Raw genomic sequence first — 144179 nt, 5'->3', positions numbered from 1 at the left:
GAAAAAAACAGTGGGAGTGGGAGCAAACTACTGGAGTGACTTAAGCTCCTGTGAGCTTTTCCATTGATAGGGAAGGTTGCAAATGGCAGTCATATGATTGCAGGATTCTACAACTGTCATAATTGTGAGCTGATTGCCAAATGCCCAAATTGTGATCATGTGACTGCAGGGAGACTGCAACAGCTGCAACTTTGAGGACCACTCCTAAGTTGTCCTCTTGCACAGCACCATCATAACTTTGAACAGTTGCTGAAGGAGTAATTATAATCTGAGGACTATTTGTATTGGCACACAGCACCCCCTAGCATGCATGCCAATCCCAGCATATTCTACTCTCTGGCTATTATAAAGGAAGCTCCAAACATCACTAAGAGGAATTCTACAACAATTCTAAAGCTCCCTGAGAATGAGATATAAAAAATAAAGTCCTCTTTTGCAAAGGAAAAATGTTTGAGAAATTACAGGAAAGACTTCAGCACACCGTATTAATAAGAGCATGAAAGAGCCATGTTGGATCAGATCAAGAGTTTCACAGTTTTAGTATTTGGTACAGAGCAGCAACTGAAGAGGAGATGTGTGTGATTCAGACAAAATCTGCTTCAAATCATCCATTCTGTTTGGATGGTTCGGGGACAATTTAATTCCAAGAATCAAATTGTTGAATAAATAGTCAACTTGTGGGTCTAAAAGTGGATGCATGTATGTATTGGATTCATTCAGCAGTTTGGTTCAAAGATTCAGTCAAAAACAGTGATTTGGTTAACTTGATTCTGATTTGAATTTTTAATTTAAAGTTCTGCACAGACGGGCCAAACAGACTTCTAGTCCATAAGCAGAACGTAACCTGCAAATGCCCGTTACAATAATCTTTTCCCAATAGTGATAGTCATTATATATTCCTTCTAAACCTCATGGCAACACTTAGATGTTATAATTAAAAGACCTTGTAAATTCTTTAACTTGTAAAGCATATTTATTAAGCTTTGTGTAAAGGAAGTGAAGGCAGCAACTGCTGAAGGAAACATGATATAAAATCCTACATTTAAATTGTGTCAACAGGTAGATGGGGAGACAGACTTGAGTTTGACACATGGTTAACGCCCAGAGCACTCTCAGTTTAGAACTTGTCCACCTTTCCACTACTGCCCGCCTCTGTCTCCAAAAAGACCTGTCCCTGGACCAGTTTTGCATGTCAGCTTGTAAGTCTATAAAACAGTTTTCTACCAGCTGGAGATCTAACATGCTACATGAATACATAACAGTGCCTAACCAAGAAGGTTTGTAATTCAGCAATTAGCTGTAATTAATGAACACAAAGTGAAGACTCATTTACAGTTTAAATTATCACATTAGCTCCTGTCACCCTCTATGTACACAAAACAGCAGGAATTCAATTATTTTTATTCTTCGGAGCTAATTTAAAATTTAAGGAATGCCATTACATGAAATAATAGGTAGAAAATGTAATAGAAAGCATGGGAACAGTTGGCTGCCCATGGATTGGGAGGGGGAAGAAGACTTTTGGTGATGCGCCAGAATTATTTGCATGGTCTTTTGGGGGGTCGTGTTTTTGCTTTGCAAGGAGCAAATCCTGGATGACTAGAGCATGGTGCCTTTAAAATGAAAACTGAGCTTAGAGAAGAGCGGAGCTGTTAAGCGTAATTGTAAAAGCAGTTGAAAGAGATAATGCTGTTGATAGCAACATGTTGACAGCAGGGAAATGCTCCCAATATTATCCTTAATGGAACCGAGACTATGGTATCTGCACTGACTTTCCTTACACAATTCACCCTTCTGGACTAGCAAAACTAACAGCCCTTAAGTAACTGTCACTTTACAACCTGCCTCTACTTTAATGCTCTCACCTGAATGAGGGAAGAGAAAAACTTTTTTCCTTTCCTTTATTTTTTTTCCCCTCCCCATTTGCTTTTAAGAATGTCAAGTTCCATATCCCCCAGTGGCTGTGGGTGCTATCTCCTTCCAAAGAGATCAATTTAAAAATGTTCCAAACACGCTCTGGGTATCATTTCAAAAGCTTCCATATTTCTGCATTAGTACCATCGCTATGCCAATTTCCTTCCCTCTGTATTTCAGCTGTCTTGGTTTCTGGATTCTTTCTTTTGCTCATTTAAGCCAGAACGGGCCACCAGCTAGCCCAGTTATTCATTGGTGATCAGCTGCTGAAGTGAGCATTTCAGTTAGACAGAGGGAAAGTTGAGATAAGAGAATGAGGAAGGGGAATCTATTAGGGTAATGTTGCTGTAATTAATGAAACCTGCCAGTAATTGCAAAGGTGGAAGGCTGCATAATATTATAATGATAGCCATCCGTTCCATGCAGCCTTGTCTCTCTCCTCCCACCTGGAAATTTCCTTTCGCACAATCCCTTATCATCACTGTGATATCAGACACTTAGCCGTGCAAATCTTCCTGACAGCCTTCTATGTCTTTGTCTTCCTAATTGGACAGTATAGAATTGTTTATGGATATTGAAGACATTTAGACCTCAGTTGGAGGTTGTTCAAAAATCGTTAGCAAAGTTGCCTTCACAGCATTGTCACAAATTCTTATGCCCTCTTTCAATTGCTTCCCTAAGATGTTTTAAATAAAATTAGCAATAAAAAGTCAAGTCCTAGACAGAGTGTGTGATGCTCTTTTTATATTCAAATACATAATTAGGCCCTTTCTAGTTATCAATAAATCTTTGGAAATAAATTGGCTAAGCCTGATGATTATAGGCTGACAAGAATACAGAATATAGAATAACAGAGTTGGAAGGGACTTTGGAGGTCAACTAGTCCAGCCCCTGTTCAGGCAGGAAACCCTATACCATTTCAGACAAATGATTGTCCAGTCTCTTCTTAAAAACTTCCAAGTTTTCCAGAGAATTTAAATGGCAATCTGAAAATCAAATATTTAAATCTCTCTTAATATAATAATCACTTATTTGATGCCCCAGTCTTTTTTTCAGAAAAATATTGTGGACTGAACAACCTATACCTACAGGACAATATATGGTTCTTAAAGTTCCACTTTTTGCACAAAAATTATCAGTGCATGTTTCCTGCAATTTTGAAGTGAAAAGGACAGCAAAATGGTTCATTCAATCGTGATCCTATATGGATCCTACATGTACCAATAAGACAAATCACCTGGTGTCCTACTTTCCATCCTTATTCTGAAGCTCTTATGTACATAAATTGGTTCAAGACAGAATAGCCAAAGGTCACTTCCTTTGGGATCATCCACACTAACTATTCACAGCATTGTTTCCAGGAGCTCTGGAAAGTTTTGAGTCTTTTGATCTATAGCTCAAAAATATACATAATATGAATATAAAATATCAGCCGATCGTTGATATTTCTCTCTCTTCCTGCTTTCGCCTGTCTTTGTACCATTTTGCCAATTAACTGCTTTTGATCTTTCCTGATGTTTAATAAATAAACATCAAGGTATATTTTTTTGCTAGCTGAATTGAGTGGCGGGTATGCTTGCCATGACCTAGATGTAGGGATTGACTGGAAATGTTTGTGTTTGTGTGTGTGGAGGGGAGTGCAAATTAAATTGGAAATTAGCAGAGTAATTTCTCAAAGAAAGATTCCGGGTCCAGCAAGAAACGAGACCTACATTATGAATACCCCAAATCACTCCAGTCTCCTAAATATACCAATTTATTTCAGGTGCTTGGTTAAGCATAGAGCTGAATTCATAGAGCTCACAGCCCACGCACTTCATGGATAGGCTCGTAACATCCTAATTAAGGAGCTTTTCCCCATACCTACAGAACTAATATAAAGTTTTTGAAAATTCAGTAACATTGGGACCAGAAAAAGTCCATGCTACAGAATGATAAAGATCGTAGCATCTGGAACATAAAATTGTAGATTTTCCTTGAAAAGCCTCTCCAGAGGCCACATCTAGAAAAGGCTCAAATTAGGATAGCTTGGGTGAAAAAAAGAGTAGATTACTTAATGTTTTAAATAATTCTGAGGCTGAATTCTACAAACAGTAAGTTAATTCAAAATTCTGCTTTAGGAAAGGAGACTTGCAAACTCTCTTTAGAACTAAAAATTAGACTATTATTTATATCAAAGGCATAGAGCTACAATTGTAAGAGAGGTAGATTAAAAAATCTGTCTGTCTGTCCATCCATCTGCCCATCATCTATCTGTCTGTCTGTCTGTCTGTCTGTCTGTCTATCTATATATCACATCTCTTTCCTTATCCAATGTTGTTTAAATGTTATTCTACATTGATGGATGAAAAGCACCTAAAGGCAGGACAAGAGGCAATGGATGGAAACTAATCAAGGATAGAAGCAACCTAGAACTAAGGAGAAATTTCCTTACATTTAGAACAATTAATCAGTGAAATGACTTACCTCCTGAACTTGTGGGTGCTCCAACAGTGGAAGTTTTTAAGAAGAGATTGGACAAACATTTGTCTGAAATGGTATAGGATTTCTTGCCTGAGCAGGGGTCTGGACTAGAAGACCTCCAAGGTTCCTTCCAACTCTGTTATTCTGTAATTCTTATTAGTCATCTTGAATCTTAACTTGCTGGCAATGTAAAGAATTTGCAGTATCCAGGAAAATAGATTCCCTTTGATCAGAAAACAGTTTGTATGTGGAAAGTATCAGAAATACCTGGATATTTTATCAGACAAGGGGAGATAAAATCGATTCTAATATCTGTATAAAATAGCAGTACGATAAAATGTAGACAATAGATTCTATGGAGCCCTTATCTCATGGACATATTGAAGCAACATAAGGAATTTTTTGTTGTGTCTGCCTTCCAAACTACCTGAAGAGACCTAAAACTGAGCCACTGTTAAGTCCCTTCTCAGCTTGGATACTATATAAATAGAGAAGTACAGTGTTTTGTTATCATAACAGGAAAGGACATGTTAAAGGGAAATACATACATTCAAGTCTAAAACCCGTATAAGATAGTGATAACAAGATCTCATGTACTTAGAAAAAGTCAAGCGTGGACTGGAATTGCAAAACAAAACAAAACAAAACAACGATGTGCAGACAAAAACAAGACAAGTAGCATTGCCAGCTCTTTCAAGTAGATCAGACTGGGAAACCAAAGTTATGAATGATAATACCAATTTTATTATAATGTTACAGTAACAAAATCTTGCAAGTCTGACTGCACCTCCGCCTTGCCTTCTATCTTCAAGAGAACTAGCGAGGGTCAAACCTGAGATATTTTCTCAAATTGTCACAGTTGCTGCTCTTCCTCCTGTTCCTCAAGATATTCTTACTGCCCATTGCAAGCCTTTTAAGGTTGCAAATAAGTGCTTCCTTGAAATTGGACATGATTCAGAATTTGAAAAGAAAAACATATTGCTGGTGCATCAAGTCACTACATCTGCAACAAAGATGTGTTAATAAACCTTGCTGAACTTTACCACGGAAGAATTAAGTTAAGAGATGGAATGTCAGTAGATGTACGAGGGAAAGACAGCATTAAATCATAATGATTATAATGATTTTCATTAAGATAATGAAAGCAGAAATACAATATAGCAAGAATCATGTTATGCATATGAACGCAAGGCAAATTATATAAATCTGCAATAAGTTATGCAACATAGCTGTAAAATTGTTCTTAAAAATGGACTTTGCACTCTTACAAAGGACCATGAAGTGATGTTGATGGAAAAGCACAATGAAGCTTAATTTGGTGGAGTTTATATAACCTAAAACAGAGTAACAGGATGCATGCATAATAATAATCCTGCAATGTGGTATAGAAGATTTGGTTACAGAGATGAGTCTGTGGTTGATTGAATGTGTAATGGAATGTGCACCTGGAGAATCAGTGGATAGGAGCTTTGACACACAGTTTTTCCAGAGACAGACCCAGATTAAGAGACTGCAAAATCCAAAACTATCTGGGTGGAGGGGGGAAGAAGTACAGGGTAGCCATACCTTAGAATCTCTCAAGATATATCTAGTAGTTAGAAGTTCTGGCAGGGGTTTCCAACTGGGGGTGCGAGATGATATTCCAGGAGCTGCGAAAACTTGGGTTTTCAAAATTATGGTGTATATGCATCATTCATTGCCACTATTTTGAGCTTTTGTAAGGGGAGCGAGAATATATCAGAAGCGTTCTAGGGGTGCGGGATATAGAAAAGGTTGGGAGCTTCTGAGTTATGGCTTTAGTTTGTCAAGATTCTGTCCATTAGGTGCAAACAAATAAGGATTGAACTTGAATAGATTTCAGTATGTCATCTTTGGGTTTGTGCCTGAAATAAAGGATGAGGGCCTAGACTAAAAGTTTGTCCTTGCAAAAAAAAGAAAAAGAATGAAAATGTGATTGTTACTTAAAAACAAAACAGAACAAGGAATAGCTTTCTTGAATATGAATCCCAATAAGCTAGCCAGCTTTTAGAACTTATTTTTCAGATTTTTTGGTCTCATGGCAATCAAAACAAAGGATGCAAAAACTACGTCATAATATTCAGACCATCATTCAAGATACATTTGCACCTATCTCTTGATGTCAACCCAACAAGATAGACCAGACCAGATCAATGCCATAAAGGTCAAAAATACCTTTATTGGAAGGAAACAACAAAATCTTGCAAGTTGGGATGTGTTTCTCCCTTCCTGGGCCCTAGGAAGAAACATCTGAGATGTTTTCTCAAATTATTTTCTTGGCCTGGGCTCAATATCTGACTTGACAGTGACTCTGCAAGTGATATGAAAGAGGAGAATTACATATGCCAACGCCAGATTTTGAACAGTCAGAGAAAGAAACACTGATGTGCAATATATGCAAAAATCCATACATGAGCCAAAGCATGGTCTGATAAACTAAATCGAGTATTACAAAACAGGGAAATGCTCGTCCGTGGCTGCATACTGTACAACGGTTAAAAATGGAAGATGCATGTACTTTGGTGTGTTGATGATACTTTGGTAGAATACACAATTCAGTGCATGGAGATGATGGGAAGAGGACTGTGTTCAGATCATCCCCCAGTTAGCTCTCTTAGGGAGTAGAATAGAGGAGGGAATCACCTGATGTTCTACTTTCCGTATCTGTTCTGCTGTTCTTATGCATATAAATGGGTTTAAGCTGGAATAACCAAAGATTACTCCTTTTGGGACTGTCCATGCTAACTACCTTCAGCATTGTTTCCAGGGGCTCTGGAAAGTTCTGTGCCTTTTGATCTATCTCTTTTTTCTTCCATCCAATTGTGTTCAATTCTCAGAGACTGCCTGATAAAGTCCCTGTAGTTTCCTGGGCAAGGTTTTTCTCGCCCTCAGGGTAAGAAAAAGTGACTGGCCCATGATCACCCAGAAAGCCTTGTGCTTAAAGCAGGACTAGAACTCACAGTCTCCCAGTTTCTACTGATGCCTTCACCACTACACCAAACTGGCTCTTTTGATCTATAGCTCAAGAGATATACATAATATGAATATAAAATATCAGCCGGTAGTTGATATTTCTCTTTCTCCCCGCTTTTGCCTGTCTTTATCCCATTTTGCCAATTAACTGCTTTTGATCTTTCCTGATATTTAATAAATAAACATCAAGGTATATTTTTTACTAGCAGAGCTGAGTGGCAGATGTGCTTTCTATGACTTAGATGTAGGGGCTGACTGGGAATGATGGTTGCAAATAAAATTGGAATTTAGCAGAAGTAATTTCCCAAGAAAAGGATTCTGGGTCCAGCAAGGAGCAAGACCTACAATGTGAGTACCCTAAAGCACTCCAGACACCCAAACATGCCAATTTATTTTCAGGTGTTTTGTCAAGGAAGCCTGTCCTAGTCCTGTCCCAATGCCTGGATGAGGGGGAACCAAATGCAGATCTATATTAGCTATATGATGCCCATTAGCAAGAGATGGGACTTGGGATTACATCCCTCCCCTTGTCCCTATCTGTCTACTGCTATTGTGTCAGGATGATATTTGCCCAAGTATAATAGTAGATTACGTCAGCTAACTGTTCTTGCCTTGCATTGAATGTGCAAATAAATATGTATTATTATTGTTATGGTTGGTTGCATAGTTAGGCAGATGTTTAGGCTGGATTTGACATTTTTTTTCCAACCAATGATTCTTTTCCAAGGACCTGGGATAGGCAGATTTGGTTGTTATTATTTTAAAAAGCAATTCTGTAATTATTCAGGTTTTCTTGATACAAACAAAAAATACAAGGCCTTCAATTCAGAGCCAAAAGAAATACAGGGCAAATACGCCATTTTTATCATACCATGCTGTCTCAGGAATACTAGGATTTGAAGTCGACATGTCATAAAAGGGCCATAGCTGCCCATCCCATTATATATGTATGTTTAGACATTTATTTTTTGGGTATTTTTATTTCTGCCTCACTCTGAACAAGTACATAAATTGACCTTTTACAGTAATAAGAAAACTAAACAAACGGTATCATTAGACATCACACTCAGCCCATAGCACCATTCCTTGAAGCAGGGGTATCTTTCCCAGAATATTGTGGGTGGACAGTGCTAAACAGCACTCTGTGGGTCTTCTGCTGACTTTTTTTTCCCCAAAACATGTTGCCGTTCCAACTCAAAGGTGGATTGTGCATTGTTTTGCCACACTGAATAAATACACAAATCTTGCAAAGCCACTTTCCACCTTGTAAAAGACAGGGAAGAAGACCAGCTCTTCTTCCAGTGAAGATGAAAAGAAAAAACAGAAACAGGCAGGGGACAGGAAGCACTGCTCAGTGACAAAATGCAGGACAGGAAAGAAATTCTTCTGTGATCTTCAGATCAAAGCATGAGAGATTCCATTTAGTCTCTCTGTATAGATCAGTGTTTTTCAAACTCAGCAACTTTAAGATGCGTGAACTTCAATTCCCAGAATTCCCCAGTCGGCTTGGGAGTTCTGGGAGTTAAGTCCACACATCTTAAAGTTGCTGAGGTTGAGAAACACTAGTATAGATATATCTGAAGCAGTGGTTCTCAACCTGTGGGTCGGGACCCCATTTGGGGTCAAACAACCATTTCACGGGGGTCACCAAACAATGCAGTCCGCCATTTTTCCCCCTTTTCCTTAGCTGTGCTACTCCCTTTTATTCTATTGGCTTTTGAAAGCCAATAGAATAGACTCTCTTGAATAGAATCTAATTCTATTGGCTTTCAAAAGCCAATAGGAATTGTCCAGGCTGTCTCTACCCTGCTGAGCCCGCCAAAAGTCCCATTCTGCAAACGGTGCTGCACCAGTTGAGTAGTCCTCGACTTACGACCGGTTGAGTAGTCTTCAACTTACGACCGGTTGGGGGTCGCGGCATTAAAAAGGTTGAGAACCACTGATCTGAAGGCATATGAATGTTCCCCCACATAGAAAACAAAATGCTTCTGTATTAGCACACTTCCGAAAGTTTCTTGCATCCCTTTTTCTAGCAATTCTCGTGCAATCTACTGTAATGGAAGGCAAGTTGCTGGTCGATGAAGAGATGGGCAGAAAGCAAGCATCCTCTTTCATTACCTCATAATAATAAACATAAGTCTAAAAACAGTATAAAAGAACATTTCAAGCTTTCTGAAAAATAGGATGGTCTCTTGCAGGGGAAGAAAAATTTCAGGAAATTGAATACCGTTTTGGCATTTCATTCAAACTACCCATGTTTTCCCCAAAATAAAACCTATCCCAAAAATAAGCCCTAGCTTGATTTTTATTAATGAGCCTAATATAAGGTCTACTCCCAAAATAAGCCCTAATTTTGGGGCGAGGCGCATGCGTGAAAATCAAGTTAGGGTGGGGATGGGGGTGGATCTGCCCCACTTGCCCTGCACCCACTTACCTTAGGACTACCGTAGTCAGGCTTCCCATGCCCCAACACCTGTCATGCCACTGACTGAGTTTTTCTGCGGCTGCTTGCAGACACATGCCACATGGTGCATCGCACCGGCACCTCAACTTGCAGCAGCACACTGCATGGCTCATCACACCAATTGCGCTGGTGCCGCCAATCACAGCAGCAGACTGCATGGCTCAGTGTGTTGATCACAACAGTGCCGCTGCTTATGGCAGGATACCACATGGCTCCTCGTGCTGATGCCACCGCTCGCAGTAGAAGGCTGCCCGGCACTCACACACACCACAGCACAACACATCACATGGCCTTCTGCCCTGAACACGGCCTCCTGCCATGCCATGGGGCATGCAGCCGCAAGCAGCCGCAGAAGAACTCAGCAGCAGCGCAACAGGTGTTGGAGCCTAGGAGGCTTGGCTGCAGTGGTCCTAAGGTCAGCGGGTAGGACTTCCCCTGAAAATAAGACCTGGTGCTTCTTTTCGAGGCAAAAATATATATATATAAGACCAGATCTTATTTTCAGGGAAACACGGTATGATAGAAGCATTAATAAAATTCTGCCGTGAATTTACCATGATTTTTTTAAAAAGCAGAAAATGTCTGCAGTGGTTCCCATTCACCTTTTTTTCTCCAGCAGTTAATTTCTCCCAGAAAAACTTCTCTTTCTTTCCCTGGTGATTTTGTAGGCAAATAGAAACACATAACTGAGGAGAACTACTTAACATGCTTCAGTCTCAGGCTTGATTGCATGATCAAGGGGTTAATCAAAGGCCTGAAACAAATTAAACAGAAAGGGGGAGGAAAACCCTCCTGGATAATCATATATTCTTTCCAATTCTCTGTTGCCTTCCTTCAATCCATGGCAAATAACCAGGGAGGGGGTGTGGCAAGATGTGCTGTTCACATGAACTTACTTGACCACACCTGTCCCTTTCAATGAGAAATTTCATTGCTATCCCTAGATTGCTATCACTTCAGATCTAAAAATCTGTAATGTAGAAATACTTTCCATGTTCCTTTATTTCTGCCAGTGGGAGAAAAGCACAGACAAAGACAACTTATATCAAGAAACCTATGAAGATGTTCAATATTTTCTAGGTCCTACATGTAAAGGAAGCTCTGAAGATTTTTTTTTTTTTTTAAGAAAAAAATCTCATTTCCATAACTAGCCAGTCAGAAGAAACATATTCTTATTCCCATTAAATCTCCTTTATCCCACATAGATGCTGTGATTGCTAAGGCTCTGAGACTTGGAGAGTAGCAGATTGAAAAAGCTAAAGTAGGAAAATGGTGCTTTGTGAATAGATGAGGCAATATCTGGCAGTTCAGGACCAAATCAGGAGTTAAAGCAGAATGCTTTGGGTGGGAGAGGGGGGGGGGGAATGTTACACTTGAATGTTAATATTTATTGTTTGTGCTGCCAGCAAGATGGCAGCATATACATTTAATAAAATTTGAGAGAATTGTACTTTGAGACCTGCAAGATTCTGTTAATGTAGCTTTACAATAAAGTAGAATTAGCTCATATGGTCATATTTCCTGTCTTGGTCTACCAGGGACAGCTGACAATAGCTAAAATGTCTTTGAAAAGACAAGAGTTTAAATCAAACATCACATAGAAGATCTGTGACATTTTTATTTCCATCTTTAAAATATTACAAGCAACAATGATGGGCTTCAGCTTTTAAGTTCAACAACCTTACAGAAAGGGTCATTTAATCTGTTGAGTATCTGCTCCAAATTATTCCTCTTCCAAGTTGATGAGAAAGTGAACATGATACAGTTGTGTATGTTTTTCTCACCATTGCCTTACCAATATTTTTTAATTAATATTTTTATGCCATCTTCCTGTCCTACTGAGTCTCACCTGTTTCTGTGAATCCTAACAAATTCTAACAATATTTGAGATGTGGTTGTTTAAAATGCAGAAGGGTTGTTCCTCCACAGCACGGGAAATTGATTTAAGGCACAGGGGCTCATGAACTACCCACAGCTCATGAGCCACACATAGCATTTGCTACCCAATGGGCAGTATTCAATACACTAAGTTAACACCATTGAAATCCAATGGCAAAAAAGGAAAGAGCAACAGCACTTAGACTTATATAGTGCTTTACAGCCCTCTCTAAGCAGTTTACAGAGTCAGCATAATTGCCCTCAATATGGATCCTCATTTTTACTGACCTTGGAAAGATGGAAGGCTGAGTCAACCTTGAGCCAGTCAGGATCGAACTCCTGGCTGTGGGCAGAGTTAGTTGCAATACTGCATTCTAACCATTGTGCCACCATGGCCAAAATGCTGGGTTATAGTGATATTATCCTCCAAACTATGAGCCACTTGGGGAAAAGATACCTTTTGATAGATTTCCTTTCCCATCCCAACATTAAATTCCCCAGAAAGAACAAATTGATTGGAAAAAATGTTTGTTTCTCGATGATGTTATGACATTTCCTTCATATCTGTAGGTCAGATATGACCTACTGTGGCCTCTAATCTAAGGAAAATTTACCTAAGGTCACTCTGCGCATAGCAGTCATACTCGCCACACACTCTTACTATACCAAGTCAATCCTTTGTAGGCTGGTAACAATGGATTAGAGCTTTGCAATAAGACAGTTAGTAGCAACGTGAGCTGTAATCTGCTGAGAATTTGGTTGAGAAAATACTATGGATGTCAAGGGAAAATGCTTTATTCTGGTTAAAATGGAAGTTTCTGATCAAGGTAGCCTATTCACTGCCACTGCCACTGCCAACTCAACTCTTTCCAAGGGGGCCCAGTTTCCAGTTTTCTCCAACAGCATTCAGCATGTATCACTACTGAATGGTGTTAATAGACTTCCAGTATGCCATTGATTGGTTAGATTATGGTCCCCAATGTATCTGGCTCTGCGGATTGGAAGTGGCAGCACTGGGGGGGAGGGGATGGCTTTGTGTGTATGCCCACCGCTTGGCAAATGGAGCTTCATCTGCCACTTGAGTGGCCCAGTTCCTAAAGGGCTGCGGACCGGTACAAGACCACAGACCAGAGGTTGGGGACCCCTGGATTAGATAGTGTCATCAATGCAGCGGGTATGAGTTTAGGCAGACTTGGAGAGAGACTGGAGGACAGGGGTAGCAGGCATGCTAAGGTCCATGGGGCTGTGAAGAGTCGGACACAACTTAGTAACTGAACAACAACATCCCATTTATATGCTACAGCAGCAATCTCTCTCTCTCTCTCTCTTTCTCTCTCTCTCTCTCTCTCTCTCTCTCTCTCTCTCTCTCTCACTCACTCAGTCCACCCAGTTTTCTTCCCTTACGTCTCTCACTAACTTCCGTAGTATGTGATTGCCAAATGCTTACATCAAAGCATAAATAAACCAAATAAATTCATTTACATTATTCATATTTTCTCTGTTTTTCTCCTCTTTTATTTATGCTTTAAACAACAGTAAATATCACAATAAAAAAAAAGAATGCCTGCAGGAGTCCGGAAGATGATCAAAAAGCTCTGATATAGAACAATTCATGTTTCTTCTCTGCAATCGCTAACGAATCTTAACTTGAGCCATGTTATGTTCCCATGTGAGTGATAAGCAATGATTTATTATGAAGTGTCATGAAATCGGAATGCCGTACAGTGAGAAATGAGTGAATGGGAAATGCTTTCCCAGTTTCCCAGTCTCATTACTCAAAGATGCAGAATCCCTTTTCATAGCCTAATTCCACTGGAGGCTTTTACCAAGATTCTTGCTTTGCAATGGAAAACAAACTTTGACTTTAATCTCCCCACACCTCCCCCAGAGTAGCCTTGCAGTCTGTTGGTTGTACAAAATATCCAACTTGGACATTATATTTGAGATCTTAATGACAATAATCATGTGGCTCATGTGAACAAAGCAGTATATGAGCCAAGTAATTACAGGTTTCAGATTAAGTGACTTTGATATTTGTTTTTATTTAGTGCATTTTATATCCCACTGTTCTTCCATCATAGAACTCAAGGGTACTTACATGAGTTTCCCAAGTTGTTTCCATCCAGGGACAGACGGCATTCAGATTTATCTCTTTTCTGCATCATGTGGCTTTAGTCTATGAGTTAAAAACTTTTAAGAAAATGTATAACAACTCATAAGTTACTTTGTGTCAGACCATCTGTCTGTCCAGATTGGTGTACTCTAGTTAGCATCCTTTCCCATAATCACCAGTAGGCCTACCTTACTATTTTTAAAAAAAATACAGATGAGAAAGACTAGATTTACTCACTTGGTTATGCCTTCTGCATGCAAAACAGGCTCAATCTCTGAGCCATGATTTGGCCCCAATTCCAATTCAAACAATGCAGGACTATAAAAATGTATTTGTTTGACAGCTAAATGCAACCCCCCATATTTAGAGGAAATATACCAGAGAGCTCCAATTTTTACTCTCAAAGGATGCATACAGTATCTCCTTCTTCTTCAATTTCATACAAAAGAAATTAGCAGCTCTCAAAACAGAATACAATCTTAGATAAATTCTCCAAAATTGGTACAAAGTTCTTAGATTTCATTCATTTGAGAGGTAATTAATGGATATGTGTGGGCTTCTTATCTTTCACTGTGGCTTCCCGGGTTTCAGTTAAACCCCAAGGAAAAACATGATAGAGGACCAGTATCCACAGGAACTTTTGAGATCATGGAAGTCAAGAGAGAGTGTGTGAGAGAAAGGTCACTGGAGGAGGAAGCAATTACTTGTGTTATTCTCAATGTTAACCTCAGAAAAACATCAAAAACATATCACGAAGGAAAAAGGATGCCTCTTTAATGGGAGAATAAGACTTTTTGGGAATTGAAAAACCAATGTTGACTTGTTAAGTTTCATGCACATATACTTTTCTTAATTGAGACTTGCGTTGTCCAACTTGCAATCTAGAGCACTGTTTCTCAATCTGGACAAACAACTTTAAGATGTGTGGACTTCTTCTTCTTCTTCCTCATCCTCCTCCTCCTCTACTTCTTCTTCTTCTTCCTCCTCCTCCTGCTCCATCTTCTCCTCTTCCTCCTCCCATTGTTGTTGTTGTTGTTGTTGTTGTTGTTGTTCTTCTTCTTCTTCTTCTTCTTCTTCTTCTTCTTCTTCTTCTTCTTCTTCTTCTTCTTCTTCTTCTTCTTCTTCTTGACATGTGTGTGGAACTGTGGGCTTCCACTCTAGATTCCTCAGCTAGCTTGGGGAAACATTTGAAACTCTGATCTAGAGTTCCTGCACCTTGACTAGTTTATAGGATTTGGTAGAATCAGCTTGGTCCCATTACTGCAAATCATAGCAACTAGCCAAGTGCAGGTCTGTGCCAAGCATAATCCTGCTTCATGCAAAACCTGGTAAATCTGAAGTCTTCTGCTTCATTTCCATCCATAGGTAGAGATGCTGAGATTTCCACTGTAACTGTTGCTGTTCCTTCCCAAAGAAAGGTTGACATAATGTTTCATTCAGGAAATGCATCATTGATGAAGGAAGAAATATTCATGGCAGCATGAGGGAAAAGTGAAAGGAAATAATTTTTAAAAAGCTCATTAGTTTGATACTCTCTTGACCCATTTCTGACTTCTCATTTTACTGGGGAAGGAAAGGTTTTTGATAGAGAAATCTAAGCTTACATAAATTAATGTATTTCAATATTATGCTCCTCTAGTTTAGCATAAAGTATTTCTGGACATCAACAGTGGTGACAGTGAAGGCTTTGGCACAATTTCATAAGTGGGTTTGGGTGTCTTCAAATTGGGTGTTTTCATTTGGGAGCAAAAGGGCTAAGACAAACCAAATTTTCAAGAGAAAGAGAAGGCAAAAGTTTTTGGATTAACCATATACTGAGGAATCTGGTCCAGAGATGGAAGTCTTAAGCCCAAGGAGGAAAGAAGCAACGATGCAGGGTATCTAGGGATGTGGCCATAACAAGATGGGAATAAAAATAACAGAATAACAGAGTTGTAGGGGATCTTAGAGATCTTCTAGTCCAACCCCCCCCCTAGCTCGAGCAGGAGGCCTTATACCATTTCAGACATATGGCTGTCCAGTCTCTTCTTGAAAGTCATCAGTGATGGGGCACCCACAATTTCTGAAGGCAAACCATTCCACTGGTTGATTGTTCTCACCATTAAGAAATTTCTCCTTAGTTCTATGTTGTTTCTGTCCTTGATTAGTTTCCATCTATTGATTCTTGTCTTCTGGAGCTTTGGAGAATAGGTTGACCCCCTCATCTTTGTGGCAGCCCCTCAAATATTGGAACACTGCTATCATGTCTCTCTAGTCCTTCTTTTCACTAGATTAGACTCAACCAATTTCTGTAAGTGTTCTTTGTATGTTTTAGCCTCCAGTCTCCTAATCAACTTTGTTGCTCTTCTCTGTACTCTTTTCAAAATCTCATTTTTTATAGATTGTTGTGATGTTTCAAAAGTTAAAAAAATGTGAATTTGAGGTAAAGAAAGGTTAGAGTTAAGGAAAGAGTTAAGGAAAGAGGAAATGAATGAGAAGAGGCAGCTATGAGAAAAGATTCTCAACAGAAGATTGTGCATCATTGGGAGGAAAATGGAAGAGAAAATGCTTGGCAGAAAGGAAGTCATGCAAGCAAAAGCTAATTAGAGGTGATGTGTTTAGAGACATGGCAAATCAAGCTTGTAGCTTAACTAGAAAACCTTGGCTTATACCTTCTGGTCCTCACACTGACACTTTACTGTATAAGAGTAGCTTATTGTGGTGTCTGAAATGTGTGATGGCTTCTTTCCAGAACAGGCTGAAAAATAAATTAAAACAAGCCAGAGTTTCTTTCTCTGGTCTCTTCTAGCTGGAAGAATCCATTGTGGGCCTGTGGGCAACAGAATAAGATAGGTTTACAATGCAAATAGGGGCACAATGACTCAGTAGTTAAAGACACTGAGCTTGAGACCCAAGTGCTGTGCAACAAAGTGAGCTCCCATTATTTGCCTCAGCTCCTGCCCACCTAGTAATTCAAAAGCATGCTAATGTGACTAGATAAATAGGTACCACTTCAGGGAGGAGGTAACAGCATTCCATGCGCCTCAGCATATAGTCATGCTGGTTGCATGATGAAGAAAATGTCTTCAGACAATGCTGAGTCCCTCAGCTAGGAAATGGAGATGAGCAGCACCCCCTAGAGTCAACATGACTGGACAGGGGAAAACTTTACCCTCACAAATCAAAGGGTAGTTAATTCACGCGTAATTTATATTACTATTTGTCTTTTTTGTCTGTTTTCTTTTACGTTTTTGATCTCTCCTCACAAATATTTCATAGGAAAGCATTATCCAGAAGTGGATAATCAGGCAAAGGGCCCCACATGGTTTTACCCAGCTTCCTATGGACAAAATTCCAAAGAATAGGAAGAACCAGAATAAACAAATAACTGGATCTGAGACAAAAAAGGATATATTTTAATTAAATTATTTAAATGTAGTTATCATTAATACATTTAATTACAATTCCATTATCCAATAATTACTCCAATAGTTATTACATCCTATCAGTGGTGGGATTCAAATATGTGAACAACCAGTTCTCTATGTGAATGCCACTTCCGGAAGTCCATTCTGGGCCTGGGCAGCAAAAAATTAGCTACGATTCTGCCGAACTGGTGCGAACTGGCTGAATCCCACCAATGCATCCTATGCATCTTTTAATTTTGTTCTTCTGCTACATTAAAAGAATGGCACCTTCCTTGCTATAGTGGAAGTTCCATGATGACCACATTCCAGATTTGGATGAGAAACAAAATGTTTTCAAAGAAAAAAACAACAAAACACACACCCCTTTGGGATGCTCATAAGTAAAGAGGAAAAAGTACCCCTAAGAAGCTCCAAAAGAAAGAAAATGAGAAAAAGAATTAAAGCGGAAAGGTGGGGGGGAAAACCAGCACCCCCTCACCGTTGGGGCCCCATCCACCAGTAACTTCTGCTCTCTTAGCATCAGCAGTGTAGGCTCCAAGAGGTTCAAAGTACTGCCCTTCAAGTCAAGCTCAAGTGTCTGTGAATTCACAAGTATGAATTTCATTGACAGGTCCAGCACTAAATACATTCCCCCCAACTTCACTATCAAAAAAGAGAATATTGTATAAATGGACATAATCACAAAACAGGCCTCTAGTCCCAAAGAAGGACCTCACCAGCACAGGCAGATTAAACGTGGTAGGAAGCATCCTAGAGGACATATTTGATGAGCCATGGTGGCACAGTGGTTAGAATGCAGTACTTCAGGCTAACTCTGCCCACTACCAGGAGTTTGATCGTCTCAAGGTTGACTCAGCCTTCCATACTTCTGAGGTCAGTAAAATGAGGACACAGATTGTTGGGGGCCATGTGCTGATTCTGTAAATCACTTAGAGAGGGCTGAAAAAGCCCTATGAAGTATGTAAGTCTAAGTGCTGTTGCTACTGCTATTGCTAAGCTCCTTAGCATTCAAGAGAGGACCTATTGCTTTTGTTACCCACTTGCATTCCCCCTCCAAGACCCTCACCTCTCTGATGGTGCCTGGCTCAAAATATGGCTTAAAGGGGGGGGGGAGGTTGCACTGTTATTTGCATTGTTGTTTTTATCATTTCTAATTGCAGGACAGATGCCTTAATTCCCAAGCCTGCTCTGAACTCACCTCTGCATGATGCACCACTTCTGACATTGAACTTCCAACAACCTGGACAGAGAAGATTGCCAAAAGAATAATAATAATAATAAAAATCTCCAGCTATTCTTCTTCATCCTCACTAACAATTTGGTAATGAAGTATTGATTTCCACTCCCCTGCTTATGGACGATATTAGATTTTCATTGATAAACTGCACCAAGGCTGTCTGAGCTCCACTTTCCCTTTTTGCTGTCAGTAAAACAAAGTACCGCTGAAGTAGGATAATGACTGAAAACATTGATGTACTTATTTTGTCAATTTGTAACACTCAACGAGAAAAAAAAGAAGTACAATTCTTCATAGTTTAATATCGAGGCATGTTCCACAAGATGCAGTCACACTAGAAGCTTTGCTTTTCATGGTAATGTCCATTTCCTATTTATAACCCCTTTGGGATAGTTTGTTTAAAGGAAATGTTTCAACTCAGTGCAGCTATTACCCACACCTGGGCTGCCCAATCCAGTCATTGCACCAGGGATCAATACATCACCGTAAGTAGAAGAATTATTAAGTTAAAACAGATTCTGAGCCAAAAAAAACTCGGAACAGCGTTAATCTTCCCAGCAAGTTGTTCAGATTAACCATGTTGCTGCCAAAGATTTGTTGAAAATGGATTTCTGGTGTGTTCCCCCCCCCTTTTTTTTTTTTTTTGCATCTATAATTCATGTTGTCTTCTCTCTCTTGTTAACCATTATTATTTAAAATCTCCACTGTTCTGTTTTTCAAGATGTATGCAATGGAGTAGATTTTTTTTAAACAAGCCAACAAAGATTGTGTGTATTAAGTGCTAAAACAGTGAACTATGATACAGTCATCTCTTGCCTGTATTATTGAGATTTTTCTTTGTAGACTATCTTTTCTGGCCCGGTGGCTTTCAGTTGGGTTTGGAATAGAAATTCCAGATACAATATATCAAAAGAAGAGCCAAATTGGAGATTTTTTTTCCCCAGATTTTCGGTAATATGGTAACAATTCCCATCAAATACATGGGTGTCCATTTACCTGTGGGGGTGGGGGTGGAGAACAATGTTGTGCACATCCTGACATCATTGTGCCACTGACATTATAATGTGCATGGCATTACTGTTGCTTCTTTGGATACCTATGAAAAGAAGCATTGCATTTTGGTATCTTTTCCAAAATCCTGCTTAAGTTCAAAAGACTGTTTATTGCCTAGAAAAGGGGAGAGATGTTTTATTGTTAAAATGGTCCCTCTCAACTTTTCTTATCCATTAAAACTTTGGAAGTCCTGATTTTAATTTGTGGAATATTCACGTTAATAATGAGATCTAATTAAGACATCCATTAAAAGCCCGTTAAAGTTAATTTAACGTAAAAAATCCAATAGAACCATATTAGATTTTCTCCATTAAATTAACGTTATGGATTTTTAACGGATGTCTTAATTATGTGTTATTATTAACAGGAATACTGTATTACACAGATTAAAATCAGGTTCTAAGTCAACTCAGAAAGCCTTCTAAGACATTTGCATGGAGCAAATTCTCCAGCACCAATACATTTTTGGATAGGGGTTAAATAGAGGCATAGCCTTCTTTTTCTCGGATCGTCATTTCCTGTAATAATAATGCCAGCCCCTATGAGAAAACATACTTCTGCATAAGGACAAAGCAAAAATAAGACCAAATAAGGGCACTTTTTGCTTTTCAAAAGACCAGTGAATTGTGTCCTATAACTAAAGTCTACAACTGAGAAACTACATGGGGGAAAGGCAGAATCATTAGAAAAATAACTACTGTAAAAGACAACATCTGAAATAAAAGGTAAAGCTGGTCCCACGTAAACAAAATAGGTCACACCACATTTTGTGTCACCTTCCGTTCTCAAGAACAGGTTTTAAAAAACGCTTCTCCATCAGAACTGAGAAATTCTGACAAGATCCCTAAATTCAACATTCTGGGGGAAGAGGGATAGGAAAATTCCCTCCTTATTTACCTCCTAGGGAAAGAGCTGCCCTTATGCTGCATATAATAGCAAATTGCTTTTTTTTTATGGCATACATAACCGAGATGGGGGGGGGGGAAATATGGCGCTTGAGGGAAGGAGGGAAAAAAGTAAATGAAGTTCCAGGAATGTCATTCTGAAGTAATGAGGCATGGACAGAAAATATACCCCTCACATCATCGGATTGAGATGGCAGTCGAAATAGCTTCATTGAAGTGTCAGCACTCATCCATCAATCAATCATCCACAAGGAAAAATAGCGACAATACAACCGAGTAGCTTTTATGGGATTTACTCATGAGCATAGGGAATAGCAGCTCAAATGTAATCCTGACATGAAAGCAAGGTGCTGATATTATTTTTTTTATGATAGGAGGATCATAAAGTGAATTGAGAACAGTAAGGTCTGTCTTTGCTTAACCTATTCAACTGGAAACGAACAGAGCCTTCGGATGGGTTAAGATGGAAGCAATGTACGTGCTGCGGCAGGCTACTGTCTGTGGATGGCGAGATGCTATTACAGACAAATTGATGCATTAGCGCGGATTTCCTCTGAAGCTGTTCAATTGCACCAGGCCAAGTTGGGGATGATTCAATGAAGTTCTGCAGAAACATGCTTTGTTGTGTGTAAATTAGGATGAGGTGGGAAGCAGGTGGGGTAGATAAAATGGTCCATTCCCCCAAAAGATCTCCAACCATAGCTCGACGCAATGCAGAATGAAGGTTCTGTTTAATGGGAAGTACTTATATGCAGATGGACATTGACACAGAGCTATAAGGGGAGGATCTTCTGAGTAAAATATTGCCTCTGCCTTAAAATCACAAGGTGATCCCAGGTAAATCTGCTTTTTTTTGAGGGGGGGCTCAGTCTCCACAAGTAAAAAATGGGAGGAATAATAGCAATCATTATCATTCACCTTGCAGTTTGGTTTTCAAGTTACAGCCAAATAATGAGCATTAAGACTTTCAAAACCTTGAAATACAGGTAATCCTCGACTTACAGCCCAAAATTTATGTTGCTAAGTGAGACCGTTGTTAAGTGAATTTTGACCCATTTTACATCTTTTCTTGCCACAGTTGTTAAGTGAATCATTGCAGTTGTTAAGCTAGTTACACGGTTGTTAAATGAATCTGGCTTCCCCATTTATTTTGCTTGTAAGAAGGTTGCACAAAGTGATCACATGACCCAAGGACACTACAATCGTCATAAATATGAGTCAGTTACCAACCACCTGAATTTTGATCAATGACCACAAGGTTGTAAATGTGAAAAATGGTCATAGATCACTTTTTTCAGTGCCGTTGTAACTTTGAATAGTCACTAAATGAACTGTTGTAAGTCGAGGATTACCTGTGCCATCTCACTGTTAAGTATGGCTTATTATTAACATGCAGTTTTGCAGGCCCAATCATGGGTAAAGTTACCCTCAATCTCAAGTTCAGATATAAAGTCCCAGGCAGGCTTTTGAAGATTAAAGATTGAATAAAATAGAGCTGGAAGGGACTTGGAGGTCTTCTAGTCCAGCCCCCTGCTCAAGCTTACCAGCTTAGCTTCAGAGCAAGACAAGGCTGGCCAATTACTGCCCCAGTTGAGCCTCATGTAAATGGGCTGCGTGCCAAGATAACTTTTTGCAATTATTCCCTAAGATAGGGAAAGGACTGTGATAAGGTTGCAGTCTCTCCCCTTTCTTATTCAGTTTTATGCCAAAATTATCATGAGGATGCTAGATCTTGAAGAATCAAAAACTGAGGTAACGATTGGAGAAAGAAACATCAACAATCAGCAGAATTATGGGTGCATTTTATAATTGGACTTGAGAATATTTGCACAGGTAGGATACTTCCTTTTAAACAGTTTGTTCAGGAAGAAAGCAACAAGTGAGCCTGTTTTTCTGCCCTTTCCTGTCTGACTAATGTAGAATGCTACTGATCTTCAAGAGGCCTCCTTTGTTGCTGTCATTGGGTCTGCATCTGTCTTGGCTAAAAGGTGGAAATAAATCAATGCAATCCAATGCAAAATTATGCAAAACCAGTTGGGGGATCTTTAAAAATTCTACAGATTTGGGGAGATATGGTAGCTATATATTGCAAAATCTTTCAGGAAGTTAGACAGGAAAGTCTCAGAAGTTGCTTTAGAGCAGGGGTAGTCAACCTTGGCTCTTTTATGACTCATGGACTTCAGCTCCCAGAATTCCACGAGTCATAAAAGAGCCAAGGTTGACTACCCCTGTTTTAGAGCCTTCGTGTGAAATTCAGGATCTCCATCCATCTAGGGCTGGTGAGCAATGTTCTTGTTCCTTCAACACAGTGCATTCATCCTTGGTATTGTACACTAAGGTTTTAATTAGACATGGCTTCTGTCTAGTGCAGTCCAACATTTGGAGAGCTGAGAACATCAGTGTTTGTTCTAAATAAACATTAAGCTTCTAGATCTGCTGGTTGCAGAAGGTATTAGAGCAGTGCCTACTAATAGTTTAGGCTTAATTAAAACCCATTGTATTTCTCTGAATAGGATAATGTACCACTGACTTCAAAACCTTTTCCTACCCTTTGGAAATAAGGAGTAGTAATAATGGAGTGGATTATATTTGGAGTGAACCTTTTTTGAGGAGCAAACAGGTCCAGATACAATTCACGGCAAGGCCACATCTTTCCCCTCAATCTGAAAAGAGGCCACAGATAATTTCTCCATGTATTTTGGGTAGAACAGAACAAACTGAACACACCAAAATAATGCAGCAGACTTTTCACCCCAAAAGGACATCATGCCAATCACAAGGCCAATTCTTGATAGGTTTGTCTAATGATACGGTATTAATTTTCAGGAAGATGACCAACGAGAGCCGCCCCCGCCCCCGGCCTCTCAAAATGAATTTTTTAAAAGGCTCCTTACAGATCACAAATCTTTCCACAAGACTATACAGAGTTTTTCATTTTCCTTACATTGTTCTCATTGGGGAAGGTTTTGGATTATACAATATGCTTAAATTCAAATATTTACACTCTCTCTCAGATTTCTACTCTTTCTTGTTACAAACCTGGTTGAACTGATAGTTTATCTGTCATATAAATCAGGTAATACGAGGGGAAAATCACTGCCGCCTCTGCTCAATATTATCATCCTGACTTTTATTCTTATCAGAGATCCTCAAAACATTAATTAAAAAAAACCAGTGATCAAACAGCTGAATATTTATGATTTGCATCCCTACTTATTAGCAAGTGGCATATTGATACACTATATATCCAAGCTGTTTACTCTTTCATGCAGCAATAAAATAGAAAGCCTTGTCACCAGCATCTACAGTTTGGAAAGATTTACTCAGAAACCTGAGATCTTTTTTTTTTTTATCCTTATTCTGATCAGTGTGTAAAATAAAAAAGGTGGGAAAGTGAAGATTTAGATTACGCCTTTTCCTTTCATCACACATCTTCTGCATGCCCACACTGATGGGGGGAAAATGTGCTGCAAATAACTTGCATCTCAGAGAATTTCCTAATTACTTGTAGTTCATAATACCATGACCAGCTGCTCTACATAACCAGCATTGGCTCATCTCTATGACTTTATAGCTTCATTTCCACCACTTGGGGGAAAAAAAAGTGTTAAATAAATTGGATCCTAGACAGGATCATCTTTAAAGCAGTCTAGTCAATTTGTAAATATTCTCAGTACAGTTTTGTTCTGAAAAGCAAAGAAATAAAAAAAAAAGAAAGAAGAAATGCCAGGTCTTCAAATATGCAAGAAATGTTGGCTTTGGATGATGTGGGGTTTTTTTGTTTGTTTGTTTGTTTGACAAGGACTAGTTACGTGAAAACAAATCCATTACCCCTCCTGGAAATTGCCTGTTTGGTTTTTGGGAGAAGTAAAGTGGAAGCCCTGAATCTATACTATCAGTGATCATACAGAGGGCACTGTTTATAAAACTTCAGATAAACAGCCTGCCAAAAAAAGAGATTGTCTCATTTAGTAAAGAAAGTGAATTGATATCGTTTCATTCTTGCTGAACTTCTGGAGAACGTTTTTAATGGGCTGAAGTAGAGTTCATCAAACACATGGATGGAGCTCAGTGTATTGTCTCTTTGGTCATTATTATAGTTGGTTGCACAATCAGTCAGATATTTGGACTGGGTGTGGCCTTTTTATCCACCAACTGAGTTCTTCCCAATGACCTGGGGATAGACAGCTGTGGTTTGACGGTATCATCACAGGATGTAAATTGGTCCAAGTAAAGTTATCTTTTGCAATTGACTGATAGTGATTTTGTCAATGATGATGGTGTTCAAGTGATACTCCAAATATTTTGGAATTGCACCAAGGTACAAATCCCTGTTGGTATTATCTTTGCTTTGATATAGACATTCTATTCCTATTTGCAGGAATTTGTATTCTGTGATCTTCAATTCTTTCTCTCTTTTTTTGCTGTTTCCAGATACTGCCATGTCCACTCTCCAGGCTTTTCATTCTTATTATTCTTATTTTTCCTTTCCTGCCAGTAAAGTTATAAACAGTCCAGAGCAATTCACAAACAATTAATAGCACCATCAGCAATTAAATCACCTTTCCTAAAGCAAAGTAGACTGAAGAATTCAAATTTTAAATTATCATCTGAAAGGCAGTTTGGCTCCGCAGTTGCCTGGGTATATAACCTCAGAATGTTTAATTTCCTATATTGTATAGTGTTAAATGTACATATTATTATTGCAAAATATACAAAATCCTGGTTATATGATGGTACCTTCATTATTTGAAAAGTATATTCAACGTTAACTCATTTTCTTTTCTATGAAATGTAAAGAGATTAAAAATCATTTTGAAAATCAATGTTACATATTAATCTCTCCCTATAACCATTTACAGGAGAACAGTTACTCAAAGATGTTTCCAGCAATATAAATGAAAGAAGGTTATCTTTTTTTATTACATAGCAATAAATAAAGCACCATATGTACTAGGATATAAATACACTAAGCAGAATTAGATTTTTACAGCAAATGTAAATTTCACCTTCCCACACAAATGGGTAAACAAATTCAGTCAACAAGAAAAATGTACACATGAGTAATAATAGTAATAATAGTAATAGGCATATTGAGTGAAATCCCCAAACATCTGGAGGATCACTTGAACATCACTGGTATTGACAAAATCACCACCAGTCAATTGTAAAAGGCAGCTTTACTTGGAACAACTTACATCCTGTGACAATATCTTTAACACTATCAAACAACATCTGCCTATCCCAGGTCTTCAGAAGCATAAAAATGTCAAATTGAGTCTAAATATCTGGCTGACTGTGATGAACCATAATAAATATAAATACTTATTTAACACTTATGTTTTTAGAACAGAAGAATAAAAATACATGTGATTCATTACCATAAGGATATTGTAATATTCTGATACAAACTATAGAAAATTTACACTTCAGCATATAAATACTGAAAATATTTCACCTTTTCCAAATTCCAACTTCTCCTACCATTATTTTTTTTTCTTTGACTTCTTACTATTTTAGATATTAAAAAGCTTCAATACCTGAAATAGTAAATAAGTAAATAACAGACAGGAGAAGAACAGTATTATTTTTCTCTGACATCAGAACTAACTGTAATGAAAACCATGGAGAATTATTTAAATGTTTCTCAATTCTATTTTTTAGATTTAAAGAAATCTTCCAGGGCTATGATAAAAATATGCATATTTGAAAATCTCAATATGGAATTGCAGATTTTGGCTCCAAACCAGAAATTGGCAACTTCTGTTGGATTACTCAAGAGAAACCTCATTAGATGGCTGGTAAACATGCCAAAACTTTATTACGAGGCCATATAAGAATTCTAACATCATGCAACATCTCATTAAAATCTTAAGAAATTTTGTGAGCATCTCCCAAATGATTTGGCTATCTTGCATGAGATCTCACAGAATCCAACTGAAATCTTTTGAAATTGTGTTTTTACTGCTGCTTTGGCTTCGTCCATTGCAGGCTATCAACTCCTTGATCTCTAGGTACAATTTTCTTAGGAGAAAGCACCTTTGGGTGTTGATACAAAGCCAGTAATGAAAGATTCTAGTTCTAGTTCTAGTTCTAGACCAGACAACAATAGTAAGATTGAAATATAGCGTCTCTTGACTCTTAAGATTTATTCTAGTTGCTGTATCATAGCTGTGATGCTATATTGTATCTATAGGAAACCTTGAAGAGATGAATAGGTTCCTGTTTTCTGTAATATAGAGGAAGACCCACAATCTATATTTCTACTCACAGTCTTGCACAAAAACCCAGCCAGCTGCTTTGGAATTATAGTTAAATATTAGTTTCTTAAATTGGAGAGAAAGATGGGATGGAAATCTGAAAAGTATATGTACTTGATGGCTTGATGTAAAAACCATCTCCATCTCTCTTTATACTCAAGAATGTCAAGATTTATAGGTCATTTTATCATATTATCTCTCTTTTTCTTTCTCCATGAAGCTCATCCTTGCTTTTTGTTTCCCACAAAAAAAAAGTGATTTGTAAATGATGCAATCCCTAAATGAAACAGGAATGGCAGAATATAATGATAGCTCATTCCAGTCAGGTTACTGGGTTATAATCTATAACTGTAGAGATGACACTTTATTCAGTAAATTCCTTTCTTTCATGCATTTTTTGCCTTTTCATTGCTGGAATTGGGGTAACTGAATGGAGCTGAGTGTTTATTGGTTGAATGCCCTTTCTGATCCCTACTGGTCATTGATATTCTGGAAAGTTTTGACTTGTGACAAAGGTCTGACACCTTCTCATTTAGTAAAACAATTATGAACAGATCAAAAAATCTAAGGCAGAGGCCAGTGTTTCTGAGTCTCAGCAACTTTGGAATGTGAGGTCTTCAGCTTCCAAAATTCGCCAACCAGCATAGGGAAGTTGAAGGCCACACATTTTAAGGTTTCTAAGATTGAAAAATGCTGCCATAGGATCACCATGAGAGAGACAATCCACATTTCTAGTTGGGGGGAAAAGATGCATGCCAGTCTTAGGTTTGTTCCAACTTGAATTGTTAATTGTACAAAAGAGAGATGACAGACCAAAACAAAGATTTTTAGAATGTTGAAATAGAAATCTTTGCCTAAATCAGGGGTCCTCAACCTTGGCAACTTTAAGACTTGTGGACTTCAACTCCCAGAATTCCTCAGCCAGCAAAACAAGGGAAATTGAAGTCCACAAGTCTTAAAGTTGCTAAGGTTGGAGACCCCTAACCTAAATAAAAGACAATTGTTAACATCCATCATTGGAGGCTTTTAAAAAGTGACTAGACAGCCATTTGTCTAAAAATGGAATAGGGTCTACTGATTGAGGAGAGGATTAGACTAGAAGACCTCCAAGGTTCCTTCCAACTCTGCTCTTCTGTTCTCTTTGTTAAACCTACAAAACCCTTCTTCCCAAGTTCCTCAGTCTTCACATATTGGTAATTGTCTTGCTAGGACAAAGATATATGGATATCTTTCCCTTGCTAAGTCATCTATATTACAAGGTGGGAGTGAATTATAAATTGATAGATTCCTTATATTGTTTTAAATGCATTTATACATACCCGTAATGTAACCTATACTTGAGCCAAATCCAAATTTTGAAGATCTTTTCAATGTTCTAGCAGGATCCTTACAAATTTTGGATTTTTTTCCTTTGGAACAAAAACTTCCTGGTAAGAATGGATTCCTCTTTTTTTTTTCTGAAAAAGAAACAAGAGACAAACTCTGAAAGAGTTTTTGTATTTTTCTTTGTTCTTGCATCCACTATTGTAGGCCAGCCTATCTCAAGCAAATGCCCACTTCAAATTAGAACTGCCTAGAAATTCTAGAAATTCACAAGCACCAAATTTGCAAGACACTAAAATGAGAAACGCTGTCACAGATGCTAAAACGCTGAGATCTAAAAATCTCTTTATTACCTAAATCATTTATAACTGACTCCAAAAGTCCTGGGTATGGAACCCAGAGTTCTTAAAGAGTTGTTTCTAAACTATAATTTTAATTGTGATAGAAGAAAGTAATTGTTAAATTGGAGTGGAGAGGAGAAAATTGTATTAATAGGTCTCATTCGAAAATTCAGTTCAAAGAGACTCAGTTCAATTTCCCATTCAAATTGGGTTTAACAGATCAAAGCAACAAATGAACTATTGAATCAAATGAAATCCTTCCAGATCAATGCTATTCTAACTGGACCATTCTGAACTTTTGCAGATATTAGCATTTGGATTGATTTGAATTGAAGGAGATCAAATTGATGCAATTCAGACATCCAAATGGGACTGGTTTTCCTAATAAAACTGGATCTGAGTTGGATTGCATAACCATAACATTCAAATTTAATTAAATATGGATACATGAAATGAATCTGATTTAATCTTTGTTGTGGCCTCATCCAATATTCTTCAGGAGCTACATAGTAAAGAGGGTTGTTTGAAAAAAAAAAGTTATGCATTCCTGTTTTAGAGTGTAGGATTTTATTCTATATGACACATTTTATATGTCAATCTATGCGGAGTTCTTAATTTCTGGGAAGTATAGGCAGGACAATAGTATCATTTATGAAATTCTCTTTTTATTTCACCCCCTTTCTGTTTGTCTGGAACAATTTGCAGCACTAAGCCATAAAGAGGACTCCTTGTTTAAAACAAACCAAGATTTGCTGGCAAGGCTAGCAAAAATCAACTAGCTCTTTTCAGCTCAGCAAGGTACATCCTAGGGTTTTTGTTTTTTTATGTTTTTCAATAGATCTTTACAGTAGTACATTTTCTATGACATCTCAGTGGTGCTTAAAGCTAGACTTCAATGAACAAGTTCTCTCAAAGGTCCACTCCTCTTTGATCAGGTTTAGGAGCCCTGGACACTTTTCATTCTCTCTCTCTCTTGCATATATACACACACAGACACACAGAGACACATCAAATGTCCATTCAGATCCAATCTCTCTAAAAAAAAAAAAGTGGTACAAATGAAACCTCCAAGAATCATTTCTCTTCCCCCATCCCCCAACTCAAAATCATTGCCAATCAATCTGTAAGAATGCTTTGGTGTGATCGCACTATTTTTGTTATGAGTCGCATGCTGTATATAGATTATATTGCCTGTATATTTGGGGGACGGGGGGGGCAAAGAGTTGGAGGGGGGCTGGGAAAGGGGAAGGTTGTAGGAATAAGGAAAAGCAAGCTGTTTCTGTGTGCCCAGCAGCTTGAACTGCCTGGAAATGGAAGCCTTTGGTGAATTTTTGTACTGTACATATTTGTAAATGATGGACTCTATTGCCATGTTAATGAACACAGATCTTTTGTTCTGGTGGCTTGTTTCTGTTTCCTACGCAAAGAAACCCTTGATAACAAGAGAAAGGAATCTAACCCTTCCCCAGCGCCTCTAGTCTGCTATGCCTGCTGAGTCACATGGGTGTCTTTCCTTGCCTCACCAGTTCTTAATTCCACAATGAGAAATTAAAATGGGTTTTAAGAGGAAAAGATGGCTTTGTGGGAAACTGCCCAGTTCTGATGATGGTGATGAAAATTGGGGAGAAAGAAAATAAGCCCTAATTTTTGGTTTGAAGGCATGCTTAACTCTCCTGAACAATTGGAACATGTGCAATTACCCAGTCTGTGTTTTATCTAATACTGTAGTGCCTGGGTTTTATTTTATTCTATTTTTCTCTTTAAAGAAAACTAGGGGCAGGGGAGGGAGGAAGTCTCCTCTGAAGAACCATTTGTAATTGTCAAAATTTGAAACATTAGCTTAATTTTGTTTTCATGACCTCACATTTCTCCCTCTTATTTATTTTGTTGCTATTCTAATGGGCCCTGAGGCCACAGCTGACATTGTAGTACTGTTCTTCCACATTAAGGATGTTTTTAAAATTACTAAGATTATTGAGCCAACAGGCTGTTTTAATCAAAACCATGTTTCACTTGGTTTGATGATTATGAATGGTCCTTATAGTTAAAATAAAAGGGAAGAAAATTAAACCATGAGACTGTGATATTTAGGAATATAGCACCACCTACCGATTTTTAAAAGAAAAAAAATCACCACAGATATTTAGCTTTTCCAAAAAAAAATAAATTATTTCTTCTTTTCAATACAAAAGGAATCTAAAATGATGCAATCTATACACTAGCCTTATGGAAGTTATAGCTCTAGATTTTTTGGACTACAGTTCCTATCATGAACAGGTAACATGGATGACAGTGATGGGATTTGCAGTCCAAAAGTGCTATTATAATTGGAACATTTCTGTACATCTGCCTCCAGAATAAAGCTTAAATTGATTCCCGAATATCAGCACATAATAAAATTTCAGGAACCATCATTCTGCGTATTGGCATAAGTGGGCCTAAGTATTAGTAAATAAGATAAATAAATGGGATTTTTTTAAAAAAAACAAGGTTAGTTATTGAATGCATTCCTTTTTTTAAAAAAAACAAAGGTATCATTTTATTCAATTGCTTTGTCTTTCCATAAAACCATTTGTTAATAAAGGGATTATTATGGCCCCCTATTCTGGAAGGTAACTTTTTCCTGATAAAAAGAAAACAATGGCTCTTGTTAAACAAGTTCATCATATGTAACAGTTTTACAATTTCAGTAAAGTTGGAAGGAAAGATAGCTAGCTATCTTGTATAATTTGCAAGGACCTGTGCCAAAAATATCAAGATGGTGGCCATAACTGGGGTGAAGCCCTACCTCTTTTATACAGCATATATAAAACTGGGTGGAGCTTCTTGAGGTGTTGAGCATCATACTGATTTTTGTGCCTCCCATAGCTCCAGCTGCTATTGATACTTCAATCCTTGTTCCACCTCCCACATGCATATGAAAATAAAATTGCCCCAAGTGTCATAGATGTAATTAAAAATGGAATTGCTGAACAAATCAGATATCTTTAATTGTGGTGTCCTAAAGGCAGAGATAATTCTCATATAGTCCTGAATGTTCTTTTCCAATAGTAAAAAAAAATATGTACATACATATATTATATATTTATTTTTAAATAGAAACATGTCCATTCTTCACTCCGTGGCAGAGGAAGGAAAAAAAAAGAAAGAATAGACCTGTCTGTTTTTCATGGCAGTTATTGGAAAGCAACTGTTCCCATCTAAAATGTTATCATAATTTGCATCAGGCAACCCAACTGCAGACATTAAGGGCTTGGGTATGTGTTCAATTATCATTTTGCTGGAGGCTGTCCCTCATTTTAATGCATTCCTCATTGAACTACCTTTCTGAAATCTCACTGATACGGCTTGCCGTAGACATGCTGCACAACATCATTAGCTTTGCAAATAGCTTTATTTCAGTCGAGACAGACTTCAGTTTGGGCCAATTGTATAATGGAAATTTGAAGAAGGACTAATAATTAAAAAAAAACAGATGCACTTACAAACATGAAAAGAATTATTTATATGATAAAAATATATTTAGATTTTCAAAGCACAAGTCTGAACAGAAGTGCTCTTTTTATGCTTTCTGAAGATGTTAAAAGTCTTTCTACATCAGGCTTAATAAATCTGTAATGACATTTGATGGATTTGATTTCTTCCTGTGCCTAGCTCTCTCTCTCTCTCTCTCTCTCTCTCTCTCTCTCTCTCTCTCTCTCTCTCTCTCTCTCTCTGTGTGTGTGTGTGTGTGTGTGTGTGTGTGTGTGTGTGTTTCTGCACCCACATTTGTTTCCATTAGAGACGGGGAGGGGGGAGAGAAAAGAAAATCATCTGACCTGAGAAAGAAAGTCTGGAGTCTGCAACTGCTTCTGGAAGAGACCTAAAATTATTGTCTGGCTTGTTTTATTTTTTTTCCCCTTCCATTTCCTAAATGCATGAAGTGACATCAAGCATCAGACAGGTCACGCACAGAGTCTGACCTGCACCCTGTCAGAAACACCCAGGTGCCATTTTCCTTGGTGTAAAGATGGCAGTTTAAGTGCCTTTGTAATAAGCATCCCCATTTAATGTCCCATCTTATGGACAGATGACTGTGGATGAATACACAGTGATTGCTCCTCAGCTAGAGATCCTTTCCCCAACCTAGTGCTCTCCTAGATTGGAAGCTAGAGTTGTTCCAGCTCACTAGCCTTGATGAAAATGTGACCAGCTTGGCTGGTGTATGAGGCTTAATCCAACATATTCAGATGAAGTCAAGTTGGAGAAGATGCATTAGAACCTTCACAATTCTAAGGTTTATGGACTTCATCTCCCAGAAACCCCCAGTCAGTCATGCTTCTGAGAGTTGATGTCTACACATCTTAAGTTTTGCAAGTTTGAAAAGCACCTGCATTAGAAGAACTATTATAATAGAAGGACTTCTTCAAAACAACATGAACACAGGATGTGGCTCTTTGCCAAAATGCATGACATAAACCTTTCCCATGTATGAATTTCAATTGATTGATCTCTTAAGCCAGTACAGTGCTGAGAATTCTAATCCAAGTATCAGGAGGATGTTGGTGAAGATTAACATAAAGATTGATGCATCAAGGTTGGGAATAAAATCTCTAACTTAGATAAGGGTTCCTTGGAGAAAACAACCAAGCTGCACTGTCCTACAGTAAACGTTCCCTTCAACATTTTACAAATGGAAACGGGACTTTTCCATTCCTCTATCCCATGTTTCTTGGACTGAACCTACTCCAATTAGTACATGACCTTGATGGTTCCACTCGCTTTCCTATATGATGTGCTTCTATGACTCATATTATCTTACATAATAGCTCTTGTCCACTGATTAAAAAATATATCTTTGGATATTTTGTATGAAGAAAGGCTCCATAAAAGAATGATTTGTAAAAATGACTGTGGAGCACACACAGCTCCAGAATGTGATGGCAAACAGTGTGTGATTCATGGGCAAGTAGTCTCACCTAAATGCCCACAACTCTACAGATTGTCATATAGAAGTGTTTTCCAGCCCTGGAAGGAGATGTTGGATGCACTTGGAATCTCCCAACAGAGCATTGAGAAAAGAAAATTCTTGCAATGTTGACAACACTTTTAGCAAGATATTCAGACACCCCAATGTTAAAAAGATGTTGCTCACCCAAATTTGGTGTCACTGCAGACTGTTTTCCAGACCAAGGGTCATATTCAATGGTGGGATTCAGCCAGTTCACACCAGTTCAGTAGAACTGGTAGCTAATTTTTTGTTGCCCAGGCCCAGAATGAACTTCTGAAAGTGGCATCTACACAGAACCGGTTGTTCACATATTTGAATCCCACCACTGGTCATATTCTGTCCTTGAGTACCATGATGGGGTTGCACTCCAAGAAGGGTGAGGGGCAAAGGCAAGATTTTAGATAATTTATTGATTGATTAGTCTTATGACCAAGTGGCCAATTCAAGAAAAAGGCAGGAACAGATGAAGGAATTGATTAGGACCAAAAACTTACTGAATTAATTTAAACAAAGTATTATACAATTACTTTTGGGGAAATTATTGTTTCTCTCTTCTGCCACATTAAGAATGATGAGGTAGCAACTGGAAGAGTATTTGATGGAGCAAATCCAAGGCTTAGGAGGCCCAAATGGCACACAGGTCTCTAGCTATCAACCATTTATTTGGGATCCCTGGATTACATTACTCATTCAGGACATAGCTGTGGGACAGAGCAACTCATTCCTGATTTCACAAACTCCTTCACATATTTCATAATAATTCTGAAAGTATCCAGTGGCTATGTAACCAGTTATGCCCTAATAAAAGTAGGATCTGACAGTGATAAATAAGCCAGTTAAAGTAGTGGGTATCATCCTTTTTAACCCCCTTCCATTCAAGCAAGTTCTCAATCTTATAATAGAAGTTGTGGTTTATTTGGGGCAAACTCTAGAAAGCTATTTTTTATTCTTTGTTGTATTACCCAATGGGCAACAATTCTCAACAATGTAAATCACACATTACCTATAATTAGAGCCTGTTAAGACATTATGAGTAATGATTTCCAAAACTGAGCTGTGTTTGAGTTTTTTTTTTTTTCGTAGGTTTTAACAAGTTTTATTCAGTCTGGGTTGCTGATATGTAATGAAGAATTTGCTTTGCCAGTCTTTTCCTATTTTATTTTGTGGCATTCAAATTTCAAAGCATCAATCCTGCCTTACTTCTTTGTTTCCTCATTTCTTTCCTCTCTTTCATTTAAATTCTCTCTGACCACTGTGAACTCAGGTTATTTATGATGCAATCTGTGTCAGGCCCTGGACTGCTGTCACACAAATTCAAGGCTTGCTGGCCATAAACCAGGTGTGATTGAGATACCAAGTCTTTTCTACCCTCTTATTCTATTTCAGATGAATGGCTCTGTTTAATACTTCATTTCCCTAATCATTTCCTGGTTCCTCTTAATGCTCTCAGTGAATTGGGCAATGCTTCACATTACAGAATTCAGAAGCAAAAACCAATAGTCAGAAACAGATAATGCAGGACTTTTTTCTTTCTTTCCTTCCCTTTTTGCTCACTGCAGATAAATTGGAGAAATGGAAAAGATACAGCTTTCCTAAGATCCATCCTTGTCTTTTTCTTTAGGATAACTGCCTCTGTTTACAGGTGGTCCTCAACTTATAACTATAATTGGGATTGAAATTTCTATCATAAGTCACTGCGGTTATAAGTGAAGTTAGATCCAATTTTATAACAATTTTTACAGCAAAATCTATCATCTGTCTGTCTTTCTGTCTGTCTGTCTGTCTATCTATCTTATACAAACAAACTCTTACATATCCTGCTGTTTGACATCTTTAAAAGATGTCCTGATAGGTAACCCAACTATCCCAGTCTTCAGTACACAGTGAAATACATCAAATCTTTCTCCAGATCATATTTCATCTCCCACCATCTCCAGCACAGAATTTAGAGCCTGGTGTACTAGGAAGGCACCAGGAAAGGCTGTTGTAAAGTATAAGGAATTATGACAAAAAAGATCAGCCTGTGCTGCACCATTAGGGATCAAATAGTCTAGTGATTATCTTCTTTTGTCATTAGGTTGCTAATCAACTGAGCTGGTTTTGTCAAAAAGCATCACTGATGAATCCTTTACTTCAAGGCTAACTGCAATGGACAAACAAGTGAAAAATGTATTTTTAAGAGTGTTGCTTTTTCACATCTGAAAATCTTCCTTGGGACCTCTCTGTGGAATGACCATACTGAATAAAGTACAACAAAATGTGAAGTCCTGAGAAGCTGCCTTCCTCATCAAAACTTGGATTATGTCACATGTTCTGACTAATGAAGCACTTCAAAGAACTTTCAGGCATATTTCCTAAAATCTTTATTGCAGAGCTACAGTTTTGCCGGTCGCCATGATGGACTGGTTGTTGCCAGAATCTGAACTTCCTTTCACTGGCATCAAGCTTTCCTTGCTAAACCCCTCCCTTCTCATGCAGTCACAGGTCACATTATCCAATTAGTGAGAAGGTCAAAAGTTTACTTCCTCTTTCTTTCCCGGGCTTCCCCCCCCCCCGCCCAGTCTAAGCTAAGTATTAACCCAATAAATGCCAGACAGTTTTGCATATTGTCAAAGCAAGAATATACAGTATTTGCAGCATTGACAGATTAACTTACACACTACAGGCAGGTGATGGCATGCTACTGTGGCAGTGATGCCTGTTGCTGAATATTCAGGATATTTGACTTTTGCTCTAAATAACATGCATCTGTCCTATTTATTGCTTTACTATAATCAAATACCTCACCGTTTAAGCAGTCTAAGTAACTAGTACTACATTACACTATAAAATCAGTTATAAAATCAAAATAAAGTAATCCAATGAGTTACCTCAATGCTATCATCACGTTCCTCCATAAACACCTGACGTTCTTACTATTGTAGCATGGGATAAGCTTTATCCTATGAAAAAGAAGCATTTTCATGACCTTCTGGAATATTGGTGAGAAGTGGGGCATTCTGATTTTATGAAGCAAGCTGTGCTTTATGGGGCTCTACTCACCCACATCATTTCCCTCAGGATGAGAATCTGCAGCCATGCTTATCTCCTTGGGCTCGTTAGGGTATCTTTCCAAGTCTGTCAGGTTGGGAGAGAATGGTTCTACTTACAGATCAAGATCAGTTGGGTGGTGATAAAACCCTGAGAATAAGCCCAGAAATAAAGAATGGGGAGGCAGGGCTCCAGCATCCATTCTTTATGGCTGTGCAAACCTAGGGCATCTATTCTTTCTTTCAATCCTTTGCACTAGAAGATTGATATGTTTCTTCAGCATCTTGTCTTCTCTTTGTTTAATCTCCACACAGTTCTGTCTGCCTGATTTGTAATTACAGCTAGACACTGGAGTATGGCATGTATTATATTAATTACACACAAGTGACAAATGGTTTTCATACATCACTTCCAGGCCCTGGGATCTAAACCCAGTTCTTCTATGCAGATGAGAGACCAGAGGCTTAATTCATTTACTCATACCTTTCTGGGGCCTGGCTGTCTGCTAATGGGAGGCCTGAAAAGTCCATTTTATTTCTTACTAGGAAAGTTGAGATCCAGCAAATGAAGCCAGGGGCAAAAAGCAAACAGTGAAGTTAAAGAATTCTAAGAATTCTGAATTTGTTTTAGCTGTGAAAATGGTGTGGTTCCAATTTTTCTTCACAAAATCTATACTCAAAGATGGACAAGCATTATTCTGTTCACAGCAGTATTGCAGATGGGAAAGCATAATATCTGTATGGTTGTATTTGAAGAAAGTATTGAAAACTTACCAGTAGATCGAGATTTGCTTTTGACCTCAACTGCTGCAAAAACTTATATATACATAGCTATGAATTCCACTACTGTATCCCTCCAATCATGATACTTTTTCCTATTGCGATGAGGCTCTTGGCCTGTCCTTTGTTGTCAAAGCCTTTCAACTCTTACCCTTCCACACAGACAATATCACCAGCAAGTGAGTCTGGGATTTGTAACCCTTTAAGAGAGCCGACCTTACAGTGTAGGATACAACTCTAGCCTTCTTCAGAAGGACTGATCATGCACTGAATTAACATGAGGAGGGGATGCGGTGATGATCTGTCATGGTGCATACAAGCTTGCTCCATCCATCTCATCCATCTCCCACACTGAAGCCGTTGTCATGTACACAGGCTTCCCTGTTGGAGACGTTTCGGCCGTAAACATGGATGATTGAGGTGGGAGAGTTGGTGTGCACTTCGACCACTCATGTATCGATTCCTGCTTTGTCAGAGGTGCCCCCCCCCAGACCCCTGCAATAATTATTCCTCTGGAATTCAGTGCTCTCATGGGAAATCAAGGGTTTGGCTTGAGTAGATAGGATACTTTATTGCTCATACCTTTGTTATGATGAAGGGCAGCTTCTACTGAGGCTAAGCATCTGCCTGAATGCACAGTGACACAAGTTTATATCCTGATCTTTTCTTCTGCCCATTTCTATAGGCCACCTGCAGTCCAGTCCTCATGTGAGCCAGTTGGTTGTATCAGGCCTGGGTTTATCTGGTCCCAGGCTCCTCATTTCTCACCTTGACTGGAGGAGGATTTGTTTTAAATATTCTGAAGCATGATTTACACTAATTAAGCCTCAATGTGTCCCTCAAGGCTTGCAGCTCAGGACAGTATATTTCAGCCCTTGGACCTCCACATCTGGGAAAGTGGTCTATTTTTCCTCCCCTGCAAATCCTTGGTCTTGGAAGAGGTGGAGCCTTTATAAATCCCCTTCTACTGAAAAAGGAAGCTATATACTGTATATGCTTGAAGGCGGTCAAGAAAAAAGAGTAAAATTCAGATATTAAACAATCCCCAGCATATATTTTATTAGAGGACTTTACCACCTGATCAATGCATCTCCAAGATACATTCTTTAAAAAAAGCCATCTTTTCTCTACTTTACTACACATCATGCTTCTCCCTCCCTCCCTCTCTCCCTCTCTCTCTCTCTCTCTCTCTCTCTCTCTCTCTCTCTCTCTGTGTGTGTGTGTGTGTGTGTGTCTGCTATTGCAATCAACAATGACTCACAAAAGCTTACATTTGTCACAAAATTCACATTATCAAAACTAACAAAATAAGGACACTCTTGATAATCCAGTCAGTTGGTGATACTTCTACTTAAATCTATTCACAGCTCACTCAACTACAAAGGCTCTTTGGAAAAGCTGATCTTAATTGATTTCAAAACTGCAACATGGAATCAGCCAACTTTATCTACAGGGTTATTATATGCTCTGCCAGCAAAACGATCTACCACAGAGAATGTTCACACTCAGGGCCCTTGATGGTGAAATTCCCTGGGATCAAGCCTTCTACATGGATCTCGACTGAGACTACTTCAAGAAGGGGGCAGTCTCACAGATACCCAGGTGCTGAGCCCTAAAGTGGTTTAAAGCTGATAACCAACAGCTTGAAATTGCATGACGTCATCTGGAAACTGACTACTAAAATCATAGCCCCAGAAGTAGTGGGGTTACATGCATATATCGATAGTCCTCAACTTACCAGCACAATTGGTATTGAAGCTTCTGTCACCAAGTGAGGAGGTTACTACACGAATCACACCTGACTTTACCATCTTTTTTACCATGGTCATTAAGTGAATTTTCACAGTCTTTAAATAGCTTAAAGGCTAATGCATCAGACTTCCCCCATAGACTTTGTTGCAAGCTGGCTGAAATGCTTGCAAATGGCAGTCACATGACCCCTGGGTATCACAACTGTCGAAAATACATGCCAGTTGCCAAATGCCCAAATTTTGATCATATGACTGCAAGACTATTGCAGCAGTCATAAGTGTGAGAACTAGTTGTCACTTTTTTCAGCACCATTTTAATTTCAAATGGCTACTAAACAAATGGTTGTAAGTTAAGGACTACCTGTACACCCATCTTTCAAAAATAAACTTGTTCTTACTCAGTATTTCACTTGCAATGCATGTCTTCCAAGTTTCAGTTACTTATTCAGATTCCATGAAAGTTCTTGTAAATGACTTTTTCACATACAGGATTTTTTTTTTTTTATGCAGGGCTAGGTTGAGCATAGAATGTAGTACACTTTTAAGTCATCAGTACTGTTCCCCCATCTGCTACAATCCAATCATTTTTATACCCATAAAAACATTAATGAAACATTTGGTATCATCTCAGTACTAGATGATGTTAAAAGATGCCTTAAGTAATGAGAATTAAAATCCAGTGCTTTTGCAGATCATCAAGTTGATGAGGGCTAATTTATGTTCATAATTTATATTATAGAAAGAGTGCAGAGAAGAACAACAAGAATTATTAGGGGAATGGAGACTAAAACATGTGAAGAACGGCTACAGGAATTGAGTATGCATAGTCTAGTGAAATAGCACTGTTACAAAATTTGAGGAGCTGTTACAAAGAAAAAGAGAATCAACTGATTTTCCAAAGCACCAGAACACAAGACAAAGAAACAATGGATGGAAACCAATCAGGGACAGAAGCAACCTAGAACTAAGGAGAAATTTCCTAACAGTGAGAACAATCAACCAGTGGAACAGCTTGCCTTCAGAAGTTGTAGGTGCTCCATCACTGGAGGCTTTTAAGAAGAGACTGGGCAGCCACTTGTCTAGAATGATATAGGGTTTCCTGTTTGAGCAGGGGGTTGGACTAGAAGACCTCCAAGATCCCTTGTTGTTGTTGTTGTTGTTGTTGTTAATTGCGAAGTCATGTCCGACCCATCGCGACCCTATGGACAACGTTCCTCCAGGCCTTCCTGTCCTCTACCATCTTCTGGAGTCCATTTAAGTTCATACCTACTGCTTCAGTGACTCCATCCAGCCATCTCATTCTCTGTCGTCCCCTTCTTCTATTGCCCTCAATCTTTCCCAGCATTAGGCCCTTCTCCAGTGAGTCCTTCCTTCTCATTAGGTGGCCAAAGTATTTGAATTTCAACTTCAGGATCTGGCCTTCTAAAGAGCAGTCGGAGTTGATCTCTTCTAGGACTGACCGGTTTGAACGCCTTGCAGTCCAAGGGACTCGCAGGAGTCTTCTCCAGCACCATAGTTCAAAGGCCTCAATTCTTCCAAGATCCCTTACAACTCTGTTATTCTATGTTCCACATACGAAGCATATGTTCCATCACTGGAAAACCAACTTACAACCAAAACCAATAACCCCCCCTTTTTTTAATCAAGATGCTGTTTTCAACATTAACATGAATAAAACAAATTTGGCTAGAAAGATATCTACAATATTCTAATAGGCATTGGTAAATTAGTCAGTATCCTGTGAGTTGAAAGGTCCTTGTATTTATATGACACCTGAGTTTTGAAGTGATCATTTTTAGAGGACTTTGACATTGTGTATTTCACAAGGTCCCTCCTGGGCAAAATAAAACATTTGGATATGGAGAGATGGCTAAGAACAGCCAATGAATCATAGAAAGCTTGAGAGAAAAGAAATTGATCATGTAGTTCAAGTCTGGAGCAGGATGGGTCCTTAAAAAATGTGTCCCAAAGCATTGGTAAGTTCACTTGAATTAACTTTAAAAATCAGAATCTGTTGATTGTCCAGAGGAAATAATCAAGGCTGGAGAACATATGAATAAATGCAAAACCAACATAGCAAACCAACAGGATTTCTCTGGAAAGCTAGAGAGATTGAAAAGTTTAGGTACAATTAATTTTTCTTCATGCATTATTCACAAATAGGGCATTTCAGCACTAAAGAAAAAGCAGGGTTGCACTTAAGGAGCTCTATTGGACATCTCACCATCATTCTGAATTTAGTTATAATACACCAGAGAACGCTCTGGGCTGTTTTGGAGTAAATTCAAATTGATTTGGACATCACAACCCTCCAGACAAGGGCATGTTCACCTGTTCTGAGTTTGCAGAGAACACCACATTGAAATATGTGATGTTTTTTTTCTGGCCAACAGCTAAACACAAAGAACTGTCAGTAATTGGGACTCACTTCCCAGCCAGAAATGGAGAAATTTGTTCTTAAGCATCGAAACAGAATAACAGAAATGGAAGAGACCTGGGAGGTCTTCTACTCCAACCCCCTGCTCAAGCAGGAGACACTGTATCATGTCAAACAAATGGGGGTGTAATCTCTTCTTAACATCTTCCATTGATGGAACAGTTCCCCCTCCATTCCTTCTTCATAAAAACAAGTGAATATGTCTGTGTAGAAAATCACAAGTGCTTTAACAATTCTAAAGCTTCTGGCTTAGCAATTCTGCATTTTGGCTCCTACACTTGACTATACTTAAAATCAGGCTTGTCAGATGCCATATTTTTTCTATCCTGCTCTATGGAGTAGAGAGTTGGTCTCTGACAGAAGACCACCTGAAGAGACTAGAAGCATCTGAAATGTGGATTTACAGGCGGCTGTTACGTATAAGCTGGGTTGACAAGATCAGAAATGAGGAGGTGATAAGCCGCCTGGGAAAGCCAAGGGAAATCATCAAAACAATTAAAAAACGAAAATTAGAATATTTCGGACATGTGATGCAACACCCAGAAAAATACGGCATCCTCCATTTAATCCTCCAGGGAAAGATTGAAGGCAAACGAGGTCCAGGCAGAAGAAGAATATCGTGGCTTCAAAATCTAAGGGACTGGTTTGGACAAAACTCAGCAGCACTTTTTCGTGCGGCTGCTGATAAAAACAGGATCACAACCTGACTGCCAACGTCCGATAACAGATATGGCACAACAAGAAGAAGAAGATACTTAACCATGCAAGTTAGAAGGTGGGAGCTAAGAGGAGACAAGTATATCTTTCCACAGTACACAGGTCACTTTTTGAAGCAAAAGACAGAAATATATTGCTTCTTTGAATAGGACCTTTTTTTTTTCAAGAGGCAACTGGACTTTCTTTGTTTTTCCTTTTGCCATTTGAAAAAAAAGCACCTTTGGGACAACCATGATCTGGATGAGTGACAATCTCCATAGTGTCTTTTGAGTATGCCATTCTATAATTAAACACATTTGAAAGCAGTTGCGTGTAAGCATCTCATCATCAGAAGACACCATTACTGCTGAGATCACTCTCATCCTCCTTTTTTAAAACACAAATGAGCAACTTTTACCTCCTAGCACCATTATGTTATCGGGCAGATGAAATGCTTTTCGGAAGAGCTGGATGATTAAGAGGAACAAAAGAAGAAATACGCTATAAAGTCACTTTAGAGCACTGGAACTCACTTCACTTACACTAAAATATTCAATTTATGGGCCATGTTGATTCCATTGGTAATTTATTGCCCTAAGTGCAGAGGAGATTTTAATACAAACCTTTTTTTTCCCCTGCTTTTACCAGCTTTCTCTCTTCTACCCCCCTTTCCTGTTGTTCTTCATTTTGCAAAGAAGGTGAGCAAATATTTCACATATGAATCCAAGCCTACGTTTTTAAATGTTGAAGTCATTGGACAGCTGCAATAAAATAGGAGCTCCCTATTCCTCTCCAGCAGAAACCCCTTTTAAGTGTGGTTCAATCAAGTTTACAATATTTAAAATTAGGGCTTGTGAACGTGGGAACTTGCCATTTAGGAATACTTGAACCAGGAAAAAGATGATTCTAATAAAGAAACCACAATAATATCTCAGCAGTGACCAGCACTCATGTTCCTGGGTGTTGGTCCAGCAACATCTGGGAGGCCACAAAGATTGCCAAACTCTGCTCTGATCCTTGTCCAAGTGATTTCCTCAAGTGATGAGCAACAATTTCCATGGTGAAAAATTTAGACCAACACATTTGGAAGAATCTGGCTTGCATCCATTGCTCTAAAGAGGAGTTCTGCACAAATTGTAATGGGACACATGATACTCTGCATATTAAAGATGAAAATACATGTGAATTCATGTGAGTACCCCTTATGTCATCCAAATATTAAACATTAGAAATTTGTATCTGTAAGAGTATGCTTTCTGGATAACTTAAAACAAAAAATTGCCAGACATTCTATATTTTTGTTCCCCCAGATTCCACTAAGATAGGCACAAACAAAAAGCCTGGAAAACTGTTTTCTAAGTATCTTTTAAAATTAGCAGGGCTTAAATTACAATTGGTAAAACGGCAATTTTATAAGACTCATGAAGAATAATTTTCAATTTTCAATTAGTCATAACTGTTAGAACTGGAGGAGTATCACAGCATTCAAATGCCATAGAGAAAGCCCCAAAGCTTTGGAAAAGGATTGTAAAAATTCTACTTTAGAATTTCTGTGTGAGTTCTGTCTTGAAATTTTACAAAAGGTGCATTAGATAACTTTTCTCACCTATGTTGAAAGTAGATTTGCAAAGGAGGCTAAGAATTTGATGTTAATGTTGTAGCTAATGATATAAATGTTCATACTCACCTTATATTTAAGTATGCCCATGCATGTGCACACACACACACACACACACGTATACATATATGGGAGGAGAGAGAGAAAAAAAAACCCTACATCATTGCAGGATCCATGTCTATATAAATGGAATCCTACATATATGATGAAATGCCTGGATTGTCACAATCTTCTGCAGAGTGGGATTGCAGGAGTTGAAATTCAGTAGACCTGCTCTAGGTTAGGAAAGGCTGATTTATAAGTTTTGTTCACAAAGGTGTTCTTATTGCCTACCACATTGTTTCCACAATAAGTACACATAAGTTCTACATATTTAGAAACAGTAGACATCAATCAATACTGGTTGCAAAATCCATTGATATAACTAATAGTGATTAACACGCAAGCATCCCTCTTAGATCCTTTACTGATGAACCTACTGTACATGAATATGAAATTCCTTTAGACTGAACCAAGCTACATCAACTAGTCCATCTCTGATCTCTCTTTTGGTGCTAGCAAATAAATATGATTGTTGAGAGTACCAGCCAATTGAGTTCATCTTCACCATTTTTCAGCGTAAAGATTTATGGTCTCTAATGGATAGCCTACCTATAACTAAAGGATCAAAGCAAAAATTAGGTGGTGGAATAACAAAATGGCATTCTTATGTGCCATTCATAATTATCTGTAAATAATAATAGTAATAGTAATAATAAAGTTGGAAGAGAACTTAGAGATCATCTAGTCCAACCCCCTGCTCAGACAGGAAACCCTACACCATTTCAGACAAATGGCTGTCCAGTCTCTTCTTAAAAACTTCCAGTGTTGGAGCATTCACAGCTTCAGGAGGCAGGTTGTTCCACTGGTAAATTGTTCTGTCAGGAAATTTCTCCTTAGTTCTAGGTTGCTTCTCTCTTTGGTTAGTTTCCATCCGTTGCTTCTCGTCCTGCCTTCTGGTGCTTTGGAGAATAGCTTGACTCCCTCTTCTTTGTGGCAGCCCCTGAGATATTGGGATGCTATCATGTCCCCCCCTTGTCCTTCTCTTCATTAAACTAGACATACCCAATTCCAGCAACCGTTCCTTATATGTTTTAGCCTCCAGTCCCCTAATCATTGTTGTTCTTCTCTGTACTTTCTAGAGTTTCAACATCTTTTTTACATCATGGTGACCAAAAGTGGATGCAGTATTCCAAGTGTGGCCTTAACAAGCCATTGTAAAGTGGTATTAACACTTCATGTAATCTTGATTCTATCCCTCTATTAATGCAGCCTAGCACTGTGTTGGCTTTTTTGGCAGCTGCAACACACTGCTGTCTCATATTTAAGTGATTGTCCACTAGGATGCTGAGATCCCTTTCACAGTTACTACTATTGATCCAGGTACCTATACCTATACTATACCTGTGTATTTGGTTTTTCTTGCCTAAATGTAGAACCTTACTTTTTTCACCACTGCATTTCATTTTATTGCATAGTACTCAGTGTTCAAGTCTGTCAAGATTCTTCTATATTTTAAGCCTATCTTCTTCTGGAGTGTTGGCTATTCCTGCCAGCTTGGTGCAAATTTGATGAGTTCCCCATCTATCCCCTCATCCAAATCATTGATGAAGATGTTGAAGAGCACTGGGCCCAGAACAGAGCCCTGGGGCACCCCACTATGCACTTCCTTCCATGTAGATGCAGTTCCATAGTCTTTTCTCACCCTAACCCACCTTACCTCCCATCAATCAATAATTTAGGCATATATTAATATCCATCTCAGCATTCAAGAATGCACAACAGGATTGTTGTATTATTTAAAGCCATTGATTCCATCATCTTTGTTTTTACTTGGTATACATTACTTGAATTTTAGTGCTGCATGTTTTTTAAAAATAAAATCTATTGCCCAATAATGCTTGTATTAAATTATATAATACAGATTTATTAATTTAAATAAATAAATTTATTCATTTAAATAACCCGTATCAATGTTATAGCAATACCAATAGCACTTAGACTTATATACTGTTTCATAGTGCTTTACAGCCCTCTCTAAGCGTTTTACAGAGTAAGCATGTTGCCCCTGACAATCTGGTTCCTTCTTTTACCAACCTCAGAAGGATGGAAGGCTGAGTTAATCTGGAGCTGGTGAGAATCGAACTGCCAAACTGCTGGCAGTCAGCAGAGTCAGCCTGCAATACTGCATTCTAACCACTGCGCCACCAGGGTTCATGAAATAAACTTGAGAGGTAGAAGCTACTATTTGTGCCTACAGAGACCAATCACAAAGCATCTTCTGTGTAAACACTTTTAACTTTCCAAATGTATGGGTCATGTAGGAATACGGGTAGTCCTCGACTTATGACCACAATTGAGCACCAAATTTATGTTGCTGACAAATTTCTTAAACGAGCTTTGCCCCATTTTACAACCTTTCTTGCTACATTTGTTAAGTGAATCACACGGTGGTTAAGTGAATCTGGCTTCCTCACTGACTTTGCTTGTCAGGTCGCAAAAGGGAATCACATGATCCCGGGACATTGTGACCGTCATAAATATGAACCAGTTGCCAAGCATCTGAATTTTGATCATGTGACCCTGGGGATGCTGAAACGGTCGTAAGGGTGAAAAATGGTTATAAGTCATTTTTTTCAGTGCCATTGTAACTTCGAATGGTCACTAAATGAGCTGTTGTAAGTCGAGGACTACCTGTATTCTAGGTCCCATCTATGAGCTTATACTGTCCCCTTGTGGTCACAAGACTTACAAATTGTTCTAAAATAGGATTTCCTAATGCTGTTGATTTTAGGAATACATAATCAGCCTAACATGGCAATTGGCTAAACCAGATGGGTTGGGAATTGCAATTCCATCACATCTAGAAAGCCTGGGATACAGGAAAACTGACCTAATGCAATTAAAGGCTACTTTATTCCATTTAGCTATTCTGAAGAAGCTGAAGTCTGATAAGGCAATTTAGGCCACATAAGTCCATTCTCTCTTCAGCCAGGATCAAATAGTGCATTCTGCAAACAAGTCCCCTATTGTTTGCATTAGAAAAGACCCTGATGTTGGGAAAAGATTGAAGACAAAGGAGAAGGGGACTGCAAAGGATGAGATGGGTAGATAGTGTCATTGATGTAATTATGTTTGGGCAGAGGACACAGTGGGGGATCTTTGTGTGCTGTGGTCCATGGCGTTGAAAAGTGTCAGACACCGCAATTGAACAATTCTGTTGCAAGATATCCCATGAAGGGGCATCCAAAACCTCCCAAAACTGGTCTTACCTTTAAGTAGTTTTGCTTTAACATTTAATCAACACTATTTCCCTGCAAGTTAAAACCATTATTTTTGTGACCTCAACCCAGGAACAATAGAGAATATCTTCTCTGACATAATTTCAGGTTCCATACATAATGAGAACAATCACCTCCAACCTTAGTTTCCCTTTATAAGGCTTATCACACAATTCCCATTTCTCTGACCATCTTAATTTTCCTTCTCAGTATCCATTTCATTTGGTCTTAATCTTTTAAACTGCACAGTTTAACACTGGGCCATGTACTTATGTGGCGATTGACCAATATAAAAAGGAAGGGAACTCTTACTTCCTATAATTTAGAAAGTAATTCAGAAAGTATTCCTATTGATGCAGCCTCAATTTATCTCTGTGCTTTTTTACCGCCATGTCACACTGCTGACCTATATTCAGACTGGGCTCAAATGCAAATGCAAAGTCTTTTTACATATTATTTAAACAAAGAGAATTGAGTATTTGTTGAATACAATTTTCATGCTGTCCTCCAGCTGGCAGAAGTAGCAAAGCCTTTTTTCTGCAAATATATTTATTTCAAACACACACACACACATACACACACATACACTTTTATTATATAGAATCAACACTGATGTAACAGCTCTATTCAGCTGATGAGTTGATACAGCAGCATGAATTGCTTTTGATAGAAAATAAAGATTGTGGAGTAGGGCGTGTTGCCCAGCCTTCACTGGGACATGGGGTGGATAAATTTCAAATGTCCAGATATTGTTGGACTACAAATTCCAGCAGCTTATACATATCTAAAGGGAAGAATGATTTAAAATGGATTTTCAGAGTTCACTAGTAAGCATCTGTACAAAAAAGGATTTAAAGCTATTTGGGAATTAGTGTCAACTAGCCTTGGAGTGCCCCCTTGTGGGCTTCTTGAGACAGGCAGAAATGTCTTCTCTGAAAAGAAGACAAGTGTCCACCAAATCTTTACCCCAAAAGAAATCTGACTTTCTCCAAAGCAGATCTTTCTGCTAAGCACTGCATGGGAAAATAATTTTATAAAACCCGGGCCTTGGTGGGATCACTAGCTATTATGCAAAACCCCTCTCTCTTAAGAATCTCAGGTTTAGGCTATCTGGATTATAAAGTAATTTTATGAACATGCCCCTATAAAATTTAGATAGTGTGTTTCTAGCAGCTTTTTCTTTTATTTAGAAATTTTATTTGCTGCCCCATCTTGTATCCAACAACTCTGGGCCGATTTTTAATGATGGAGCTCTTATAGTTTAATTATCCAGATAATTTGATATAAATCACAGGACTGAAAGTTTCTGCCATGAAATTGCCAGAAGGAATACAACCCCTTCAATTACTTTTTATTAATTTATCTTTATTCCGGCTTTATTATTTTTATAAATAACTCAAGGTGGTGGACATAACCAATACTCCTTTCCCCACAACCACCCTGTGAGATGGATTGGCTGAAACAGTGACTGGCTCAAGGTCACCCAGCTGGCTTTCATGCCTAAGACAGAACTAGAACTCGCCATCTCCTGGTTTCTAGGCCAACTATACCAAAATGGCTCTACTGTTATTAAATATTATTTCAAGGTAACAATCTACTGCTTTTATTTAAACCCAAATCTGTATGCAAGTAGCAAAACTGGATCACTGCAAAGTGCAACAGAAGCTTATGATCTTCAGATCACTTAAAAGGTCTTTAGCGAAGAGGTACAAAAGGTTTTCCTGTAATCACTCCATGTTCTGCTCCTGTGGTACAAACGCTACTCCCTCCGAGCCAGCGTCAAATCTAATTTACAGAAGTACATATTATTTGCCCATGAGAGTTTATTTAATGACCCGTTTTTCAAACTTGGGTAAGTTTTCCAACATGGATAGCACGGCTAGGAATTTGGGGAACTGAAGTCCACCCAACTTAAAAGTTTACAAGTTTGAAAAGCACTATTAAACCAAATAGCTGAAGCACACCATATGGGAGAACATGCAAGCCAAAACACAGCATGTTTTGTTTCTTTTGAGTGATCTGGCTGAACTAAGGCAAAATCTACAATCTACAAGTTCTTCTTAAATGATCGCTTCTTGGCAAAGACACATCTTTCCTACTAGACCCGAGGAAAAACTTCCATTTATAATGGTGTCCACAGGATCTTGTTGCTTTTGTTAAATGAATGCAACATCACAGCATAAACCAGACCCTGCGGCCACATCCAACGGTCTGGCTCACTTGAGGTCTATAAAATAAAATAAAATAAAATAAAATAAAGTGCACCACAGGAGGCGGGAGAAGAGTGCACTCCTTTAGAGCCATGGTGATGCAATGGTTAGAATGCAGTATTGCAGGCTAACCTGCCAACAGTTCGATTCTCACCGGCTCAAGATTGACTCAGCCTTCCATCCTTCCGAGGTTGGTAAAATGAGGTCCCAGATTGCTGACATTTGTAAACCGCTTAGAGATGGCTGTGAAGCACTGTGCAGCGGTACATAAATCTAAGTGCTATTCCTATTTAGTCAGCAAGAGAACTTTTCAGCATCGGACAGAAAAGTGGCAGTTGGGCTGAGGTGAGACTCTGCATTCCTTTCTTCCCTCAACACATGGAAATTAGTGCAGTCTATTGGTTCAGCCCTCCACAACAGTTTCTCCTGTGGTCCCTTAGAAAAATTAATTGCTTAAGCCCGGTGTAAAGTCTGCCTCTTCTGGACCTAACTGGCATCTTACAATGCATTTAGAGCAGCAGTTCTCAACCTATGGGTCGCGACCCCATTTGGGGTCGATCAACCATTTCACGGGGGTTGCCAAGCAAGGCTGTCCGCCATTTTTTTTCCCCTTTTCCGGCGGGTGCCTTACCTCCTTTGGGCTGGGCCAGCTGGTGGCCCAGCCGGTGGTCGGCCTGCTCCGTCTCTGCCGCTTGCCAGCTACGTCTCGGCCAGCACAGGGGGCACCACGCATGTGCGGTGCTCCCGGGCAGGGAAAGTCCTCAACTTACAATCGGTTGGGTAGTCCTCGATTTACGACCGGTTTAGTCCTTGACTTACGACCGGTTGGGGTCACGGCATTAAAAAGGTTGAGAACTACTGATTTAGAGCCTAAATACTCTAAAGCTATCTTCATCAATGTGACTCCCTTTGCCCTCCACATGGGCCACAATTGTTTTTTTCAAACTCCACTCCCAATACATACACACAAACACGAAATAAATGTTCTTTGTAACCATGTGAAATAATAAATACATCTAGGGCACTACCTTTCTCAACTCATAACTATGAATGAACATGCTCCATTTCATTCTTTTCATATATAGTCAGAAGACACAAAAAAGGACAAGAGTATTTGCAAAACAAAAACAAAAACCCAACCTCTCACCACATTTGTATTTACATCACATATAACAAATTACACTAAATTGAAAACGCAGCATAAATTAAATGACTTTTATGGTGTCTACAGTTCAACAATGTAAGAATTTAACAATTATAAATCATGGTAGAAAGAAATAAATATAACAATTGTACCAGCATTCTCATCACTATTACCAAAAAGAAAGAAACAACAGTAGTATCCCATAGTTAATACTGATGGGCAAAACCTATTTTGGAGATCAATGTTGTAATTTACAAATAACTACAAATAAGCAGCATCTTTTCCTTTTGACCTGGTTGGTATCCCATCTCTGCCCAGAAGGGTTTAGTGGACTATGCTTAAGGACTCTTTTGCAATATCCCATCAGCAGCTTTCCTCCATGTGGACATCCCCCAGATGTATAGACGAGCTCAAAGAATGACCAAGCCACCGTGGGACCCTGTTGCGTATGTGAAGAGTTGAAGTCCACACAATATGCAGAAGTTGCTGCAAATATAACATCAGAAGTGTGAAGGGAAGTAGTATTACTCCCTCCTGCAACCCAATCCAACTCCGATATAGACTAGAACAAGAGTCAGCCAGGTCTTTTCATAGGGACTTACAGTAGGACAGGAAAAAGCTTGTGCTGCAGTAATTCCTGTGCTTAAAAGGGAAATGGGACTGGGAACCCTGACTGGGAACTTAAGGCCTCTGTTCTTAATTTTGTCTTCAATTGAGAAGGGTGCTTATAAGCTTCTAGAAGACTGCACCAACAAAAAGCAAGAGATGCTTTTAAAAACTGTAATTAAATATAGTCCTAGTCCTTTTTTAAAATTATTATTTTATTAAGCTCCATTACTTAAAAACAGAGAATGGGGAAAAAAAGAGACAAGACTCATTTAAGCTTCAGGCAAAAATAGATCAGCCATCTTTCAAATGTATTCATCTTCAAAAATAGGCTATAAAAGTGCAAAACTAGGAAAACAAATCTAGATTTTATGTACATATGGCTCAGCTTATGAACAGGAAAAGGATAAATTTTGTACAATTTCCTGATACACAGCACTTCATTCCATTGCCAGTTTTACGGAGATAAATTTTTTCACATACAGGAAGTCAGAAAATTAAAACGCTTCCAAAGTTGCTTGCTGGGTGTGAAGAAAACTTCCAAGAATGTCTACCTAGCTTCTGCAAATTTACATCTGATAGGAAACACATTCAAACAGTGCAAAAAAGTATTTTTGAAACCGTTTTTGTTCTGGAAACATGGTTAGGTCAAACTGAAAATAACATTTAAGCTGCTGTTAAGGCTTTTACAAAATACTTGGAACATCCAGCTTTAACATGTACAATTCAATTTTTCAGCCAGCAAACAATTCTCCTATTCAATTTTCAGTCCTGTGCAGTTTGAAATAAACAAACAAAACCCTCTAGGATTTAAAAACAAAAGAACAAACAATCTTTCCTTGTTAAATTTGTCACTCAACTTTGGGCTAAACAACTTACAAAGTGTATATAGATAAACATTACCTCACAAGAACCCTTATACACACAATTTTGGTTTTGACAAAGAATGCTGGACATATGCCCTGATTTTTCAAATGGGACCCAAGTAGTACTTGTAGCTGTATGGAGAAGTGTGACTGCAGAATCTCTATAAGGGAACACAAGCATCCAATTCAAGGCAATTCCTGTGTGCATCACAATGTAACTAAAATTTTATCCTGATCCAAAGCAAACAGTCTTTGAGAGGGGGACAAGTTGCATGGGCAATCTGTGGGAATCTTCCATCTATGAAGTCATGTGAGGAAGGCAGATTGAACCTTCAGTTTGTCAAGTAAATATGCAAGAGTTGGTATAGTTGGCATTGGTGTTTGAGAGGAACCTTATGTTCCCTCTTAGGCATATGTACACAATTTATTTACATCTATACATTTTTGCACAACGATGCATGTGTAGAGGTGAAAATGGCATTTAAGAAAAGAAAAGGGGTAAACTGAAATAACCAATTCTGGGAGTTGAAGTCTACAAATCTTAAAGTTGTCAAGGTTGGAGACCTCTGCCCTACACTATCCAAGAGTGCAATCAATTAATTTCATTCCCTTATGGAAGAGATGCTAAAAGAAAAATAAAACAAGATTCAATTGGAGAAAGTATGATGTCTCCAAAAATAGTATGGTCTTGTTTGGTGCTAAATGTTCCTGATATAATCTGAGAGGCAATAATGGTGCTTAAAATGAACATAAGTAATACATAAAGGGGTTTTGTTTCAAAAATTATTTTTTAAAGAAAACAAAACTTGAAAATTTTAAGCAAAAATCCTCTCTGCATTTCAATGAGGGAAACAGAATGTACAGCTTTACCTGAGATGCAAGGACTGCACACAACATAAGCAGCACTCACATATGCAAAAATATATTTAAGTTGAATATTTGGTCTACAGTAATTCTAAGAAAAAAATATTATTCAAAATTGGGAAAAGATACACACACTTGGACAACACTGTCTTGGACAATAACGTTTACATTGCTTCATCCAAACAGGATCAAATCTTCCATTACACAACTGTAGTGTTTTTCCTCTGTGCACAATAAAATCACAGCTTAGTTTGGTAGCTTTTGTCATTCTATCATTCTCAAGAGATGAACTGTAAGGTAATTCAAAATCTGTGTCTTCACACCTGGAATAGAGGAAAAATGGTTCTTTTCAAACAACTCACAACAGATGCAAAAACAGTATTTTTAGCATCGTTTCTATATTTTGTAAAGGCACTGATCTTTCTAAAGATTTACTACAAAATGCAGGAAATACGGTATTGAGGTTTAGGTAAAAGCATGATTCTTTGGGGTCAGATTTCATTTTATGTAATTTAAGGTTGCAATGGAAACTAGCTTGTGGAAACTATGATGTGTCTGGTGTAAAGTAACAGTATTTTCCAGCAGTACCTGCTGGGACGCTGAAATTAAGTCTAAATTCTAATTACAAACCTTAACTTCAGAGCCATCTTAGGAAGAAATACCATTACTTTATGGTGAAACAAAAGACACGAACCACAAATACTCAGGAAGCTTAAATGCGTAATATTTTTGGAAAGCAAAAAAAATAACCCAATTTTCTGCTCATATTATCACATCACCATTATGTGGTACAGGGTGTATATGTAGAGGTGTTGTTTTACTGGGAGATGAACAATCCTCTCAAGAACTATAGCAAGCATTAGACAGTGATGTATACTGGGAATTGTAGTTCGGCAATATTTAGTGGGTTAGATTTCCCAGTCCTCCATTAAAATTCCTATATGATAGAAAGTGAAATACATAACATTTTTTGGGACAGGTTCTTTTTATTTGTAAGTAAAGCTTATTTTAATAGTTTGAGAACTGCTTAACATATGTTAACCTCTAACATTTTCCAAACAGGAGATGAAGAAATTGTGTCCCCGTAATTCAATCTTGAAAACCTTAAGATATTTCAAAGATTACTACCAAACTCTAATTTTTAAAATACCAGTATGGGAAATGTGTTAAATGTATGAGATCATTAACTACGTTTAATTAATATTTCCTTAAGTTTAAGTAAAATAACTTTAATTTTGTCTTGGCTCACCCGTATTTTGGAATACAGTTTTAGAACACTACTTTGAATCCAGGGGTAAATTATACACACTTTAAACTAAACCTTTAATTTTCCAGATGTTTAGGGACATGATAGATAAGAGAATTGGAACCTGTAGTTTGGACACATCCACAGAGCACTGAGTTAAAGAAAATTCCTCTACATTAAAGAGGGGGAACCTGACACCCTCCAAGTGCTACTGGACCATAACTCCCAGAGAACCTAGTCAACATGGCTATGGTAAAAGATGAGGGGTGCTGAAATTCAGCAAGACATAGGACCCCACAGGTCTTTCAAATTAGCACTGGAAATGTAAAATATGTGTATTTATGCATCAAATGTACCTTACCATCTGTTGCAGCCAAATCATGTTTTTTTATCATTCAGGCGGTTATGGGTATTGCCAATAAAGTTCTCATAACTTCGCTTTTGCAGCAAGGAATTAGATAGGTGTTGATATGACACTGGTCTTTTTCCTAGTAACAAACATTACAATATATTAACAAAGGAATACAAATTAAGACAGGACTATTAAGTGCATGATCCCTATAAATGTGTCTTAGGTATTTCTCTCAGTCATCAAAATAAACTATGCCTCCTCATAGAACTTGAAAGTATAAAATTGTAACATATTCATGAGTCCCCTCTCCCATTTTCAAGAATGATAGTGAAACCTAGGTATCTTTGCATTACAGCTGATTAAGCATTATCATTTAATTGAAATATCAATAAAACCTTCCAGTAGCTGTTGTTTCTATTATCTTTCATAATCATAATAACTTTTCATCCCAATACAGCATTTACGATATTACATTAAAACTAGGAGGCATTCAGAGAGAATTAACATAGTAGCTATTGTAAATATTTAGGCTGCCTAAACATTAAGCTAAGGGAATCACATTCGGACTGTCTTTCATCCCTATTATTGGTTAATGATTCTCCCAAGCCAAAACTGAAGGGGCAACAATGGGTGCATCTTCCTAGAATCTTCTCATAGACATTGGCATGTTCACCATAAACAAGGGGTCCCCAACCCTCGGTCCATGGACGGCACCAGACCACAGCATGCCAGAAACCAGGCCACATAAACAAGCAAAGCCTCATCCGCAAGATGCAGGCAGCACATAAAACCACGCCCCCTCCGCGGAAAAACCTCTCTCCATGAAACCAGTCCCTGGTGCTCAAAAGGTTGGAGGCCTCTGCCATAAACCACCAAACAAGAACAGCAAGAATTTACTCTTTAACTCAGATCCTATCAGATTCTTAAAAACAGATGAACCATACACTCAGTATCAGAGGATACGATCTGAATTCTTTTAATCAAAAATCTTCACACAAATTCTTTGACATTACAGAGTGTGTCATGTCAATGAACACTGGTTTCCTCAAATCCCCTTTTGCACTTACAGATTCACTAAGTTTGAAGTCCAATCTGTAATCAGTTACAAAATCAGTTAACATTAACTTACATGGAATCACACTGTACTTTATGTACATGTTTTAGAACTCCATTAATACAAGCTAAATTTAAGAGCAATAATTTTTTAAAACTGTTGTTGTATTTTTGTGGGTAATGTTTTTGGAGGGGGAAAGGAGTACTTGTGCCCGCTATCCTCCTACAAACCCAATAAATAAATAAATAAATTTTCTACCCTCTCGTCTCACTTTAGCTTGAATGAGAAGATGTATCAAAACTCAGCAATTCTGCATTATTTTATTTATATTCTTTCTCTATGGACAGCACCTAATAAACATAGCACCTATCTGGATTTAGGACTAAGCTGCCAATCTCAAGAATATTTATATGAAAGATCATTGGGAATTGTTACAGAATAGATTAGGAAGTTGGGAAAAAAAACTTTTCAAGGAAAATGACGATCAAATTTTGCCTCACAGCCCATATAGAATATGAAAAGTCATAATCACATGTGGTAGGGTGTACAGCCAGAGTCACCCAGAGACCTCAGGTATTTCATCAGACCTCGCACTCAGGTCCTTGAACCCCACCAACATTTGCAACCGAACTGCAAGTTTTAATGGGACAGAAGAGCTGATTTTGAAGTAAACAAGAAGCAATCATATTAAATATATCTAAAATCTGAATAAAAAAGAAATCAAATGTAATTTAACCTACACTCAAGTGCCCAGGGCAGCCCTCAAACAAAATGTTGAGCAACCCTATTCCTGGGATTACTGCATTGTAAATAAAAATAACAGATTGAGAGAAGTTCATACCTCCATTAAAGAGTCCCACAGTGGGACAAGATAAAGGGCTGCATCTTTGTAAGGACTACATCAGATGTTTAATGCCTTGACTGTTCAAGGTCTCTGCCTGAATCCCTGGACAGACAACTATCACCCAATGTGGCGGAAATTAAAAATCTCAGTGGTCTAACTTGGTATCAGGCAGCTATCTAGATATGAAAACCAAGGATGAAGCAAATACTAGTTTGGAGGCTATCCTAAAAATGCAGGTAGTCCTTGACTTACGACACAATTAAGCCCAACATTTCCGTTGCTAAGTGAGATACGTGTTAAGTGAGCTTTGCCTTATTTTACAACTTTTTTTGCCACAGTTGTTAAGTGAATCACTGTAGTTGTTAAATTAATTACACAGCTGGCTGGCTCAGGAATTCTGGGAGTTGAAGTCCACAAGTCATAAAAAACCCAAGGTTCCCCACCTGACCTAGCTTATCAGAAGGTTGCAAAAGGTGATCACATGACCCTGGGACACTGCAGCCGTCATAAATATGAGTCAGTTGCCAAACATCTGAATTTTAACTGTGTGGCCATGGTGAAGTTGTAATGATTGTGAGAAAAATGGTCGTAAGTCACTTTTTTAGTGATGTGTAACTTCCATCGGTTACTAAACTGTTTTAAGTCAAGGACTACCTGTACATCAAGAGTTGGATGAAATTCTGGTTTGATCTCCCAACTTCACTCGCAAGTATTCTTTTGTTTTAAAGAATGTTTTATTTTGCCATCTTTCATTGCTGAAAGCTAAGAAACTATATACCTTCTTTTGAAGAGCTGGGGACGTGATTGCTACCCGATCCACAGGAACTGGCAAATGAACCCGGGTTATACGTTTCGTATGGTTTTAGAACAGTCATTGGATTTACAGCATCTCTTTCGGAGCTCATGAGCCCTTGTTTGAAAGGCAGGAGAGAGGCAAGCTTGGTGTGTGAACATTCCTGAGGGAGCAGACCTGAATATTTGCCTGAAAGAGGTAATCTAGCAGTTTCACTCTCTGTCCGATGTCGAGCAGAGTCGATCTGTTCCAGAGCAAAGAGATTAGGCCTAAATCTTTTAGAAGGCAGTCCATCAAATCCCACATATCTATTCCCAGCAGATCTGTTACTGAAAAACTCTACTTCTCGACTAGTGCACCCAGCAGCTTTGGTCAAAGGGTTCTCCAAAGAGCTGTTGATGCTGCTATTCCCTGTTCCTAATTGAGAAGCCAACAGCCTTGATTTCCCTTTATCTTGCACTGTAGTGCGACTAGGGCTCTGGTGCATTTCCTGCTGTTGTCTACGGTTATTAATCTGAATGCCAATCATTTGGGATTTGCCCGATTTCAAGTTGCTTGGTGCCATGCTGCTGGAGTTTTGTCCTGAGAGAATAGGCCCTTTGCTCTGTGCGGCGGGACACTGCCTCGCCTTCTCCACAGGCTGAGATTTTGATTGTGTGAGGAAGGAAGATTTGATTTTCCCAAAATTAAGAGGCAGCGGTAGTACATCCTTGCCCAAAAGACAGGGTGGGCAGCCTGTACGTCTGGCTTTATGAGCGGCCTTATTTCTAATACTACTTTTAGTAACTGCATTGAGATTATTAGCAGACTTATGCATCAACCGTTGATGCATGATGAGAACTTCTGGGTATAACGTCCGGAAAGTACAAAAGGGACAGGTGCTGGTTGCTAAGGAACACCGTGAATGAAGAATTACTGGAGCATCCTGAGAAGAGGCGGTAGATAAATTTAAGGGCTTTTCTTGAACTGTTAATCTGCATTTTGAGTTTTCAGTAATGTCACTTAAATCCGCCTTCGTTCTGCCAGCATAAAACACATTTTTTGTTAACTCAGAGTTCTTCTTTTCAGTTCTGTTCACAAGACTGTTTGCCTGATGCTCCACTGTGTTTTTTTCATGTTTTAAAACTGAAACAGATGCGCCCTCTTTCAAGCCATCACAGACAGAGTTTTTGCTTGTGTCCTGAGTTATATCTTTTGGCGCATTGTAAAAAAGGTAAAACTCTTCTTTCTGTTGTTTTACAGGTGGGAAGACTCCTTTGGCATCTTTGGCGTCTTCAAGGAGCCTTTTCAGATTTTTGGTTTCTGGAGCATGACCGCTTACTGACAAGAAGCCTGCCTCCTGGGAAGGCAATAACCCTTTACTGTCATTTTTCAAATCTGTTGAAGCTTCTGTATGTTTGTCCTTGTGATGCCTCTCTAAATGATAGCGCAAAGAGGTTTTCTGCGCTGCTGCATATTCACAAAATTCACATTTGTATGGTTTTTCTCCTGCAAAAATAATGAGTCAAAAGTCAGAAAACTGCCACTTCCTTCTTTTAATTTACCAGAAAACAGAAATAAATGCTATGCTTTTTCTTTACTGCTACTAAACATCTTAGAACAACAAATATTTTGCCAGAATAATGGTTTCATTAATTGCACTTAGGAATTGGGCTTTGATTTCATTTTTAGATATTAAAAGAGATGGTTTGCTTAGCCCAGAGAGAGAAAAAGTAAGGACATGTAATATTGCATGTGGTGCCTAAAACCTTTAATTCTTCTTCTGTCTTTATACGCATGTAGGACTCATTTGTTAGTCTGCCTGAGGCTTTTTCCAACACTGTACTGCAAATCCTTAATATTTACCTTGCTCGGTCTCCTGGAGATACAAGGCATGTTTGAAGAACTTCAGGCCTCCCAATTGCTAATCACAGCAATTTGTAGAGTAATTCGAATTCAGACTTATTTTAACTCCAGAAGCTAAAGTTGGCATGAACAGTACTCACTCTTTCCTCCACTTCCCCCCATATTATCCAACCAGTAAGACAGGTTTGACTGAAACAAACAAAAAGATTGGCGGGCGGGCGGGGGGGGGGGAATTGAGAAATATGCCAATATTCTTGGTATCAGAAGTAATGGAAGTCTTTCCTCCCACCACCGATTACAATCCTAACAACTGCAGATCAACTGTGGGCTATAAAGCGAGATTAGCAAATAGCAGGAACCTTAATGTTGCTCTTTTAAAATCTTTGCTAAAAAGCTAACTCTTGTATTTATTTATTTTTTTAAAAAAATCCCTTGATAGCCAAGAGCTTTTCCAGATTGTTAAAGAGCTGACTCACAATTTTGGGGTTTATAGCAGGATAGGAAGGAGACAACAGCCAACCATTTTCGTAACATTATCCAGAAATCTACATGGAAAGTAGTCTGATCTCCTCAATAACTCTAAGAAAGTTTTATTTATTTATTTAGCTCTTTTTACCCAGTCCATTGGTTTGGTGGTCTCTACTGTCAAGGGAAATTTACCCTATTTTATCAGCATGCAACAAACTATTTTTCCAATGAATATCAAAATTGAATCATGTTTGCCTTTTACTTATTGAAAATGCTCTCCTTTTGATTCTTCACCAAAAGCATAATCCAGTTTTCTTTACCTGTATGAGTTCTGAGATGAATATTGAGGTAATAGTTTGAACGAAAAAACTTTCCACAGTAGCTGCATTCTCTAGTAGCTCCAAGGTTTTTTACTTTTGATCTTTCCAACCCGTCTTCATTTTTATCTTTAGATTGGGAAAAAATAAAAATAAAGAAAAGTAAGAAGCACAATTCTGGACACTGTAAAAAAAACAGATATATTGAGTAGTAATTGGGCAACCTCTGTAATAATTTGTTCATTCGTAGATACCTTTTCTCAAAATTTACTTTTGTTTTAAATAAAGGATTATAATAATAAGAAAAAAATAGTAAGTAAACAAGCAGAGTACTGTTAATGTACTTCCTAAAAGAGGGAAATGAACATGTATCTCTATTTATATCTGTATATCCGTATGCTGCAAAATTGTTAAATCAAAAAAATAAAGGGAAGAAATATAAGACATAACAGGATTTGGCTTATTTTGCAAAGATATCTGCCAAGAATACAATACTCCTGATCTTACAGAGAGATTTTACTCTAATCTTTTTGGGGCCTACAGAGTTTGGAATTGACATCTGAGGGAGGGAGGGAGGGAGGAACATATTGATTTTATCAATATCTCATTCACATTACTCACACTTGCTCAGTGTATTTTGTACATCTAATCTACCATCTTCCTGCAAGCCTTTGAGAGCTGAATGTAATGAAATTTCATTTTAATGTATGCTGATTAGTGTACATTTAAAGTAACAAAGTTATTCTATTCTGATTCCATCAAGGAACAAATTTTAACTATGGCAGTGAGATATAATTGTGTGCAAAAGTTTTAGTTATCCATGATCAAACTGTTTTAATGGATTGTAGGAAGAGCGTAAAACGGCATAGCCTCTACAACAGTGGTTCTCAACCTTTTTAATGCCGTGACCCCCAACCGGTCGTAAGTCGAGGACTACTCAACTGGTGCAGCACCGTTTGCAGAATGGGACTTTTGGCGGGCTCAGCAGGGCAGGGAGAGGCTGGACAATTCCTATTGGCTTTTGAAAGCCAATAGAATTAGACTCTATTCAAGAGAGTCTATTCTATTGGCTTTCAAAAGCCAATAGAATAAAAGGGAGTAGCACAGCTAAGGAAAAGGGGAAAACCATGGCGGACTGCATTGTTTGGTGACCCCCGTGAAATGGTCGTTCGACCCCAAATGGGGTCCCGACCCACAGGTTGAGAACCACTGCTCTACAAGATGTTACTCAACATAATATCTTTCTTGAAACATATATGCTAATAATACACAGTTGTTTACAGAATTTTTTTTTAAAAAATATGAATATGCTGTGCAAAAGTTTGAAAACTCTCTGTCATTACTTTGTGACACTATTTTTGCTAGAAATAGCAGCTTCCAAATTTTTCCTCTGGCCAACTAATAACCTTTCTATTCCTCTTTTTTGGATGTTTTCCCCACTCTTCCTTTTAAAGTTGTTCTAGGTCAAAAATATTATTAGGTCTCTTTTGCATACACTGCATCTTAAAGACAATCATACAAGTCCGCAGTACTGGTAATCCTCGACTTATAGTAGTTCATTTAGTGACTGTTCAAAGTTATAATGGCACTGAAAAAAGTGAGCTATAACCGTTTTTCACACTTATGACCATTGCTACATCCCCATGGTCATGTGACCAAAATTCAGACGCTTGGCAACTGACTCCTATTTATGACGGCTGCAGTGTTCCAGGGTCATGTGATCCCCTTTTGTGACCTTCTGACAAGTCAATGGGGGAGCCAGATTCACTTAACAACCGTGTCATTAACATCTGCAGTGATTCACTTAACTGTAGCAAGAAAAGTCGTAAAATAAGTCAAAATTCACTTAACAAATGTTTTGCTGAGCAACAGAAATTTTGGGCTCAATTGTGGTCATAAGTCAAGGAATACCTATAATATCTGGTTCTTGTGAAGTAGTTTTGAGTTAACAGACTGCCACAAAAAGTAGTCTGTTTTTTTCTTTGTTAAAACCACAAAATTAAAATTCCAAAGTAAAATTTAATTTTACTATGGAATGATTTTTATTCTTTTTAAAAATTTATTTCCACCTGAAATATTTTAAACCGTCTATCTGTTATTTTAAACTATCTGTTTAGATCAGGGGTAGTCAACCTTGGCTCTTTTATGACTTGTGGACTTCAACTCCCAGAATTCCTGACCATTTTAGATGGTAAATGCCCTCTAGGCAGCAAAAAAGACATTGGTGGACTGAGAGATTTTCACCTTTACATACAGCACTATTACATTTAAAACAATTGGGGCATTAAAAAAAATGACATCTGGGCACAAGAGACAGAAATATTTTTTTGCAAGTTCTTTTTCTCACATGGACGCACAAGTACACTACATCTTAGAAAGTATGCAGAGACATTTGGCACGCAGACTGCAAAAACAACTCACAAAAGTACAGCCTTTCAATGCAACTATTAAGTAGTGAGTAGATCACTTTTTCAGGTTACATAGAGGCCCTTCCCAGGGAACACAATTTGGGAGTTTACACTCTGCAGGATTTAATCTGAAAAGCAGATAACAGGATAACAAGATAACATTATGTACTAGGAAGAATTTTAAGTGGGATGGGAAACATGGATAGTAGGCTTGTGTAGCTTAGCTATAATTCCAAGTCGGAAATTTAAGCTTCCAAGAGCCATTCTTCAAGCTGAAGCAAGCAGTCATTTTTAAAACCATGCTGCAGCCACATTTTCATTCATTAGAAAACTTCATTGTAAAATATATGTTTAGTTTTTATAATTGGCCACCTCACATCTTACTGCCTTATTTATAATTGGCAACCTCACATCTTACTGCCTTATGTAAACCTGTATTATTTAAAAGAGAATTAATGCTACTTAATTTTAGGGAAGAATCCTTCTAAATTAGAATCCTATCAGATTCTACTGGATTCTATTGGAGACAAGTATTTATTTCTTCAGTTACCCTTACTACATTTTTATTTATCTTATAGTATTTGTGCAGTATTTTATACTGAGAGCTGCCCAAATCTCAATACAAAATCACCAAATCATCAAATTTATGAAAGGTGAAATACTTTGCCCAATCTAATTTGCGTGCAAGCACTAGAGGGCAGCAGACACCGTATTATGTTCATTTAAGGTTGTTTCCAGTTGTAACTGCATTGAAGTTTGATAAACAGAAGTGACTATAGAGTAGTGGTGAGTGCAAACGTGTGATACTGGTTGTTTTATATAAAAAGGACCTATGTAGCTATCTCAAAATTTCTGCCAATCTCTCCAAAGCACAAAGCATGAGTACAGGTAGTCCTCAATTTACAACCATTCATTTAGTGATCATTTGAAGTTATAATGGTGCTGAAAAAAATAACTTATGATCATTTTTCACATTTATAACCACTGCAGCATCCTGTGGTCATGTGAACAAAATTCAGAAAACTGGCAACTAGTATGGATTTAAAATGGTTGCAGTGTCCTGGGGTCATGTTATCACCTTTTGCAACCTTCTGACAGCAAAGTCAATGGGGAAGCCAGATTCACTTAACAACTATGTTACCAACTTAACATATGTGGCAAGAAAGATTGTAAAATGGGGCAAAATTTACTTAACAAATGTCTCAATTAGCAACAGAAATTTTTGGCTCAATTGTGGTCGTAAATTGAGAATTACCTGTATTGTGTAACAAAAAGATTTACCAGTATCTTTAGTTGAGTAAACTCTCAGCTGTGGTGAAAAAAAATTTTTTTTTAAATGTCTAGCATTAAAGGAATGAAAATATCCATCTGTCTAATCCTCCATTACACTATATTTTTATACAATTCTGCACACCAATGTCATAATATGTATATGAAAAACGCTATGCATTTTAAGATTATGCAAGCATCTTTTCCTTTGGTGTAGATGCAAATTATGCCATGACTTAAAAATAGCCTATGATGATGCTGTGATAATATTCCTTGGAAAGCATCCAAACCGTCTCTCCCCTCCACATTATCTTTAATACGGACACCGTATTAAGAACTAAATGAACAAACTACATTTTTATTTATTGTGAACGGTTCCTAAGCGGTCTTACCTGAAGTCTCTATTATCCCATCCTCAGAGCCATCTTCAGACACCCCCTCCAGTCGTTCGACTCCGTTCTCATCCAGGGTCCCAGGGTGAGGAAGGCATGTTCTCAGCTGCTTCCCTTCCTCACTGCCACTTTCCATATCATTCTTCCGTTCTTTCTTATGGACTCTGGAGTGAAGGACGAGTTGGTGGTAAGTTCGAAAGGCTTTGTTACACTCTGAACAATGGGTAGGCTTGCCTTTGTTCTGGGACATATGCAATGAAGGCACTTTGCGGCAAGGATATTTGAATTTGTCTTGTGGCACGTTACCAATCCCTGTGTAACAACTTCCACCTCTGCTTCCCTTGGTCTTTCCTGTGCTTTCAGTTTGGTTTGCTTTGCTTGAGTTCCAAATCTCCCCAAGTTCTTCTTTATCCGAAGATGAGTCATCATTGTCTGTGCTTCCCTCTTGGCCAGCATCTTTTGTTTGCCCGTGGCCAATAGCAATTTTACCTTTAGTTGCCAGCTGCCATGCCTGATAGGTACTGAACGGATCCAACTCAGCAATCCATTTCACGGGCTTTTTCTGTTTGATGTTATTAGAAGGTGAAAGTGGCTTTAGGTTTAAAAATTGCAGAAATTCTTCTCTGGGTGTCCTACTTTCTTTACCATCCCCTTCTGACGGAGAGCCATTACTGTTGGCTAGAGAATCTTTGGTATGTACTTTGCTGTGCTCAATTAAGCCTTCCTTATTCTGAAATAGAAAGCCACACACCATGCAGATTTTATAAGGGGATGTTATACTTTCTGTCACTTGGTCCTGAACAACCTCATTTATCATTACCGGACTCTCAGATCCTTGCAGTGCCTTGCTGCGAGAGCCAGGTTTCCCAGTGTGAGTCCTCATGTGATTTTTGAGGAACCAGGGCTCCTTAAATCTCCTTCCACATACGTTGCACCAATAAGTGAAAGAATCCTTATGCTTCCTCATGTGGGCCTCAACATCAAAAGCCTCATCAAATGTTTGCCCACAAACCACACAGCTGAAGTCTTGGCTATCCTTTTCATTTACGTCCAGTGATGGCAAATCAATTCTCCCTTGTCCTTTATCAAGATGGCTAACATACTCCGCTTCCACACGCAAAACTGCTGGTTCACAAAGTGTCGGCCGATGCTGCGTTAAGACATGCTTACCGAGATCTTCTGAATGCTTGAAAGTCTGTTCACAAAACATGCAGTCTAAAGATACACATCCTTCACTTTGCATTAAGAACTTGTCTTGCAAGTTCTTATAGGAGATTGTGTTGGCTCCTTTTACTGGCATAGTGGCATCATTACTGTCCATTCGTGAACCAACAGTACTGGCTATACCTTCTGGACCATCCATGTACACCAAAAGAGGCTGAGTTGGCATATTTCCTTTGGCAGTTTTAACAAGAAGTGTCAAGCTGTTTTTATGCAAGAAATAGGGCCCCTTCAGAAATTTCCCAGTTGTTTAGTAGCAGATGTTTGAGCCCTGATGACTCCTTCAAGGGAGGGTTATTGGATATTCTGCTCATCTGTAGATGTAGCTAACCCTCTGCCAGAAAGAAATAATTTCATAAAAAATGTTACTAGCTGTTATATGAAAGAGGTGGAATTGCTTATGTTGTTCTGCAGTTTATGTAGCTTGGCTTTCAGCAAAACCGGTCTGTTCACATCTCTGAATTTAATGCTTTGAGCTTCTTCGTCTTCTTAAGCTTGAAGAAAATTGCTGTAGCTCAGAATCACCAAGAATGTCACCACCTATGCGAAGAGAATTTGAAAACAAATTAATGTTAATTTAGGAATAAAAATAAATCAGTACAATAGTTTGAAACCAAAGACTATATACTTTTATGATATCAAGTGTTCTTTCTTCCACACAATGTTTTAAATAGTGCAATGAAGTCAGAAGGCAATTTCTGTATTCTTTTGACACAAATATACAATGTGATCAACAGTTTCCCAACACTTTTAACAAATGCTCCAATGTAATCTAAGTTTAAAGATGTGCAATCCAGCTATGCATTCAGATTTTACTAAATATTTATCTTAAAAATGATGCAATTATCAAAGGAAGTTACTAATCTCTGCAAGGAAACTGCCTTAGGGAGTTACTGTGGAACATTATCTTCAGCACTCTGTCATAAAGAAGAAACTGCCTCAGTGAAAGAAACAGGACAATTATTCAGCTATTCCACTTGCAGAATCCTAGAAGTCCACATTATTATCCTAAAAAGTATGGGAAATACAATTTTTTTTAGGAATGGTATTCTCTTATTACAAAACCATTTAAGAAGTTGTTTTATGCAAGCCCTTATGTCCCAGAGCATACTGAACCATTTGTAAAGGCTTATTTAAATATTTCTTTATAAAATAAAATGTGCTAGTTTTTAACAAGTTTAAAAGAAATCTAATAGCATTATCTTAAAAAAAAGAAAAGAAAAAAGTATTTCCTCATGACAGTAAGCAGTATCTGCTGTCATTTAACACCCAATGGGCAGCCATTTTGAAATCATGGGGCCACTTCAAATGCCAGCCATTAGGAAAGCTTGTTTATGCCCCTCTGAATACTTAAAAACTAAGTCTTAGTTTTAAAACAATTGGTTTTATATAGCAACTAAATATAAATAAGATTTTTGTCCATTAAAAATAATAACTTGAATATGAAGTTTATGTGGGAGATAAACAAGCATGGCTAAAATATTTTATATTTATTGTCTCTGAACAAGTGTATCAATTACCAAAACACAAATTTACTGGTAGAGGGATGGATGAGATCTAAGCAATATGAATGTACAAATATTCTGAATTAGTGTAACATTTACCAAAATGCTAAATAATATTTTAGTGTAATAAAAATCACCAACATAGGACTTCAAATTTTCAAAGATTATTTTTTCTTCTTTTTTTGGTGCCTATGGTCCAGACACCTTAAGTAAAAAGAAATTTATTTTGGGGGAAATGTTTTCCTAAAGGCGAATAAATCTGATCCGATTACAAGTATTATATACATCTTTCCTTTTATTTTAATCTACATGTCATTTGGCATAGTCAAGATAGTAACCAAGTGAAAAGTATTATTGAATCTGAATCACATTAAATACTCTACTTTGATTTGATTTTACCTGTTATTAGGCACAATCAATACAGAGAGATGTACATAATAGAGATATTGATCTGTAGACATCCATTCAGATACACATGTATTTCTTAAACTAACGTCTCTTTAATCTGTTGGATTCATTCATAGAATAGTTATTGAATCCTGTAAAAATAACATTAAATCCATTATTTTCATGAAAAAACATGTATTTTTATGAGATTTTTTTTTTAAAAAGAGAAGAATGACACTCTTTTAATTTTTTACAAATATCTTCAATATCTGGCAAATAATTTTGATTTCAAGGATCCCTGAGAGGATCTTGGGGTACTCCCAGGGGTACTAGAATCACACAATTGTCCCAAACAATTTAAAGTGGCTTTTGTAGAAAAATTGGGGACTAGAATGCCACGTGGAAGAATAGAATAGGAAGAGCTGGAAGGGATTGTGGAGGTCTTCTAGTCCAGCCCCCTGCTCAAGTAGAACCTATACTGTCTTAGACAGGTGATTGTTTAGTCTCTTCTTAATAATCTCCAGTGATGGAATGCCCACGATTTCTGGAGGCAAGCTGTTCTACTGGTTGATTGTCCTTACTGTCAGGAAGTTTCTCCTTAATTCCAGGTTGCTTCTCTCTTTGATCAGTTTCCGACCATTGTTTCTTGTCCTTCCCTCTGGTGCTCTGGTGAACAACGTGACCCCCTCTTCCTTGTGGCAGCCCCTCAGATACTGGAATACTGCTATCATGTCTCCCCTATTTCATCTTTTCTTTAGACTAGCCCAGGGGTAGGCAACCCAAAACACTTAAAGAGCCACTTGGACCCGTTTCCCACCAAAAACAAAACACCGGGAGCCGCAAAACCCTTTTGATATCTAAAATGAAGATAACACTGCATATATCCTTTTTTACCTTTATTATAGGTGTGTGTTTGTGTGTGTGTGTGTGTATGTGTGTGTGTGTGTGTATGTATATGTATGTATGTATGTGTATACACACACACACACACACAGGTAAAAAAAGGATATATGCAGTGTTATCTTCATTTTAGATGTCAAAAGGGTCTCTCTCTCTCTCTCTGTCTCTCTCTCCCTCCCTCTCTATCTGCCCTTGGTCTGCCACTCCTCTTCCCTCCCCCCCTCGCTCTCTTTCTTTCTTTCTTTCTCTCTCTCTCTCCCTCTCTTTCTCTCTCTCTCTTTCTCCCCCCCTCCTTCAAGCTTCAAGCTGTTGTCCAACAAGCAACCTCGTCTCTTTTATGACTCATGGACTTCAACTCCCAGAATTCCTGAGTCAGCCTAGCTGGGCTAGCTAGCTCTCTCCTGCCCTTCCTGCTTCCTGCTTCCTGCAGAGACGCAGCAAAGGGAGGAGCTCCGCCCAGTAAGCTTTTCAGCTCCTCAGAGAACACTGTGAGTGCACTCTTTTACACATACACACAGACACAGACACACACACAGACAAACACAAACACACAAACAGAGAGAGAAAGAGAGAGAGAGAGAGAGAGAGAGAGAGAGAGAGAGAAGCAGGGAAGCACAATTGCCTCTCTCTGTCTCTGTCTCTCTCTGCAAAGGCAGAGGAGGCTGGGAGCCACAGGGGAAGGCCCAAAGAGCCGCATGCGGCTCCGGAGCCGCAGGTTGCCGACCTGTGGACTAGCCAAACCCAAGTCCCACAGAAAGACTGATTATGTATTACCTGCTTCTGATCATAATCCTCCTTTGCAACATTACAAATTACAAGATACTACTATAAAACAAGATGGTTTAACAAGTAAGTTGCAATATTTGGGCTATTTTCCAAATGGGAAAATACTAGTTATTTTCAAATGTCCTTCTTGAGAAGATAGGTTGATTTACTACAGTAAATTACCAATACCAGCTAATGTAGCAGAAGAACCAAAATATCTGCTATCAATATCCTGACCCAGGCTAGTCTACTATAGCCTTCTCAGATCTTGGCATCTTCCCAATTGGTGAACTTCAACTCCAAACAGTCTCAGTTACCCTATTATTGGCTGGTAATTCTGGGAGCTGAAATCCAAGATCTGGAAGATTCCCAAATACATTTATTCCCCTCCTTTTTGCAGCACAAATTTTTTCTATAGGTATTTCTTTCTCATCAGTGATAACCAAGATTTTATCCTTTATTATTTTTAAAACCATGTGATTCTGACCCTTTTCTTCCAAAGGCCTCAAAGTAGGATATATTTAATATTCCCACTCTATGCCATCATTTTGCCTTTAAAGTAACACATTAAAAAAGTGTATGCTAACAGACCGGTACGAAGCTAGTTAGTAAACCTTAAAGCTGATTTAAGATAATTTGGTTTCTCTACACCTGATCCTTGGAAATACAATATATAGTGCAGTAAACCATAAGATTTGATTCATTTACATTTATATTCAATTAGTGCAGTGTATGAACCCAGTCTTTTATCATTTGCAAAGCACAGTTTATTGTGTACTGCAGTACAATCTCTTAACCAACTATGGTTTGTTCAGTAACATCATGGTAAAAGCAATTATTGTAAATACAGTACATAAACAGGCTTTGATCACTAGACTAATTCTTGAACAATCAATCTGTATTAGCAACAGCATTGTCTGTTAAACATTAGAAATGTTATCTTTTGAGGCCTAACATTTTCTTAGCTTTTAGTCCCATATGTGCGCTCTCTCTCGCTCTCTTTCTTTTTCTCTCTCTCTCTCTGTGTGTTACACAATTAGAATTTTTTGTGACAGACAGATCAATGGGTATTGTAAGGGTTTAAAGTTACTCCTCTGCAATCCAAGATAATCCTACCAAATGTATAAGCACACCACAAATTCTGAGTGGTCTGAAATCCAAAGCTTTTAATTACTACAAAATTAGCAGCCAAAGTACTCAATGTGCATTTCATTCTAATATACAATTTCACTACAGACCTTTAACAAATAATTTTTTTCAAATGGAGTTGTAGTAAGCTTCAGGAAGTTTAAGAAGTATGTGTTATGTGGTTTTTAAAAAATCAATAAAAAATTAAGCCCCTTAAAATCAAATCACTGCTTTCAAATTTAGCATATATAAACATAAATCCATTAATATCTCAACCTTAAAACTGAAACATTTTAACAAGGACAAATGACAATTATATTAAAAGGGTGTATTTCTAAAGTCCAAGATATAAGTAGCCTTACTGCCTCCACACACTTCTCACAAATCCTTTAGGAGCAGGAGCTAAGCTTTTTATGTAGAGGTAAAACTTCAGTCTATCAGATCAGAATAGTTGGAAGGGAGCTTGGAGGTCCTCTAGTCCAACCCTCTACTCAGGCAGGAGACCCTATACCAGGGGTCAGCAACCCGCGGCTCCGAAGCCGCATGCAGCTCTTTCATCCCTATACTGCGGCTGCCAGTCCTCTGCCACCACGTGCAGTCTAACAAAAGAAGTGGGACTAAAAAAGTTCAATCAATCAATTGCAACTAATCACAGAAAAAAAAATCTTGTAAAGTTGGAATTGATTGATTGAACTTTTTTAGTCCCACTTCTTTTGTTTGTAGGACTGCCCACAAACTTCTTTTGTTTGTGGGAGTGCCCACAAACTTCTCTTGTTTGTGGGACTGCACGTGGTGGCAGAGGAAGTGACGGAGGACCGCGGTGGAGCTGGAAATAAGGTGTCATGTGGATCCGATTGGGGGCGTGGGATTTTTGCCAAGCAACTTGTACGGAGCCAGGGAAATGGGCCAGGTGGGGGGGCTGCCAATGCTGCTGCCATGAGGCTTGGCAGAAGCCCCCGGAGCGGCCATGATTCCCTCCTTCCCCAACCAGACAGCCACCATTGCCTGGCCTACTACTCACCTGGCCAGCTGCCCTCACGCTCTTCTCCTCGTTGTCCTCCCCTCTCAAACGGCTGCCAGCGGCTTGGATGGGTGTGCTCCGTCCAAGATGAAGAAAGCAAAGGTGCAAGCAGCAGGATTGCTCTCAAACAATAAGAGCCGGGTGCGCTGCTCACTCTTTGTGCGCCCGATTTGAGAGCAATCCCGCTGCTGCGCCTTCACCTTCAACTTGGATGGACCAGAGGCACTCAAGCCACTGGTGGCTGCTTGAGTGTCGAGGAAGAGCTTTGCTGCTGCTGCTGCTGCTGCTGCTGGGCCACACCTGGGCTACGCCCTGCTGCTGTCTCCCAAACTCCACTTTTGCCACTGGGGGAAGCAACAGCAAAGCGCTCCGTCCTGGGGGGAAGCAGCAACAGCAGTGGAGCACTCGTCGGGGGGGGGGGTGACAGAAGCAGTGGCGGTGGGACACTTTGTGCGGGGGGAGGAAGCAGTAGCAGCAGTGGAGCACTCCATCAGGGGGTGGAAGCAGTGGCGCCGGGGCACTCTGTGCAGGAGGGGGGGGGGGTAAGCAGCAGGGTTTTGTGGCTCCCGTTTTTTTATTTTCTCTGAGAAATGGGTCCAAATGGCTCTTTGAGTCTTTAAGGTTGCCGACCCCTGCCCTATACCATTTCAGACAAACGGCTCTCCAGTCTCTTAAAAACCTTAAGTGATGAAGCACCCACAACTTCTAAAGACAAGCTTTATCAGATTCTATTGACAACTGAGACTATGCTGCAATTCAACATATTTTTGCATTTTCAGAAATCAACTTTGTGTTTAGAACGTTTATATTCTATGATCTGCATGAATTCAGCAGATTTTTAAAATATACATAATATATTTTAGTGCTCAGAGAAATAAAGATACCAAAATCTGTCTCAGCCACTGCAGCAATCAATCTCTCTTCAGAAAGGGCAAGCCAATTACACGTCTTTTTAAAAATACAGTCATAATGGCAAAAAAGCGTAGACTATTTTTTAGAAAAAGAAAAGCAAAGATTTTTAAGAAGCTGAATTATATGTCCAATGCTTTTCAGACTATGGCAGATATCCATGTGTATCACCCTAAAATGACAAACTTGCTTGGGCAATTTAACTCCAATATCAAATTTGTGATGGACAATGGCAACAGGGTAGAAAGTAGCAGGCAAAAGGGGAAAAATCTGCTTTTTTTCCGAGTTAGATTTTAGACAATATGAAATTGTGCAGCTATTTTTTTTTTAATGGCGTGACTTTAAAACTATCATCTTATGTGCTCTTATTTCTTTTTTTAAAAAAACTCTATAACTGTTCTGATAACAAAAAATACATTCATTCTATGTTAAATAACATTTCAAATAGCTATGACTTGAGAGTTTCTTTTTGTTTTTCAAAATAGTGCTTATGTCAGTAATTCTTCTGTATCCAGTTCCAGCTGTGTTCATGCATTTTGATAAGCATCAGCCTTAATCACAGAGATAGGCAATCTGATTCTCTGCAGAAGTTTTGGACTTCAACCCCTATCAGCCTCCACCAACAGATATAATGACAGACAATTGTGGAAGTGATACCGAAAAATATATATGCAGGGGAATGCATTGCTTAATCCTGATTAGTAGTTATTTTCCTTCCTCATCTTATTGACCATTTGCCAATGAAGACTGTTAGAACTTCGTACAAACTACCCTGCCTTCCCCAAATCACACAATTCAGTTATATTCTAATTTCTACCCCCATTTTGAGGGTAAGGTTTAGGACTTCATCTTGAATGCCACTAAATGCAGTTGTCCAGGGCTCCCTCCTGGGCTCAACAGCAGTTATTATATATCTAGAATTAGGGATAAACTACCCAAAGTTAAATTTGTGTTTAGCCGTCCACCTCCTTCTCTTTTTAATATTTTAAAGTTGATTCACTGCTGCTGAGTTTTGTAAAGCTAGGAATCACAATCCTAAATGCTTAAATCTTCAAAAAAAAGTCATATGCTATATAAACCTATCAGTTTAGATTTTAGATATATATTCTATTTACTAAGCATTGGAGATCACAGAGCAATTTATCCAAATAAAAAGCCAGGCCAAAAAAGCCAGTGTTTCTGGGGCTCAAAATTATACTAATCCTTTTAAATTGTGGGGCTGTGGGTTTCTATTTCTTAATGGATAAGTAGGACATCAGATAAATATGGAGCTGGGATGAGAACCTAAGTTTAATTCTTTTTTTTCTAATTAGTGAACAGCCCAATTAAATTTGTGACTAATCATTTTTTTACATTCTTTATAATTTTATATATGCTAAAGATTCTCTTTTATATAGTTTCCTTAAATACCTGCTCACTCTGCTTCATATATTACCAATTTGGCTTGTCTTTGGACATTTATGTTTATCCTGCTTAACTTCAAATAAAACCTGCTTAACTTCAAATAAAACCATGATAAAAGGCATTTTATATACAATACTACTGAAAAATATCAGTATAATAAGAAAGGCAATAGTAATTTCTGTTTTTGTGTTTCAATGTTCAGGTAAAAGGCAGACCAAAGTACACCATTCTTTTCAGTTTCCTAATCTAGCCTAAAATCAAGTTCCTTTCAAGTTAATTCAGTTCCTGATATTTGCAAATAAAACATTGACTCTTTTGCAGTAGAGATTTATTATTCTCAATTCTCTACATAGGATTTTTATGCTATAATATAATTGTATATACAGACTCCATCTTAGAAACTATTCACATCAGGCCCTTAAAACTGTTTTTCTTGTATTTCTATGACATATTTTAATCTGCTATCTGTTTGGTAACATTTTGGAAAAAAGAAAGGAAATGGGGGGGTGCAGACAGAATGCCTTATAAAAAATTCAGTTTTGTCAAACTACATCCCGTTGGATATTGAAGATTGAAAATAATTAGATTTATTCTTCACAGTTCTATAAATAGGAATTGTTTTGATACAAAAAGCTACTTTACAAAACATTTTGAAAATACCAAGAGCCTGGCAATTTCAACTACAAAAACATTGGAAAGCTACCTAGTTCACAATTTCATTTAATGTAATCTCATTTCAGAGCTGCTAGGTGTGCAATATTCTAAAAGGAACAGAACTCATTTCTGAACGTAACAGCCTTCTGTATAGAATAAGTTGCATTTTCATTGCTTAATTTTGACCTCACATCCCTTTCTAAGTTTTGACCTGGCACTGCAATAACTCAAACTTCCCAATTGAAACTTGAGACACAGAAATACTTGCTTTCGGCTGCAAACAATATGAAATGGGGGATGGCGAACCTGTGGCACTCTAGTTATTGCTGGACTACAATTCCCAGCATTCCTCAGCCATGACCATGCTAGTTGGGACTAATGTGCATATTCAGCAATATCTATGGGGCGACAGGCAACTAACATTATGCAAGGCCTGCTTTGCTATTCATGGTATCTTTTTAAACAATGCTGAAGAATCTCCAGAACTCATTCTGGATGCTAATTTGGAGAGTCATTTTAAGGGGCTTTGACTAGATATCAAATCTTCCTCTAAAGATGAAGAGACAATGACATTCTCATAGAAACTCACTTCTTTGTTCAAAGACAAACAGGACATTTCTTCTTTCTTCCTTTTGCCCTAGCATTTATTAGCAGCTTTTCATAACAACAACCAATAACAGTAATCATGTTATAGAGAATAATTCCTCAAAAATAACTTTTTTTTCTAGGAAGAAAAGAAGGCTTAGAAGTAGAGTGGGGGTTTACACAGGAGCCCCACACACACTAGTTCTGTACTCATGTGGCTTTTTGAAGAACCAAAGTGTGAACAGCGTCTACACCTTGTTAATGGCTAATCTTCAACCCACAGTCCATGAAGTATCTTTTACACTTATGTTTTGATGCCAGAATGTACTATGGAACATTTGCAAATGCACCAATTCTCAGTAGCATGATTTGTTCATCTTATAAAAACACCTATTTTACATTTAACTCCTTCTTCCCCCAGAGAAACAGCCAGTGATATCAAAGGGATATGAATCTTTTAAGCTTCCATTTAAAAAAAAAAGAAAACAGAAATAAATATTGATATTGATGTCAATAGATTTAATTTCTACTGCATAGATAACATAGATTAGCACACTGTACTGCAGAGCTTACCGTATAATCCGGCATATAGGGTAACCCGGCATATAAGACGACCCCCGAGTTCGACGCCGAGTCGCAAGACGATCGACGCCGAGTCGCATGCCTAGAAAGTTGTCTTATACGCCGGAAACTACCGGTATTTCCGGCGTATAAGACAATCAACGCTGAGTCGCATGCCTAGAAAGTCGTCTTATACGCCGGAAACTACCGGTATTTCCGGCATATAAGACGATCGACGCCGAGTCGCATGCCTAGAAAGTCGTCTTATATGCCAGAAACTACCTTATTTCCGGCATATAAGACGACTTGGCGTATAAGATGACCCCTGAGTTCGGCGCCTGTTTCAACGCTCTCAAAAGTCGTCTTATACGCCGGAATATATGGTAGTTACTAAAACACAATTCTAACAGCAACAATATATTATTTATAAAAATCTAACCTAAATGTATTATTATAATGTGGTTCCTTGTTTCTATCTTAGTGTGGTTTGCAAACCCATCCATTATGGTTTATGGTATGTGACTAAGCCACTATGGCCTGTTTAGCAAACCATGTTTAAAACATCCAGCTTATCATTTACACATAAAACAGGCCATTCTTTTCCTTCAGTTCATTACAAAAGCTGGTAGCATGCCCCTAAGAAACCATATGAGATTTTCTGTGCATAGCATTCGATTCAAATTTGAAATTTTATCAAATTAGGCACCTCCTAAAAAAAAATACTTGGAATTTTAGTCCCATTAGATTTCTGTACAAAGTAACACTACCTAAAAATATTTGCAAAAAAAATTAACTACTGAAATACTAACTTTCAAGCTGTCTGTTTTAGTTGCATTATTTTTTCAAATAATCTTGATAACATATTTAGAACAAATTGATCGATGTAGCCATTATTAAAGAAACACTGATTTCTTTTTATAAGATAAATATGTAGTATACTGTTTTTATAATCTATCAGCATGTATCTCCATGTCTATATAGTAAAATATTAAGTATATATTACTACAAAATAGTTAAAATGCTTATAATAGCCTCCCATTTTATTTGATTTTTGTCCCATCTTTATTACTTTATAAGTAACTGAAGGCAGTGTAAATAATGTCCTTCCTCCTATTTTTCCTACAACAACCCTGAGAGGTGGGTTAGGCTGAGAAAAATGGTCTAAAACCACCAAAAAACTCCAGTTGGTTTCTAGGCCTATACCAGGGGTAGGCAACCTTGGCTCTTTTATGACTCGTGGACTTCAACTCCCAGAATTCCTGAGCAAGGCTGGCGAGTCATAGAAGAGCCAAGGTTGCCTAACGCCTGGCCTATACCAAAGTGTACTCTAGTAGGGTGAATTGCTGTTTGTTTTTTAGTTGTAATCTACTGTTTCTATAGTGCTTATTTTGAATCTATTCAATTTCCATAAATTCATAATGGTACTTCCAGTATGCCATATATCTTTTAAAAGGTTACCAGTTAATCAATCAAAAATATTGAACAAGTAGAATTCCAATGAACTAATTTTTAAGTCTTAACAACTGTTACTTTCTCAAAAGTTGCATAGCTTATTCTAGCTTCAAAACAATTTGCAGAAAAACTAGTTTTACCACTAACCTACAATATAAATTTACCACTATAAGCACAATACTTAAAATCAACATGGGCCACACACTACTGAGACAACTTAACATGTAGTCTGTACCTACACATACCAGCTGTCTCTAAGAAAAGGATAAAAGCCATGCACCATAAAATAGAAAAATCTAGACCTAAACCTAAGGAATCAGGTCAGTTTTTCCTTTTGCTTTTGCACATAATTATTTTATGCACTCCAAGTTTGCATGGACATTCCCACTCACAAGTTTCAGATTAGTAGTCATATTATTAAACAGATGTATATTAGCCTAAATTTCAATCAGTTAATCAATATTCACTCAATTTACTTCTCTACTGGCAATTTTTAAATACCAAGAGAAGGAAATATCTAAACGCTCAAGTATTCAGCTGGAAACAATCAAACCTTTACTTTCTTTCACTTTATTCTAGAAGTCATACCTAGGAGCCAATGTCATAAATGAGTATAGAACTCTATAATATTTACACCAAGTGATGTGAAAAACAGAACCACACATTCATAAGAACTGTCATTCTTGATTAACTTTTTCCTACTTTTACTAATTTGATTCTTCTACTAAGGTTTCAATCAAGTTCAAATTATAGTTGATAAACTTTTTCAAAAACTATTTTTAAACAGAAGCTTTCTTTGAATATTCAGAAAATTTCCATTCAGACTTAACTATGAATTAATTGATCAACCTTTTGCTCTCAAATTAGATATGTTTAAGTGTTGTAGCTGTATTGTTGTTCTTGGAATGTATTTTTGTTTTTGGTCCCATGGTTTACAATTTCCTCCCTTCCCTACCCTCAAAGGATATATCTTGTCTCTGCCAACGGACGCATCAGACAATGTGTGCTCAAGTTCATGTAAGTTTACAACACAAATATACTGATTTTGTAGAAGTGTCACATGACTACATATCATATAACTTATGCCCCAAGAAATGAGTCACATACTGAATACATGACTTATACATATGAATACAATCACATGCATAATGTCTTCTACCAATATCAAATATAGCATAAGCACTATTTGCCTAAATGCTAGGACCACAAATAAATTAATTTCTTCCACCACAAATGTTACCTCCATTTCAATTAATTCAATCCAAACAGTACTATGGACTGTCTTGCCTGATCTTGTTTTTTTTTAATACTCTACCATAATCCTAAGTAAGTATTTGCCATATTCAGAGTTTGGGAACAGAAGAGGAAATATTTCTTATAGAACAGCCTTCTCACTGCATGGTGAAGTATTTTTATAATGGATGACTGTTGCAAAACTAGCCTGAAATAACTGTTTAGGGCAGCGGTTCTCAACATTTGTGTGACGGCGACTCCCGTCACACAAACGTTCTGCGCATGCGCGGCGCCCCCCATGCGCAGCGTGCATGCGCGGCACTGTCCCCGTGTCCGGCATGCATGCGCAGCGGTGCCCCCATGCACGGCCTGCATGCGCGGCGGCGCCCCCTGAGGGGAGAAAATGGCGGATCGCCTTCTTTGGCGACCCCCCAAAAATGGTCGATCGACCCCAAATGGGGTCGCGACCCATAGGTTGAGAACCGCTGGTTTAGGGATCTGCAACTGAGAAGAGAATGCCCAAATCCCACTAAATCTGGGCTACTGATATTCCTGGATATTATTGCTTTTCCTTTCTACACCTTTCATATCCATCAGTCAATTCCAAAATAGCTGTTACTGAATAGTTGGAATATACTTATGGGCCCAACAGACATTCAAAAGAAAAGAAATCTAAAATTACAATAAAATGTATCCCAAAGTTGGGACAACATAAACAGTGGAAGTTCTTTATGGTGGAAGGTTTACTAGTTCTGATCAAAATACTAAAATGCACTTTAAGTAGCAGTGCAAGTGATCCTGTCCTGAGGCAGAAGCAACCTTCTTTTTTACCATTTTTTGTATTTGCCTTTTTAGGATATATAGATTAGTTTTCCAATGTTTGCCACAGAATAAAGGATTATGACAGTTCTGCATTTACATAAAATGCACTGTCTGTGAAGATACATTGTTAATCTATTTCAATAGCAATTTTAGTAGCCTGATTAGAATACACATTTAAATTTGTCTCAAGTTTATCACTTGGCAATATTGATATACAAAATGGAAGGAGGAAAAGAAGCAACAGAATGAAGGCAGATCTCAATTTTGACTGCTTATAAGACACTATTTTAATATAATCATGCAATGATGAAACAATATTCTATATAATATGATATTCCTATAATACTCTGAAGAGTACTCTTTCATATAAGCAGCATATTGACTTTTTTATAAGTGTACAAGATTTCTGAGTCATATGTCCAACTGCATTGTTACCTTATGGGAGGAGGCTTCGTGGTATCTGAAGAAGAACATCCAGATTCAGTCAGTTTTGTTCCATACAGTATTAACCTTGTGAACTCTAAAGCTTCCTCCTTACGTTATGTATTCAAGGTGGACAGCAATTAATATTTATGTTACTTATATGTAAGGATATAGGTCTATATAAATGTTGTATATAGTATGTTTAAATGTGTGTTATGTATGTGTACCCTTTGAGAACTAAATTTCATTTTTAATGTGTGCCATTGTGCCTACAGTAAAAAAATGACAATAAAGGTTATCTATCTATTCCCACTTTAAAGAAAAACTACATAATTTTGAATTCATGTTCTTCTGAAACTTGAATGGTAAAGCAACTTAATGTATAATCTAATTTAAAGATCATCCATTTGGACTGCAACTAAAATAAAGTTTACGTACTTAAAAAGGATTTGTTTTAATATACTCAAAAGTCTATTTTCTTTTTGTAAATTATACTATACAGATCTTAGTATCCTGAAGATAGTATCCAGAAGGTAGCAATTTCAATCGCTTTCTAGAGTTCGCGTGAGATACAGAGACAGACACACACACACACGCATGCACGAAGTTGCGTATATAAATTAAAAATAAATGCAGCTGGGCCAAACTATAAATGATAAGCAATATGACAGTATTGAATATAACAGCCAATATACATGTTCAGATGGATGAAAGTCCTGGGATTATATTATTCTAAACTTGAAATAGCATATCCTAAGTGTGAATGTTAATCAGGTTCAAAGCCTGTGAAAAACAAAGCTCATCAGGTAAAAGGTTTTAGATTTTTCCTAGACCCTTTAGATTAGAATTTCTCTAAGGAATATATTTATTTGCATGATACATCCCCCAAATTCAATTATCAATTAATTCATTCAAATATATCATGCAGTTCTCTTTCTGATTTTAATTAGGCCTGGAAGACAATAGAATAGTTTTATTAAAAGCCAAAAGGACAATTTGTTGCTGGAATATATAGAATATCAAATTCAGGAAATGTGTCACTTGCTTTATGTGTTTTCAAAGTTGCCTGAATATATTAGCTGCAGTTTTTAAACTTAGTAAATCTTTTATTTTAAAAAAATCTAAGTTTGAGTTAAGAGTTCCAAGAAATTTTCACCCATTATTTAAATACTAAAACTATGGCAGTCTAGATGAAGCAACCTTCAGTTCACCCAAGCATAGAATAGAGCAATAGTACACATTTTTGAGCAAATAATCTATTTTAATTAAATTTTCTTTTTTTTTCTCTACCTGCAGAATATTTATATGCCCCATCTGAATACCAAATATTTTCTTTTAAATCATGTAATTACAGTCATTTGGGTTTAAGTAGTATATAAAGTATACTTCATTAAACAATCAAAAACACAGTATTTTCAATTATCCTTTAAAACAAGGTTAAAAGGTAATTTCCTATGTTTTCCTTCACTTTTACAGCTGTTGTATGTCCAAATATATTTAACTACTTCTCCCCAAATAGTGTTCTCCAGAGGTATGGACTTCATCTCCCTTAATCTGTAAGTAAGATTGAGGCTGCATTTGGGGATCACATGAAAATATATTGGAACCACTTTGGCTCTGTTCCAAACCTTTTCTAGCTTCCTTCATGACACCTAAATAACATATTCAACAAAAAAAACAAAGTCATAAAAGGACTTATTTGCATTTGAAAGTCAATAGCTGCAGCATAACATAACAATTGATGAGTCCTACATATCTAGGGTTAGGGAGAAGCAATAAAATAGTTGTTGGCTGTTATGCAACTCCTCTCCCAGATTAGGTGTATAAATGATAATCTCTGGAACAAAATTCCATTTTTTAAAATGATGCCAATCCTATGCTGATTTTTTTTTAGTGTTGCTTTTTATGCCTACTCATTATTCACAAACAACTAGAACAATGTATTTAAAATCAAACTAGAAAATGCATTATTTAATTACACTATATGATGTGGTAGATAAAGTTTCACTGTGGCACAAGAGACCCAAGTTATATTCCAACCTCAACTATGTGAGATCATTGCTTGATTTTGGGCTAGGCACCCTTTTCAGTTGAGTCCACTTCACAGCATTGTTGTTATGAGGAATGTTATGTACACCATTTTGTGCTCCTGAACAAAAAATGGACTATTCACCTCTTGAATAAATAAAATAATTATTCCAAACTCTCAACGTATTTGTGATGTTAATTGCTATAGAAGTGTACTGCATTAATAGGTTTTGATTACAAATTGTATTATTTTTAGTACATTATTTCTTACTTTGAATGTTAACAATTAAAAAATGTTGTGACTAGTCCAATGGCTAAAGAATTATTTGAGTTAAAGAGAAGGAGGAGGAGGAGGAGATGATTTACCTAATACATTGAAACAGCTTCTTAAGGAGTGGAACAACACTACAAGCATATGTATTTAAGTCCATAGTGGAAAATAATTCCACTTACACTCTACCTCAACCCAAACAAGAATATTCTTTCTGGCTTCATTTTATGATGCTAACTTAAAACTATTAATATGGTTGATGTGAATCCTTCACCAGCTGAACAACTAAATGTTTCTTTTCTTGGAACTCTTAATTTTTGGACAAAATGAGATCCTTTAGCTTTACTGAAAACAAAGGATAAAGCATGAATTCTGCCAACTGTTATCAACTGTAATACTAACTTGGAGGACAACCACATGTGGCTTTATATTAGAAAGAAGATAAAAACAGAAGTGTTGCTAGCTCACTAACTTTGAATAAGTAAACCTCAATTTACAATAAACCACTTTTACACACAGCAGCTGTACAGACTTGCATATCCCATTTTTAAAATCCAAAATTTCTATAAGCATATAGCAATAAAAATAATGCAACAACATGCTTTACTTTCCCAAATTGAAATCAGCATTCACAAACCTCAAACATTGCCCACCCTCCCCCTCCCCCACAAAAAATATTATTTTATTCCTGATTTTCAATTGCTGCAGGCTTGCACAAGATTCAAGTGTCATTAAAAATGCTAAAAAGTATTCATTATGAATAATTATCTTTGATGCCAAAGGCGTAGCAAATGTAATTATGTGAAGCAGAAGACAGGAAGGGACCAACTGTATTGGACTCCTGATGTTCTAATCAGGCAAAAAGAGAATAAAGGAAGGTCTGAAGCCCATAATGACAGCCCTGCTGTGGGAAAAACTGTGCTATTTTCTACATTTAAATAAAAGCTCGAACTGCAAAGGATGACATGAGATAAATAACTGGTCATCCAACAGCTTCAGTTATTTAATCTTCCTGTATCTCTGTGGAAGCAAGTAAATTCAAAGGTCAAGCTTCTTTTTCAAACTTGCCTAAAGATAGTAAAGCTAGTCATTTTCAACTATAGGTTGAAAAGGAAGTGAAGGAGAGAGAAGCCATTCCCTCCTACAAGAATTAGCAATATGGGTTTTGATTTTGTGGCATGCATTATATTCTTCTATGTTATAAGTATACAAAAGCAGATTCTTTTCTTTTTACAGATTTTTTTAAAATTAAATTATGTTATTGCATCTTCAACAATAAAGCTTACTGACACTGACTGTTTTACATAGTTATCATAATATTGAAAACCAAATAAGGTCTTTCTATTCTTCCCCCCCTCCCCTTGGGCGGGAAATTAATAACTTGAATTTTCACTGTTCTCAAACATACTATTTGAGAGTATACCATACTAAAAGCCAAAGCATTTATTTTCAAGTAACATTATTAGGATAAAGAAGTATGCTTCTCACTTTGATCTTATACTTGTAAGAAAGAAATGCATGAATCCTGAAACAATGCCATTCTACAGATGGACGCAGGATCTAACAACAACCTTAAGAAATGCACAAAATTGTTTGAAAAAGTTTGATAAAAAACCTAAGATGAAATAAACCAGTGTAAGAGAAGTAATGAAGTATACCTCCTTTTTCAAGCTCATATATCCCCACCCCCATGCCTTTCCATTTGTCACCAAAACAAAGGAGATATTTCAACCCATCCATAGCTCTCCATCTGGAATCTAATGCAATTTCCATTAAAGAAGCTGGTAGCCATCTCCTTAAAATCCCCATGAATACTAGTCTTTCTTTGAAATTTCACCTTTTAGATCACAACTTTGTAAATAATATTTAATTATCCCCCAGAGATAACACTTCATCCACTATAACATGGATTAGCACAAAGAATTAACTGTTTAAAAGAGGTGCATATATATATCCACAAAACATTATAATCTCCAGCATTTATGGATTATTAGAAAATTATTTGCACCAAACTTTTGAAGGAAGAAACTCTTATAGTATGTATACTATAGGCTGAATTTAGGGGATGTGGTGGGCATATTCAATGTCTTTAATTCCTTTAAAATGACATATATGATTTTTTAAAAAAGGAATTCAACTTAAGAACCTTTTTTCAAAGGGACTATTCTATATCACAATTGAGCTCGAAGAGAATTTTCAAAGAAAATATACCCAAAATAAGATTTGTTTCTAAGCAAGAATAATCAGCTGCCATTAAAGCCACACCTTAAAAAGTTCCTACCATACAGCAGCCAAGCAAGTATAAACTAGTGGTGGCTCTTTTCAGCTAAAATAGCAGTAAACTTTAGTTAGAAAGATTTGATATCTGAACATGATTTTTTAAAAAATAAAAGGATGAAATGCCTGCCATCAAATTTTTAAAAGGCCTTAAATACAAGAGTGTTTTGTTTTGCTTTTTTAAAAACATAAGTGGAGTCTAACAACCTTTCACAGGAATATAAATATTTAACATTTAAACCTGACAACACAACACTAAAAGATAAAATGCCTTCCTGCTAAGCGCAATAGTGCCTCAGAACTGGAAGGCAGCTGTTGTTCCCTCGGCCTTCTCTTTTGTTGCACCTAATCTCATGTCAAGTCATTCAACCAGTTCCAAAGCGATGAAGACATAATTGAATCAACCTCATACAAAAAAAAACTGTTCTTAAATAGCAATATGGAGACATTAATTATTCTATACAAGCCAACAACAGTATTTTCCTTCTTCCATCTCCCACCAAAACACACACAGACAAAACCCCTTGTATAAATACATGCATGTACAGACAATGAAACTGAAAACAACTCTCAGATTTGGCAAAGACACTAAATAGTCAGCTCAATCAAAAGGCTATAGGAATAGCTCCTTAACAGCAGCTTTTATAATGCATTAACATAACTCGAAATAAAACTTCAGGAGCACAATCCAATTTCAAGAAAACCAGGATAATTCTCACTTCCCATTCACAAGCAGATAAGTATTATTAGTAATTAATAGGAGTCATATTGAATTATCTGAATGAAGTTCACATTTAAGAAGTTACTGATGACCCATTACAAGCTGGCATACCAACTGCAGATCTTAAATACTGACTCATCAATTCACATAAAAATAGAAGAGGGAAATCAAACTCCACCCACTTTCTCTCCCCCACCTTTAAAGAAAGCAGTTTAACCTACTTATCTGAGCCATTTCTTTTTGCCCAAGAGAACATCTAATTATGAACAATCCTCGCTTATTTGAAATGGGTTTTGAAACATCCAAAGACCCCTGAAGTCTGTGTAACAGAATTCAGGCAAAAATATTTTCAAGCTCTTGTAAGCGGGATGCTCAAGGTACCTTTGTAGATACACAAATCAAGCTCTCACCTGCCAACAGAACATAAACAGTGGTCAGTAAGTTAATGCTTGATATGTAGTTGACTGGAAGGGCTTTTATTTCGTAGCCTCCCTGATTGTATCAAGTCAGCTTTTCAAGGCCTAATACTGTGAAGAATGATATGAGTCCTCCTACCCCCCCCTTCACATTTTCGAAAGTGAGTTATTTCCTTCTGCTCCTTTACATTATAGAAACTTCCCTTTTCACATTCTTCTGTAAAAAGAATCACTTTGTCTACAGGCTTAAGTTCCTATTTTTTGCTTTTCACTCTGTACTATATTCCTCCTACTCAAATAACACCTTCCCTATTAGAAATGTAGATTTTTAAAGATTTACAGGTCAATTCAGAAAGGGCATTTTAAAAAGAGATAGAAAACTAATTTCCTTCTCCCCCCCCCCACTCCTTTTGGCAACAGAGCTTCTACAGAAGAAAAATCCAAATTATCTGCAAATTTAGATGCAAACAAGCTAAACTGGCAATTTTCCTAGCTCTTACTTCAAAAACTCTTAAACTTCAATACAGATACTATACTCACAAGGGAATTCACATGGGGGGGGGGTGTTGGAGAGCAGGGGCTTATGGGATTGCATATCGAAAGGCTGCTTTTGGCGACCAATTTCTGCAAGTCAGATAAACAAAAAGAGCACCCCAAGTGAAGACGCAATCAGTTAAGAAATTAATGCAACCCTCCCTGTAAGGAAAGGTATCAACATATGGAAGTGAAATCACTCCGTCAGGCTTTGTGAATTGTTATTTTCCTCCTCTCTCAGCAGAGCTATTGTTATAGGAGCCAACTAGTTTATTTTATTTTTGAAAGTGTAAAGAGGGGAGGAAGACTTTTTAACAATGATCTCTATAATCTTCAATAATAAAATTCACCTCGGAAGCAGATTCAATTCCGCCCCTGAAGCCCTGAAAACGAAACTGACAAAATGGATCAATAAACTTCTCATTAGCAAATCTGCCCCCCTTCGAACCCCCCCCCCCATCTGTGCCAAACACATTACAAATCTTGCTTCCAGGAACATCCCTGAGTCACAAAGAGGTCCTCCCTTTCCCTTCTTCCCTCCCCTCCCCCATTCGAGGTTAAACATATTGAATATTGAAAACAAAATACCTATATAGAAATGTAATGGAAGTTTCACCAACGTCGATTGGGAGAGAGTACAGAAGGGGGAGAATTGAAAGGCAGAAGTAAGCGAGGCAAAATAGTAATATTTTTAAAAAAAAAATATCACGAATCGCTAAGAAGTTTAGAGGAAGCAGAGGAGCTAAATGTTTGTCTTCCCCATCTATCTTTCTACCTCCCTCCCTCGCCTTGCAGGAAGGTGGAAAGAAAAAAAAAGAAATGCGGGGTCATAAGGAAAGCTTTATAAAGGGTAATATTTTAGAATATTAAGTGCCTTTACCTTTATGATTCCCCGCTGCCAAGTGGTTGTGGTAGTGGTGGAAGAAAAAACTGACACAACAGGAGTTGCTGCGTTTGAATGAGAAAGAAGAGAGGAAGGAGGGATTCGGAAGGAGGGAGGGAAAGAGGGAGGCGGCTATTGGGAGTTTTTGAGGCTGGTTCGTGAGACACGCAAACACACAAACACAAACGGGATACACACCTGATCCTTTTGGTTTCATTCTCCAGATGCCACGGGAAGGATGAGGAAGAACAGCTTAAAAGGAAAAAAGGAAGGCATTGGCCAAGACAATGTAGAGAATCTGAGCTGCTCTACCATACCATAATCATAACCCAACTGGGCAGCATCTTCAGTAAAATTTGGCCGTTTGTATATATATCCCTTCCCCCCCCCCTTTATTGAGGGTGGGGGTGGAGACTGTTTTCTTGCATTTGTTTTACATAAATGGACGGATCCTATAGGTGTAAATGGTCTTTGAAGCAGTTGCTCAAGGTGGTTGATAAAAGTAATCTGAATACACCGGAACATAAAACGCTAACTCAGTAAACGCCTTGGGGCAGGGATCTGTTTTTTTTTTACACAAACACATATTATACATATACTATTTATAATTATATTACTTAAGTATAATTTATATATAAATTATATACATATCATGTTTATCTTGACAGGGCATTCACTTTTAAGCCGCCTTGGGAAGAGCGTGGGCAGATAATCCAATTCCCCTCCCCAGGGGCTCTTCAGGAGGAAGCCCCTCTGCAATGCACAGGACTTATTCCCCACCCGGGTTTGCATCCTTCGTGGAGCCGTTCCTCTTCGGCAGCTTCACCCACTTCTGCGTAGGGGGATTATCACTCGCCGCGCGCCCCGTCCTGGAAGGACACCCCCTCCTCCGAATCGCTCAGGCTGCTGCGTCCCCGTCCTTTGTTTTATAGGGGGAAGGGTTGAACCTCCAGAGTCATCCTGCAACGGGGGAGAGGAAAAAGGGTTCCCCCACCCCATGATCTCTCCGCATATTCCTCCTTTCAGGCTGGAAAAGGGTCTTCCACTTGCCCCCCCCCTTTTTTTTTGTTTGCTTTAGCGCTTCAGACACCCAGGAAGCCCTGCGCCATTGGAGAGGGTAACCTGTCGTTAAAGCGGGGGGTGGGGGCTCTCAAGGCGTCTCCTGGGCGCGGGCTCCCCACTAGGGAGAAGCTGATCTGTCCTCCTTTACTCTCGCGCCCTCCCTGCCCCGCCGGGCTCCTCCCCGGCCGCCTCCCTGCGCCCCCAGCGGGGGTCAGAAGGCGGGAAACGTAACGAGCCCCGCGGCGCTGAAGAATTGGCCAGTCCTTCTTGAGCGCGCGTGATGGCTCATTCATCCCCGCGCACCTCGAAGGGCCCGTGGGATGGGGAGGAGGGCTGGCGCCAAGAGTGCCCGAGTTTGGAATGGGGATTGCGGGAGAGGAGGAAGTTTAGAAGGGGGAACCGTTCCTGGGTCAAGGCGCTGCCAGGGCTGCTTCGCCCTCTTGTTTGCTGCACCACGTGGAGAAAGGAATGAAGAGGTGGAAAGGGATAAAGAGGGACAAGGAGGGTGAAGGGAACGTTTTAGCTAAAAAGTCCGGGCTTTCAGTTTGAGGAAGGACTCTGGCTGGGGAGGTATGGGGTGGGTGTCTAGTCATGGATAGGGATGGGGCTTTTCCGCACGTGCAAATCTGGCTTGTCGCCAACATTGCTGCCCGAGGTGACCGTAGGATTGTCTTCCTAAGAGGCTGGGAGAGCTAATGTTAAACTTTCCTAAGGGCATCGTTTCAATGGGTAGGAATCTGCTAGAGCCGCTTTTTTTCTGGTTTTTTTTTTTTTTTTTTTTTTTTTTTTTTTTGGCATTCTCAGATGTAAGAAGATTGAACTCAGGGCTAAACTGGTTCAAATAGGTTACATTATGGAGATCGGCCTTGCAACAATCCTATGAAACTGCAGATTGAATAAAGTTCTACAACACTTGAGATTTATCTGAAAAGACTGAAGTAAAATTTATATTCACAAATGGCACGTAGGACCTTTAATACTGTATAGAGACTGTAAATAATTAGAATAATGCAAAACTTTCTGTAGATTTAATATAGACCTAAAGAGGGGTAAGATTGATTTGACTTTCCCTATCTCAAAGTTACATGAATTGTTCTGTAGTCTATTTCATATGCTGAACCACTGAGATAGGTTATACAAAAAAAAAAAAAAAAATTACTTTTACAGATCTCTCAGGTATTAATATTGTACACATTTACTGAGGATAAAGTTAGGCCTTGCTTTTGAATGTAAGTATAGGTTTGTTTAATGAATATACTTCTATTTGATTATGGTACCATCAAGCTGTTTGACCCCTAACAATCAGGTAGACTTTCTTCTCTTTTACTTTACTATTTTACTTTACTTTGCCTTTATTTAATTAAAAATTAAAATAGAACAAAAGGGATAAGTAAAACAATTTCAATAAAGGATGACCATGTAACATTGAAATCTTTCATATTTAATCTACAAATAGGAGCAATTTGTTCATAAATGCAAATAGCATCAGGTCTTCAACCCAGAGTAATGGGTTTTTTAGATTTTAGATTCTTTTATCCTGCCTTTATTATTTATACATCCTTAATATTCTTTCTCCTGTTTTCTTCACAACAGCCCTGTGAGGTAGGTTGAGCTGAGAGAATTACTGGCCCAAAGTCACCCATCTGGCTTTCATTCCTATAGTGCAGTGATGGCAAACCTTTTAGAGACCGAGTGCCCAAACTGCAACCCAAAACCCACTTATGCATTGTTGGGTGCCGGGTGGGTGTGGCCCATTGAGTGGGCTTGGCTGCAGTAGTAACGGCAGACGGCAGACTGGGTTGGACAAAAAGTTCAATCAATTCAAATTTTGCAAGATCTTTTTTTTTCCGCGAGAAGTTGAAATTGACTGAATGATTGAACCTTTTTTTTTTTTTGTACATGGCAGCAGAGGCCTAAAGTGAAAAGGTTTTATAATAGTGGTTCTCAACCTTTTTAATGCTGCGACCCCCAACCAGTCGTAAGTCGAGGACTAAACTGGTCATAAGTCGAGGACTAAACCGGTCGTAAGTCGAGGACTTTCCCTGCCTGGGAGCGCCGCACATGCGTGGTGCCGCCCCCTGCGCTGGCCGAGGAGTAGCTGGCAAGCGGCAGAGACGGAGCAGGCCGACCACCAGCTGGGCCACCAGCTGGCCCAGCCCAAGGCAGGTAAGGCACCTGCCGGAAAAGGAGAAAAAAATGGCGGACAGCCTTGCTTGAAATGGTCGATCTACCCCAAATGGGGTCGCGACCCATAGGTTGAGAACCGCTGTTTTATAAAACCCAGCTGAAGGCCTAGGACTGGGGCGATGGCGCACATGCCCATAGAGAGGGCTCTGAGTGCCACCTCTGGCACCCGTGGGAAAGGATGAATGGCTGAGTGGGACTGGAACTTAGTTTCCTGGCGCCATAACCACTAGTTTAAACTGGCTTTTTCATTTTTTTACTTATTTATTTCTATCCCATTTTTATTATTTTACAAATAACTCAAGGTGGTGAAGATATCCAATGCGCCTTCTTCACAATAATCCTGTGAAGTGGGTTGGGCTGAGCGAAACTATGACTGGCCCAATCATGAATATATTTTATTGAATTAGTAGCATTTTAAATCAGGGTTCTCAGTTGTAATCTAACAGCCTAATTTCAGCATGCTTACAGTTAGTCCTTGACTTACAACCACAAATGGGACCAGAATTTCCATTGCTAAGTGATAACAGTTTTTAAGTGAGACATTAGTTGTTAGGTGACTCATGTAAATTTGTCTTTTCTGACCTTAATTGTCAGAAAATCCCAGAGAAGGTTGGAAAAGGCAATAACATGACCCTAGGATACTGCAATTGTTAATTCATGCTGGTTGCCAAGTGTGAGTACCAATTGTAAGTCACTTTCTTCAGCACTACCAAATGGTTGTTAAGGGAATGGTCATAAATTGAGGACTACCTGCATTGATACTAAAATGGGGAGTGCTTTACATTTTGAGGACAATGAGCAATACTACTTCTGCACATAGAATGTCTATGTTTACACAATTTGATTGAGTCAACTTTGCATCAGACATTGAACTGTAAATGGCCTAGATCTGCATCATACCCTAGACTAAAATGTGATTTCTACTTTCATATTCAATGTATTGCACAAACTCAGCCATTCATCCTTTCCCCTTAATAATAAAAGTGCACTGTTGTTTTGGGTACATTGCAGACTTAGGTTATAAAAGGAAGGAATAGCAGACAGAAAGTGAAAAGTGGATTGCCAATCAGATAGACTTGAGCAAAGTGAGATGCTTCACTTAGAAGTATCTCTTGTTGAATTATAACAATGAATACAAAAGCCTGTGCTGAATACAAAGTATTACAGTATTGAGAGGAAGGAATGGAGTAATAGAGAATCTAGTCAGTAAAACCTGTCATTTTGTACCCCATAATAGCAATGAATGACAAAAGAGAAAAAAGAAACAATAGGTAAGGGGAGATTTCCAGTGTATTATGCATCTAGATCAGTGGTTCTCAACCTTTTTAATGCCCCAACCTACAACCGGTCGTAAGTCGAGGACTACTCAACCGGTCGTAAGTCGAGGACTACTCAACTGGTGCAGCACCGTATGCAGAATGGGACTTTTGGCGGGTTCAACAGGGCAGAGACAGCCTGGACAATTCCTATTGGCTTTTGAAAGCCAGTAGAATTAGACTCTATTCAAGAGAGTCTATTCTATTGGCTTTCAAAAGCCAATAGAATAAAAGGGAGTAGCACAGCTAAGGAAAAGGGGAAAAAATGGCGGACTGCGTTGTTTGGCGACCCCCGTGAAATGGTCGTTCGACCCCAAATGGGGTCCCGACCCACAGGTTGAGAACCACTGATCTAGATAATGATGATAAACCAAGATTCAGATAGCAACAAAGAGATATTCTTCAACCATCAAGTGGCCATTCAAATTTTTGGAACCCAGATCTGCTAGCCTTAGCCACTATACTTTGTAGATGAAAAGGGAGCCAAATTATTCTCCAAATATTGCTTGAAACAAGGCCAATAAGCAACACTTGAACCACAAATATGTTCGTGGAGAACTCGTTTAGTTTGTTCCTATGCATATATATTTAAATCTTTTCTTTCAACCCAACAATGGCAATAATGAACTTGTTTCTTGGATTTGATTTTGGCGTATTTCAAGCAAATGTTTCCATAAAATAACACCATGTGGTTCTTTAAATCTGAAAGAAAGAAATTGGTTTGTTTTGAATGATCTTTTTAGCCTAGTAAAAATTAGGCAAAAGATATCTGAGAAAAAAATGATACGATGGAAGACCTAGTATATAACTATCATTTCTGACTTTTTTGTCATGCTTGTAAGAGTATAATATTCAGCATTTATTTAGAACAGATGAACATTTTCTCATATGTCATGGGGGGAGGGTGTTAAACCAGAATTTTCTTGATGTTTGGGTAGCATGGGCATTAAAACTATATGAGAAGGGGATGTTTTAGGTAGGTAGTTGGATAATACAATAAAAAGATAGTATAATTAGAAAGATAACCGATGGGCATTTGCTCTAAACCAGGGGTATCAAACTCGCAACGTCACGTGACGTGTCACAATGTATGGTGACTTTTTTGCCATTGCCAGAAATGGGGTGGGCGTAGTTTTGCTATGATGCATCCAGCCCAAGGGCCGGCAGTTTGACACCCCTGCTCTAAACTGTCCCCTTTTCTTTCAGTAATGCCTTCTTGTGTACATTTTTAAAAATCATTTTTTAATTGAAAGCCAGCTAAGAAAAAAATAATTATAAATCATGCACAGGTAAGAGCTAACCTTTTGTACATATAAGTATTTCTATGATATCATCAGCTATAATTTGAGACTTAGATTTGTAATAAGAAAAACTACCGGTTCATGGCTTATAATCTCCATAGAAACTGAGGAATTTTAAGAGTTTGTCTTAAATAGGTCTTAAACATTGATCAACAACCCTTGGAGCTCAACTTGAACTCTGCAGATTAATGTATCTAAATTAGGTCTCCAAAAACATTACATCTAAATGTCTAAAATGCAGTGCAAGTGAAACCTTTTAATGACTGATACAGTTTCTAGGAATTTCCAGAGAGACAAAATGGAGGGCTTAAATTGTCATCTAATCTCTGTGGAAAAACTGATTCACCAAGGACAGGCTAAACGAATTATCTGTAAGTTGGATTCCCATTCAGTTTTCACCTATTCAGTAGCTGTAGAAAACCTATTTTAATATTGCATATATTCTGTTCTGAAAAATGAAGGTAATGCTACTGATCTTGCAAGAAATAAAAAAAAATCCACAAAGACTTAAGTTGTCAGGTATCTTCCACTCAAAATAACTGACATTGGTTCTTGGTTCAGGCGTTTTTCAGCTCCTTTGCTTGAATAGTCAAGAGTTGTGCTCTAGCACTGAGTGATTTCCCCATAAAAAAATAATTCCAGCCATTAATTTTTGTAGGTCAAAGAAAAGGTTCTCTTTAGGGAAGGTAAAGTTTTACTCATTTATTATGGCCCACAGGATTCCACAAGAAGCACTGAGATCTGAACAAGTCCTAAATTGTAGCCTCTCTCTTTCATTTTCCTAGTTTTGTTCTGCATTTTGCTTCTCAGCAGGGTTTCTAGGTACATGTCCTTTTTTGTTCATATTGAAATCTCCTGGTTAAGGTAGAAAAAACATCATATTTTCATAGGCAAATGAAGAATGTATTCTTTTCAGTAGTACATTGGCAAAGCAACTCCTAGTAAAGCTAGAACAGTGTGCTCAGAAAAACAGTTGTGATCAGTGCAACAATTTGTTGTGTTTAGACTATTTTCAGCTGATAACAAAAAAATTCAAAATGATGGATAAATAATCTTCTAAATGTGAACAGTCTTCCAAAACTACTACCTTAAAAAATAATTTGCTTTAAATCAAATCACAAGCTTAATACTATAATCTTTTCGGTATTTTCCAAAGATCTTTGGCAGGTATTTTTTTTAAAAAAATTCTAAAGATATCATTCAAAAACAGAATCAGATATTTGTCATTTCTAGAAAGGTGTGCTTGATGTAATTGTGAGGTTACTATTGAACACACACATATTCCAGAATGACTGGGCAATACTGCTGAATGAATGGAATAGAGAAAGCTGAATTTTTTTTCTTTGCGAACTATGTAAAAAACAGCACAATTGTTGTAAAGAGGAAGTTCCTACATACATTTATGTAAATGTAAATGTAAAAATGTAAAATCAAGTTTTATGTCAAAAGCATCTTACTATTGTGCACATAAAAGAGAGAAGTTGCAATAAGAAACTAAGGTTGAACAGCATCTACCCTATATTATGTTCTAAATTGGGATTTAGATGTGTGTACTTCAACTCACAGAAATCCATGGCAATACTGGCTAGGGAATTCTGAGTGTTGAAGTCCACACATCTCAAAGTTGCTGAGGCAGAGAAGTACTGTCCTAAATGAAAGAAAAAGAATATAAAGATTTTGGTATGAAGAATTAAACTGAATATAATTTCCATTCTGTAGTTCATTCAAACTGGTTAGAAGGATAACTATGGGTAATCCTTGACATGATCACAATTGAGCCAATGTTGCCAAGTGAGAAATTTGTTAAGTGAGTTTGGGCCCATTTTACCACTTTTCTCGCCATTGTTAAGTGAATCACTTGTTAAATTAGTAACACAGTTGTTTAGTGAACCTGGCTTCTCCATTGACTTTGCTTGTCAGAAGGTCACAAAAGAGTATCACATGACCCTGGAACACTGCAGCCATCATAAATATGAACCACTTGTTAAGCATCTGAATGTAAATCATGTGGCCATGGGGATGCTTCAATGGTCATAACTCACTTTTTTTCAGTGTTGTAATTTCAAACAGTCACTAAACAAACTGTTATAAGTTGAGGGCTATCTGTACTGTGTGCCTTCTTTCCTGTCAGTTTTGGAATGCTGGGATTATGAAGCATGCTCTGCTCTCTTTCCTGTTGATCATTAAAAAAAAAAAAACCTGGGCCCAATCCAATTCTTGTTCCTGGACCAAATTGTTGGTCCAGGAACAAGAAAGCAAAACATCCCCATTCCTCCATCCCAAAGATAAAGGTCTGAAAAAAAAAAATCTACTGCCACGCCATATTCATGTTTTAAGAACACGCAGTGCTTTTTTTCTTAAAAAAAAAAAAAAGGTGCCAGAACTCATACACGTCATACAACCCGCCTTGCCTACCCTACAAGGTTCCATCCAAAAAAGGTGCCGGAACTCCGTTCTGGGCGTTCAATGAGAATAAAAGCCCTGAGAACATGTCTGGGTGATTTGCACACTCAAATCCTGACCATTAACCATTAGTAGAATTGCCTGGTAATATTGTCCCATCATTCTTCCTGCAATCTCCATGTCAAGCCGTGAGGGCAGCATGACATCAGAGCCTCAATTTTGCAACCAAGTGCTTTTTCTCAACCCATCCAACCCTGGTTTATAAGCTCAAACTGTATAGCACTTATACTGCAGCCTGCTCCCTCTGAAGTAGAAGAAAGGGGGAATTATTCTAAGCAAAAAAATTTTAACATCACTTCCACATCGCTGCTGTTTCTATTTCACTGGAGTCATTAAAATCCTCCTGCTCTGAACAAAACAGCCACTACCACCACATCCTTGTACTTTACATGTTTATTCCTCCTGTTCCAAAGAAAAGGGAGAAATAGAACTATGCAGACTTTTCCCCTAAGTCAAGTCAGCATTCTTCTTAAAAGACCTACAAGGTCAACTGTGTTCAGGAAAAGAAATAAGACAATAGTTCCTCCAATAGAGAACCAGAGTGTCCACAAACTGCAGGGTTTTGTCATTGCAGAAAAAAAGTTCAGAGGATTATTTTAGTGGAACCACAAATGCTTAGCTTTGTTAATTGTTCAGATGCTAAACTCAGCCAATGTTGAACGCTGCTTTTCACCTGGTATAAAACCTTTATATAGAATTGCAATTTCTGTAATATTGAAACAGAATTTTATATGGTAGTCTTTGACTTAAAACCAAAATTGGGACCGGAACTTCCATTACTAAACAGTTGAGTTAATCGGTTGCTAAACAAATGATGGTCAGTAAAGGACTACATATAATTCAAAAGAGAATGGTGGATACTGATAATGATAGACATTTAGAGCAAGCAGTACTTGTGCTGGTTTGCTTCTGAACGTTGTACTGTACTGCAAAAGCAGAAATGTGACTTGATACAAAGAGAACCATTTTATATCTTGAGTTTTGAGATCAGCACAGGAATCTCTTGTTTTGACTCCTATGCAGTATTTTTATACGATCCTTATCCTCTTCCTGCAAAAAAATGATTTATGAAAACATCAGGAATATGTAGCTAGTTAGTTATAGCTAAACACTATACAGCCTTTCTTGCTTTCCTTTAGCACTAAACTTTGACAATAAACATGAGTTAAAACTTTAGAAGTTATAGGGTGATTCGTTGTGGCTTGGGTTCTCTACAAATTGCACCATGGAAACCTTGTTTATACTTGTTTGTTTTATATAGATTTCGAACTTATAGATGTGCATAATTTTGCTCACTTGAGCAGCCTAGTGTAAATGAATGCTGCTGTTACTAGTACTGTGCAGTGTTTTGTTCACTGCAGGTTAAACCAGACCTACCAGTTCTTGGAAAACCATATTTAGCTCTCAAACTGCATTTGCAAAAGAATTAGTGGGAAATATGGCTTTCAAACAACCCTCACAGTTTTATTAAAAATAAATTAATTATGTACTTTTTAATTCAAACCAATTTTTCCAAAATATCTTAAAATTATATAACAGTGATTAAATAACACACAATTATTTATCTACAATAAGCTCAAGAGGCCAGGCATGAGATTATACACCAATATCCTTGTACTAGCAGTGATTAGGATAGGCTGACATAACTGATTGCATTTACATATTACAGTAAGCCAAAAAAGGGAACTACTTGCTTGTTGAATCTCCACAATGCATAAATCCAAACTTTGTGATCTGTAAACTATGTTTTATGGTTTGATATATTGAGAAAATCCAATCAATTGTCTTTTACTTAATAAAAGTAATTAAATAACACTATACATCAGTAATAAAAAATACCGTCGACAGTAAAAATGTATTAGAAGTCCTGCGCAAGGCTTTCATCCACAAAGAATATTTAAGTTAGCATCTAGTGCACGGGTGTCGTACTCGTATCGCAACGTATCACATTTTTTTTCACATTGCCGGAGCTGGGGTGCGTGTGGCCTCCACATGATGCAACCGGCCCGCAGGCTGGCAGTTTGACACCCCTGATCAAGTGTGTTCTTGTGGATACCACTACATATTTTTATTCATACATTCTCCATTTGAATTTTTTTCCTCCCTCAAGGGTTCATGAGAAGCTTTACTGTAACTAAAGTATAGCTTGAAAAGAGAAACTAAACAAAAAATAAATGATAATGTCAAACAGGATACCTTGTTGAAATATATAATTTAAGTCTGAATAAAAAAAAGTTCTCTGCACGGCTTTCTGTTTTATTTTTCAAGTTCTGAGCAGAAAACATAATTGCTTTTGGTTTGGATTTGGATACAAAATAGAAACTAACTTAATAAATACTTTACAATCCTTAGAAAATAATTTGAAAATCATTACTCCCAAAAGCTGTAGCAAAACATCCACTAAAGTTGGCTTTCATGTATAGATCCCAATTTGTATCGGGAGAGCCTCCAGATAAAAGGATTTGAGAGCAAGTGATGGAGAAGATCCCTTTTTTGAGGCCAAAGTAAACTATATTTTGATGAAATAAATGGTTTGAACTGACATAAAGCAATTTCTTATGTTGGAATTCAGTTATACCATTTTCACTTAAATAGGATTGAAAAAAGACCTAAGGGTGAAATAAGATGGTGGCAATTTGGGCTACATTATTCTGTCATTAGTTATAATAAGTGTCTTTATTAGCAGGACTTGGCATGGACATTTACAGAGCCTTATAGATCTAATTATTTTAATTGTATTTGCCAAAATAAGTCAACATATTTTTCTGTTATGTAGAATATTGGAAATGGCCTTATATTGAGTCACTCTAGCTCAGTATTGGTCCATCTAACCTAATTAGGGCTATCATAAAGGAGCTACAAGAATCTGGACAATCATTGGATGGCAGCAACAGATTTCTGTAGCACTAAGTGAAAAGTAGACAACAGTGACCAGCATTAACCAAGGATAAAATTTGGAAGTTTTCCAAATATTTGTTCTACCTATTAGAATCCATTCCCTTTGCTTTGGCCAAAGAATTCTGTTCACTTTTCATAGGTATCATATAGAAAGCAGCTTAATACAGAAACAAAACTAAATACTACACAAAACGTCATAACGTTTTACTATCTGTTATCAGACTCTATTCCTAATTTAACCTACTCTTTTAAAACAAATTTAGGATTTTTTTTTTCTTATGTAGTCCTAGGCTGCATCAACAGAGGGATAGTACCAAGGTCATGTGAAGTATTAGTATGCTTTATACTACCTTGGTAAGACCACACTTGGAATACTGTGTCCGTTTTTGGTCACCATGGTACAAAAAAGATGGTGAGACCCTAGAACAGTGTTTCCCAAACTTGACAATTTTAAGGCATGTGGACTTCAACTCCCAGAATTCCACAGCCAGCATTGCTGGCTGTGGAATTCTGGGAGTTGAAGTCCTCATGCCTTAAAATTGTCAAGTTTGGGAAACACTGCCCTAGAAATGATGCGGGGAAGAGAAACAAAGATGATTAGGAGGCCGAAGGCTAAAACAGAATGAACAATTACAAGAACCAGGTATGTCTAGTAGTCTAACAAAGAGAAGGACTAGAGGTGACATGATAGCAGTCTTCCAATATTTGAAGTGTTGTCACAGAGAAGAGGGGTGTCAACCTATTCTCCAAAGCACCTGAGGGGAGGACATGACAAGAAATAACAGATGGAAGCTTAACAAGGAACTAAGCAGAAATTTACTGTTCCTGAGAATGATTAATCAGTGGAATGACTTGTCTCCAGAAGTTGTGGTATTCCATCATTGAAAGTTTTAAAGAAGAGATTGGATAGCTGTTTGTCTGGAATGGTGTAGGGTGTCCTGGACTAGAAGACCCTCAAGATCCCTTCCAACTCTGTTATTCTGTATTCTATAAAGACAGTTCCATCTGAAGGGCTAAGATACAAGTAGTCCTCGATTTATGACATTTGGGACCATAATTTCTGCTGTTATACAAAGTGATTGTTAAGTGAATCACCTCTGTTTTTGCCTTTTTTGCAACAGCTTTTAAATAATTGCTGCATTTAATAAATGAATTCAGCTTCTCCCAATGACTTTTCTTCTCAAAAGCCAGCTGGGAAGGTCACAGATGGTGATCACATGACCCTAGGAGGCTGCAACTGTCATAAATACATCTGGTTGCGAAATGTCCAAAGTTTGACCATGTGATCATGGGAATGCTGTGATGGTTGTAAACAATGCAAAGATCAGTCATTTAATTACTTTTTTCAATGCCAGTGTACTTTCAAACAGTCCCTAAAGAAATGGGTTTTAAGTCAAAGACTACCTATAATCTTACCTATCCAACGGTGGATAATTAAAATATCAATTTAAAATACCAGTTCCCTCCCTTCCTCTCTCCTTCTCCCTCCCTCCCTGTGTGTGTGTGTGTGTGTGTGTGTGCGCGCGCGCGCATGTAAAACTGAATATTGTTTATTGGTTTTAGGAAAAAAGATACAAAAAAGTTGTTTACAATATTTAAACTATTTAAAGAACATTTCAGGATGTACTCACATTAAGTGTATTAATTTCTATCCCAAACGATTATTTGGATACTGGTATATGTATTTATAAATATCTATTCATATATAATCCAACTCTATATTTTAGTTGTTTACTCTAAAGAAACCAGAGAATGCCAAAATAAAATAAATGTATATATAATTAAATGAATTAAGAGTTCCTCTGAGTGAAATGGAACTTGCTTCCAGGAAAAATATAACGTGTCCTATTGAAAATGGCAGGATTTAACTTGATAGTAAGAGATATTACATGGGATCCTATACGTAAGTCCTTGAAAGTATGTCCTGCAAAATACAGGCTTCAAAACCTATGTTTATGTGTGTGTGTGAATGTGTAACGTGGTAAACTTCATATAGTGGGATCCTGATATTTAAAATGGGGAGGAAGCCCAAAGCAACACACTTGTTTCGTTTTCACCTTTGAATGGTGTACCAGGACAAAAGTTAAATTGCATTTAATTAACTTTCAAATTAAATTCATACAGTTAACGTTATTATTCCCATGTCTGTAGATTGTAGGAAGAATTACTGCTCAGTAGCAAACATTGGATGGAGGGGGTGGGGAAGACCCAGGAGAACTCAGGCAATTTGTGCAGTTGCAAATTGCGAGTCCTTTGACTGTCCCCTCCCCCAGTTTTAGGAGTGTGGTGTACTTTTCTGCTAAATTAACTGCAGTTCTCAGAGCCAGGGTATATAAACTGCCTATAAACTCTACAATTAGTTCATTGTTAAGAAAATTCATCTCTTGCTCTGCAAGCTCTATCAAGCATATTCACTGGAACCCATTTTTTAAACAAAGAAAATTATGTAAGTTCCTGAAGCAGAATCTGCAATGCCTTGAATTCAATTAATCTTGCATGCCTATCAGTAAGAGCAGACGACATGAAGAACTGGTGATCTTCCTTCAGATAGAGCTTGGCTTTACATTTTAATTACTTCCAACCAAAAAGACCCTTCCTTTTCTCTTTTGCAGAAAAAAAAATGTGAGCTATTTTATTTAAGACAGCTTCAATACAAGTTTGGCCACAAATAGCATTAGCAAAGTTAAGAAGTCCTGTTGTATTGGTGTTTTTTTTTTTTTTTAATTTGTCTGGCTTCAGCCTGTAGAATTTACTCAGTACTGTGTTTACAGGAAGTGCTTGCTAGGCAGACAGTTTGCCATTCTGGATGGGTAGTTGATTTGAGTAATAGGTTCGTACACATTATTATATTTGCAAAATTGCAAGTGCGATAGTTGTGAATTCTAGGGTCCCAGTAAACTGTCTTCTTTAACCACCAAATTATATAATTGCATGTCACTTTCTACTCTACTATATGTTCGCCACTTTGATTTGAACAAATATTTTGTAAAAGGCAGGATAAATACTTTTTTTAAAAAAAAAAAACCAGCTTTAAGCTCATTATTCAGAGAGTTTCACAAATCCTGGTTTTAACTATTGTGAAGGAAATGGCTGCAAAACCAAAAGAAAATGCACTGATAAAAGGGATGCTTATAATAATTTATTTATTTGTATTCTATCTCTTGTTATTTTTATAAATAATTCAAGGTAGCAAACATACCTCATACTCCTTCCTTCTCCTATTTTCCCTATTTTTCCCACAACAACAACCCTGTGAGTTGGGTTGGGTTAAGAGAAAATGACTGGTCCAAGGTTACCCAGCTGGCTTTCATGGCTAAGGCGGAGTTTGAACTCACGGTCTCCCAATTTCAAGCCTGGTGCCTTAGCCACTAGATGAAATTGGCTCTAATAAATTTGCATTTGTTAATTCAAATATTTAAGTACAGATTTGGAAGTAGTAGCTGTAATTAATTATTTTTTTTAAAAAAAAACAATGATATTAAAAAAATGTCAGCCTTGTTAGAGCTCTTATGTTCCATTCCCATGTGATTATATCCTGTCTGTCTATCAACTTACCTTTGTATAGCCTTTTAACTGAGTAGACACTAAGAAGTAAAGGACTATCTTCATTAGCATTTCAGATTGTTGGAGTATTTGGCCATTGCAATATCATGGGTCAACAGCTTAGTAACTTCCAAAGATTTGGAGTAAAACTCCCATAATCCCACATCACTGGTCACACGCTGGCTGGGGTGAATCAGGGATTCAACCCCTCTGGAGTATTTCAAACTGAATATCTCTGCTTCAAGTAAATCTCAGTTGGACTTTGTGACCAATTATGCTATTTAGGCAGTACCTACCCAACAATGTTAGGGGGGGGGGGGAAATGGAGTATTTATGCTACCTTAAACTCCCAGAGAATCTAACAACTGCATAATGAATAAACACATTTAGTTTCTTCTTTGCCTTCCATGGTAGTAGCAGTAGGACTAGCTAACTTTTATGCTCATGATTTACGATTCTTTTTTTTTTTTTTACAAAATATGTAGACTGCTTTAATGTGGGCAAATGTTTTGTGTATGCCTGCAGTCTATAGTGAGTGGTTCAGTCAAATGCTTTACTCCAGGATGAATGAATGTCACGTAATGTGATTCCTTTTTGTAGTTGACTAAAGGCTGTTTGCTTATCACAAAAGGCTAAATGCAAAGGTAGTGATAAAGACATTTTCCTGCCAGGGCAGTGGCTGAGAAAGGAAGGCTTTTGAAAATATCCTGCCCTTTCCTTGCCCCCAAGCTTAAAACTTTGGTGACTATGCCAGCCTCAGCAAAAGTATTTTAGTATATTTATCATTTGCAATGTTTTTTAAAAAGACAATAGCATCAGGCGAGTTCATTTCAAGAATTAAGCTCTTTAAGAAACATATTTGTTTACACATTGTCAGAATGGTTGCCTGTGTAGGATATTCTCTAGTTCTACAGATGAATTCATTGAAAACATTGTTCCAAATATTTATTTTGCTTAAATGAGAATAACTTGCTTAGTAGATTCAAAAAAAAAAAAAAAAAAAAAGAAAGGAACCACTGTGATATGTATTTTGTCACTGTTTTTGATCAAGGAAAAAAACCCAATAGAGTATACACCTCATAGTTGTTACCTGTAAATTATTCCTCCAAATGCATTTAGAATACTCATTTTCCCATAATTAAGCACCATACAGTGGTGGCTAGGGAATTCTGGGAGTTAAAGTCCATACATCTTAAAGTTGCTAAGGTTGACAAACACTGATTTAAACCAGTCTTCTCCAATTAGTTTATGGGGAAGTTCGTGAAAAGTTAAAAGATTCAATCTTTTAAAATTGCTACTGGGGAAGATGGTTATGTTAGAAAATGCAATATTTTCTACAAAAAGGATTATTATTAATTTCATGATAGCCAACCAAAGTGAACAGTGACCCTTCCAATTTATCTACAATATGCTCAAGAGGCCAGGCATGAGATTATACACCAATATCCTTGTACTGGCAGTGATTAGGATAGGCTGACATAACTGATTGCATTTATACATTACAGTAAGCCAAAAAGGGAACTACTTGCTTACTGAATCCATACAACGCATGAATCCAAACTTTGTGATCTGTAAACTATGTTTTATGGTTTGATGTATTCAGAAAATCTAATCAGTTGTCTTATATTTAATAAATCAATTAAAGGACTCATTGCTTAAGAAATGTTTAAACTTTGTCTGAATCTACATCGGTACTGAAGCAAAGCTTCTGGATAGGACAATAATGCATTGTTATAAATGGTTGATAGAGGCAAATGAAAGTCTTTTAAAAAATGGTTCTGAGTTACTCTGGTGACTTGATTTCAAGATTAGTCCTTAGAGTAAACCCACTCAAATTATAGGGATTTACATGAGTCACAAACTCTAGTCATACCAATTTAAAATTATTTTCTTGAAGTGTGACTAAGTCTAGATTCAGTCTATAATTGTGTAATTTATGTGTGAACCACCAAATCCTTAGAGTGATTAAAAACTTCCACAAGTTGCATTTTACAAAATAAAATGTGTGGTAACAATGATTTATTCTCCTTTTTTATTCATTTATTGTGTTCTAATGAAGCAGGAAATAGTTTCATGTTTACCTAGAAATAGTCATGAAAGAACATTTTGCATTAGAAAGAGAGACAACAAAAGAAAAATTTGATAACTGATGGCTTCATGCAAAAACCTATTTTATTTACTATGGAAGAGGGCCTAATGCTGGAGCCTAGAATTTAAAATAAAGAAGAGCTGGTAATTTGAAAAAATAGTGATTATATAATAGCAAATAAACAGTTAATAGAGAATTCTAGAGAATTTTCAAGCATAAAAAATATTTCAAATTTTGAGCAACTAATACCCTCCTTCAAATAAATATTTTTATTTGAAATTTAAATAAGCCCCATTTAATACAATAATACAAAATATTTGAATGTAATTAATTCCTCCATAAAAAATGATTTATTTACTTTAAAAATTGTGCAATATTGCAGAAGATCTTTCATCAAAACAGAAGATACGCTGATTCTTTCTCATGGGAACTTGCAATTAATGATTACAGTAAGAAATGTTCATGTTTAGAGTTTTAGTCAGCCCCGGATATTCTGTTCCAGGGTTTCTTGAGACTTTGCTCTGAGGACCCTCCCCATTTTTACAAATTATGGAGGACCCCCTTTTGTTTGTATTCATCAATAATTACCATATCAAAAATTAAAATGGATACATTCACTGCCAGTTCTCACAATTGTTTGATGTGATTTTAATATGGTTATATTTTCAACATAGGCTGGCAAATAATTTGGATTTCAAGGAACTGGGGGACTCTTTGGGGTCCTGCAGGGGTTTTAGGGCCACCCAGTTTAAGAAATGCTGATCTATTCCAGTGCTTCTGAACCCAGACAATTTTAAGAAGAGTGGGCTTCAATTCCATGTTGACTGGGGAATTCTTGGAGTGAGTATGTATGTATGTATGTATGTATGTATGTATGTATGTATGTATGTATGTATGTATGAAATGGTATAGGGTTTCTTGCCTGAGCAGGACGTTGGACTAGATGACCTCCAAGGTCCCTTCCAGCTTTATTATGTATGTATGTATGTATGTATGTATGTATTTATATATATATATATATATTTATTCCTCACCTTTATTATCAAGGTGGCGAACACATGCAATACTCTTTTCTTATACTATTTTCCCACAAAAACAACTCTGTGAGATGGTTTGGGCTGAGAGAAAGTTACTTATCCAAAGGCACCCAGCCGGTTTCCATGCCAAAGGAAGGACTAGAACTCCCAATCCCTTGGCTTCTAGCCTAGTGCCTTGAAGTCCATACATCTTAAAAGTTGCCAAGGTTGAGAAACCCTGCTCTCGTCTATTCCCACTGGATCTGGCCTTGAGGATTTTCTAGTCCTCAGTGGCAATCCCTGAGCATTCTTAGTGCTCTTGGTTTATTTTTCTTCCATCTGTCTCCCTTTACCTAATATCCTGAATTCTGCAAATTCTGATTTTCTTGATATGGTGTTGATGATTGACCTCGTGGTTTCAGTGAGTTCTATATTACCAAATCTTGTTCACAGTAGCTAGCAGCAGATCAACAACCTGGGCTGATCTTGAAAAAGCTAAGAAGGATCAGCTGTGTTTAGGAGATCTGTGCTGTGCTACAGAAATAATTGGAGCGTAGGAGTAATGGGTCTGTGTATGTAGCTCCTATCTGAAAATATTTAAAGCACCCCCATCTTTTCTTGGAAATGGCAGGGCTGCTCTTTGCAGCTGCCACAGAATCCTTGAAAAAATGCAACTGCTTTAAAGATCTGCTGGTAGTTGATATAGTCACACCCTACCCAATCCAAAGCACCTTTCTGGAATTAACTGCACTGGTTAACACTTGAACAGGGAACGTTTTGGGAAGAAAGGCTACCTGGGAGGGGGGGGGGAAACACAGTGCAACAATTAAAAGCAAATGCTTTGTGCAATTTTTAAGATGACTAGATGAATATATCCAGTTAGATAGATTTATTTATTTAAAATATTTATCAAATTCATATAAGACATCAATTTAAGAAGTCTTTACCTTTTCACCATGTAGAAGTAGCTGGATTGCTTACTGGCCCTTTAAGACAGAAGGAAATGCACAGACAGACCAAAGATTGAAAGTGATATTATCACAGCATCTCTGCTGCCAATTTTCCAATGACTAAGGAGAATGCTAGACTGGAATCTATTACTGTTTATTTCTCCTGCTGGAATGATGCCTGAAGGAACCTGAACTCCTATGAGGTAGTAGTACTTACTATGGGATAACAGTTTATTTATTTATTTATGAGACTTATATACTGCTTTAAGTGCAAGCACTCTCTAAGCGGTGTACACCAGTAAGCAATGTATATATATATTTACATTGCCCCCAACAATCTGGGTCCTCATTTTATCTACCCCGGAAGGATGGAAGGCTGAGTCAACCTTGAGCCGGTGAGATTTGAATCGCTGACCTGCTGAACACAGTCAGCTAAAGTGGCCTGCAGTACTGCACTCTAACTGCTGCACCACCTCGGCTCATCAGTTTGAGTGCAAGAGTGGGAAATCCTGACTCAAATCCCCTTTCTCTGACTTGAGCCAATTACTTTTGCTTAGCTCAACCTATTTCATAGGGTTTTAGAAAAAAGAAGAGGGATAATCCCACGCGCAACATCTTGAGCCCCACAGAAGAAAATAAGGAAACAATGTTCAGGTAGTCCTCAACTTATGACCACAATCGAGCCCAACATTTTTGTTCCTAAGTGGGATAGTTGTTAAGTGTTACGTTTGCGCCCTTTTACGGCCTTTCTTGCCTCAGTTGTTAACTGAATCACTGCAGTTGTTAATTTAGTAACACGGTTGTTAAATGAATCTGGCAAATCATCCCCATTGACTGTGCTTGTTAGAAGATCGCAAAAGGGGATCACATGACCCAGGATGTTAACGTCATAAATTTGAGTCAGTTGCCAAGCATCGGAATTTTAATCACATGACCGGTGGTTGTAAGCATGAAAAAAGATCATAAGTCCCTTTTTTCAGTGCTGCTATAACTGAACAAATGGTTATAAGTTGAAGACTACCTGCAATATATCAGTTGCCCGATTTAAAAATTTATTTGTCCAATTTGTAAAGTCCCTGAACTCCATAGTGGGGTGTTGGAAGGCATCTAGGAAGCAAAAAGGCAGAGAAAGCTTAGATAGGGACTTATATCTGGAGCAGGCCACACTAAAATATACAAGAGAAATAGGGCCACAGAAATCATTATATATGTCCAAATGTGTAGCCAAACAAAGAGAGAAAAGTCCTGAATATTTTCAGATTTTGGACAATCAGTGTCAAGCTTTGGCAAAAGCCACCTTTAACATATGCAGCTAAATTTTATCGAGTAACTATATAACAATGAGCATCTAAAAATACTTCCTGTTACAGTCTTCCGGTATTTTTGTAGTCGGAGTCTAGCACGTTTCCCACAAATATTTACCACTGCCCGAATGTGCCATAAAAAGGTCATTTGTGAGGATCAGAGCTAGGAGCTTAATTCTTGGTGCAAATCAAAAGCTGAACTTTAGGACTGTGCTCAAGCTGTGTAATCTTATTTCTCTTCCTTGCTCATTTTCATTCTGTAACTTTTTTTAAAAAAAAAGTTGGCAGATCTCAGTCTAGAAATATTGGCACATAGAGACACTTAATATGCTCTTCCTAAGTAAATAGTTGTAGTTTTGCCAGTTCTGATTATTTGGAAAACAGAAGCTAAATTCAGATATTGCCACCATAAAACAGCTGATCTACAGTGAAAGCAGGAACAATACTATGCCTGATTTGGCAATCTCTTATGTATATGCTTCTATTATTTATGTAACATATTTCTGCCCTGATCTTCAGCTCTTCAGCTCTCAAAAGAGCCTTGGTGGCATATTTCACAATGCAACAAAATATTGTGAATTAATTCCAATCCTAATCGAACCCTTAAAATAAAAGAGTACAGATAGTCCTCGACTTACAATCATTCATTTAGTGACTTATGACCCTTTTTCACACTTATGACTGATAAGCATTCCCATGGTCATATGATCAAAATTTGGACATTTGGCTGTACTGGCGTATGGTCTGGGATTGGGCAATAGAAATGACTAGGCAAAACATTCAATACAAACCGGAGACATTACTATTAGGAATACTAGAGAAAAATGTAAATAAAGAGGACACATATTTAATTATCCATGTGGTCACAGCAGCAAGGATACTATTTGCTCAAAAGTGGAAAGCAATGGAAGTACCGAGCAGGGAAGCACTAATAAAGAAAATTATGTATTGCGCAGAACTAGATAGGATAACTAAAAGATTAAAAAATCAGGAAGAAACAGAATTTTATCGAATATGGAATAAATTTTATAGATGGAGGGAAAAAATGGAGGTCACAGTGAAGAGATAAACTGAGATAGAGACTAGAAATGTATAGTTGTATATAGGTATATTATATGTAATTAATGTACAATATGGACTGGGATGTCAGTCAAAGATGATTTACCATGTTCAATGTTTTTAATCCTTTTTTTTCTTTGTACTTAATAAAAATTTAAAAAAAAATTGGACACTTGGCAACTGACTCATATTTATGACGGTTGCAATATCCTGGGGTCACGTGATCCCCTTTTGTAACTTCTGACAAGCCAAGTCAATGGGATGCCAGATTCACTTAACAACCGTGTTACTAATTTAACAACTGCAGAGATTCACTTAATAACTGTGGCAAGAAATGTCATAACATGGGGCAAGATTCACTTAACTTTCTCACTTAGCAACATAAATTTGGAACTCAATTGCGGTTGTAAGTCGAGGACTACGTTTATAATGAAAACTCTTTAAGGGTTAAAAAGCAACCAAAAAGAATAATAAAGTTTTATTGCTCACCTAGAGGCCACAAGGGTAAGGTTCACATGAACTGGGTGCCATCACAGAAAATTCATTATTTGTTTTCCCATCCACAGAATTTCTTTGGTGAGTGTATCAATAGGGGTTTGGATGATCTTGTATAGCAAACCATTTGCAAGAAGATTTTTTTGTGGGCTGTGACCATCCTGGACAGTTGATTCTAGACCATTTAGGATTTTTTAAGCAGTTTCAAAAGGTATTTTTAAAGAGCAATCCGGCTGCCATATTTAATTTACATCCTGCTTTTGGTTTTGTAAAAAAGGCAGCATACATAATGTCCTTTCCCTCTCCCCCCCCCCAACAACAATCCTGTGAGGTGAGTTTGGGCTAAGAGAGAGAGACAGAGAGGAAGGCTGTCCCGAAGTCATTCAGCCAGCTTCCATGCTTAAGGGTGGACTAGAACATACAGTCTCCCAGTTTCTAGTCTAACACTTTATCTCCGATACCAGACATGTCAAACTCGCGATGTCTAGTGATGTCGTGCAACGTATCAGGTCGGTTTTGCCATTGCCGGCATGGGTGGGCGCCGCTTCCATGTGACACGTTCGGCCTGTGGGCCGGCAGTTTGACACCCCTGTCCTATACCAAACTATTGTCTACTGATAGTAAAATAACATTATCTGATGGAAGGATAATATTGTCTTACTTTATTACCTTACACTGGTGGATTTTTGAAGCATTATTCAAAAGCACTCCCTCCAATTTTGGTTCATATGTCCATAATTAACATTGTTTATTGAACAAGCCATCGTAGTTTGGTTTATACACGGAGCTCAGTTAATGGCTTACTTCCCATATCACATTAAACCAATAACAAGCAATCCACCACATAGCTTAGTAAGAGTTGTGAAGAATAACCCGGAGAGGGTTATAATGTAATGAAACAGCATCCAAGGGCTTTTGGTGTACAAATTCTGCCTCCACACAGTTTTGTTTTTCCAGATCTATAAGCCCTCATGTGACTGGAAAATATATTTTATTATGATTAACTAAACGGCTGCAGAGCAGTGTATAAACGTACAGGCTTCCTAGTAGTCCTCTTAAAGTACAAGTTAAATAAGGAGATGAACTAAATGAAGAGAAAAGAAAGAAGAAAACATGGGCTCTGTGGATGGCTTGGGGTTTTTTTTTCTGTCTGCATTCCAATTTTTAATACATGTAATGCATTTAAAAAGCAATTTACTTTTCATCAGAGGTAAGAGTCACTTCTTGTTTCCTGTATGTGAAATGTCTGTATTGGGAAGGGGGATAGAGCAATTACATGAGTGGTAATTAGATTAGATGACAGTCAGAGCTAATTACTTCCGATCACAATAGATGTAAATAAGTTTCAGGTGTTTCCAAGGACAGCAGGAACCTTGTTTCCATATGCACATCATCCTGAGTGTTGCAGGAAAAAAAACAGTTTCTAAATACAAAGGGTTTGGCTCAAAGAAACTCAGAATCAGGTCTGTATGGGCAAAATCTACTCTTGGCTATATATGGAGAAACCCATGAACCAGTCTCAGAAACATTCTGAGAAACATAGTACATAAAATATTCCAGAAACATAATACATTCTGAATCTTATAGAACATTACCTCTGGTTTGTCCCTGTATACCTGGATTTTACGCTTTTATAGAAAATAAAGATTATGCAATAGACTGTATTGCACCCCCACCCCCACCGTTCTTAAAAATTCCTTTCTAGAATCGAGATGTGCTCCAGTTTTGCATAAACACATGTAGATCTACATGGTGATAATACCAATTCTAAACATTATTAACTCTTAAAATAAGAACATGATTAGGGTTAAAAGTTTACTGATTCATTCAGTTCCTGCTGCAATACCATGTGCTTGAAAGGTTTATGGCAGAATACACAGAATAAAATAGAGATAAAAATATTTTTTTTAATGAAGACTTTCCCCCTACACACACAGACACAAACCCAAGGGAAAAAGACATCATGCGTACCATGACATCATTGTGGAAATGATGCAGATTAAGTATTGCATCAGTTCTTGATTGTATCATAAAGTAGGTGATATCATTCACCTCCTTTCATCCCTCAGGATCAGGAGTCTTCAAACTTGGCCCTTTTATGACTTGTGGACTTCAACTCCCAGAATTCCTCAGCCAGCATGCCTGGCTGAGGAATTCTGGGAGTTGAAGTCCACAAGTCATAAAAGGGCCAAGACTGAAAACTCCTGCTCTGAATGAACAAAACCATCCATTTTGATAACTGCTTCTTCCATTATAGTAGTCAGATCATCTTCGGACCAAACTCCTAAGTTTGACCACCATCCCTTTTATGTTTCATTTGTTTTCTTTTCTGCTTTCAAATATCTAACCTATTTTACAAATAGCAGATTATCTAGAACAGGGCTGAAGCACAAAGTCTTGGTAGAACAGCGAAGAAGGCTAGAAAGGCAAAGGTTGAGCTTGATTGATGGCACTACAACTTATAAATTACTGGAAAACTTTGGAAGAAGAGATCTGCCAGTTATCCTTCCTGTCAGTTTGTCACACCCTCTGTTAAAATCAGCTGGAGAGGGCACCACTCCTGGTCCCACCAGCGATTCCATTTTACAGGAGCAAGGTCTTCTCCATGGTAGTGCCCCATACTGGGGCATTCTCCTGGCAAAAAATGGTTAACCTCACACTGTCTTGCTTCAAAGGTCAACTTGATTTCCTCATTTGTAAAGAATGAGTCATCTATCCTCATTCTATCCAGCTCTACCTTTTATACGAAATTATTTACACTTCCATTGCTGTACTGTCTTGTATGTTTTGATTACCTTCATTATTTTGTGGTTGACTACTTTAACCAAACTTTTTTTTTATGGAAGAAACTTGCAGCTTATTGTTTTATCTACACTGTTCCAGGCTCTGTTTGGAGGAAAAGTGGAATTAAAAACAAATAAATACAGAACAATACAATTTGCTGTAGTTCAGCAGGTTTCCATGCAAGAAAAATCCCAGATTGAGGATGGCATCTTCAGGAAGAGCTGAAAAAGACCTAAAACAGTTTTAAAACCTGAAGCAGCTGCTATGTGTAACTAGCATATAAATCAATGGACCAAAATTTTCTGAAATGGGAGGCAGCTTCCTATGTCCTCATACTTTTGCATTTCAAGGAAATTTCTCTTAACAGATCTGTCCTGGGAGTTTCTGGTGTTCTAAGAAGCAGAACCAGGAAACAAGTCAATACAGACTTCTGCAAATTTCAAACTTGTTGGGATGATTTCTGCCTTTTTATCACCACAATTTGATGAGAAGTATTATTGCTGAAGATAAAGAAAATGTTTGTATTTACACTGGCAAAAATAATAATCCAGGGAATTGCGTGACTTATTATACTTCAAAACCCAATGAATCACCTTGAAAGTTTAACTGAAACTTCTCTTAACAGCTGGGTGCACATGCAACAGAAAGGAACTTAGTTGCTGAGAGCTTCCTCAAGACACATAATTCATAAATTAAAAAGTAGAAAAAACACTACATGAAGAAAGCTTGACATTTGCCACTGAAATCGTTACATTTCCTATATTAATTCATGTACAATTACTTGTGCTCTGTGGCTTTATGTTAAGGGTTCTGCATCTCAATTTTATAAACATTGCAAGAAAAAAATGCAGAAAAACCAATGCTCTAGTTCTGCAGAATGGACGTATCCCTTGGATCAAGTGCTCTCCCTAAAATCATCATCATCATCATCATCATCAAACTCCCATTGTTAAAGAAACACAGTACTGTACTGTACTTCCTTTCAGAGATTTAGAGGAAACAAAAAATGAGGAAACAGTTTTCTACACTAATAAGCATTATTAAACAATGAATAATCATGGAGATAAAGAGAATGGGAAAGCCATTGCTCAAAAGGTAGATGTGTTTGTGCAATAGTAAAATAAATACATCTCTGCAGTCTACAAAATGCGAGGATCAGAAAACAGCAAACCATGCAAGTAAAACAGGAACTGATAAAGGAGAATATTTGTAGCTCAGGGTTGATATGAGGGGTCCTTCATGCTCTCTGAGCTTGATTGCTTTCTTGCAGACATTTCATTATCCAAGGTAGGTAACATTATCTGCAGTTTGGGTAATGAAACTTCTGCAAAAAACCCAACCAAGCTCAAAGAGCACCAAGGAGTACTGAAAACAGGAACACACTGCAAACTCTTCAGTCAAAGGGACTTTAAGGAAACTCCTTGAAGTCACGTGCTTTTTAACACCCATCTGCAGAATATCTTTGGGAGAACAAGTTCAAAGACCTGAATTGAGGGCTTATCAGCATATTGAGGATACCAGTTACTTTTATTATTTTTTTCAGATTATTGTGGAGGTAGCAGAAATCTTTAACTCGAGGGAATAAAAAAAAAATGAACCCAAATGAGTTAGACTGCCTAACATGATTTCTGAATTGCCTACTTCTAGAAAGCCTCTTTTGCGTAAGAGCTGTCCTCCTTTAACAATTGGATTTGCAGATTCAGACCGTTCACTCCAAGCCTGAGTGGATAGGTGGGTGAGTGGGGCAGCTAGCAATTCAACTCCCTCAAATTCACCAAGTTCTGTCAGTGAATATGAGGCATATACATCTAGCTCTAAATTTCAAATGTCTTTAGCAAGTCAATCAGGTCTGCTCGCTGGGTTGGTTCACAGAAGAAGAGAGAGAGAGAGAGAAGAGCAGGAGAAAAGAGGGTGTCCAAAGGAGAGAAAAGGGGTATGAATGAAAGAATGGTTTTAGCACCACTCACTGGTTGCTTTAGTTTTGCCCGTTACTGATAGTCTTCCAACAGAATACTCTTATCCAAAAATGGAGGACAACTTCAAGCCAATCAGGACTCACACATATAGAGCATCATCGTTACACAAGTTCTGTTGACATCATTGAATGGATGGGTCCTGATCATCCTTAACTTTTTAAAAATCTTTTTCAGGGTAGGAATTTCATTACCTAACTATGTAAGATCAAGCAAATAGTAAGCTCAGGGAGCATCAAGAACTTCAACCCTGAGCTACAGAACTTATTTATTTTATTTATTTGTATCCCACCTTTTATTATTTTTGCAATAACTCAAAGCGGTGAATTTATCCAACTCACTTTCCTCTTCCTATTTTCCCCACAACAATCCCGTGAGGTGACTTAGGCTGAGAGTAACTAACCTATGATCACCCAGCTGGCTTTCATGGCTAAGGCATGATAAAAACTTATGGTATCCCATTTTCTAGCATGGTGCCTTAACCATTAGAACCATCTCCCTCCCCCCCCCCCGAGGTTCACATAGTGTAGATATTGAGAGGTAACATCCTGAGCCAATCCAGTTTGTGCATTCAGCAAATGAATGAACTCTAACAACAGGCCTATGTACCATATTAAAGGAATCTCATTGTACCATATCTATTGTCACATCTATTTTTAAATGACTGTTGCGCTGCCAAGTGCATGTCAATTGGTTTGCCAAGTTTTTTAAAACTATACTGCAACCAAGATCCTTCAAAAGGAAGGACTTACTTTTATTTAAACCAGAGACTTCATTTCAAAAGTGAAAGCCAATCCAGTTATAATAACCTTTTTTCTTTTGATCTTTGAAATATTTATAAAGGATTATAGTTCTGCTTATAAACAGTGAGTTGCTCATCTCACAGCAAACTGACAAGGTGAGAGTTTTATAGATCAGCAGATGGAGAGAGTCCCCCACCTGCCATCAGTTATAGAAATCAAGGTTCTCTAGTGATTTTTTTTTTTTACTTATGTCCCAAACGTTGACACAACCAGATAAATTGAAAAAACTATTTTCTTTGCACTGGAACTTAAAAGCAAAAGAAAAAAGAAATACATGGGGTGTGGAAATATCTTGTGATATATTAGTCAAAATATGCATCTAACAGTTGGATGTCCTTCGAGGTCTTCTAGTCCAGCCCCCTGCTCAGGCAGGAAACCATATCATTTCAGACAAATCGTTGTCCAATCTCTTCTTAAAAACTTCCAGTGTTGGAGCATTCACAACCTCTGGAAGCAAGTCATTCCACTGATTAATTGTTCTTACTATCAGGAAATTTCTCCTTAGTTCTAGGTTGCTTCTCTTCTTTAATAGTTTCCATCCATTGCTTCTTGTCCTGCCTTCAGGTGCTTTGGAAAATAGCTTGACTTCCTCTTCTTTGTGGCAGCCCCTGAGATATCCTGTCATCCCTCGTCCTTCTCTTCATTAAGCTAGACATACCCAATTCAAGCAGTTGTTCTTTACATGTTTTAGCCCCAGTCCCCTAAACATCTTTGTTGCTCTTCTCTGCACTTTTTCTAGAATCTCAACATCTTTTTTATATCATGGCAACCACAACTGGATGAAGTATTTGAAGTGTGGTCTTACCAAGGCATTATAAAGTGGTATTAACACTTCATTTGATCTTGATTCTGTCCCTTTGTTAATGCAGCCTAGAACTGCATTGACTTTTTTGACAGCTGCAGCACACTGCTGGCTCATATTTAAGTGATTGTCTACTAGGACTCCAAGATCCCTCTCACAATTACTACTATTGAACCAGCTACCACCTATACCAGGGGTGTCACACTGCCTGCCCGCGGGCCGGATGCATCATAGCGAAACTGCGCCCACCCCATTGCTGGCAATGGTAAAAAAGTCATGATAGGTCACGACACATCATGTGATATTGCGAGTTTAACACCCCTGACCTATACTATACCTGTGCATTGGTTTTTCTTGCCTAAATGTAGAACCTTACTTTTTTCACCGTTGAATTTCATTTTGTTAGATAGTGGCCAATGTTCAAGTCCTAGTCCTAATCCTATATTCTAAACACTATATCATACTGCCTTTTTACTTAATGAACCATAATCATTAGATTTCCAGTTCAATTTTGAAAAAGCTAATCCTCTTGAAGCCAGAGAGATATGTGGTAAAATAAAAACCACACGTCTGTCCATTTGTTTTTTAAGAAGTGATTCTGTCCTCATCTTTTGGTGCCTTTAGCCCATTGTCAAACACTATTGTCAGGTGGAGCAACTTCCTGGTTCATTATGATAGCTCTCATATGAAAAAGTTCTGTAATATGGAAAGTGAAATTGTGGTGAGAGGTTATATTAAACCAGGCCCCAAATCTCATTATATAATTCATTATAAGTTATGTTGGCAGAATCAAAGAGGTGCAGGATAATTTTGCACTGTAGCCAGTTCAGTAACCCAGTCTTCTGGTATTCAGAATTTTGTGGAAGAGAAATTAGATGGCTTCAATGGTACTGGTGAAATAAATTTAGCTGTAAAACAATTTATTAAAGATGGGAGGGGAAACTTCGATATAAATATATGGGTGTATATACTTTGGAGACACTGAGGCTGCACCTGTTCATTTTGTTTTCTCCCTCTTTCTTAATTTTAAGCATATGCTACCCAACGCCACCAATTTTACTGTTTTCTCTTCTTCTGCAGTAATAAAGAACATGTTATTAAGATACCTAGATATGCTACTTGGAAAACACAGCCTATGGGTTGCTTTAAAAGAAATGGGTAAACTTTCCTTTCCCACTCAATAATAACCACATGCATACATAAATGAAAGTAAACAAGGGGACGAAGCCAGACAGAGGTGAAAAATATCTAGAGACAAGGTTTATCTGCAGAAAAAGAACACAGTGCATGCTTCTAGGTGCCAGCTCTTCCTGTGTTCTCTTTGCTTAGTCACCACATCTTCCTGAAGGCCTTTTCTCTAATGCAGTCAGGTATGTGCTATTATACGGCAACATGGTGCTGTAGTTAAAAACTAGTAGCTTGGTTTTCAGAAAAAAAGGAAATGCAACCTGGCTATCAAAAATATCCTGAATCTGCTCTGTTAATTCACGCAATGTAGATTTTTTTTCCAAATGCCAAGGTGAATTCATTTCCTAGCTTTTTTTTGTGACTCACAGACTGAAAAGTCTCGTAAAGAGTTCTCCCTCATATTAGCCTAATATGAGATAGTAGATATTAAGGGAAAAGAGAGGAACTATCTGATGTTGTAACTTGAGATTTGTACTAAAGATTTATGTATGTTATTGAACTATTGATTAACCCAGTCACCACGTTGCTTCTTAAATACTTAATTGTAAAATTAGAAAACTAATAAAATATTATTTTAAAAAAAGAGTTCTCCCTCACTTGCTCCCAGCCACAGCACAAATGTGCTCTGGCAACCTTTTGTTCAATTGTGTCCTCAGAACAACCCATACCTGAGGTAACTTAAGATTGTCCCTAGCTGTTCCAGTTGGACAATAATGTTTGTCCTCTTCTCCTAACATAATCAAGGATGATTTGTTTGCTTTTTTTATCTTGTGTTTTAATTTGGGTGAGACATCATTCTAAAAGAGCACTATTCATATGCTGTACACACCAATTTAAAACAAGAAAGTGAGATCAGCCAGCAGTGTCTTGCTATGTATTCTAGATTTTTCATTGCTTTGGCCAACAAGGAGTTTCATATGGCTATACTTTTTCCTTTTTTTTGTTTTATTTTTTCTGATAGGTTATACAAAAGCACTACAACTGTCACTCTAGAAAGGCAATGCTCTCAACCTCTGGAAGGAATACTTAAGTGTAATAGGCAGAAGAATAACCTTGAATCATAGATTCGTAGGGCTGGAAGAGACATTGCAGGTCTTCTAGCACAACCTCTTACCCAAGGCAGGAGTCCTTATACCATCCCAAGTAAATGGATGTTCAGTCTTTTCTTGAACATTTCCAGAGACGAACCACCCACAACTCTGGGAGACAAGCTATTTCACTGACTAATTGTTCTGACTGTCAGGAATTTTGTCCTTAGTTCCAGGTTGAGTCTCTTTTTAATGAGCTTCCATCCATTGCTTCTTATCCTGCCCTCAGGTGCTTTGGAGAGTAAATCAGTCCTCCCATCTCTGTAACTGCCTTTTAAGTATTGGAAGACAGTTATCGTGTCACTCCTAATTCTTCTCTTCATTAGGCTAGTCATACCAGGTTCTCTTAGCTGTTCATCCTACAGTTTAGCTTCCTGACCCTTTATCATCTTTGTTGCTCTGCTTTGCATACTTTCTAGAGCCTCAGCGTTTTTTTTTAATCATGGCCACCAGAACTGGATGCAGTACTCCAAATGTGGCCTCACTAGTATAGAGCAGGGGTCTTCAAACTTGGCCCTTTTATGACTTGTGTACTTCAACTCCCAGAATTCCTCAGACAGGCACGCTGGCTGAGGAATTCTGGGGGTTGAACTCCACAAGTCATAAAAGGGCCGAGTTTGAAGACCCCTGGTATAGAGCATCACTACCATTTCCTGTGTTCTTGATGCTATCCCTCTGTTGATGCAGAACAGGAAGAGGAGCCACTACTAAGATAATGCTCATATAAAAGAAACTTGAGTTTGAGGCAGAACTATATCTTCATGAAGATAAAGGGAGGGAGGGAGGGAGGGAGGGGGGAAACATATTCAGACAAATGAGTTTTTATCACCATAACATTATACAACCCTCATGACTTTTGTTTTCTAGCCTGGTTTATCTTCAGCGGTTGACAATAAGTAACCATGTACTTTCCACAGTAATTTATTCAAGGCTCTGTGATTATTTATGTAAATCTGGGATGTGAACTGGAAGCTATTTTGCACATTCCATTCTGGATTTGGTGCTATTGCCTTAATTGTTATTGCATACAGACTGATGACAAGTGTGCTGTTCTATCCTCAGTATTCTGCATGATCATTTCTCAGTTGCTTCCAGGTATCACTACACACAAGGAATTCCTTGATCTCTCTCAGTGACACCTTCTGTTCCTTTGAAGCATAAGTCCAACCCGGATTTTGCTCATTATAGATTGCTCCCACCTGTTTTACCCCTACCTCCTTGTAGAAGAGTATGGAGATGATCTTGAAGGAAGAATTCAACAATCATTATGTAAACATCAGCTTTGTCTGGATCAGGCATGTCAAACTCGCGACGTCAAGTGATGTCGTGCGACGTATCTGAGCTTTTTCTCCATTGCCGGCAATGGGGTGGGCACGGCTCCGGTATGATGAAACCGGCCCACGGGCTGGCAGTTTGACACCCCTGGTCTGAATGAACAGAAGGAGTATGAGGAAAATAATCAAGATATTTCCATTTTGATTCTCTTCAATATAAGAGGAGATAGAAAGGTCCTGTTATTATACCCTATATAAAAATAAAGAGGAGATCCAATAATTCACTGTTTCTCAACCTTGACAATTTTAAGGCATGTGGACTTCAACTCCCAGAATTCCACAGCCAGCAGTGGAATTGTTGTGGTATATGTTTCCTAATCTGGTTTAGCTTGAGGGTTGACACATTATCTCTGGCTTTTGTTTATTTATTTATTTGTATTCTGGCTTTAATATTTTTACAAATAACTCCGGGTGGCAAACATATCCAACACTTCTTCCTCCTCCTTTTTTTCCTGTGAGGTGAGTCAGACTGAGAGAGAGTGACTGGCCTAAAGTCATCCAGCTGCCTTTCATGGCTAAGGTAGGACTTGAACTCATGGTCTCCTGCTTTCTAACCTGGTGTCTTAACTGGCTCTTTAGCTGTCAGTTTAGAGCCAACACTTTTTGGAAAGGGTGTTTTGTTCAGAAAGAGTCCAACTGATAAGCAGCAGGTATGGATCATAAATCATGAGGGACATTGGAAGAAGGACATTGCTGCTACATTCCCACATCTTTAGTCAGATAAGGTGACAGGTGTCTAAATCTGGCTTCCTCGAAGTCCATTTAAATTCACACCACTCCACTTAGGAAAAGTGACAGGTAAGTATTTTTCTGCTGGTAGGTGGCCCAGGAACCAAGCCAGGGAAATGTACTGATTTTCTTCACTTGACCTGCAATTTTTTTATAAAAAGGATAATCCCATGGATATAAGGAAGTTCCCTTAGCCCTAAATCTTATCCATAAATCTTTTGCTCTGACTACTGTTTATTTATTATTTACTCTGTTTTGACTTCTAACAAAGACATTACAAATGTTAATAAATTTGATCTCTAAAAAGATAAATGTAATGTTATCCAATAATATGAGAATGTTTTGGTTCAAGCATAAGGTATACTATAAAGACATTATTCATAAAGATAATATTTTTTCACTGATATCATTTTAGAATTTGATCTTTCTGTCTGTACTTTTAAACTTCCACTTTTCATCCATGCCTCTTCTCATTTTTTAAAAAATTATTAAGGTTTTATTGAATCAACTTTTATGACTGCTAGGAAGCTCTGGGAATATGAAAGCAATTCATAGGTAAATAATTAACTGGAAATGATTGAACTGGAAGTTAATTCCTTTGAATTGTGACTGCCTGATTATAGAAAAGAGCAGCTTCTGAAGATCAAGCAAAATGTTTATAATTAGGACAATGGGATATTGGAAATTGTAGCTGAAAAAAATTTCAACAGCCACCAAGTATTACCTTTAGGACAAGCAAATTGTTGGACATAGTAATATATTGTAATGTTTGGGTTAGGAGATGAAGAAATACAGTTGTTGTTTTTTTAAAAAAAGACACCATATTAAAGTTTGAGCACTTTAGTTTAAAATATCAGAGTTTTTTCTTTGTGCCCATCTGGACTATTTAAACCAGGGATCTTCAAACTTGGCCCTTTTATGACTTGTGGACTTCAACTCCCAGAATTCCTCAGCCAGGCAAGGAATTCTGGGAGTTGAAGTCCACAAGTCATAAAAGGGCCAAGTTTGAAGACCCCTGATTTAAACAATGGAAGAAAAAACAGATAGATTTCCTGCTGTATGTACATTCCTATTTCCTGAAAATGTGTTATAGTATTTCCAAATGATTAAAGCTAACTTCCTGTGCATGGAAGGCACGATTGTTGTGCAGAGTATATGTTTTTGGGAACTTTCTTAGAGAAGAATGCTTAGATATTCCTATCAAGGCAGTCAAAGTAGAAAAGAAGCTACAGTTTGTAAGTATTTGCATGAAGACCAAAACGTGGGGTGTGGGAGGGAGAAGCAGAGAAAATGCTGTTATTATATTCAGTTATACAATTTTGTTCCATAGGTTTCTGCCTACAGCACTGCTGTAATTACTTCTGAGTAAGCAAAGTAATTCTAAAAGATCTAAAAAGTAAGTGGAGAAGACTTTTAAATAGTTATATTGTCCTGATAAATGTGCTGGTTCACTATAATGGTTCTGGGGTTGTTAATTGCGAAGTCGTGTCCGACCCGTCGCGACCCCATGGACAATGTTCCTCCAGGTCTTCCTGTCCTCTACCATCTTCTGGAGTCCATTTAAATTCACACCTACTGCTTCAGTGACTCCATCCAGCCATCTCATTCTCTGTCGTCCCCTTCTTCTATTGCTCTCAATCTTTCCCAACATTAGGCTCTTCTCCAGTGAATCCTTCCTTCTCATTAGGTGGCCAAAGTACTTGAGTTTCAACTTCAGGTTCTGGGGTACCAAAGCAAAGATAACAGATTTAAGATCATCCTTAGCTGTGGAAGTTTTCTGGCTGATTTGGGGGCAGACTCTCTACATTGTTCTCACAGGTTGTTCTGATTGCAAAACTTGAAGAAGGGAAGGCATCACAGGGGGAATATGCATGTAAATGAAAATAATACATAATGAAAAGCTTGGCTCTTTATTAGGTTTCTGTGCCACATCACAAATGGCTTTTAAAACTGCCTTGCTAAAAGATCCACAAGGTTGTTTGCCAGATTTCCTGGAATCTGAAGATAAATTTGCCTGCTCTACAATATTTAGCTTCCAGTGTACCCGTTATAAAACATTTTCCCTATTTGTTTTCAAGAAAATGTCTGGGTTTTGTGTATATGTTTGTTCTTGCTGGATAAATCCAGAATAACATTCTCTTTTGAAATCTGCGAGGTCCAGATCCCATTTGTGGCCAAGGGAATTGAGATAGTACAATTAGCAAGTAGCCTTATTTTTATAGATTTTGAGAAGACAGAATCAACAAAAGTTTTGATTCCTAAATGAATACCCACACCCACACATCCCAAACCTTTATGCAGCTTTGCGCATACAATATCCAGCAAGCCCTACCAGTTTGAGCAACCTGGCATATGAGACCAACCCTTCCTAATGCAATACCATGTATAACTTACACACTAGTTCCCTTTAAGCTACTCACACCCATCAATTTGCTTTACTCAACAAAAATAAAAATCTTACTTTACCAAGAATGTGATCCTATACATACTATACAGAAGTATAGGCTCCATTCAACTAACTAGCCAATGTGCGCGCGCGTGCGCACACACACACACAAAGACCCATACATAATTCAGGCATAGATAACTTCAGAGGCTTAAAGCTTAAGTTCCATTTTGCAAATACTATAAAAAACATTTCCTTCAGTGGAAGATTCAAGGAAAGTCACCAGCAAGTTTGCAGCATTATTTTTGAAGAAGGCTAGTAAAACCTCTCTTTCCCCTTAATTGAAAGCACTATTTTTGTCACAGGGAAAAAAAAAAACCACAATCCAATTACTGGATAGCAATACTATCTATACTCCCTTTTCAATGCCTGCATATGTGCTATGGAAAATTGTTGAGAATTCTTTGGACTGCAGCTCAATGCAAACAGGAGAAAAGAAGTTGAAAGAGTAATAGACATTGTCTTCCAGTGCTTAAAAACTCAGAGACTGTGACTGTAACTATGAAATACAGTGATGTCTGCTCCTGTGGAGGCAGACAATGGAAGATGTAGGTAAAATATTTAGATGCAGAGACCTTCTAATAATTACAAAGATATTTAATGTCAAGACTATGGATTTCCCTAGTTGTAATATGTGACTGGAAGCTGGATCATTTGAAAGACTGAATGAAGGAAAGGACCAGGGGTTGGGGACCCCTGCTTTAAATTGTGATTAAAAAAAGCAAAACTATGAGGTTATCTTGGACTGTAAAAGAAGAACAACTCATTCAGTGCTAGAGGAAGTCAAACCAGGTTGCTTGTTAAAGAAGTGTTAATAAATAAGCTAGCACTATTTTGGATACATAATGCATAGGCAAGAGTCACAAGGAAACACTGATGTGCTGGAAAAAGTAAAGGCAATTAAAAAAGACTGGCTGAGAGAAGAGAAAGTGACTTGATGCTATCACTGATGATATGAGCAGGAGCTTACAAGAAGTTCAAGCAGGTGAAAAGATGTCCACAGATCATGAAGAGATGAAAATGACTGATTGATTGGCTTCCCCACTGACTTTGCTTATCAGAAGATCCTAAAACAGTGTTTCTCAACCTTGACAATTTTAAGGCATGTGGACTTCAACTCCTAGAATTCCACAGCCAGCATTGCTGGCTGTGGAATTCTGGGAGTTGAAGTCCACATGCCTTAAAATTGTCAAGGTTGAGAAACACTGTCCTAAAAGGTGATCCATGACCCTGGAACATTGCAACGGTCACAAAGAGGAGTCAGTTCCCAAGCAGCTGAATTTTGATCATGTGACCACAGGGATGCTGCAATGGTCATTAAGTGTGAAAAATGATCCTAAGTCACTTTTTTTTAGAGTTATTGTAACTCAACAGTCACTAAACAAACTGTTGTAAGTTGAGGACTACCTGTACTATAATGGGATTATAGAGTCTTAATACTACATTTCCCAACAGCCCTCCCCACACTCCCCATAACTGCTGTGGCTATCTTAAAGAAGTGAAGACTTTACACAGGCAGGGAGGGTATATGTGGGGGAGGATAGAAAGACCAGTCAAATTAAGCCTGAAAAGGGATTAGAAAAAACTGTGAAAGTGCAGAAGCATAATTTTCAACTCAGAATTGAAAGAAAATAAAGTAATCAGACACTGAGCCTGTGGGAAGAATCTCTTTTAATTCTTTACAAAATTAAAGATTTCAAAAAATACTAAGATCCACCAAGTGGAACCTTGGGCAAAAAAACATGTGTTTAGAGTTAAAAGAATCCATACACCATGAATTTATTTCAAATTACAGAACTGAATGAAACTCAAGTTGCTCCCTTGCAAAATTCACTTTTATTTAGCGGTTTCTCCATTTCTGGCATGTATATTTCTGTCATAATCAAAGTATCAGTAATCTGTGAGGTCATATAAAATAGCCAGAAATCCCTTAGCACATCAAATTTCAATCCATCTGTTAAGTAGCTCTTTGTTAGCTGTTGTCTAACAAAGATACCTTGGGGATAGTTGCTATAAACTTTCTAAATTCTTCACGAAAAATAGCTAGGAAATATTAGTGGTTGGATTTTTAAAAATACATTACAGCATAAGTTTTGAATGGACTTCTGTGACTCAGAGACAAACTTTTTGCAGATGTCCTATAACACAAATACAAAAATAAATACATCTGACAAGGGAAACCTTTATTGCTTACTCTGAGTAGTTAATAGCTACAATATGTAAACTATGAATGTTAAGCAAGCTAACTATTTCCCCCCAATTTCCACTAAGTTTGCTACTGATTCTCCCCTCTTCCTTATAGTAAATCTCTCTTGAAAGTTGAGGGGTAAGAAATTGACCAAGTGGTTTAGCCAAGTTTTGGATTCACTTCTTTACAGCTACATGTTCACATTTTCCTGGTTGTTCCTTATTAAACCCCTGTTGGGACTTACTAGGTAAGATGGTAATTGTTCCATTTAATGTCCTTTCTGCTGGCCTCCAGCCCTGTTCACAGAACCCCAATGATGATTTTATACTCTGGCATAGTTTTAATGATGATCCAAATCCCTGGTGGTGCAAATGGTTTTCCTAGCCCTGCTTTTTAGCTTGACCTCTAAATGGATGTTTAATCAGCAAAAATAGAGCTCAGTTTTATGTTTGGCCTCAAAGTGGGAAAGAGGCCGAAGCTGATCCTTCTGCTAGTTCCCCTTGTTCTCTCGAGTTTTTGCATTTCCATCGCACGCAACCTGCTTGACCTGCCAGGATTCTTGCTCTTTTGATTTCCGGGTGCCTTCTTCTGCTTGTTGCCCTCCAGGAAGATCACCTACCTCCTCCCCCTGCCACCCCCTTCAAATCCTTGCAAATCCTAAATTTTCACAGTGCTGGCTGGGGAATTCTGGGAGTTGAAGTACACACATCTTAAAGTAGTTGAGACTGAGAAACTCAACCCTCGCAGTACAGGGCCGCGTTTCTTGTCCGGAAAGCAAACAAATCCTTATCTCTCGGCTGTCCATTACCTTCACTCTCTGGTCCGCTGTCCCGTAAAGCCACAACTTTCCATTGCTTGGCAAAGCAATTGGCAAAGGACCCATTAAGACGCCCGGCCGCCGGTCTGACTGAGGCGAGCTGATGAGTCACGGTTCCTACAGCAGCCAGCAAACGCGAAGCTTTCGCTGCAAGAAGCTGACGGGCTGGCTCGGTTCCTAGGCTGGGAAAGGAAAGTTGCTTTGGCCAGCAAAGGTCGGCTTTTGCAGGGTTGCCTTTGCTCGCACGTGCGGCTTCAGCGCCAGGCCCCGGACAAGAGCCAGCGTGGGATAAAAGTGAGGGAAACAGCCAGGCGATTGCTGAAAGGGAAAATGGAGGAGGAGAAGCAGCAGCAGCAGCAGCCGCCGCCGCAGCCGCCGCCGCCGCCGCCTTGTTTGTAAAATTAACTACTCCATCGAGGGAACTGATCTCAAGGATGTGTGTGTGTGTGTGTGTGTGTGGCGACAGTACACAACTGGTGTGTCTTTGCCACCTACTGTGATATTTTTTTCAACTGCCTAGTGTGGTGTACATGAGATTTCTTGGTGGTGTCCCATCCAAGCATTAACCAGATCCAACGCTCTTAAGCTGCCTTAAGACATAAAATTTGGGTCATGAAATATATGTACAACAATATAGAAGTTATTATTTTAAAATGGAGAACAAGGATGAATGGATGGATAGTTAGATAGAGTGAGGTCAGAGAGATAAATACAGAGAGATATCTCCCAAAGGTGCTTTTTCATGAGGCAACTGGACATTCTTTTTTTTTTCTCTTTGAAGACTTTTCTCTTTAGAGAAAAAAGAAAGTCCAGTTGCCTTGTGAAAAGCACCTTTGGGACAATAATGACCTGGATGACTGAGAATCTCCATAGACAGACAGAGAGAATACACTATAGTTACAGTTGTGTTCTTTATATTTCCTTCCATTTTTTTCTCCCTGTTGTTACTTTTAAGATTTGTATTTATTTTGTTTTTAAAAGGGGGGGGAAGCAAATCAGACTGATTGAAGTAACACAGGTGTATATAGGTAACTTAAGAGCCCAGATTGAATGTTTTTATGGAGAAAGTTTTAATAGCTTTATTTACTGTACAGTTCAATATATTCCTACCACCAACCGTCTAATATTTGTTGCCATGTTCCTCAGATTCATAAGATTATGGCTAAAATAACAACAGTGGTGTTGGGTGCACTGTTGGAAGACTTGAAGGACCAGGTTAGGGATAGATTATCATGCAGTCATCACTGACTTGATGGCACATAATCAAAACTAAAGTTTGCCCGAATGGTAAACCTATTTTCTTAGGAATAAAGTTTTGTGATATAAAAGCAACAAGGAATAGAAATTTAAGACCATAGGGAAGTCTTCAAACACACATACATATAGACATACAAAGTTATTATTTTTTTATGCCACTCATCACCCCTATTAGGCAACTCTGGGCTTATTAATTTCCATTCAGCATGTGTTGGATCAATCTAGGATAAAATTTCACACAGAAAGCAAGCTGTTTGGGTAACTCTGAACTCCCACTATACAAGTCAGGATAAAGTGGTGTGGAGACATGCATTTTGCCTTGTATACCTTGGTAGTTTTAAGATGCATGGACTTCAACTCCCAGAATTCTCTAGCCAGCATAGTTATTGAAGTCTGCAAGTCTTAAAGTTGGCACAGTTGAGAAGCACTGCTTTAGAGGAACAATGGGTAACAAATACTTGTATTAATATGGAGGCAGTATTGCTATACATCTAAATCAGGGGACTTCAAACTTGGCCCTTTTAAGACTTGTGGAGTTCAACTCCCAGAATTCCTCAGCCAGGCATGCTGGCTGAAGAATTCTGGGAGTTGAAGTCCACAAGTCATAAAAGGGCCAAGTTTGAAGACCCCTGATTTAAACCATGGAAGAAAAAGAAGATTTGGGTCCAGTATAGTCAGCTTGTTTGAAGACCCCTCATCTAAATGTACATTATAAAATTAGCTTCAATTCTAGAGGGGAAACCAGTTACCCAAGTGACTTAAGATCACTTTAAGATGATGCCAAATTTCAAAAATGTTTTTCAGATTTTTAGGGATAGCGAACATCTGACCTACTTTAGACTACATCACCCAGTAGTTCTAACTGGCTACCCTAGTTAGATCTATATTGTAAGTTGTAGTTCAGCCTAAGAACAGTGCTCTGTGGATTGGATCCTTGCTCATGAAGTACATCAGCCTACTACAGCTACAGATAGTCCTCAACTTATGACCACAGTCGAGTCCAAGATTATTCTTCAGTTTTGCCCCATTTTACCACCTTTCTTGCCACAGTTGTTAAATGAATCACTGCAGTTGTTCAGTTAGTAACACAGTAGTTAAGTGAACCAGGCTTCCCCATTGACTTTGCTTGTCAGAAGGTCACAAAAGAGGATCATGTGATCTCGGGACATGCAACCATCATAAATATGAGTCAGTTGCCAAATGTCCGAATTTTGAACCCATAACCATGGGGATGCTGCAATGGTCATAAGTGTGAAAAACAGTCATAAGTCACTTTTTTTAGTGCAGGGGTCTTTAAACTTGGCCCTTTTATGACTTGTGGACTTCAACTCCCAGAATTCCTCAGCCAGGCACGCTGGCTGAGGAATTCTGGGAGTTGAAGTCTACAAGTCATAAAAGAGCCAAGTTTGAAGACCCCTCTTTAGTGCAGTCACTCAATGAACTGTCATAAGTTGAGGACTACCTATAGCCCTTCACTTATGACCATAATTGAGCACAGAATTGCAGTTGTAAGTCATGGTGCTATTAAGTGACTCATTTTTTGTTTTGATCATTAAGTGAGTCTCCCATGATCCTTAAGTGGTCATTGTTCATTACCCATTGTCTGCAATGGGTACTTTTTCCAGAAACCCAAAGGTGCTTTTTCAGGAGGCAACTGGGCTTTCTTGTTTTTCTTTGAAGACATTTCGCTTCTCATCCAAGAAGCTTCTTCAGCTCTGACTGGATGGTGGGGAATGGAAGGATTTATACTCCTTGCAGACAGCTGGTCATTTGCATTCTTTTAGAGAATCCTTGGGGCCACTTGGAAGTTTATCTGTGTCCTGAGGTTTACCTGAGTAGTGCAAATGGGTGTGGAGCCTTCTGGCTGTAGGGTGTTTTCTGTCCTGTTCCTGTAGTCCACAATGTTTTCTGGGAATCTGTTCATACTCCCACACCATGATGGGGAATGGAAGGATTTATATTCCTTCAGTGACCAGCTGTCTGCAAGGAGTATAAATCCTTCCATTCCCCACCATCCAGTCAGAGTTGAAGAAGCTTCTTGGATGAGAAGCGAAACATCTTCAGAGAAAAGCAAGAAAGTCCAGCTGCCTCCTGAAAAAGTGCTTTTGGGACAACCATGACCTGGATGACTGAGAATCTCCATAGACATTTTTTAAGAAACATTGTAAATCATAGTCAGAAACATTGTAAATCATGACTACAGGTTGCTGCAAATGGCCGTAAATTCATGGTGGATGCCAAAAGCTGAAAATGTGATCATATGACATGAGGAGGGAACGCGGCCATTGGAACTTTGAATCTGGGTATAAGTATCTTTTTTGGGTCCCTCAAACTATTGCTAAGGGACCATCTGTACTTCAAGGACTACCTGTAATATTCTAGCAGATGCCCTTCGGGTGCTGTGATACTGCCATTGAGGCTAATAGCCTTCTTCAACTCTTCTTTTTTTGAAGCCAACTAAGCTAGTAGCTAGCACCACATTTCATGGTAGCAAATTCTAAAGCTGAATTACATATTGTGTAAAACAAAAAGAGTCCTTTCCTCTGTCTTGGTTCTTCCAGGATTTAATTTCATTGGGTGACCCCTGGTTCTGATATTTTGAGAAAGGGAAACTAGCTGTCAAGTTTCAAAGCAAGGTGCGACAAATATTGCTTCTCAGCTTGCCAACAAACTTGGGGGGAGGAATGCAGACTTCAAAGATTAAGAATTCTGACCCAGAATTTAATGCTTTTACTATATGGGTTTGGGAGGGATCTTGCCAGAGCTGGTTTTGCTTTCATTAATGCCAAAGTGATGTACTCAATAAAGTTTTACATTAAGAGATCAGAATGTCTCGAAGGTGTTTGCTTGGTTGGGTTTATCAGCTGGAACCTTGACACTAGTTTTCCCTTGTCCACTTTATTCATACCATCCATAATTTTTTTAAATCTCCTCTGTCCCCTCTCATTCAGAAACTTTCTAAACTACTGTAAAAATCCCCAGGTGTTGCCTCTGAGGGAAGCCGCTCTAGACCCTTGATCATTTTAATTGCCCACCTCTGAATCTCTTTTAGGTCCCCTATTTGAGGTGTCACACAATATTCCAGAGGTGGCCCAGCCACATCTGGAAAGATATAATAATACAGTGGAGGGATACAGTACATCAAGTTGTCTCGTGTAACTTAGTACTCATTTTGTACCAGGTTTTCTCAGATAACACTTAAACCAGTATAACTTAATGTTGTGTTTTATTTGACAATCTGACCCATTCTTGTGAGGCTTACAGTTTGAATGCCAATGTTAGAATAAGAGGAGTTGCAAGATATCATTAAATATTTCTTTGTTGAGAGATTAGGCATAATGAATGAAATCTGGTTACATACAAAGGTTGATAAACCTGACCACATGGATATCTAAGAAGGCAACACCTTTCCCCAACAGTTTTGTGGCAAGTTTAGGAATGTTGCATAGTGAGAAATATTAAATAGCGATACTATAGCATCAGACTTCAGAGATAGTAGAAGTAGTATCTATTCAAAATACATCCTTTAACTTTATTTAGTGTCAAATTTGACATTCAAATACTTGGCACAGAACTGGAACAATTGGCCTAATTCCTAACTGATGACAGTGGTAGGTGTAGTCAGTCACAAAAAACTCATTTATTAGATGGCAAACTGATGTGGATATTCCTCTGCAATCTTCCTTCCCCCATGTTCCCTATTACCTGTTGTCTCAAAAGTGCTTTATCAAGAGGCAGATGGGCTTTCTTGTTTTTCTTTGAACACTTTTCTCCTCCAAGAAGCTTCTTCAGCTCTGACTGGATGGTGGGAAATGGAAGAATTTATATTCTTTCCTATTACCTGTTCCATTTTTCTTTTACCTAAGAAAGGCTGAGTGCCAAAGAATTGAGGCCTTTGAACTATGGTGCTGGAGAAGAGTCCTGCGAATCCCCTGGACTGCAAGGCGATCAAACCAGTCAGTCCTAGAGGAGATCAACCCTGACTGCTGTTTAGAAGGCCAGATCCTGAAGTTGAAACTCAAGTACTTTGGCCACGTAATGAGAAGGAAGGACTCACTGGAGAGGAGCCTAATGCTGGGAAAAATTGAGGGCAATAGAAGAAGGGGACAATAGAGAATGAGATGGCTGGATGGAGTCACTGAAGCAGTAGGAGTGAGCTTAAATGGACTCCAGAAGATGGTAGAGGACAGGAAGGCTTGGAGGAATGTTGACCATGGGGTCATGATGGGTCGGACACGACTTCGCAACTAACAACAACAAAACAGGTAAACCCACTGCCAGATGAAGCACTGAGCTGCTGTCATCCACCATGTCCATTTTCTCAGAATGACTATTTGGGGTCCAGAGATTTTTTTTCCTTCAAAAAAAAGGGAAAAAAAAGCAATGGGTGCTATCAATCGTCTCTGAGATTTTGAATCCTTTTCCTTTTCTTATTAATAGAAATATTTTTTTAAAGAAGGAAAATGTTAGCTAGACCAGTTGAGAAATCTACAGAAGCTCTGATGTCCATACATAGCACATCATTTATCATGACTTAGTGTACTGTTATTTCATCATATTATTAGACGTTTCTCAAATACTTGTGACATTAAGCATGTACACAAGCTTGCGTGCACACTAACCCACAAATATTTGAGAAAGTAGATTTGGATAAATGAATGATTTGCAATACATCTACAGCATTAATTTAACAAAGGAAGCAAAAATGACATTATTCCCATCTCAATTCTGGTTGAACAAATTAAGACAGCTTGATATAATGAGTGTTCTTTTCTCTAATTTGTGCTATATACTACTTTCTGTGGTTTACCTTGGCAGCACAACCCTCTGGCAACTCTGTGTTCCTTTTCCTGGTTTGGAAAATAACCAGTTTTTCATGCTTAATCTGATAGCGAGCCAAACTTTATGGTATTGTGCTCTCCTCAAAACCATCTCTCAGAAAGGTGTGCTTGTATGTCCATAACAATCTAGATCATCATTATATTCCAAAGGAAGATGTCCATACCAGCCACACAATGGATGGATTTCCATGCTTCATATTAAGCCATTATTTGATTAATCACTGTTTATTGATTGCAGCTTAATTAATTGGGCTCATGCATTGCTCCATAAATGATAACAGACCTTTTCCTTGATACTCAGCTGAAAGTACTTCCTGTTCAACTTAGTGCTTCTTGTCTTGTTTTCTGAAACTGTTGTTTTCCTAATCTAAACTGAATGTGTAATTCTGCACCCAGACACTATGAATGTTAGTGATTGTTGTCAAATGGGATAAGAGTTGTGTCCGTTTTTTGAAATAGTTATAAAGAAACAAAGAGGGCATTGATTCAGCTGTCAAGGTGACATATGTGGAAATCTATTAAATCCAGTGTGAGAATTCAGCATGACCTTAAAGTCTTCCCTTCCTAAAATCAGTAAGATTCAGTAAAATCAGATCTCCATAACATTCTCATCACAACGTTCCCTGTTAGTCTCTAATAAGCATGCATCCATTATTCTTTCCTCAATGCTGTCTAGTGCTGCTTTTAATTTAATTCTAGACAGTAAAGTTAAAATCCTAGACAGAGTGCCTAATTCTTAATAAAATGATACTGTTTTTCTAGACAGAACTGAACAGGATACAAACTGGTTTAGATTAAAAATTTGGACTTCATTCTGCTTTCTATCATTACATTTGTATGAATTTATTAATACAGGAAATGTAAATAGATGTCTTCACTGAAAGCAAAACATTATAGACTGACACATAAGGGCACAGAACAGTCTCTTCCATAGTGATTCTCATCTATAGCTTGTTAGAAACAAACACTGATGGGAGAAAACTTATAGGAGATATATTCCTTTGCTTAGACTGGAAACAAATGTCATTTGATTCTTTTGGAGATTTTTTTAAAACATGATTTTACTTAATAAGTTAAAGTCCTTGAGTCAAGCTCAGCTCCTGGATGACTTCAAGGAGATACTTGTGGGGTTTTCTTCCAATTGACTTCTGGAATGTTTTTCTACAGCCCTAGGATTTCCTAGTGGTCTCCCATCAAAATGGTAAAAAGATCTGACTTAGATTTTAAAGAACAACCATTGTTCTGTCAGCAACCTGGGTCTTCTCCTGAATTTGATTAGCAGTTGTGCTTCATTTTGGAAACTGTCTCAGACAGAAAGCATTTAAAATATACTGTAGAAAACATGGAACTGATTACACATACAGAAGCACTTCCAGATGGCTCAGGTGAGTGAACATGTCAATGAAACAAACAAATGTATTGAGCAAGACATTTCTTCCAACAACAAAAGAGAGATCACCTGAAACTGTCCATAAGAAGTGATAGACTTCAACTCCCAGAATTCCTAAGCCAACATAACTGTGGCTTGCTAAGAATAATTTAAATCAGTGTTTCTCAACCTTGACAATGTTAAAGACATGTGGATTTCAACTCCCAAGCAGCAAGATTACCTGAGGAATTCTGGGAGTTGAAGTCCATATGTCTTAACATTGCCAAGTTTGAGAAACATTGACTTAACTTATTCTTTTTCAGCCTGATTACCTCCACATGAGTCAAACTGCAATTCCCACCCCCCCACCCCCGCATGTTGACTGGGATTGAGGGGAACAAAATACTTCTGGAATGCACCAGGCTGCAAAAAACTTTCCTTAAAATTGCTAGAATTTTTGGCAATAGTCATCGTGGCTGGAGAATTCTGGAAGTTGAAGTCCACAGAGCTGGAAATTGTGCAACCCTGATGACATAGCTTGTGATCAGCATATGGTTGTGAATTCACATACTAGATGAATATATGACATGCAAATATATAGCTAAAAGAAACAACTGGAGACTTTTCCCAAGATCATACAGGTCTTTGCATCATGTGATGCAACATCATATTCATACATGATATCATCAAAGGAGTCTATGCTCTTTTTTTTGTCAGGCAGAGATGACACTTTGTCCTATTAGTAACAATTTTAGTACACAGTATTTGTGGAAATGATACTGTTTTTAACCATAAGTATCCTCAATTTACAAGCATTAGTTTAACAACTGAAGTTACCATGATGCTGAAAAAAAAATGATTTACCACCAATGCTCATACTTATGACTATAACAGAGTCCCTATAGTTATGTCAAAAGAAAGTCTTCATCAGGGTCCCTTCCAAGTTGGGAATTAATAAAATGGAGACTGTTTTTGAAAGGTTGTGGTTTATTGAAGAGCAAAGCCAGATAGAAGTATGGCTCTGGGAAAACTGACCACATGTTGCTGGGAGTAGTGGGTTTTTATACCTTCTGGGGCTTTTGAGGTTGTTTCCTGTTCTTGTTTGAGGCCTTATATTTCCTATGCCATGTACTTTGACCTGAGTCTGAGTGTGCCCTTTTGATATTGGTGGGTTAATCCTATTATGTTTCCTGTCCGTAGAGTTTTGGTAGGGGATGTAGATTTTAGGGGTCATTGTCTTTTTAATCTCATCACAGTCTAGCTTCCTGGCTCCAAGCTTTCTGAAAGGATTATCACATCTGCATTTTTAAAAGCTGGCCTCTGCCTAGTTTCTGCTTGGGGAGAGTGGCTGGGGGCTGGTTTCTGTCTTCTCCAATATTTGGGGAAATATATTCTGCCTTTTTAATATTCCCCAAAATATTTCTTTTTCTGGATTCCTCCCACAGTTATATGATAAAAATTTGAGTGAATGACAACTAGCAATAGCAATAGCACTTAGACTTATATACCGCTTCACAGTTCTTTACAGCCCTCTCTAAGCAGTTTATGGAGTCAGCCTATTGCTCCCAACAATCTGGGTCCTCATTTTATTGACCTCGGAAGGATGGAAGGCTGAGTCAACCTTGAGCCAGTGAGACTCGAACTGCCAAACTGTGGGTAGCCAGCAGTCAGCAGAAGTAGCCTACAGTACTGCATCCTAACTATTGTGCCACCACGCACGGCTCTTAACTAGTATGTATTTGTGATAGTTGCAGCATCCCTGGGACATGTGCTCATCATTTGTGATCTTTCCAAGAGGCTTCTGATAAGCAAAGTTAATGGGGGAACCCAGATTCACTTAATGACCGCATTCTTTAGTGACAGATGTTCTGGTCCCAATTATGGTTGTACATTGAGGATCGCTTGTAGAACAGAAGTGGAGACTGTTTTCAACCAAGGACCACAGTGAACATTTTTCAAGAGGCTGAATAGAGGTGTCCATGGAGGTGGGATGAGGTTAGAAAAAGGCAAGATAGTGGCTATAACTGTGACATCCTACCCCCTTTTAATGTGTGCCAAATCTAAGAAAATGGCAAAGCTTCCATCACCATTTTAAAAAATAGACTGAACAACTGCTTGACTAAGATAGTATAAGTTCTCTTCCTTGAGCATGGGGTTGGACTAGAACAGTGGTTCTTAACCTTTTTGAATGAATCGCCCCCTTGAGCCAATGAGGAAGTTGTCATTGCCCCCCTCCCCCAACATAACCTCTCAATCACAACATAGAAAATAATTCTTCAATTTATGCAAACACTTGTTTTATTTTCTTTAAAATTGTCATCAGGACATATTGATGCAAATAATTTATTTCCAATCTTTTCCCCATATCTCAACTGTGTGAAAAATTTTGGTGCCACCCGTCACTTTATTCCCAAACTTTGTGATACATATATTTCATTATTATCTTATTTATTCAAGACACTTAAATGTAATGACCACTGAAAACAAAATTCAATTGCAAGAAAGTGAAATGCCCGAAAAGAAAAACAGTAACATTTAATGATTGAATTACAAGTAAAATTTAAGACGCAAAAAGAAATATAAAAAGGGTAGAGGCTGCTGCGCAACGCGCATGAAGATAAGCAATGCGTGTTCACATATGTACGGCGTTCTGTGCTGAAGCTAGCTGGAGGAACATTTGAAAACACAATTCAATCCACTAATAGCGAGCGAATTGATGTTTTTGTACGACAGATATACAGTGATTCACTGTCCGAAAAAGTCTCAAAAGTGTCCCCAAAACTTCTCGCTCCATCGCCCCCATGTCGCCCCCTTTTCATTTCTTTGCCCCCACATCGCCCCTTTTTGTTCCATCGCCCCCCTGAAAAATGAAATTGCCCCTGGGGGGCAATATCGCCCAGGTTAAGAACCACTGGACTAGAAGACCTCTTAAATCCCTTCCAATTCTCTGATTCTATGAAAAAGAGAGAAGAGGAGAGGCCTAACTGGCCTGAGCTGAGCCATGGTGGCTTCCCTCCCCAAAGGTTTTCCCTTTGAAATTGGGGCAGGGGTTGCTTAACATGATTAGGATAGTTTATATTTAAACATATGCTTCTGCCAGCAAAACTCTCTCTCTAGTCCCAAGTGCTGATAAGGGCTTCTAATCTTGCCCAGGAAAACATGTAACTCCCTTCCTACCTCTCCACATGAAAAAAAAAAAAAAAAAAGTATTTGAAAAAACCCTTTTGCAAGAATTTTTCCAAAGAGCCAGGGAAGAGTAAGCTTTTGTTAGGATTAAATGGAATGGAATAAGAACCAGGACATTCCAAGCATCTCATTGAAATGCTAAGCAGGAACGGTTCACCTTGCAACAGATGTAATTGCACACCTTATGATTTAGCCTTAAGTATTACACAACAGCAGAGGGCACACCCTGTTCTACAGTGTTTTTGGAGGAGAAGGGTGTTTTTTTGTTTTACTCAGTAGAGACATAGACGCCATTCGGAAATTTTTAATAGTTCTGATTTTAACCTGATTTTGCTGGGTTGTTTTCTTTTTCAGAAAGGCAGTTTTTTTATTGATTTTCCTGCCTTCCTTGTTTGGAATTGGAGACAGCTTGTTCTGTTTGTTCCAGATAGTTTGCCCATCTCACAGTCCTGGACAGGTTAGACTGCTTTTTCGGTGTCAACCTTTGCTCTTCTTCTAAGGTTTCAGTTATTTGCAGTTGATATTTCTTTCCTTCTGCCCCCTCCCATGTTTTAGCATTGAGTCATTGTATTATAAGAACAATCCATTTGTACCAGGAGCAGAGAGTTGTGTATAGGTGTGATTAAACGTGATCCAAAATTTACAATATATTTAGTTCTGTTTGGTAAATATGCATCTGATTTTGTCAGCTGCCCAAGTTTGGATTGTACGGCATATACATGTGGTTGTTTGGCTAATTGCCTGGGCAACAAGGGCTATCTTAATCATTTTATGAACTAGATTGAGGGACAGACATTATAGAATTCAGATCTAATTTTTAGGACCAATTTGAAGGGAAAGAGAAGCGGGTCCTGGATAAAGAAAACAAGAGAGAGAAAGTGTGCAGAGCATATTTTTTGGAATTCTTTCCAACCCCTTTACCAGTAGCAGACTTGAAGGAATCTGCACTTTCTTCTGTGTAATGAAATAATATGTTGCATCTGTGTATGTACACTTCTGGGTTTCTGCTCCCCTTTTGTGATACATCTGCATACGTTTTTGTGCATTCATTCCTTCGTTCATTCATTCATTCATTCATTCATTCATTCATTCATTCGTTCATTTGATTTGTCCACCTCTTAAAAGCTATTCAGCTCTCAGCAGCTTATAGCAGGATCCCCAGCCACTGGGCCGCAGCCCCTTTCAGAACTGGGCCACACAAGTGCCCACCGCTTGCACAAATGGAGCTGCAGGGGCTCACACGCCTGCCTGCCATCACACGGAACCATCCCCTCCCCCCGCCAGGCCACCAAGCCAGAAAGGTTGGGGACCGCTAGCTTATAGAACTTAAATTATACAGACCAAAAAATCTAAGGCAGGGGACGTTTGCACTGCTCTGGATCACAAGACTAGAAGAGAAGAAGGAGGGAAGAAGCTTAGACTGAAGCAGCCACAAACATTCCAAGTCACTTCCCAGCATCTGCCTTTCCCACAGAGATACACTGGGAATTTTTTTTCTGGATTTTTTTTCCTACTCCCAGAATTTAGAGAATTATTGCTGATGGACAGACAGAATCCTGACCCCCCCCCCTTTGCAAACTTCTTTTTTCAATGCTAGGTTGGGTTAGACAAAATAAAAATTCTATAAAGAGACACAAATAGTCCTCATTTAGTGACCACTCATTCAACAATTGTTCAAAGCTATGACGGTGTTGAAAAAGGAGTATTTAAAGGGGGTTGTTGAAGTTGTGGTTGTCACAGCGTTCCCAGAGTCATGTGATTGCTATTTGGGACCTTCACCGGTGGCTTCTGACAAGCAAAGTCAACAGGGAAGCCCACAGGAAATGGTAAGTCCCAATCATGTGATGTCACACTTAACAACTGTGTATGATTCACTTAATGACTACAACCAGAACTGTTATTGCACATTGGCATAGTCACATCATTTTTTTTCTTTACAACTATGTTGCTTAGTGACCGAGTTGTTGATCCCAATTATGGTCATTAACTGAGGATTGCCTATAACACCAGTTCAACGCTTGCTTCAGCCCCATCCAATTGCCTGCATGTGACAAAAACCACAACTGAACTTTGTATATGTCTATTTCTTATATCAGGAGGACTTTATAGGTGAGAATGGCTCTAGTGAAAAACTACTACTACTGTACTGAGATTTATCTCAAGATATTCCATATAAATCAAAACAAAGGCTTCACATATCACTGATCTAGTTCATGTTAATTTAATCCCCAATAGAAGAAAATATGTGTATGCTCAGGACTGAACTGTGGAGTCCTTGGTGCTCTTTGAGCGTGGGTGCTTGCTTGCAGACATTTCATTATCCAACTACAGTATGTGAAATCCACAATTTAATCTCCACCAGCATAAAGCATTACAAATTCATCCTAAATTCTAGAGAAACTCTAGACCAGTGGTTCTCAACCTGTGGGTCGGGACCCCATTTGGAGTCGAACGACCATTTCACAGGGGTCGCCAAACCACGTTGTCCGCCATTTTTTTCCCTTATCCTTAGCTGTCTTACTCCCTCTTATTGGTGGCCACACCCACTTGGCCACACCCCTGGGGAACTGTATTATGGGGTCACGGCATTAGAAAGGTTGAGAACCACTGCTCTAGACAAGAATCAGCAAAATGCTTTCACACCCATGCACAAAGACAAAATTTTATTCATAGCCCAAGTTATATTTTAAGCAGTATGGATGTTTCAACTTCAAACACAGAAAATTATATTTATGCAAACAGCTGTTAAAAATCAAAATCCATACCTTTTAGCGGCCAGACAATGCTTGTGATTTAATCTGGGCAGCATTGTTTTATGTGATTGATTATTCATTGATCCAACAAATTAGGTATTGCTTTTCTTTTTTTCCCACTCTTCTGATCTTATCCGGTTCTGAAGGATAATTACCAATGGCATTGTTAGCTAAGTTGTCTTGAGGATTGAATGCTTTTTTAGTTAATGCATGGCATATGTCCATGGCATTCATTTAATTCACATATCTCTCTGCACTATTAATAGAGGTTACATGCCAATTATCCCAGATTCAATCAACTCTCTTAAGATACAATAGCTGTAGTGTTCACACCCTTGATGACTAGCATTCCACTCAGATATTATAAACAGCTGGTCTACATAAGATTACAGCGGTATTACTACTACATACATTTGCCAACAATGTATTTGTCACTAGTGTCTCTTCAATGGGACAAAATTGCTCACTAAATATTCACTGGTAGTAATTTATTACTTGCTATTAGTCTCACTAAGTTTTCTGGGATGCGTTCCCAGATAAACATGTTTACAGAAAGTAGCTAGGGATCACATATTTTTAGACTGAGAAGTGAGAATCGGTGTGATGCCTGTTCTTCCATGTAATAGGCTACATTTAAATCTATTTTAATCTCTTCTCTCTCCCCCTAAAGCATATTAAAAATATTGCATCCAAATTTCCAGCTTCCTGTGGCTTGAAATTTTGTTGAAAGCACAGATTGTTAATGTTTGTTTTAACTCAGAAAAAAGACTCTTATTGCAAGATGAGTTTAAAAGCCCTTGCAATGTTCCTTCATCATTTTTCATGTCTGTAAACAAATTAGAGCGACAGTTGTGGATTCTGACACTTGAACATAAGACAATTCCATTTGTTCCCATGGAGATGCTGTATTCCTTTTCTGAGTCAACTGGTCAATCCACAAATGCTGTCCTTGCATTTCTTTTTACAAACCAAACATTCTTATCTGTATTGCTTTGGGTAAAATTAAGGGAGATTGAGACAAAACAAAATGTGCTGGGCCAACACAAGGTTAGTTCCATTCTCCAGTATCCAGCAATGCTGGAATTCCACTATCCTTGTTTTCTGAAAGTGCAGGAATACTTCTCAATATGTAAACAATAGCTATTAACCAAGTGCAATAAAAAGAACACAGGAATCCATCATGTTTATTTTATTTTATTTTTTTAAAAAAAGGTATTTAATCTGCTTTTTCTTGGAGAAAAGCAGAGCATGACTGCTTACGGATTTATTCCATTGGCTACTGTAGTTTCCTTGTGATTTTGGTGTCATAATAACCCTGCAAGGAAATTACTCTTAGAGGGAGTAATTTGGCAAACAGAGAACACAGTCAGCCATGGTTTGCTTAATCAGTGTTTTTGGAAGAAGTCCCCTGAAGCATAATCAAACAAACCACCATATAGCTTCATGTGGAGATATGCAAGGTAAGACACTAAGAATTTTGGAGTTTGACTGTAAGAAGCTAAAAAATTGCTGCCTGCCTGCCTGCCTGCCTGCCTGCCTGCCTATCTATCTATCTATCTATCTATCTATCCATCCATCCATCCATCCATCCATCCATCCATCCATGTCACATTTCTAAACCATTCATCTCCCTCAAAGAGGGCCTCTTATTCTTTTGAAGGACAAAAGGAAAATATTGTTAATATAGGGCTATATTGGTTATGTTAAATTAAAATTAAACATTAATTAACTTAAAGCAAACCAAAGAAAACCTTATCTCCCCCCCTCACTTAATTTTGGTTCTTGTTTCTTCTTATCCAAGATCTAGAACAATATAAGGCACACCTCAAACTGCATCCTTTGTTGAATTGATCTTTTTTAAGGCTATGCATCAATTTTCTTTAACCTGAACTCCCAAAAAGCATTTGTGCTCCTTTGAAATGGCAGGCACAACAGCCTCAGTGTGTAGGAAAGGGCAGCAGGATAGAACATTAACATCTCCAATCCTTGAAATAAAGAACAGGGCAGGAAGCTCAACATGACAGAGAGAGTTTGGACACCACAATTATGTAAGTGGGGCTTCTCCTCTTAATGAAGTTGCTCTAGCATATCTAGCGGTAGAACAAATCAGCCAAATAAATAAAGCTTTACATTCTCTTGGCTTAGCCTGAAACCCGCCTGGCTGGTTTTACAACTTCTCACTAAATTGTATTCACATCCTTCCATGGGGGAGGTTTCATTGCTCCCAACTGTTAGGCTAGAACAAAGAAACTTAATATCTTGGAATCTTCCTCCCGCAGGAGAGAGAACAGCCCCTGGGTCAAAGGACAAGGCAAGCAGGACTGTTAGAAGGACAGAGAAGGTGGTTCAGTTCCTGAAGCCTGGATGTATCTGCCATGTCTATTTATTCATTTCTATGTTTGATTGATAATGGCTCAATTAACTCAAGAGCATTGTAGCTCTTCCACACTGCAGGAAAACACATCATACCAGTGTCTGATCCAAGAGAAGATACTTTTTATAGTGTGGGGACCATAAGCTACTTCTTGGAAAGAGCTGAAAATCCGTATAGTAATAGCAGGTGGGTGGGCCATGTCATGACCGAAGGCAAGGCTGGCATCGTTTAGATGTATCCTTCCTTGTATTTGGGGAAGTAGGTTTGTATAAACAATTTTACATTGACATGTTCATGGATTTCCTGTCTCAAAATAGCCAGAAATAGCACTGCTGAGTTTTGACAATTGCAGAAGGAATTCTGTGGGCTGTGGAAAAAGAAGATTAGCGATCATGTGCAGACCTGGAGTTGAAGTCACTCATCCTTGCAATAAATTGTTTAAAAAAATAATACTTTTAAGACACACTGAGATCATCAGAGCAGGGGAAGGACAAGATAGAATATTGTGACAAATTTTCCTGGAAGTTTTCTTCCTTCGTGAAAAGACCTGTCTGTTTTCTAACCTAATTCTGCTGGTTTTATTTTGGGGTTCTTGGATTTTTATTATTGGACAAAGTAATTTAGAATGTCAGGTAGGTTTTTATTTTTCTTCTTCATCACTCTGTAGCCTTCCTAGTTGTCTATACTTCTTGTTCTGAAGATCTTGAGATTTTTTTTGGGGGGGGGGATTGGATGGAACTAAGAAGGCTACAGATTTTTCAGGAAAATATTATACAGTAGAAGACAGAATACTTACACCTCCCTGCCATGGTTCCCACACTTGCATTATTCATGGAAATTAATGAAGATTTTATTGTTCTTCCAATGTTTTTCTTTAGAGAAAAAACGATGTGGAGCCCCCCCCCTTTTCTTTTCTCTTTTCTTTTTTGTTTTGAATACTTTGCTCTTCCAGTTCTATCTTTCATATGCTTTTATATTGCTATTGGTTCTTCGGTATTAGTCTCAGAATTCTATGGGAATCAGTTGGCTTATCAAAGAAACAAATAAATACATGATATATATGATATGATACATATAAGAACAAAAAATGAACTTGAGAAAAAAAAATAGAATGTGGGTTCAAAAATAACTCTAAGAAAGAAGGGAGCTGTATCTCAAGCTCTGCAAGTTGCTAACCTGCATTAAGACTTTCCAGTTAGTCTTGCAAAGAAATATGAATCCTTATTACCTTTTCTGTACATCTGAAAGGCGTCTCATTTCTTTTTTTTTCTTCATAACAATCTCAGAATAGTCTTAGCAAAAATATCACCTTCATTTTCTCTGATGTGCTGTCAGGTCAATATCATGACCATAATATCTGAGAAAGACATTTGCATAGCTAAATTTTGCTCCTTAGTCATTTTTTATAAAGAAATGAGATAGAAATTACTCTTTCCTTGGAATTGGGAGGCAATCCTTTCCTCCCACAATTCATTGGCTAGGCTGCAAATGAAAATATTTTTTCCTAGATCTAAATAACATCTTAGTTGAAAGGAAATACGGCAAAATAGATTGCTGGTACAGAGTCCTATAATCCAACCACCGCAAAGTCCTTTTTTTTTTGTTACTGCCTTTAAAAAAATATCTGAGAAACTAATCTGAAGAAAATGTTTAATGAAGGAGAAAGGAGACACTCTGCTTAGCTGCACTTGCTTCAACATGCTCACAGAACTCTTGGCCTTGATTACTGAATGTGGAATCCAGAATTGCATGGAATAAAATGGAGGGATTTCAAGGGCTAAAAGGAAAGGAGATTTTTCTTTTCTCCTTGTGCATATCGTGTCTGGTGTTTTTAATTCAGAAAGGTTGAGAAATCCTCCACAACCTCGTGAGAAAGTGATTAGGGATGGAGAATTGCAGAGGGAAGAGGGATTTTTTTACTTGGTTTCAAAGCCTGGTTGTCTCCAACAAACTATTTTGTTCATGGAAGTCCAGTGTGGATACAATCCATTATGTATTTATTATAGACCGGCTGGCCCCAAGAGAATCCCTGCTTGTATTAGCAACTGCTAATACCTCCCTCCCCCAATCTTGGAATTTTTCACCTTTTAAAAATTTCTAATGTTATTTTTATAACTTTAAACATTTTAATCTTAAATTATTCTGATTTTAATGTTAATTTTATTGATTATATTGTATACTCCCCAGACTCTTTCTCAGAGGGAGATGGGCAGTTAAGAAGTATGAAATAGAAATAAAATTAAAAAAGGCGGTGACATCAGAAAACCAAGTAGTGAAAATGATTAAAGTATTTTCCTTTGCTCTCAAGAATTGCTTTCTTGAACTGAAATATGATTCCATCTTTCTCTCAGTGTGTGTATGTCTCTATGTGTCCCTCCCTTCAAAACTTTTTATGTTACTGCTTAAATCCTTATCCACTATTGTATTCATGCTCAGCCATCTTTAAATGCAGTTGTCCATATTGATTTGTCCTTGTTTTGATTCTTATTTGCTCTTCCTTTCTTTTTTCTTTCAGTAGTTTGTTTTAGACTGCAAGCTCTTTAAAGCAAAGGACTATTTTTATCCATGTAATTTAGATCTGCAGTTTTGTATATACCCGCTAGTGTGCATTCTTTTACTCTGACTGTGGATAAGGCTATATTCCAATGAATGTGTTGCTAATGTTGCTATTTTTGAATGAAATTCTATGCCTGAATTACACTTTTAAACTGTTCAATAATTACTACAATAACTACAAATTACCAGGAGAGCTAATAGATTGGAATAGAATTATGTGCATGATAGCATAAAAATAATATTATCGATTATTATCGTAAATAAAAAAAGAATAAGACTTAACAGTGTCTTTCCCATTATGCTGTTGATATTTTACTTTATTGCTGCATCTTAATTTCTAAGCAGCAGTTCTAAGTAATCTGAATTGATCGTTACAGATATTGCAGATTTGCTCAAATATGTGATAATATTTTATAGCTTTACTGCACTTTTTTAGGAGTTAACAATGTCAAGAATTGACATTGCTATTAAATAATACATTTGTATTACTTGAACACAAAAACATATTTCAATATTCCCTTGTTTTATTAAAATAAATCCTCCCCATCTTTATTTTATTTTTAGTCTATATGTTCTCTATCATAGAAAACATTTAATTCCATTACAGAATACCCCTCTCCATGGGTTTTATTTTTCCCTGCAGCTGAAGATGAAAATTCTACAATATAGAAATTACAACCCTCAGTCCAGAAAAATTTTCAAAGAACCCCCCTATATTAGCATATCAATAGAACTTGCTCTCCAGGAGTTAAGAAAGGAAGACAACATTTACATCTGCATTTTTTGAACAATGGAAGAAACTGATGGATCTACAACTTCACCAAAATGTATGCAAACTCCAATGATTGTTGTCGATATTGTTAATAGAAAATTAAAACTGAGAATAAATAAATATATATAGAGAGAGATTTTATGTACTTAACCCTATAGTCAAAAGAAAGCATATTACAGTATCTTCCTATCCTGTTTCTCACCTAGAAGAAAACAAAAAGCATTTCTATATTTAGTGAATGATGAGTCCAGTTCTGGTCACCATGATGCAAAAAGATGCTGAGGCCCTAGAAAAAGTGCAGAAAAGAACAACAAAGATGATAAGGAATCTGGAGGTTAAACCATATGATGAACAGCTAAGGGGACTAGGTATGCTTAACAAAGAGAAGAATTAGGGGTGAACAGCTGTGTACCAGTATTTGAGGAGCTGTCTCACAAAGGATTGATTTATTCTCCAATGGGCCTGAGGGTGGGACCAGATGCAATGGACGGAAGCTCCTTAAAGAAAGACCCAATTTGGAACTAAGAAGAAATTTCCTGACAGTAAGAACAATTAATCAGTGGAATAGTTTGCCTCCCAGAGTTATGGATGCTCTATTGCTGGAGGTTTTTGAGAATAGACTGGATAACCATTTGACCTGGATGGTATAGCAGGGGTCCTCAACCTGGGCAACTTTAAGACTGGTGGACTTCAACTCCCAGAATTCCTCAGCCAGGAATGAGGGATTGGACTAGAAGACCTCCAGGGTCCATTCCAGCCCTATGATTCTATGAAGTTTTAAATTATGACACAGAAAATAGTTTATTGAGAAAAAAAGGAAATATAGGTAAAATAAAAGAAAGCAACACCTGTGTAGGCAGAATTTGAACACTCAGTTTATTTATTGACTATTTTAAGATTTGTTCCCTTATCATTCTAGACAGGACAGTCAAGAGATTCATCCAGATCTCTTTTGGATAAGTTTTAGGTAGGTTGTTGTTGTTTTTCCATTTTTACTCTTAGGATTTTGTTTGATTTGGAGTTTTTTAGCTGTAACATTCTTGGAGAAACTGTTGTTTTCCAAAGCTTTCCCAAATTTTCTGTATCTGATGTTCTGGGTCTAACTAGCAAATCAGAAATTATTTATTAACTAAATCCACCTTCTTAATGATTTCTGATGGAAAAAACTAGTTTTTTTTTGTGCTGCTGTATAAGAAAGATTATACAGGAGAAGCTTTTATTTTTTGGAAAACAAAAGATGAATTCCATCTATTCAGGTCTCTCAGCATGGGCTCAATTTACAAATGCTTCAGGAAGAACAGTTGTGTCATATCAGAAGCCAAGATTTGTCAATCTATTGTTATTTGTCAGCTGCCTTTAGTAATATGGATTATGAATGCTGAATTGAACAAATAAATATGTATTTTAAATGACAACAGCTGTTCAAAATCTCTTCTCTCAGTATATAGTATGTCCTACATGGCTAACATTCTGTTTTGCTGTATTTTA

General features: G+C 38.0%; 2 protein-coding genes across 6 annotated transcripts in view; one reads left to right on the top strand and one right to left on the bottom strand.

Annotated features, from left to right (window-relative positions):
- The window catches only part of TSHZ2 (teashirt zinc finger homeobox 2), a 384615-nt gene extending 363100 nt beyond the window's left edge, over positions 1-21515 (top strand). The window contains exon 3 of the mRNA XM_039343950.1: positions 18391-21515. The gene's annotated coding sequence lies outside the window, so the exon portion shown is untranslated. The remainder of the gene's footprint in view (positions 1-18390) is intronic.
- Positions 21516-50321: 28806 nt separating this feature from the next.
- ZNF217 (zinc finger protein 217) lies at positions 50322-123969 on the bottom strand. 5 transcript variants are annotated; one of them, XM_039343948.1, is made up of 7 exons: positions 123575-123969; positions 117284-117496; positions 63649-65409; positions 59583-59708; positions 56935-58437; positions 54268-54394; positions 50322-52983 (listed from the first exon to the last, which is right to left on the bottom strand). In XM_039343948.1, exons 3-6 carry the CDS (start codon positions 65036-65038, stop codon positions 54285-54287), a joined length of 3129 nt encoding a protein of 1042 aa, XP_039199882.1. In that variant the 5' UTR covers positions 65039-65409; positions 117284-117496; positions 123575-123969; the 3' UTR covers positions 50322-52983; positions 54268-54284. The 5 variants fall into 5 exon arrangements, with proteins under 5 accessions (XP_039199882.1, XP_039199879.1, XP_039199880.1 ...); XM_039343945.1 differs by lacking the exons at positions 117284-117496; positions 123575-123969 and adding exons at positions 66774-66913; positions 85947-86236; XM_039343946.1 differs by lacking the exons at positions 117284-117496; positions 123575-123969 and adding exons at positions 66774-66913; positions 85746-85824.
- Between the last annotated feature and the right edge of the window lie 20210 nt (positions 123970-144179).

This window comes from Crotalus tigris, unplaced genomic scaffold, assembly GCF_016545835.1.
Source record: "Crotalus tigris isolate CLP2741 ecotype Arizona unplaced genomic scaffold, ASM1654583v1 scf7180000017881.257975618366:2651188, whole genome shotgun sequence".
NCBI lineage: Eukaryota > Metazoa > Chordata > Lepidosauria > Squamata > Viperidae > Crotalus > Crotalus tigris.
Note: the sequence above shows the minus strand (reverse complement) of the source record. Positions and strands in the feature narration are given on the sequence as shown.

What these genes read in the sequence shown, in the direction of transcription:
- ZNF217 (XM_039343948.1), bottom strand. Translation starts at nt 65,038, where the DNA reads ATGCCAACTCAGCCTCTTTTGGTGTACATGGATGGTCCAGAAGGTATA. An exon ending in TGGGATAATAGAGACTTCAG is followed by an intron (nt 59,709 to 63,648) that starts GTAAGACCGCTT and finishes CCCAATCTAAAG; the next exon opens with ATAAAAATGAAGACGGGTTG. An exon ending in CCCCAGCTCTTCAAAAGAAG is followed by an intron (nt 54,395 to 56,934) that starts GTATATAGTTTC and finishes GTTTGTTACTAG; the next exon opens with GAAAAAGACCAGTGTCATAT.